General features: G+C 38.0%; 2 protein-coding genes and 1 non-coding gene across 5 annotated transcripts in view; 2 read left to right on the top strand and 1 right to left on the bottom strand.

Moving 5' to 3' along the window:
- Positions 1 to 29,224: 29,224 nt before the first annotated feature.
- On the top strand, positions 29,225 to 29,331 carry LOC117801192. Its single transcript, XR_004623724.1, has one exon. It is a non-coding gene; the product is annotated as a U6 spliceosomal RNA (small nuclear RNA).
- A 50,667-nt stretch (positions 29,332 to 79,998) lies between these two features.
- CTH (cystathionine gamma-lyase) lies at positions 79,999 to 102,144 on the bottom strand. The gene is made up of 12 exons (XM_002929674.4): positions 101,392 to 102,144; positions 98,223 to 98,304; positions 96,558 to 96,653; positions 95,526 to 95,635; positions 93,358 to 93,489; positions 89,621 to 89,678; positions 89,082 to 89,159; positions 87,829 to 87,981; positions 86,380 to 86,501; positions 85,183 to 85,235; positions 81,499 to 81,637; positions 79,999 to 80,794 (listed from the first exon to the last, which is right to left on the bottom strand). The coding sequence occupies exons 1-12, from the start codon at positions 101,557 to 101,559 to the stop codon at positions 80,768 to 80,770; spliced, it is 1,218 nt and encodes a 405-aa protein (XP_002929720.1). The 5' UTR covers positions 101,560 to 102,144; the 3' UTR covers positions 79,999 to 80,767.
- A 40,410-nt stretch (positions 102,145 to 142,554) lies between these two features.
- Positions 142,555 to 144,179, top strand: part of ANKRD13C (ankyrin repeat domain 13C) — an 85,535-nt gene continuing 83,910 nt past the window's right edge. Inside the window, exon 1 of one of the 3 annotated variants that reach the window (XM_011237717.3) lies at positions 142,555 to 143,519. In XM_011237717.3, the coding sequence (XP_011236019.1) occupies positions 143,075 to 143,519 (445 nt within the window). In that variant the 5' untranslated portion in view covers positions 142,555 to 143,074. The remainder of the gene's footprint in view (positions 143,520 to 144,179) is intronic. The other 2 variants (XM_019810375.2, XM_002929673.4) reach the window with 2 other exon arrangements.

Below are 144,179 nucleotides of genomic sequence, written 5' to 3'. Positions count from 1 at the left end.
AGTGACATGTGTTGCTTCCACACTGTAGTGGTGAAAATCCCATGCAGGATTTTCTAGTCCGCTTTCCTCTCCAGTGTAACAAGCCTTCTGTTGAGAAGTTTGAAACAAGTTGTATCACTGAGTTGCCACTTGGAAGACAGTTATCTACCAGATAGCCCAATAGATTTTGTATAAAGGAGACAAAACTCTTTGTTGAGCTGAGATTGGAATTTAGAGGGTGGCTTGCTACCACAGACCAGTTTATCCTGTGCTGACTAATATTCAGAGTCAGGGGATGTTCATTTCCTGGGGTAGCCATAAGCAGGACTTCTCAGAAGGTAATAAGGAATTCATAGGCCTCATCATTTCCAAGTTCTATAAGGGGACCAGATGCATTTTAGGATGTGAGAATAATCACGGCATTGAGACATCAAGAAAATAACTGGATGGGGCGCCTGGGTGGCTTAGTTGGTTTAGCAACTGCCTTAAGCTCAGGTCATGATCCCGGAGTCCCAGGATTGAGCCCCAAGTCCAGCTCCCTGCTCAGTGGGGAGTCTGCTTCTCCCTCTCCTTCTGTTCCTCCCCCCACCACTCATGCTCTCTCTCTGTCAATAAATGAATAAAATCTTAAAAAAAAAAAAAAAGAAATAACTAAATGTAAATGCCTTGATATATGCAGCAAAAGACTGACCCAGGTTATCTCTAAGGCTAAGGTTACCTGAGATTATCAGGAAAAGTCTGAAATTTCACATCCTTTTATAAAAACATTTGCCAAAAAAAAGTATATGCAGACAGCAATCATTTGAAAGGTGACTACTGATAACTCATTTTTTCTTAAATCATTTGTGTAAGGTCAAGAAGTCAGTTCTGCAAGAACAAAGTCTTATATCTATAAATTGGAAATCTCTGTTATTTGTGTAAAAGTAAATTAAGAAGCTAAAAGCTTTGAAATATCGAAAGAATTATGTGTGCCCTTGACACAAAACGTGTGGGCAAAATTCTGGTCTGAGGTTTAAAAAAATTAATATCAGCATGATTCATAAAATAACTTCTCTTAAAACCAGTGAGTCCCCTAGAATTTTGTTTCTAATGAAAAGCCTTAGGGAAATTATTGTGTCTAGCTGCGCTTTAGGGCATCCCAGCTTTCCTTCGCGTGTGTGGCCGGGGAGATACGTTCCTCTTAATGAGATACTGCCTCTAAAGATATTTCTCAGAAGCCTCTTCTGCAGTTTTTTTTTTCTTTTGCAGTTTTAATGTCCATATAGCAATAAGGCTTTTAGCTGCTTCTGACAAATTTACCTATACATTTTTGTCATTTAATAAAAATGTTTCACATACATTTCAAATTGGCCAAAATGCAACTGATTTTTCCAAACTAATAACCACCTAATTTAAACCAATTATTAGAAAGTTAACACAATGACTTGCTCCCTTACCTATTTCAGTTCTTTACTCAAATGTCACCTTTTCACTGAGTCCCTCCCTGTACATACTACCTAAAAATTGAATCCCACTGCCACAAACACACACAATCTCCCTCTCCTACTTGATTTTTCTCCATAGCATTTATCGTGTTTTAATAACATACTGTATATTTTATTTATTTATTGTCTGTGTTAGTCCTACTAGAATGTAAGTTCCCTGAGGGTAGTAATCTGGGTCTGTTCACTATTGTATCTGAAGAATGTCTGGCACATAGTAGGTATTCAATAAATATTTGTTGAATGAATGAATGAATGAACAAATGAATTCTCTTCCAGGAGACCTTTAAACACAGACACGACAAACCACTGTGTAATCTCTGCCTGCTAAATGATACAAGCCCAGAAAATGAGCTGGTAGCCCTCTCAGCACATTCTAGCTCCTCCATAAAACTCTAGCAGGAAGCAGCACAGATACAAGCCAACATAGGCTGATATTATCAGGGAATTACTTCTGTTTTATCTATAAATACATCTTCCTGGAATAAGAAAAGAGAGGTGGCAGGTTAGCCAAAGCCTTGTCCAACACCATGTACTCAACAATAGCAACAAAACATTACCCAGAATTCAAAAAGAGCACAGTGATTCATAAGCTTGTCTCCTATCTCCAAAGAACTATGTCTAACACTTTCCAAATTGTACTTGGTGTAAATTGTTTGGATAACCTAACCACGAGGTTAATATGATAGAACTGCTAATATTATAGCACCCTGGATGAAACAATAAAGAAAACAGTGACGTGATTGTGGTTAAGACTTAAACAACCTGCTTTGCTTTAGCAACCTCTAAAGGCCTATTTTTAAGAAACTTAAAAAACATTTGTAACAAACTGGGCTCTGTGACTTTGTCTGGTCTTACCTATTACCAAAGTTGAATTGTAAGACAGTGAAAATGTCCCATGGTTTGTGTTACTGTTTTAGAGGACTGACAGGACAGAAGTGGTTTAGGCCAAATACATTATTTAGAACTTCAATGGCAAGTGGGAATCGAGTTCAAATGACCAAAGTATAATGCCTAAAACCAAATGCCAAGACTTCAGATTCAGGGTTCAACAAACAAATTTAGAATTTACAAAGCCTATTTACAAACTTTCATTCATTTATTCAATCAAGTACTTATTGAGTGCCTCTTATGTGCTGTGTAGTGCTAGTACAGTCATGAACACTGCGTTCCTGCTCACCTATTTCTTAAAGAATAATTATGTCAGAAAACCCTTAATTATTGGTAAAATTCAAATCAGATATATAAATTCCAGACAATCCAAAAGCATAATCAAAGAAATGGGAAAGGGATTATACAGATTAAGGCAAAATGAGGACCTGCATTCATGTCCCTAAGTCAAATGAAGATGAATCACAGAAAAAAAAATCAAAATAATATCAAGGTGCCTGGGTGGCTCAGTCAGTTGAGCATCCAACTCTTGGTTTCAGCTCAGGTCATGACCTCGAGGTCCTGGGATCAAGCCCTGTGAAGGGCTCCACACTCCGTGGAAAGTCTGCTTGAGGTTTTCTCTCCCCCTCTCTTTGTCCCTCCCTCCTTTCTAAAATAAATAAGGAAATCTTTTAAAAAATCAAATTAATGTCAAAAGTACTTAAGAAGGGCGTGCCTAGCTGGCTCAGTTGGTTAAGCATCTGACTCTTGATCTCAGCTCAGGTCTTGATCTCGGGGTCGTGAGTAGAATAATATGTCTCAACAAGCAAAAAACTTATGGCAATTAGTACTTGTCTCTTTTAACAAGTATAGTATTTAGTATAGTACCTTCCCTTGAGGACCTTTGGCAGTCTGTATCTCAGCCTTTCTTTTTCTTATCGATTCAAAACAAATGCTTTTTCCATACTTGAAAGAAACAAATGAACAAGAGCCATGTCTACCAGTGAAATAATGCAGGGATCGTCAGACTTTTCTCATCCTACAATTCTCTTTTTCTCATCACCACAGGTACCTCCCACCTCGTATTCTACTGGATGGTATAATGGCAAAGAGCTTTGGACCAGGAATCATCACGTCCGGATTTTAGTTCTGGATCTACCATTAATCATCTATGTGAACTTTGTGTGAACTGTGACAAGTTACTTAGCATACATTGATCTCATTTTTCTCATCTGAAAAATTGAATAATATCTGCCCTAACTACTTCACAGGTTGATTATAAAGGACAAATGGCATAATGTATTTGATAATTACCCATTAAACTATTATACTGCAAACATAAGTCCAATACTTATGTTTTCCTTAGAAGTTATATTGACATTCAGCAGTGTAAGCAGGTAGAACATGTGATTAATAAGATATTACTGTATGTAATTAGGATCTCAGTGAGATGTCTTTTTAGATCATTATGGTGGATTCGAACAAAAGGATTTTTTAGTTGACATTCTATCAAGATCTCCAGAAGTTAAAGATTGTTGAGTGTATTATCTATCTAGTTATTTAAAAACGAAAAGCAAACAAACCCTTGTCCCACTTTCCAGTGTTAAATTAATTGAACAAGGAGGCCCTTAACCTGAGATGGGTCTTTTTTTTTTTTTTTTTTTTTTTTTTTTGGACAGATGGTTCTATTGCCTTGGCAGCCCACATGAGCAAACCCAGATCTCAGCCTGTAAATGCCTCAAGGTTAAGAAATCAAATCTTAGGGACAATCCATCACAAATAGCCAATGAGCCTTTCCAAATAAGGCAACCATTTATACTATAACCAACCAAATAATTTCCTCGCTTTCCTTCTCTGTCTTCTCTATAAAAGTCTTACCCCTAGCTCCTGTCAGTGGAGCATTCTTAACCACTTCTAGTTTGGTGTTGCCTGATTCAAGTAGACATCTGTTCAAATAAACTCTTAACATGATTAACATGCCTCAGTTTATCTTTCAATAGCAGTATGCCTTGCATTTTGATACAGAAATTCAGGAGTCGTCCTAGACACCTACCACTTCCTTTGCTAGCCTTCCTCTTATTTTGTCATAAATTGTTCTTGATATAGGTGCCAAATACATTCACTTCTCTTTCTCTCCATGGTCATCATTCAATTCAGGGCAAGATCAAGATATTTATGCATCCCGGAATAGTTAATAATTTGGTGCCACTCAAAAAATATTCTTTAAATATTTGTGAAATATTTGTTCAGAAGAAGGCAAAGTCTTGCAGGGGAAATGGAAGACAACAGCCCTCTTTTTCTTGTGCAATTCATTTCTATCCCTACCCAGAAAAACAAAAGGGCTTGTCCATTTGATATGGGCTACTATCAATTAATACTGGGACATTTTTCTCGTCAGAAGGTGGGTGGAGGTAATTCATATTTATCCCAAGTAGCGAATCAAATCACATGAATACTCTTCCTCAGGGGTGTTTGTTAAACAAAATTTTCTTCATGTTGAAGCATGCACATTCATAATTTAGTACCCTTTAGTGAATGGCACTCTGGGAAACTACTTGGGTGGTATATCCCTTCATCAAAGTCTAACTTTCATCCTAGTGATCCTTAACTCTCAGCTGGACGACTAACTTGTAACTTGTCTTCTTAAGTCAGTTCCTGAGCCCCTCTCCGATTCGGACCCCAATTACAGTATGTGTTTTTTTCCACACTACCGAGCAATTCTCTGACACGAGCTGCAGGTCCTACAATTCAACTCAATTCTGGCACTCTCTACTTGGAGACAGCACCAGATCCCACAGGTTAAGGGCTCAGTCCTACAAGACTGCTCTCCTCACCCACCTCAGATGCCAATTGCAATACCAGGTTATTACCTGTGCTTCTGACCAACTGGCTATAAATGGGAGGTTCCAACAACTCCCACTCTAGGTTTGATTAATTTTCTAGAGTGGCTCACAGAACTCAGAGAAATATTTTACTTACTATATTGCCCCTTATCATGAAAGGATATAACTTAGAAACAACCAGAAGGGCAAGTTATGGGAAAAGGGACACTGAGCTTCCATGATCTTTCTGGGTACGTTTCCTGAACCTCCATCTGTTCACCAACTAGAAGCTCTCTGGCCCCATCCTTTTGTGTTTTTATGGAGGCTTCATTATACAAAGTCACGATTGATCAAATCATTGGTAATTGGCATTTAATTCAACCTCCAACCTCTCTTCCTTCCCCAGGGGTGGGTTGGGAGGGAGAGAGACTGAAAATTTCAACTCTTTAATCACCTAGTAGGTTCTCCTGGCAATAGACCCCATCCTTAGATGGTATACAAAAGTGTCCTTATTAACATAACAAAAGACATTTTTATTGTTCTCTTCACTAGGAAAATTCCAAGGGTTTTAGGAGCTCTGTGCTGGAAATGGGACAGATACCAAATATATATTTCTTATTATAAATCGCAGTATCACACCTTCTAATCCTCTTTTTTACACTGTAGACAGAGTGAGCTATACAAAATGCCTATGCTACTCTCTTACATAAAACATGCTGATGGCTTCCCATTTATCTTAGGATAAAACAGAATGCTAAACAATGTCTACAAGGCCCTCATTTCTACCTTAGCTGCTCTCCAGTTTCATCTGATGCCACTCTTTGAATGCCAGACCCACTTCTTTTAGCTCCATCGGTGTGCCATATTCTTTCCAAACTTGGGACTTCTTTTTTTTTTTTAAAGATTTTATTTATTTATTCGACAGAGAGAGAGACAGCCAGGGAGAGAGGGAACACAAGCAGGGGGAGTGGGAGGGGAAAAGCAGGCTCATAGCGGAGGAGCCTGATGTGGGGCTCGATCCCATAACGCCGGGATCACGCCCTGAGCCGAAGGCAGACGCTTAACCACTGTGCCACCCAGGCGCCCCCAAACTTGGGACTTCTGCACATGCTGCTTCTGTCTGGAATATTCCCTAGGCCCACCCTTACCCCTCCACATGCTTTGCTTATGAACTTTATTCCATGACCTTTCTGCCTAGATGACAGTCCCATAATGTAGTTCTTCACTGTAATGCTTCTTTTCAAAGAACTCATCCAACTGATTACTAAATTGTTAATTCTCTACATATATATTTGATTTCTATTCACTCTTCTGAAATATATGCTCAGAAAGATAAAGGGCAGGCATTATATCTCTTTTATTCATCTTTGTGCCTCAACATGTACTATATCTTGTACAATATGCCATATCCAAGCTCCTGAGACTTGAATATGATTTTTCATGACATCTCTTCTCTCCTCAGGACATCTTTCCCCTACTCTCTATCTCATGCAATTTTTCTACCTGGAATGTTCCTGTATATTCTTCAAGGCAAAACTCAAATATCACCTTGTCATTGTCATAGTTTTACCCTACCACCCACAGGAAGCAATAACAAAGTCTACTTCATTGATCAACAACTTGATACATAGCTTATTAGAATGTGTGACAAATTCTATGGCAGGTATTTCTATGGGCCCTACTTCCCATATAAAACTGTGAAATCCTTAAGCACATAAGTCATCACTGAAGTCATTTATTCTATTCCTCAAATACCTGGCTTTCCTGTTTCTGAGTATTTGGTTAATTTATGCTTCCCATTCCCTCAAAGGCAGCAAGTGACAACTTGCTTCAGGCAATGAAATATAAGTGAAGGTGGTCTCTGTCTGGTGTCATGGGGGTGGGGCCACTGAACACCTTGGTGGCATGACTCCCCCATGGCAGAGCCTGAGGGGTGAGACCCATGCTAGGAAGAAGAAGAAGGAAGAAACAAAACAAGAAAAGAAAAAGAAAAGGTATCCATATCAGCCTAGACCTATCATCTCCCTGAGTTCATTCTCCTGACTAGTTCAAAATTAGACATGTAAGAGTTATCATGTAAAGTTCACTCCTGCGACACACCTGGATGGCTCAGTCGAAGAGCATGTGACTCTTGATCTTAGGTTTGTGAGTTTGAGCCCCACGTTGGGTATGGAGATTACTTAAATAAATAAAACTTTAAAAATTTTAAAGTTCACTCCTACATCGCTTGTAAGATTGCCCTTTGTTACATATTATCTTTTCAAAGATGTTTTCATAGCAGACAGCTGTACAGACAGCGTCTCTCTTCAGAGCAAAGGACAGGTTTGGAAGATAGAGATAGTACCTCTCTCTGAAGCAAAGGACAGGTATACCTACTGCCTTTTATGAAATATTCAGATTCTCAAAGCTAAAGATTCCTCTCCTGTAACGTAAAACATTACATACACAGGTGTCATCTGTCCTTCTTGGCATGGGCTCCAGGAATGGCACAAAAATGTTGATTAATACTCTGGCTGCTGCTATTTCTGGGAGTAATAAATTGACTTTGGTCTCTGACTTGGGAGTCTCATGTCTTCCACAATCATTCAAGAGACTGTCAGGCTACCTTGTTAGTTGTAAGTAGGGTTAAACCTCAGACTCTTCACAATTCTTAAAAATGAGATAGATGTTCAAGAATAAACATTTCCATAAGTACTGCTACTAACACAAGTATGACTATATGTTATATCTTACCTCTATAACCCTGTGATTCTTCCTTATTAAGACAAAGCAAGTATAATGATAGTCTCAGGAAGCATGATGAATCAACAGAAAGGCAGAGACATGGCTTTTGAGTTTCAAAACCCAAAACATTTAATTTTCAAAACCTAAACATTTATTTTTCAAGGGTGTGAGTTTCTGAGGTCCCAAAATCCAAGCTTTTAAAAATATGAAAAGCTGGTGCTAGAGAGGTGGTGGCTTGGGGAGATGAATGAAATTGATAAAGGAAATTAAAAGTACACTTATCTTGATGAGCACTGAGTAATGTATAGAATTGTTAAATCATTGTATTATTGGGGCACCTGGGTAGCTCATTTGGTGAAGCGCCTGCCTTCAGCTCAGGTCATAATCTCAGAGTCCTGGGGTTGAGACCCACATCAGGCCCCTTGCTCAGTGGGGAGCCTGCTTCTCCCTCTCTGTCTCTCTCTCAAATAAATAAATAAAATCTTTAAAAAAAATCATTGTATTACCTACCTTAAACTAATATAACACTGTGTGTTAATTGTATTTCAATAAAAAATGTTAATTAAAAAATCTTTTAATAAACTAAATGTATGCTTTAATGATAAATGAGAAAGAATAAAGAAAAAATTCATACTACGTGAAGACTCCCTTTTTTAAAAAGATTTATTTGCTTATTTATTTAAGGGAGAGCGATGGAGAGAGAGAAAGCTTGAGTGAGAGGGGCATAGGGAGAGGGAGAGAATCTTAAGCAGACTCTGCACTATGCATGGAGCCAGAGGGCAGGGCTCGATCTCATCACCCTGAGATCATGCCCTGAGCTGAAACCAAGAGGCTTAACCAACTGGGCCACCCGGGCAACTTAAGACTCCTTTTAACAGTGGGGCATGTGGGGGAGAAGGAGGAAGAAGAGAAGACAGTGAAAGCAAGGCTATATGCTGTTGGTCCCCTAAGAAAAAGTCCTTAAAGCCTGGGGAGTGGGAAGCAGAGAAACCTGGAATCTGAGAGGATTCACATAAAGCAGAGAAGACTTGACAGCCATGTCCTCTTTCCGGAGCATAGTAGGAGAGAACTAGACAGAACACCTGCGAGATTTGCCTAGTTAGAGACATTCCCCCTTCATCATTGGGGTCCAGGAGCAGAGCTTAAGTTTCTTTTTATACCAAATGGGGCTCAGAGGCTATATGATTCAGACACATGTCTCAATGAACACAGCAGTGACACACATGGACTGATTATTGAAATTGGGAAAAATACTGTACATCTCAGCTAATGTGTGCATAGATGACAATAAGCAAGGATGAGAAAAAAATCCTCTCAGAGCCCCTGTAAGCTGTCTAGAACTTAGATATAATACAGGAAAAATGAGTAAGAGAACGGACACCACTGAAATGATTAAACGAAGATTTAATCTTCACCAGCAGACAGTATGGGGGTTCAAGACAAAAATATAAAATAATGAGGAGGGCTTTTTTATTTCTTCTTGTACATCATGGCCCTAAATCTGCACTTGCTAGGCCTGCATTCCTAAAACAATCAATTTTAAGGTTGCATTTACTGTGATTCATCATTTACAAAAGAGAGAGAGAGAAAGAGAGAAAACCATGTCTTCTTTTATGTTCCTTGCCAGAGTCTCCTGAATTTTTCAGCTCTCATTATTGATGGATTCCCAGAACGGCAGTGAGGTCGAAACCGTGATGCAGTCCACCTGCCATTATTTCTACAGCAAGGGGATTTTTAGGGACTACTTCCAACTAAACAACTGGGAGTCATATAAATAATGGAAACTGTTCCCCACCTTACTCTACCCTCCTATAACTACTTTGCAGACACAGGGAATTGGCAATTTCAACCTGATAAACATTTCCTCTGTACAAGTAGATAAAAGAAATTTTACTTACAAAAGTGTCAATTTCACATGTAAAATTAATACCCGTACCGTATTACTCAGAGCCCAAAGAACTTTAAGGTCCTGTATTTTCTGAATCTCTCTGCATTCTTTCAAAATTGCACCTTAAGGTGTCCACCTTCGTCCCGATATATTTTGAAAACAGAAATGTGAAGTGAGGGGCGCCTGGGTGGCACAGCGGTTAAGCGTTTGCCTTCGACTCAGGGCGTGATCCCGGCGTTATGGGATCGAGCCCCACGTCAGGCTCCTCTGCTGTGAGCCTGCTTCTTCCTCTCCCACTCCCCATGCTTGTGTTCCCTCTCTCGCTGGCTGTCTCTATCTCTGTCAAATAAATAAATAAAATCTTTAAAAAAAAAAATAGCTACTTTCTTAGTGGCCAAAAAGAGTCTTTAAAAAAAAAAAAAAGAAAGAAAGAAATGTGAAGTGAAATTGGACAACTAGATAAATTTGCAGTCTTCTGTAAAGCTTTTTCTTCTAGAAAAAATTAATCAGTTTTTATAAAAATCAGCAGCAATTCCAAAGGTTAAATTATTTGGAGGGGGGTTGTTTGTTTTTTATAGTAAATTTTTATTTAGGTAAACCAAAGGTAAAATAATTTTTAAAGTTTCTACCAAACCAAGACATGCTAAAGAGGTTACATATTTAGCCATGTCCAAAAAGGAACTCAAGCTGACCAAAACAAGAGAGAAAAATTATCTGATTTAAAAGAGAACTTGACATAAAGCAGTTACCAATCCCCAAGTAAAGGTTGTATTTGAGAAACAAAAATAGAGAGAGAATAAAATTTTACTTCCTCAACACACGTCTTCCACAAACCTGCCCTGTATATGAACCTCTTTCCCCAGTGTCTATGGCATTCTTGTATCATATTGATTTTGTAATGGCCTATGATATGTTCTCTACACCTGTTGCCCCCCAACTCTGGCCTTCTTTTCATTTATATATAAATCTTTTAATGATCTCTTGGGCCATAACGCCACCCACACACACACACAATCTCCTATAGCCCTACCTGATGTCTCCCCACTGATAAACTTCAAAAATGTTTATAGCTCTAATTGCCAGACAAGTATGCCTTTTTCATCCTCCAATCTGTCACTTATATCTGACCTACCCAAAGGATCATGATGTTATTTGAGGGTCGGGAGTGTGACTAATATAATTTTCTTATTCCCAAAAGAGCCCAGCCCCTTGTTGGGACTCAATAATTGAAGTAACTCTGAAAATTCTTCCAAAGTTTAATAAAAATTAAATTCCTTGATTCTAGTGACAAGGTATTCAATCTTCAAAAAGAAGAATTTACTAGAAAAATGACCCCAGTTTATATCAATTTGGTATAGTGGCTAACTTGAAGAAGATACCTGTAGATACCAGTTACAACCTTGTGTTTAGGGCTTTTGGACTCTGATTTGCAATGTTTTTCATTATGAGACGTAAAAGAAAACTGAATTTAGCTGTTCTTGAAGTCCCGTATTTCAGAGATTATGTTGCAAATAAAATAGTAAGTTGATGAGTAAAGTGGAAATAAACCAGAAACAGATGGATGATATTTCCCTCAAATCAGACATGACTTTAAAATTTAAGACAAAGGTGATTGGCCAAAAAAAAAAAAAAATCCTGAGTTTAATACCTTCCAGAAACTTGTACAAGATATCTTGATAGTACAAAATCATTTGCCTTCATCCATCCCTGACAAAGTGTACATAAATATAGCCTGCAATATCTTTCTTCTTTATTAGCCTTCAAGATATGTTTCTCCTTGAGTAAATGCACATCCCTCCCTTCTAATCTAATCTTTCCAATTCTTTCCCAATTGTACATTTCTTGTGCTTAGCATCATATCTTGGTAACCAGTTTTACAGAGCAAAGAAATAAAAGTTTTTAAAACGCCAGAGATTTATTTTTCTTGGGGGGAAAAAACCCCAAAAGTCTCACACACACAGAACGATGCATGAAGGTCAAATCAATACACCTAACCTTATTCTGACTTTAGCTTTGGGGTAAAAAGTCTTATTTTTTCTCTAACACTTTTAAAAAATATATAAACTACAAATACAAACAAGTATATTTATGTTCACTGAAAATCAGGTAAATAATTTTTCTCATCTCAGTAAAACACTTCTAGTGCAAACATGTTAATGAAACAAATGATGCTAACCGTATAAAGATGGAGATGATGATGATGATGATATGATGGGACGTTAAAGACCAAGTTTCTTATCTAAGCATCTCTATATACCAGCTGTGTAACCTTAGTCTAGTTACTTAAATTCTGAGTCTCAGTTTCTTTATCTCTGAAATGCTGTTATAAGGATTAAATAAAATAAATGAAGCTCCTTGAAAAGAATCATCTATGAATGTTAGTTTCCTTCAGTATCAGTTAGATTACTTGCAGTCATATGTTACAATTATCATGGTTTGCCCAAGTAGAGGTTTATTTTTATCACCTAAGAGAAGATGGGAGGCACAAAGTCCAGGGCTGGTGCAGTGCTTAAGGAAGCTATCCAAGACCCAGGCTCCTTGCTGATCTCTGGTCTACCCACTTTAGCAAGTGGCTTTATCTTTATAGCCACAAGATTGATGCTTTCCTTCCGGACACTTTTCCCCAAATAACACTTTGGATTCATCTTAGCATAGTATCTTTTTACCTTCAATCTTTACTTTTATTATTTTTTTAGTTTGCTTTTGACCCCTTTCCCTTTTACCTTTCTGTGTCTTAACATTAAAGTGAGTTTCTTATAGACAATATAGGTGGGTCAATTCTTCTGAACACCCAAGATGGATTGCTGGATTATATGGTAATTTTATTTTTAGCTTTTTGAGGAACCACCATACAGTTTTCCATGGTGGCTGCGCCAGTTTTCACTCCTTCCCACACAGTACAAGTGTTCCGATTTCTTCACATCCTTGTTAATACTTATCTTTTCTTTACCATCATAGTCCTTGTAACTGGTGGGAGGAGAAATTTCATTGTGGTTTTGTTTTGCATTTCCCTGATGATTAATGATGTTGAGCACCTGTTCATATACCCAGTGGCCATTTGTATATCATCTTTGGAAAAATGTTTATTCAATCCCTTTGCCCATTTTTAAATCAGGTTATTTGAGGGATTTTTTGTTTTGTTTTTCGCTGTTGAGTTGCAGGAGTTCCTTGTATATACTGGATATTAACCCCTTATCATAAGATATATGATTTGCAAACATTTTCTCCCAATGCATAGGTCTTATTGTCATTTTGTTGAGTGTTTCTTTCTCTGTACAGTATTGTAATTTGATGTATTTCCACTTTATTTTTGTTTTTCTTACTTGTGTTTTTGATGTCAAGCCCAAGAAATCCTTGCCAGACAATGTGAAGAAACTTGTCCCATGTGCGTTCTTCTGAGTGCTTAATAGTTTCTGGTCTTAGTTTAAATCTTTAGTTCATTCTGAGTTGACTTTAGTGTATGATGTAAGGTAAGAATCTAATTTCATTATTTTACATGTGGATCCAATTTTCTTAACACTATTTGTTGAAGATACTATCCTTTTCCCATTGTATATCCTTGACTCCCTTGTCAAAGATTGGTTGACCGTATATACATGGATTTATTACTAGGCTTTCTAAAATTTTCCAGTGGTCTAAACGTCTATATGCCAGTACCATACTGTTTTAGTAACTGTAGCTTGGTAATATATTTTGAAATGAAGAAGGGTGATGCTTCCAGCTTTGATCTTCTTAAGATTGCTTCAGCTCTTTGAGGACATTTGTGATTCCATATGAATTTTAGGATTTCTTTTTCTATTTCTGTTCAAAGTGCCATTGGTATTTTGACAGGGATCACATTGAATCTGTGGATCACTTTGGATATTATGGACATTTCAACAATATTAAGTCTTGCAGTTTGTGAACAAAGCTGCCTTTCCATTTATTTGTGTCTTTAATTTTGCTTAGCAGTGTTTTATAGTTTTCAGTGTACAAGTATTCCACTTCTTTGGTTAAGTTTATTTCTAAGTATTTTGTTTTTTTTGAAGTTATTGTAAAGGATTATTTTCTTAATTTCCTTTTTTGACAGTTTATTGCTGATGTATAGAAATGAAACATTTGTGTGTTGATTCTGTAGCCTACAACTGTAACGACTTTTATTGTGTCTTTAGGGCTTTCTACGTATAAGATCATGTTATCTGTAAATAAAAATTTACTTTTTCTTTTCTGATTTGGATGACTTTTTAAAATCTTTTTCTTGCCTAGTTTCTCTCATTAGGACTTCCAGTACTATATTGAATTGGTGAAAGAGGGCATTCTTGTCTTCTTCCTCATTTTAGAGGAGAAGCTCTCAGTCCTTCACTGCTGAGTATGATGTTAGCTGTGGGCTTTCCACATTTGACTTTTATAATATTGAAATACATTCCTTCTATAACTAGACAGTGGAGAGTTTTTACATGAAAGGGTGTTGAATTTTGTGAAATGATTTTTCTGCATCTATTGAGATGAGCATGAAAGTTTTATCTTTCATTCTGTTAATATGAAATTAATTTATTTTCTTATTTTGAACCATCCATTCATCACAGGGATAAACACCACTTGATCATCGTGTATGATCATTTTAATGTGCTATTGAATTGGGTCTCTAGTGTTTTGTTGAGAATTTTTGCATCTATGTTCATTGGGGATATTGGCCTTGAGTTTTCTTCTCTTGTGGTGTCTTTATCTAGGTTTGGTATTAGGGTAATGCTGGGTTAATGAAATAAGTTTGGAACTATACTTCCTTCTTCAATTTTTTAGAAGAGCTTAAAAGGAATTGGTGTTATTTCTTCAGATGTTTGGTGTAATTTACCTGTCAAGCCACCTGGTCCTGGGGTTTTCTTTTTAGAATGTTTTTGATTACTGATTCAATATTCTTATTTGTTATTAGTCTGCTCAGGTTTTCTATTTCTTCACAACTCAATCTCGATAGGTTGTAACTTTCCGGAAATTTATTCATTTCTTCTAGGTTATCCAATTTGTTGGTATATAATCATGCATAATTGACTCTTAAGATCTTTTCTAAAATCTGTGACTTCAATTGTAATGTCTTCTCTTTTGTTTATGACTTCGAATCTTCTCTCTTTTTTTCTTAATTAGTATAGCTAAGAGTTTGTCAATTTGTTTACCTTTTCCAAAAATCAGCTCTTTAGTTTCATCAATTTTGTTCTAGGTTTCAATTTTCTATTTCATTTATTTCTACTCTAATATTTATTATTTTCTTCCTTCTTGTAACTCTGTGTTTAATTTGTTCTTCTTTTTCTAGTTCCTTGAGGTATAAAGTTATATTGTTATTTGAAATCTTTCTTCTTATTAACATAGGCATTTATCACTATAAATGTCCCTTTTAGTACTGTTTTTGCTACGTTCCAAAGGTTTGGTATGTTGTGTTTTCATTTATCTTGAAGTATTTTGTAATACCTAGTTTCCTTTTTGATTTCTTCTTTGGTCAAATGGATTGTCAAGAGTATGTTGTTTAACTCCCACATAATTGTGAATTTTCCAGTTTTCCTTCTTTATTAATTTCTAGTTTCATTCCATCATAATCAGAAAGGATACTTGGTATTATTTCAATCTTCCTAAATTTGTTTTGTGACCTAACTTGTGATTTATTCTGAAGTATATTCTGTGTGTGCTTGAAAAGAATGTGTATTCTCTTATTGGTTGCAATGTTCTGTAAATGTCTGTTAGGTTCATTTGGACTATAGTGTTGTGAAAGTCTACTGTCCTTTTATTGACTTTCTGTTTTCATGTTCCACCCACAATTGAAAGTGGGATAGCGAAGCCTCCTACTATTACTGAATTGCTATCATTTCTCCCTTCAGATCTGTCAATGTTTGTTTTATGTATTTAGGTGATCTGATGTTGGGTCCATATATGCTTATAATTGTGATATCTTCTTCATGAATTGACCATTTTATCATTATATAATGACTTTCTTGTGACAGTTTTTAACTTAAACACTATTTTGTCTTATGTAAGTATAACCACTCCTGCTTTTTTTTGGTTATCATTTGCATGGCATATCTTTTTCCAACTTTTCACTTTTAGCCTATAGGTGTCCTTAAATCTAAAGTGAGTCTCTTATAGACAGCATATAATTAGAACTTGTTTTTTTAATCCATCAGCCAATCTATGTCCTTTGATTGAGGGGTGTTTGTGCCCCATCCCCATCCCAAATTCATATGTTGAAATCCTAACTTCCAAAGGTGATGGTATTAGTAAGCAGGGCCTTTGGGAAATGATTAGGTCTTGGGGGGGTAGCTCTCATGAATGGGATTAGTGTTCTTACAGAGGAGACCCCCAGAGCTCCCTAACCCTTTCCCCATGTGAGGATACAATGAGAAGTCTGCAACCCAGAAAAGAACCTTCACCCAAACATGCAGGCACCCTGATCCTGGACTTCTAGCCTCCAGAACTGGAAGAAACAAATTTCCATGGTAAGCTACTCAGTCTGTGGTATTTTATTATAGCAGCCCAAAGGGACTAAGACAGCTTCTTTAAGATGATTATTTTGAATTCTTTATCAGGCAATTCATATATCTCCATTTCTTTCCAGTTGGTTACTAGAGATTTATTTTATTCTTTTGGATGGGTCATGTATTCCTCATTCTTTATGCTCCAGTAGCTTTAGGTTGATGTCTGCACATTTGAAGAAACCATCACTTCTATCAGACTTTATGGACTGGCTTTGACTCAGAAAGACCTTCATCAACCTGGCTAGGTTCTGGCCTTTGTACCTAGGTACCCCAGGCATTCAGTCTTTTTTCCTTCTTTTTTCTTTCTTTCTTTCCTTCTTTCTTTCTTTCTTTTTTTCTGTTGCTTTGTTTTTTTGTTTTCTGGAACCCATAATCTCTTGCTCCCTCTGGTGTCTGACTGTGCTGGCTCCTTTGGCATTTACTGTGAACAATAAACAGAAACAGGCCTGCAGGGAGTGCACTAGAACTGGAGATGTTAAAGACATGTTCTACTTCCCTCCCTCTCTGCTGGGGGAAAGGTCTCTGTTCTGAGCCTCTTCCCAATCTTGCAGATCTATATTGGCTTCAGGGAACTTTCTTCCCTTTTTCCTTTGTCCTACCTGTTCAAGGCATCTAGACAATGACAATTCTTTCAGCACTCTGTGAGAAGCAAGACAGAAATCGGCCCTTTGGAGTGCGCAGCAAAAGGGAGGGAGGCCAGGTGCATGCTCCACTCTCCTTCCCCTCCACACACAGCTGTAGAAGTCACAGGCTGAGCTGACTTCTCCTGGCACCGACCTCTACCAGTTTGCAGGGGTTGGGGCTGACACAGATAAAATGAAATTACTCTTCTTACCCATTTCAGTGCAGCTGTTTTCAGTTTTATGTTTGTCTGAGGTGCTGCAACTTCTTAAGTAGATTCTGGACTTCTCATAAAGATAGCTGGGACTGCCTATTCCACCGTCTTTCTGATATCACTCAGAAAACTCAGGGAAAGTTAGTTTCATTTAACCCAACATAGCCAGAATCTTATTTCAACTTATAATCAACATGAAAAAGTATTAATTAGGTATTTTATATTCTTTTTTACATACTAAGTCTTTGGAACCTAATGTATACTTTACGTTTATAACACATCTCAGTGTAGCTAATGACTAGTCACTTTATAAACCGTAAGCTCTGGATCTCCCTATTGATGGCCATCCCCAGATCGTAATTCTTTTCCCAGGGGGCGGTTCTCTTCATCTCTCACTCTCCAGGTCTATAAGTGAGGTAGACCTTATAGAGAATGTCTTTCCTGGAGCTACATGGCTTTCACAGCTCCCTCATATCTTATGTATGTTTGGAGGGTCCACTGACAACTTTAGAGGTTGAGTAATCATAGTCTGTTGCTTGTTAAGTTTGTGTGTCTTTGGCAATAGAAGTCCCTCAAAAAGAAATAAGTATTGTTTCTGTTCAATTCCTTATAAAGCAATCCTATTCAAAGACCTTGTGTAGACAGTTTCTTAGGATGTCTTAGGAGAGACCTGAACTCAGAAGAGAACTGGGGCCTCCATATGATGCTCGCATTGGCTTTGGTGACAGACATAGAAGTGGTTGGCATTTTTATCCTATCAGTCAATATAGATTGCAGGCTGAGATAAAGTGTCTCCCTTATTAAAGATGTACTTCCCGGGGTGACTGGGCAGCTCAGTCAGTTAAGCATCTGGCTCTTGGTTTCAGCTCAGGTCATGATCTCTTGGGTTGTGGGGTCAAGCCCCACGTCAGGCTCCTTGCTCAGTGGGGAATCATGAAAGATTCTCTCCCTCTGCCCCTCCCCCTCAAAATAAATAAATAAATAAATCTTTTTTAAAGAAATAAAATTAAAAAATAAACATGTACTTCCTTCTCCCTTTGCTTGCAGTAAGGTGGCCAGCCATCAGGTTTGCCTAGGACTAAGACGGTTCCTAGGATGTAGAACTTTCTATTTTAAGACTGAAGTAGTCCCAGGCAAACAGGGATGAGTTTGCCACAGTCGTTGGCAGATAAGTCAGATCTAGACTTAGGTTGTCTCCCTCAGGATTTTTTTTCCCCAAAGTTCCATCCCCATTGTATTTTAGGATCTGTTATCTATAGCAGCCTGCTTCCAGGTGTTAGATGTTGTATTAGTTATAAGTTGTATTTGAATGCATACATCAGAAACCAAATTACAGATGCTTAACTAAATAGAAGAATATTTTTCTCAATAACTGGAAGTACGAACCTAGATTGTCCAAGTCTGCCATGGTAACTCCATAAAAGCATAAAGGATTCCAGTTCAAGCTACCTTTTTTCTACTCAACTTGAGCATTTGGTTTTTACCCTTATCATCACAAAAAGTCTGCTCCATCTTCAGGAACTGCGTATGTATCTTAGGCAGGAAAGAGAATGAGATTTAGGGTAAAGTACCAACAAAGAGAGTGTGCCAACTGAGGTTGTACTAATATTAACCAAAAAAAAGGCATTATTAGGAGCCCTAGTCAGTTGATTTCCACATATTTCTCATTGCCTGGATTATATAGCTACTCCAAGCTGCAAAGAAATCTTGAAAATGAGCATTTTTCAGTTTCATTGATGCTTCAAAAGTCTATAGCTTCTGTTAGTAAAGGAGAAGGGACAAAGGGATATTAATTAGGTAACTTATTTATAACTGAATACTATATAATACAGATAAAAGTCATTTTATTAAATTTGAAAGAAAAAATGCATAAAGTTTTTGTAGATAAAGTAATAATGGAAGGGCCTACTTTTACACATAATTCTTTACAAATGAATTTGCTCAGTGATTTGATTAAATTCATGACTTTTATGTTAAAAACTTCAAAGAAATGTGGGTGACCCTAAAGGAATTAGACTGAACCAAAGAGAATTTTGCTAACTCCTGTCCTTGTTTCTTTTTGGTAATTCTTCAACGTCTGAGACTACAAAAGTCAAAATCATAAACTCTGTCACCAGAGTGGTAACACAAATTAGTGAAAAATGTTGGTATAAGACACATATTTTGATTACATGTTAAAAATTGTTTAATATTCTTCACATCTAGAGAAAAATGTGTTTTCTTCCATTTTTCTTGAAGTACATTGACCTTCAGGTCTATTTTTCGTTTTCCCCCTTTTTTTTTTTTAAGATTTTTTATTTATTATTTTTTCGGCAGAGATAGAGACAGCCAGCGAGAGAGGGAACACAAGCAGGGGGAATGGGAGAGGAAGAAGCAGGCTCATAGTGGAGGAGCCTGATGTGGGGCTCGATCCCAGAACTCCGGGATCACGCCCTGAGCCGAAGGCAGACGCTTAACCGCTGTGCCACCCAGGCACCCCTCGTTTTCCACTTTTAAGACACAGTAAAGAGAAATAGTTCTCTACTGTGAGAAAACTAACAGTGCAAACACAATGATAAATGGCAACTGGCATTTGGCCTAGATTTGGAAAGCCAATTGTGAGTGATTGTGTTTGGCAAATAGGAGAGAACCCACCGTATGCAAAGAGCTAACATTTGTTACCATACAGAGGTTCAGATCCAGTATTGCCAGATTATGTTTAGGATCCAGATATTTTATATCAAATTTCCTGAGTCTTAAGTGTTAGTTAAAAAAAAAAAAACATAAAAACAATGTACAGAGTAGATATACCAGTTCTGTAAGTCAGATTTGGATTATGGACCACCAGTTGGATACTTTTGCTCTAGAGAAAACCCCAGAAAATTCCCAAAATGCCATGTATTTGGAAAGCAGTACAAAAGCATTAGATGTTTGGACATGGGGCAGAGAGAAAATAAAACTGGTAGACCAGATTTGGAGGAAAAAAACAGAAATCACACATGATATGTCCTGATGTCATAAAGATGTAATAGACGTTTTAATTAAATTTTTCAAGAACTCTTTGTATACACTTCAGACTGATTTTAATCACTTTTCAAATAATGGTAGTAATCAATGCACTTTGATAAAAACAGGGCCAGCTGAAGTGGTCGACACCAATAAATGCTAATGAGGTTCAATAAATGTTTTGCAGATTAAGTACTAGGTCTTAAATTTTGATCCACAAAAGTCTGCAAAGCTGTATATGAAATGCGAGCAAAAATGTTTGGGAGAAAGAAAAGAGAACTACAAATTGGATAAATAAAAACTTAAACTATAAGTATAGCAGGATGGTAAAAAAAAATAGGCTTTGGAATCAGACAGATATGATTTAAAAGCTAGGACTTGCCCTTCATAGTTCTATGAAATGTAATAAGTTATCTTACTTCTTCAAGTATCAATTTTCTTGTATGACCCAGCAATTGCACTACTAGGTATTTACCCCAAAGATACAACTGTAGTGATCTGAAGGGGCAACTACACCCCAATGTATATAGCAGCAGTGCCCACAATAGCTAAACTATGGAAAGAATCCAGATGTCCATGGACAGATGAATGGATAAAGAAGATGCATATATATATATATATTTCTCAGCTATCAAAAAATGAAATCTTGCCATTTGCAACGACGTGGATGGAACTAGAGTGTATTATGCTAAGTGAAATAAGTCAATCAGAAAGACAATTATCATATGATTTCATTTATATGTGGAATTTAAGAAACAAAACAGAGAAGCATAGGGGAAGGGAGGGAAAATAAAACAAGATGAAACCGGAGAGGGAGACAAACTATAAGAGACTCTCAATCATAGGAAACAAACTGAGGGTTCCTGGAGAGGAGAAGGTGGGGGATGAGGTAACAGGGTGACGGACATTAGGGTGGGCACGTGATGTAATGAGCACTGGGTGTTATATAAGACAGATGAATCATTGAACTCTACCTCTGAAACTAATAATATGCTATATTTAATTAGGTGAATATAAGTTTAAAAAAGTATCAATTTTCTTAAGTACAAAATCTCACTAATGATAGTCCCTAGCTTAAGGGTTGCTGTAATGCTTACATTAATGTTTAGGCAATATATGTAAAGCATTTAGCAAATTACCTAGTGCAGAATGAGAACTGCAATACCTGATATATAGAAAGATTCTCTAAGACTATGGATATCTTTTTTATGTTTATTTTTATATATAATATTCAAGAAAGCTATCACTTGCAAGGAAATTCCACCAGTTTCATCAGTTTGAATTATTTTTCCTTGAAGATTCTAAATATTTTAGCATACTCGTTCTATATGCTTAGTTTAACAGGAGGGTATTGATTTAACATAAGTTTTCCCTGGTTACACCAGCATTTTTTTTTATTTAAGAAGAAAAAACATGCACCCTAAAGAACAGCGTAAGTTTAACTGTGCTTTAACCACAATCTCATTTTTACATGGACTTAACAAACCAAGTGTTCTTTGCTTTCAAGCGAAAGATGAGCCTCTGAATGGCAGCATTTGATAAATGTGGTGTCAAACGCCTAATGAGGCCTAAAATCAATCAGGCATGTTTCTGTCACTGAGTAATGCAGGCAAGACAGAACATGCCTGGGATCACAGGCCTCCTCTTGGGGTTCTTGCGAGTCTAGGGGAAAAGAGTACCATAATAGTCACCACTTTTTGAAATCTCAGAAATTGCCTTTTAGGAGAAGACTCTGTGCCCTCTAAAACCCTTTGCTAAGTTTTTCCCAGGATTGTGGGGGCAGGACTACCTCTGTGTTGTTCACAGTTCTATTCCATCACATATGGAAAGTGCTTGCCAACCTCTTCTGCGAATGAACCAAACTCTAAGCTTTTTATGGTGATACTTCTCCTGACGGATAAGAGAAAAGCTGAAATGTCCAAAATAGCCCTCAAAGTTTGCACCATTAATTTAACAATTGATTAGTCACGTCAGTTTTTTTAATAATATTTTTCATTATATTATGTTAGTCAACATACAGTACATTCCTAGTTTTTGATGTAGATCCATGATTCACTACTCATGTCACTTTTGAGTGAAATAAGCAAAGTGATTTTTATGTTCTTTCTCCTCTCAACAAGCATATATTAGATGCTTAATAAATGCCTACTAAGCTAAGCTAATATTTTCCACTTCCTTTTAAAAATGACTAGCAATGCAAAGTTTATACTAAAGTGTACATAGCTTGTTCTTGAAAATAAAAGGACAGTGTAATGAATTCATGAGATTGGAAATCTATAAAAACCATGAAATCAGAGTTAATTCTAATAAAAGAGGGAGAGTACAAGTGTTGAGTTGAGAAAGAATAAAATATTCTAATTCTAGACTCATACTAATTTCTCCTTAACTACGAGGCATGTCAAAGAGAGAAAATAATGAGCCCATCTGGTTTAAAGTTCAACACGATTGCGTTAGATAACACGACTGCAAAACTCATTTGGTTACCTGTTACAGCATTCAGTGACAACCTAGCTGGAGCCATTTGAACAAGGGAATTAAGGATTCATAGAGGAGAAAATGACAGCAATTCCAGCTACGTAAATGTAAGTAATTCAATAAAATACAATTCCTTCCCCAGAATTTATTAGCATATCAAATAGATGAACTCAGTCTATACACAGACAGTTCCCATTAGAACCCCCGATACTAAAACAGATGGCATCATTCTGGATAATGTAAAAGGCATGGCTCTTTAAAAAGACAGATGTAGCTGCAGAATTTTAAGACACAACTAAAGAAAACCTGAACCCTGAAATTGTAGGAAAAACATTCTTTGCTTTATTAAGTACATTCCACCTGTTCTTGTATGTGTGTCTGAAACGTTCTACATGTGCTTCCACTCAAACTAGGTGGGAATTTGGGTTTTGCCATATATACTTTCTACTCCACTTCTCTGCAAGGAACGTGTAACTATCTTTGCCCTAAATCTGTACGTTTAATTTTGTGGCAAATATTTTGCTTTGAATTTATAGTGGGACAAACATAAATGCCTCAGAAATGTATTTACTTCCTAAACCATGTGAATTTCAAAGGGGAAAATATTTTCTTATTTCTTAGAATGTAAACTAACAATAGAAAGTAAGGAAAGGAAGACATCTGTGTGGTTAAGTAACATGACAACAGAGAACAAATGATGATCTAGAACCTCTTAGCCTAGGCTTTCAGAAGGTCTGACACCTTCTGCTTCTTGCTCTTTGACCCTTAAGCTGGCGTGCAAGAGGGTTAAGTAACTGGAGGAAAAGGCCCTGCAGAGTGGCCCTGAGGCTGAGATGCAATAGGGCAGCAAAAGCCACATGAAGAAGCATCAAGTGCCAGAGACAGGAGGGAAGAAGCTGTCCTCGAGAGTCCAGCCCCCAGCCATTCCAGGCATCCCACAGGGGGCCCCAGACTGGTGGAGCTGAGACAAATCATCTCTTGCCCAAACTCTTGACAGAATTATGAGAAACATTTGAATAGTTGTTATTTTAAGCCACTCTTCCCTCCTCTCTAATTTCTGCATCAAAGTCCCACACTGGTACATATGATCACTGAAGCCAGAGTCACAGGCCTGTGGCGGTAGCAAGGATGTCCACTAATGTGCATCCTGACTCTTCCATTAGAGGGTGGGACATAACAAAGAAATTTCTCCAGTACATGAAAAGATAATGGTCTCCATGAACAAGACAGATGAGCACGGAACATACCTTATTGCCATGATAGGGAAAATGTGAGCAATTAACTATGGACCATGCCGTAAATTTAGATGCAACTTGAGAGCAGGACTTCTTCTGCCAGTTTCACCTAGAAAAGAAACTAGCAAGGGCGCCTGACTCGGTTGGTAGAGCATGCAACTCTTGATCTTGGGGTTGTGATTTCAAGCCCCACATTGGGTGTAGAGATTACTTAAGTAAATAAATAAATCTTTAAAAAAAGTGAGAGAGACAGTCTAGCAAATGCATAGCAGACACTACTTGCTAAATAAATTACAGAATTATGGAATTATACATTTTGCATATCTCTCATTTTGACAAATATTAGTATGTCTTTCTTGTTGACAAGAGAGTTTCCTATATATTTTTTCCCTTTTGATCACTATCACAGGGTGGGGATAGGATAAGTGGTAATGGCTTCTGAGGACTATTGGATGAAATTGTTTAAGTGAAAATGGACATAGAATAATTAATACAACCTAGTCAAGTTATTGAATTTCAAGGACAAAGGAATAATACTTTACTTACCGAAAGGAGAAAACACGTTTGATGGTTAATTTCATGTGTCAATTTAACTAGGCCATGGGGTATCTAGACATTTGGTCAAATCTTTTTTTTTTTAATATCCATCAGTTTACACAGTAACAAGATTTTATTTTTTTTAAGTTTTTTTAAATAAATGTGTATTGCTTGTAATTGCTGACTATTTGGGCAAATGTGCCATCTGTTATATCATCAGTTAAACAAGATATGGGGCTAACATATTTTTCTCTCCACTGGGTTTTAGGTACATAGAAATGGGCTGATAATTTTTGGTACATAACATACTTTTTTTTATAATAATTTTTTATTATATTATGTTAGTCACCATACAGTACATCCCTAGTTTTTGATGTAAAGTTCCATGATTCATTACTTGTGTATAACATCCAGTGCATTTGGTCAAATCTTATTCTGGATTTGTCTGTGATGTTGTTTCTGGTTGAGATTGACATTTGAATCAGTAAACTGAGTAAGCAAAGTGTTCTCTCTAATATGGATGGACTTTATCCAATCATTTGAAGACCTGATGAGAACAAAAAGACAGCATAAGAGGGAACTTCGCCTCCCTAACTGTTGAGCTGGGACAACAACTTCTCCTGCCCTAGGACTAGAACTTAAACCAATTGATTTTTCCTCAGACCTTCAGACTTAGAGTGAAAATTATACCATTGGCTCTTTCAGTTCTCAGACCTCTGGACTCAAACTGGAGCTACACCACCGGCTCTCCTGGGTCTCCAGCTTACCAACTGCAGATTTTGGGACTTCTCATCTTCCATAACCATGTGAGCCAATTCCTTATTTTATATATTTTATATTTTATATCTACACCTATATAAAAATATATACACCTATATGTATCTCTCTGTCTCTCTCTCTCTCTCTCTCTCTCTCTCTCTATATATATACATATATCTCAGGGACACAATATCCACATGCATTTTTTGGACAAAAAATCTATTTGACAGTGAACTCCAACCAGCCAAGAGATGAATCAAAATAAAGATATTCTTAAATAGGGAAGTTGTGGTGAAACAGCTGATAAGCAAGCCTTGCGGTCCCCAAACAGTACTAAGATGTCATAAGCCCAAAAACATGAAAATGACAACTTACCTAGAAAATCAGCCAGAGGGAGGAAGGGCTGAGGGCAAATTGAAAAGTACAAATATTCTCATTTATATATTAGCAAAATAATAGATAACATTTAAAAAATACATCATGGAATAAATGGCTCCAACGGCTTAGGCTTTTTTTAATAACCTATTATTGTTAACCTTAGGAGGATTCTTTACAAAGTAATATATCTTCATGAATAAACATTCACTTAAATTTAGCAATTCCTTCAGGGTCATCCATTTTTCTTCCTTTAAAATTATATGGACTTAAATTTAAAAATTTTAATATAAGGGTGTCTGGCTGGCTCAGTCAGTGGAGCATTCTGCTCTTGATCTCCGAGTCATGAGTTCAAGCCCCACCTAGGGCATAGAGCTTACTCAAAAATAAATAAATAAATAAAAAATTTTTAAAAAATAATAAATAATAAAAAATTTAATGTAAAAGACAGTGGATGTAATCTATTACTTTTTTTCAGAGAGAGAAAGAGGGGGGAGGGGCAGAGAGAGAGAATCTTAAGCAGGTTTCATGTCCAGTGTGGAGCCTGACACAGGGCTTGATCTTACAACCCTGAGATCATGACCTGAGCCAAATCCAAGAGTCCGTTGCTTAACCGACTGAGCCACCCAGGCACTCTGGATGTAAGCTGTTATTAATCAGTTATTTCTCTCTAACTTCTCTATCCATATAGACATAGAAGACATGTTAGAAAACTTTTTTTCTTTCAAAGGGATCCCACCAAAATGTTTTCCACATTGAAAAAGCAACAAACATTCTCAAGCATAAAAGGACCCAGGAAATATAAAAGTCTTGAGACTTTTCAGGTACAAACATTTATGCTTTAATTTATGCCAGTAAATCCAATAAAGAGATGAGTTAAAAGTGTGTATAATTAGAATTATTTTTGTTTTAAATAATGACAGCCAAAACCATCTTCACCCACACAGCTTATTGTCTACATTTATAGGACTTCATTATTCCACTGTCGTCATCAATATAACTTTGCTATTCCAGGAAACTCTTACACAGTAAAATAAAAGTTGCAAATAACTCTTTTGTTCATTCCAAGAATTGCATGAAAGATCCTTAAATTCTTCAATAAAAAAACAGAAATGATAGCTTACATCCCCAAACTCAACCCATCACCTCAAAATCCACCAATTTTTAAATATTAGACAGTAACTCTTACCCAGTTCTATTCAAGCCCCTACATGAAAAGTTCAGGGTTAACCCGGACTTCAAATTACATTATTACTTAGGATCACTTCTCATTGGTGATAATAGAACAGCATAAAAGATCAAATCTGAGAAGGAATTAGTACGATGAAAAGATTAAACGTTTTTGAATCTTGGGGCGCCTGGGTGGCTCAGTCAGTTGAGTATCTGCCTCTTGGTTTCAGCTCAGGTCACGATCTCAGGGTCCTGAGATCAATCCCCATGTTGGGCTCTACATTCAGTGTGGGGTCTGCTTCTCTCCCTCTCTCTGTCCCTCTACTCCTCCGCCCCCGCTCCCCCACTCACACACACATGCTCTTTCTCTTGCTCTTCCTCTCTAAAATAAAAAAATAAATAAAATATTTTTAAAAAGAAGTTTTTGAATTTTATAAGAACTTTTTAAAATCCAAGATAATACATTTATTCCCAGTGTGACCTTAGGCAATTTATTAAACCTTTCTGAGATTCCAGTTATTTGGAAATTGGTGGTTATATTAACTAGGTCACTTACTTATGGGTTCGAAGGTTGACAAACTATGATCTATGGGCCAAATCTGGCTTTACAGTCTGTTCTTGTGCAGCCTGGGAACAAAGAATGTTTTCCACATTTTTAAATAGTTGCATAGAAAAAGGAAGAAGAGGACAGACTGTATGTGGCCCACAAAGCCCCAAATATTTACTATCTGGCCCTTTAGAGAAACAATTTGCTAATCCCTGTGTGATGGTTAAATTTATGTGTCAGCTTGACTGGGCCAAGGATGCCCAGATTAAACCTTATTTGGGGGTGTGTCTGTGAGGGTGATTCTGGATAGGTTAACATTTAAATCAGGGGACTCAGTAAAGTAGATTGCCTTCCCCGATCTGTGTGGGCTTCATCTGATCTATTGACAGCCTTCAAAAAAGAACAAAATAGAATAAAAAAGCAAAGGAAGGAGGCATTTTTTCCTTGTTTCCTGCCTGCCAGTCTTCTGAGCCAAGACATCAATCTTCTTCTGCCCTTGGAATGGAATTTACACCATGGGCTTGCCTGGTTCTCAGGTCTTCAGACTCGGACTAGAATTTTACCACCAGCCCTCCTGGGTCTCCAGCTCTTTGTCAACCTCCATAATCAAGTGAGCTAATTCCTCATAATAAACCTCTTGTATTATCTATACCCTACTGGTTCTGTTTCTGTGAAGAATCTTGACTAATACACCCTAATAATGATGAATGCTAGAGAGTTGATATAGGTAGTTGAGGTAGGATAATGAAGGGACTGAGTCAAAGCAAATTGTTTTTTGTTAACAATTTTATTCATTAGTATAGAGGGAAAAAAGTATTCAATAGGTCAACAATTACCAAGTGCCAGAAGGTGTGCTGATTTTTTCCAGCCACAAAATTTCATCTGGAAAAGAAGCTGCTGGACTCACTAGCAGATTACGTTTACAGTAATCCACTTTCATCCTCCAAGATCTGCCTGTCTTCTGGGGTGCCTGGGTGGCTCAGTCATTAAGCGTCTGCCTTCAGCTCAGTGTGTGATCCTAGGGTTCTGGGATCGAGCCCCGCATCAGGCTCCTCTGCTGGGAGCCTGCTTCTTCCTCTCCCACTGCCCCTGCTTGAGTTTCCTCTCTCATTGGCTGTCTCTCTCTCTCTGTCAAAAACAAAAACAAAAACAAAAAAAAACCTTAAAAAAAAAAAAAAAAAGATCTGCCTGTCTTCTAAACAGACCAAAAGGTGAATTGAATGGAGCTATGGTAGACATCATTCCTGCATCTTCCAAGTCTTTGCGGGCACTACTTTCTGCAATCAAGTAAATGCTGTCATAGAACCCTTTAGTGAATATAAACTCTTCCTGGTTTGCTCGGGACTTTCTTAGTTTGGGCATTCTAGGACTCCCCTCAGCCCTGGACAAACCAAGTGGTTGCTCATTCTAATATAAAGAGTATAATAGAGTGATTTGGTTGCTTCTAAGTGACCCGGAGAGCTAGGGGAAAGAAAATTATAAACTCAGAGTTTGAAGTTAACCACCCCAAGTCTGGGTCAGGACCTGAAACTCTATGACTGACTGCCCTGAAAGGAATCATTCACCTTACATAGGGATTAGACCATGTGTGCACTGATGGCAATTTAAGTAACTATTTTGCCACAGCATGCCGTGAAAAGCAAGTTCTCTTTTTACCAAAGGAAACAGGGTTATTACTGCCTTTAAATCTAATCACATCCAAGAATCAATTCCAGAAAATCCAGAGCCAATTCAGGATACCAATCTTTAAGGTTCTGTTCTTCTGGAACCATGTCCAACATCAACTTCGATAATAGGGTTCAATCAGAGAAAAAGAACTGCCATGAGTGATACAGAAAAAGGAATTTATTAAGAGATTGATTAGGCCTTACAGTACCCTGGGGGTTGTATTTGAAAGCCAAAACCAAAATTTTACTACTTTAAGAGTAAATTCAGTCATTCCAGGTTAAACGCAGCCAATTTAGCATTTGTCGTTTTCTGCTTTTCTCAAAGGAATGGCATGTAAGTTCCCAAAGGAGGGTCATCATAAGAAGCAGGGGTGGGAAGTGCTCTCTTTGGCAGCACATATACTAAAATTGGAACCATACAGAGAAGATTAGCTGGGCTCCTGCGCAAGGATGACATGCAAATCCGTGAAGCGTTCTATAGTTTTGCCCTGTGATGTGCCCTGGGTCTATTTTCCGTTAAAAGAAGCAGCAGCAGCAGAGGTGGGAAGGGGGAGATTGGAGGTAGCCTTGCCTCCCTACATAGCCTGGGCCCTACACTCTGCTGCCATCTAGTGAGATTCCAGTCCCGCTCAATGCTCAGATGTGTCATGCATCCACATTGGCATTTACCGAGGCCGCCAAGTTCCCACCTGGTCTTTGTCTTACAGTCCACACCTCTTTCCTCTGTAGTGTCCCTCATCAAGAATATAAGACTTTCTCGGGTCTACCAAGACTCTCTCTCTTTCTCTCAGCTAACAGCTGTGCTCTCCTTAAGGATATAGGAAAAAATTAGCACACGACATCACCCCAGTTCCACCAGACTTCCATCAAACCCTCTGCCCTTGACACTCTATTTTTGACTCCTGACCTGGTGGCATAGTGTCCCCATAATATTGTGACGTGGCCTTCTTGTGTGGTTCCAGATAAGAAATGAGAGAGAAAACAGATGCTTATACTATGGGGGAGTCCATCCCTTCTCCTTTCCTGAGCACACAAGGCTCCTTCTCAGAGAACTTCACACCCATCCAACTCCATCCTTGACCTCCTCAACTCTTCTCCCTGTTCTAGCCCACAGAAGTCTCATCATTCCTGTGTTGCCTGATTTTATTTTTGTTTGTGCTGGATTTATGTTTAAAATTTTGATAAAATATTCTACATATTCCATACACGTTGAAAACACCGCATTATGTTACAAATGTTTACAATAAGGCAAACTGGAGCATTCTCCATCTGCGTGGTGACAATGTTGACGCTCCGTTAATGCCCTGTCTAAAGACTGTTGTCAGACATGTCAACATCCTACATGTCAGTTGAGAAACAGGTTGTACCAAATCCAGGGCTTTTGTTTTAGTTTTCAAAAATATTTTATTTATTTATTTGATGGAGAGAGGCAGCAAGATTGAGAGCACAAGCCGGGGGAGCTGCAGGCAGAGGGAGAAGGAGAAGCGGGTTTCCCGCAGATCAAGGAGTATGATGCAACTCAGGGCTGGATCCCAGGACCCTGGGATCATGACCTGAGCCAAAGAAAGACGCTTAATTGACTGAGCCACCCGGGCTTTTAAATCCAGGGCTTTTAAAACAAAGTAAAATATTAGAGTTGAGAAATGGAAGTATTACTGATAAAACAAGGACTTAAATTTGTGGCACAAGGGGCGCCTGGGTGGCACAGCGGTTAAGCATCTGCCTTCGGCTCAGGGTGTGATCCCGGCATTATGGGATCGAGCCACATCAGGCTCCTCCGCTATGAGCCTGCTTCTTCCTCTCCCACTCCCCCTGCTTGTGTTCCCTCTCTTGCTGGCTGTCTCTATCTCTGTCGAATAAATAAATAAAATCTTTAAAAAAAAATTTGTGGCACAAAATTAGAAATGTATACTTTCTACTCTGAGCTTTTCAACACTAGTTGAGAAATCAAAAAAACTAGTAAAACCTGTCTTTTTTGGTTGCAGCCCATTTAATTTTTAACTGCAAGATCCAGCCTGTATATTGTGAAAACAATTCTTCTCCTTCAATAATTATTGAGAAGATGCGGATTTTCTACACAGGCCCCTAGCAATGATTAATAGATATCGTTTCCTTTTGGACTAAGTTACCAGACCTTGAGTCACCAACATAGCTCAGAAATCCTGGAGATAAGCAGTAGCCTAAGTGAAAGTACCTACAAACAAGATGTAAGTACATATGAGGATGAACTCTCAAAGTAACGCATAAAAGCCAGTGTGCCCGCTTGCCCCTGCCTGCCCGATTCTCTGAAAAATTAAAAATGTGCAATGTAAAAATGTATGGAAACATGAATTTACTTAACTTGGCTTTTTTGAGATGGTTAGTGTAAATACACATTTCAAGCAGTTTGTTTTTAGTTGCTGGAAGCAAAATGTGTGAAATTTGTCTAAAGAAACAAAGACTAGGGACGCCTGGGTGGCTCAGTTGTTAAGCGTCTGCCTTCAGCTCAGGGCATGATCCCAGCGTTCTGGGATGGAGCCCCGCATAGGGTTCCCTGCTCAGCAGGAAGCCTGCTTCTCCCCCTCCCACTCCCCCTGCTTGTGTTCCCTCTCTCACTGCCTCTCCCTCTGTCAAATAAATAAATAAAATCTTAAAGAAAAAAAAAGGGGAAGAAGAAGAAACGAAGACTAAATTCTCTTGCTGGAGTGTGACAAAAGATTCTAAGAGCCTCTGAAATGCACTACCATATTATCTTCCCTGTGCATCTAGTGACCATTCCAACACTACCGTCTCCCCCACCAGCGCTCCTCCCCGCCAAGCCCAACCTCAATATGGCTTCTATTAGGTCCTCCCTCAGGGCAGGGCCTGGAAAGATCTCCAAGATGCTGGGCACCCATGCTGTAAGAACTTTATTCTTATTTCTGATAACATGTGAGGGACAAACAAAATTTTAGAAGAAAGAAAGAAATTAAAAAGAATTCTTTTCACTCGAAAAGAAGTTATTTGTAAGTACTGTCAATAAGAATTTGCTGCAGCAATGACCAAATCCCCTCTCTACCTAACCTGGTGTCCTGACATATCCATTACATGTTCAAGCCTCACGGCAGAGTTCTGGCTTCTTACTGCCGCGTGCATTCGGTGGGTTGGGTAATTTTTTTCTAGAAATGTATGAAAGATACAAAGATAAAAAATTACAACTGGGGTCAACTTCAGCATTATCCAACTTTTTCCTCCATTCACTTTCTATTGCTTTTCTTCTCCTTTCTCATCTTCCTCAAAATCATCAGCACATCTATGGCTTCTCCAGTAAAGTGATAGTATGTGGAATGATATTTTCCAGAAGTGCCGAAATCCTTATTCCGATGCTGATGTGAATTCTGAACCTTCATCGAGTGGCTCTTTATCTTCAGATGCTATCAGCAGGCTGAAGACATTTTTTTAAAAAATGAATTACTCCAAACTTGTTCAGTAATTGTTCTAACAGTGCCTAGACACCACGTTTCAGTTTTTTCTTGATTGTTTCAGCTGCAGTAAGTTTCTTTTTTTACAATTAGTGTTACATCCATTGCAGTCAACTCTTTCAAGGCCCCCAAAACAAAAATTTCTGCTTTATGTGGGTCTGATTTTATCTCGTAAGGTTTTGTCAGAAGTTTATTGGTAAAGTGGCCATTGGGTTCAACATGGAAATCTAAAACAAAAGATAGAGATCGTCAGGATCTGAGAATTTCATTTTAATATCCTGCAGGTTTGTGCAACTTTGACTCATCGTATTTCTGTACGAATTCACTTACCTATCTAGAGATTGGAGAATATTTCTAGAGCAGGAAAACCAGCACTTGAAAATTCAGTTTGGATCTGGGTTTCCTACTGTTGCTGCCTTTTCTTCTGGTCTGTCTCATTTATTTTTCAGGACTGTTTTAGTCTGTTTGGGTTGCTATAACAAAATACCACAGAATGCATGGATTATATACAACAGACAGTTATTTCTTATAGTTTTGGAAGCTTTGAAGTCCAAGATCGGGGTGCCAACACACTTGGGTTCTGCTCAGAGCCCTCTTCTGGACTGCAGACTGCAGACCGCTCACCGTGTTTTCACATGGTGAATGAGTGAGCTAGCTCTCTGGAGTTTCTCTTCCAAGAGCATTAATCCCATTTGAGGGCTTCCATTATGACCTAATCAAAGGCCCCAGCTCCTAATACCATCAACTTAGGGGTTAAGATTGTAGTGTATAAATGTTGAAAGGACTTAAACACTCAGACCTTAGCGAGGACTCCAACCACTTTATTCTCTGCATCGTCTTCATTGTGCCAGTCTACCTCTGCTTCTGGAAGTTCAACCTCACAGCAGAAAATGTTTTCCCTTGCCAAGGAAAGGTTGGGTTTAATGCTGCATACTTTATTTCCAAGTATAATTACTTCATAGGTATCACTTTCCAAATAAGCACATTTCACCTCAAGGCATTTCAGTGCATTGGGACTTCCTACCATGTAGGTAAAGTTTCAACGTAGCTTGAAGGAATGCAAAAGACTTGCGTCATTCTTGAAAAGATACCAAACTTTGAAGATTCCGCATCACCAGGTACATTAGGTTTCCTTTCTTATGTTGCACTTTTAGCAGCTTCTAAGAAATCTGAAGGATCAACATCTGTTGCCAAGATTCCTGCTTTGAGCCCTCACGACTCCTCTGACTGTGGCTGTGATCACTCTTGGCCCATGGCCCCCAGTAACACTGCTCTCATGCCAAGAAGAGATTTTCAACACCTCCTTGACACATTAATCTGGCTTAGTAGTCTCCCAAATTACATTTTATACCCACGAGAGGTGCTTTTTCTCACTTAAAAGCAATAATAATCATATACATGGGTTCATGTCTAGTGTCCTGTTTTCAGGGGGCAAAGGAATTCTCAAAGGCCCCGTTCTAGGAGCACCTAGGGAAGGATCATAGCATAAAAAGGACTGGTTTGGGTGCAGAGGGGGACATATGTGGCCATGCTTTACAATATCATTCCACCACAGGACCTAGAGTCCAGTGTCCTCTGTCTGTCCACAAGGCAGCGCATATTCTGACGACCCAGGCCAAGAATTCCAGCCTGGTTTCCTGTTAGTCCTAGTCCTTCTCTTGGCACATGTATAAACCTGTACCCCCACGGTACCTCATCTATAGCTCAGCACACTCTACAACCAGGACATATTCTTGCTCTTTTCTTCTCCACTGGAACCTGTCAGAGGAAGGTTGATAAAGTAATACCTCCTCGATCTGATAGCACATATAATAACTACTCGGTTAATATACATGAGTGAAGAAAGCAAATGATGAACATTGCTTATCGCCTACCGGATTTATTTTAATTGTTGGGTACTTACCTTACCTCGTCCCTTGACAAACAGATGTCTGCTCACTTCCACCACCACCCCCAACCCAGGCCCCACTTCCATTATCACCAGTTCACTGTGAGGGCGTTGAGGACAAGAAAAATTAGCTTGTGTTCCCTGAAGCACAGATCACACTGCCTGGAACAAAATTATTATTTTAACTGAATTCACAATATTTTCTCAGGTTGGCTTTTCACCTTGTGTATCACCAAATGGACACCACTTCTATCCTCCAAAAGAGGCTTTAAAATACATTTTACAGTCTTCTCACTTTATCTCATAAGATTTACTGCAAATGGAAGTCACTGTGAGTGATTCAACACTTACCATCAAGCTATTATGAAGATTTCATGCTTTAAAATTGATTCGGGAGTTAAATATTTTTCCATTGCTGCTTGGAGAGGCTCTAGAAATCTTCCTCTTTTCCTTCTCCCTGTAACTTTATTTTATTTTGGTTTCTAAACCTGCTTGCAGGACATTAAAACAAACCACTGAGACAAATCTATGAGGCAGTTTAAATGAATTGGAATTTGTAAGAACTTTCCTTTTTAATCTGGAACCTCTAGGGAGTAATAAAGGCAACATTTTGCTCTTGGAATTAAATTCATTCTGTCTTTTTCTTTAGAAGCAATAGAGATTCCAGTATTAGGGCTCATTATTTCAGCTTCCATAAGAGTTTAAACACATCTGAAAAGGTGACCAGCTTTCTGAGGAAAGAGATATGAGGAACTAGGAAATCCACGACGTAAAGGTGGAATTGAAGATAGAAATCTGTTAGCCAGGTAACACCCTTGTCGGAAAACTACTGGAATTTAGTCAGTGATGAGTTTCAGTGTTAGTTATATTAAAGACGTAATTCTCATGCAAAGGCCAAAAACTATTGTACTTTGTTTTTTGTCATGCCTTCCAATCTTGTCAATTTCCTCACTTGGTATTTAGGTTCATTGTCAAATGATACCGTTGTGGGTAGACTTCCAGAACCTTCCCACCACCAACAGTGGCAATGAAATATCTGACTTAAAAGTAGCCCCCAGACATCAAATAACGTCAATCTCATACTAAAAACTTAAAATTCTTCATATATAACAGCATTTCAATACTCTATGCAGAGAGCTATATCATAAATTTAGAGTACATACTTTTTTCCTGAAGTAAAAAAAAAAAAAAAAGTTAAAAAAGAAGTTGTGAGGAAAAAAATCAACTTTAACTCACCATGTCCTAGAGTTGGGGGATGGATAAAATAGGCGATGTGGATTAAGAAGTGCACTTGGTGTGATGAGCACTGGATGTGGTATGGAAGTCCTGAATCACTATATTTACACCTGAAGCTAATATTACATTGTATGCTAACTACCTGGAATTAAAATAAAAACTTCATAAAATAAGTTTACAAACACTTAAGAAATACTTACCCTACCCTAAAGAAGAAAATTATCACTGTATAATAAAAATTAAGCTTCCTCTTCTTTTACAACGAAGTCACATCTCATAATAGGAATTTGATATTCAAACAATGAGAAAAATCAGATTGTCAAATTTTGTGGAAGAAGTAACAAAACTACTGCTTTGTTTTATTTATCAAAATATTGTATATTAAACCTTACTTGGGAGTTATTTCTCAAGTTAAGCAAACACAAAACTTATAACACAAACACAGAAGAACTTTCAGGAAAGGATTCCAGCAGAAACAGGCAGACATTTGTACTGTTACTTAACTAAGAAGAAAAGGAAGTTGCAAGGTTTTGAGCCAAATGTTTGTGGCACCCAGTGTTTGAAGCTAATGTAAACTATTCCTTCCCTGTCCACCAGAGTTAACCATTTACCTCACTCCCAAACACTCAACTGACTCACAGGAACACAGACATCTCAGCAACATCCTGGGAGATAAAAGGAATGAAAGAAAGCAAATACTAAACTCATATCATTGTTTTCAAAGGAAAAATATTTAAAGAAGCTTCTCCAACTGGTTTTCTGTTGTTTGGTTTGGTCTTTGGGAGTGGAAGATGCAACCTCATCTTTGGGATCTAGTTTTCTTCAAGTGCACAGCAATGTATGTTGTCTTCCAAATTTGCAGAGTCCTGGTGGAAGCATTAAGAATCTTAGGGAATATTAACTGCTCTGTATTCCCTTCGATTTTTGTTATTTCCATTTTGTGTAATCAGAAAAAAATAACTAACTTATGAAATTAGAGATAATCAGTTACAGAAGATCATAAAATTAACTTTCCCTAAAGTGGATCATTAATTTTTATATCAATCACTTAAAAAGTGGTACTGAAATACATCCGGCATTTAGGAGGACTCAGATCAAGCCTGAAGCAACAATTTAGGACCCAAGAGTGCAGAAGAAGTCTGCAAACTCAAAGTGAGTGAACGTAAGCAACCCATGGCACATTTACGCTTCTCTTGAATCTCTGTTTTATTCTAGTCATCTATATTCCCCACGCTTGTCATTAAAGTTCCTGAACATAAGAACCTGAAAGATACAATTGTGTGCTTTTATAAATATTCAATTAATGAGCGTTTCATAATTTTGAAATTTTTGTGACCAAATAAAGACCCTCATCTCACAACAACCGTTTAGTCTACCCTTTTCTTTCTTTAAGAGCACCATGCCAATTTGCTTTAAAAAAAAGAAAAAAGAAACATCACAGAATGAAAACACCAAAGAAGAAATACTTTGGGAGGATGGCATAACAGAATAGAAATTCTTTAAAGAGATAGCCTCAATTTATCATTTTTTTCCTCTTACCCACCAGAAAAGATCTTCAGTCTCCCAAGAATCAGTTTTGTTTATTAAGTAGATAAATAAAAGAATCCACAATTTATAATGTAAGAATGATAATAAATTAGAATGCGATCATGTATATTCCCTGTGGCATTTTTTATCTAGCAGCTGTCTCCTCTGTCTCTGTTAATTCTCAAAAACGAAACTAAATCTAGATAGTCCTCTTATAAATTGTGATATATTTCTGGGAACTTAGGAAAATCTTCAGCTACACTGCAATTGTGTTACACTATATATAGTAAGAAAATTATGTTTTTGTCAACTTCCTGGTAACTGCTGGAATTAAGTCAGGCTTTTATGAAAAATCACCAAAAAACCTTTCTAATTATAGAAATACCATTTGAGTAACTGATCACAAATTCTAATTTGCTCTAGTATTCTATTAATTTTTTTAAATTACTATTATCATGTTATCAGACATCAATAGAAGCATATTGTAGTGCTTAGGACAAAGCAGACATTCAATAAGTGTTTTTTAATAAGCAATGAAAAGGGGGCTCCTGGGTAGTGTAGTCATTGAGCATCCACTCTTGGTTTCGGTTCAGTTCATGACCTCAGGGTCATGGGATCAAGCCCTGTGCCGGGCTCCACGCTTGATGTGCAGTCTACTTAAGACTATCTCTCCCTAGGGCGCCTGGGTGGCTCAGTTGTTAAGCGTCTGCCTTTGGCTCAGGGTGTGATCCTGACATTCTGGGATCGAGCCCCATATCAGGCTCCTCCGATGGGAGCCTGCTTCTTCCTCTCCCACTCTCCCTGCTTGTGTTCCCTCTCTTGCTGGCTGTCTATCTCTCTGTCAAATAAATAAATAAAATCTTAAAAAAAAAAAAAAAGACTATCTCTCCCTCTCTCTCTGACCCTCCCTAGCCACCCCCACCTGCCGCATGCACTCTCTCTCCAAATTAAATAAATAAATCTTTAAAAATAAATAAATGATGAAAAAGATACTCTTAACTTTATTATCTACCTTCATGTCAACCAAAGTTTTGTTTTCCTGTTACTATAATACCTAAATTTAAAACATTCCATCTGGGGTGCCTGGGTGGCACAGCGGTTAAGCGTCTGCCTTCAGCTCAGGGCGTGGTCCCGGCGTTATGGGATTGAGCCCCACGTCAGGCTCTTCTGCTATGAGCCTGCTTCTTCCTCTCCCACTCCCCCTGCTTGTGTTCCCTCTCTCGCTGGCTGTCTCTATTTCTATCGAATAAATAAATAAAATCTTTTAAAAAAAATTTTAAAAAAATGAAACATTCCATCTGATTTGAACCATTAGCCCTGCCTTAAAATAATCTGAATTTTTAAATTTAGCCAGACCCACTACATTCTTAATAGGACATGGACCATGCAGAAAAAACTACAGGGGTATAACAATCAGCCTCCTGCCCATAAAGAGCTTACAAAATAGGAAGGACAAGTTCATTAATAGTTATAACACAAGAGAAAATACAAGGTCGGAAGACAAGGGAGTATACAAGGGTTAACCAGGGAGCTTAGCAAAGGTGTCATGGAAAAGGTTAACATTTGAAATAAATTACAGAAAGAGGTAACAAGTCTTTGGCATATCACATTAGAAAAATAGGATATCCCAAGCAAAGAAAACACAATGTACTTTTTCAGGTCTATTCAAGGAACTATGACTAACCCACTTTTACTGGAACAAATGGTCAATGTAGAAATACAGTGCAAGAGTAGCCAGAAAGTTGATGTTCAGCTTGGGGCTGGGAGTCTATACTTACTGTGGTAGGTAAAGGTTTAAGGTTTGTATCCATCAGGATCTGAAGCAATTGTTTGGAAACAGCTAATCTTTTGGAAAAGATTAACATAAGATTTGTTATCATTTAGGAATGACTTTATGTGCAAGTAGCAGAAATCCCAACCAACAGTTGTCTAAAAAAAGTTGGGGGGAGGGTTACATGCTTGGCCAACAAGACCTCTGGGGATAGGCATTTCAGGACTGACAGCAGCTCAACAATGTAACCAAGAACTAGGTTGTTTCTCTTTCCACTCCACCATCGTTACTCTGTTGGGTTTGTTTTCGTCCTTACCACCTCAGGATATAGACAGATGTCAGCTGTACCTCATGACCTCAGGCCTGTGTTCCAAGCAAACAGAAAGGGGAAAGGCAAAGGGCAAAATGGCCATACCAGTCCACACATGCACCCAAATCTTGCCAGTGATGGCATCTGTAACTGGATTATTTTTATCATTGGTTTGTTGTTTTCATTTTTGTTTTTGCTTAATTTGAAACTTGCCAAAGATTGTGCATTGAATTTTGCCGGAAATACTTTATGAACCTATTTCCATTTTGCACAGAGACTAATTAATCAAGGAAATCATAAATTTCTTCCTAAATCAGTAAGCCTCCATTCCTCTATGATCCTCAGTATTTTGAATTATCTTAAATTTTATTTTTAGCACAGACCACTTACTAGATTCCTTCTTGTGGAAATGAGCTGCAATGAAAACTTACTTTTATGTACCAAACCCCTGGGAGCACAAAAATTATGGGTTGTCTTTGCAATAATGCTGAGTCTCTAAGAACTTTATTTAATGCATTTAGATAAGTTGTGTATTTCCAAGTATCTAATTGCAGCTGTTAAAAATCATTCCCAGCACGATCTTCCCAGAAGGGGAAGATGTGGGAATGAGAAGAGAAAAATCAACCTACAATGAACTTTTCAATACCTACCTCTATTTTCAGATTTTGCTTAAATATTCTGTTCTACCTTAGAATATGTCCATTTTTACCACACAGATGAATGTAATTTTTAAGAATCCAACGATATCATAGAGTATCAAAAAGATTGCTAGATTTTGGAAAGAAGAGAAATGTCTGTGCTTGAGTTAGAAATAAAGCCTCACTGTTCCCTAAACTAAAATGGTTCTTGGATTAACTACATGATATACTGAGGATTTTAATCAGGTTAATTATCTCATAATGCATAGGTTAATCATACTAACATTGGTGGCAGAAAGGTAGTTAAAGTCCAAAAGAAGAAAATGGTATTTAATTTCGAGTGACAGATTTTTCTTCCTTCCTGGTCTTCAGATAGCTCAAGAAAGTCATTTTCCACATGCCATTTCCTAATGAGTCAAGATGCAGCCCTTTAATAACCACTCTGGACTTCCTCTTAGGAATTCCTAGGAGTGGTGGAGAGGACAGGCGTCCGACCAGGCTGCTTTTCAGTCCTTAGCATGCCACTCGGTCATTCCATGTAAATAGAAAGAGGTTGGACACCGGTGTTTTAGGTTCCCTTCATTCTCTTCTCCGCCAGTGGGAGTGTGTCAGATTCATGAAAAAGAGCAATTGCTATGCTAACCAAAGCCTGTTACACTATCGCTCTAATGTTAGTGCTAATCCTAGCTCTCTACTGAGGAGGTCTGTGATCTCTAATAAGTCACTTGACATGTTTGGTTCTCAGCTTCCTCACTGGTAAGATAGGTGGCATTGTGAAGATGAAGAAAGATCATGATTCAACAGTGTCTTGCACGTAATTACCATTTACTATGTTTTAGCTGTAATATCTATTATTTTATATTGTATTGTTAAGATCCTATCCATTTTTTGAGGCTCCTACATTCATGTCCAGCTTTCTCAATGAAACCATCTCCGCTGGAAGGGAGTCTAAACAATCTGCCCTCACTGATTTTTGTAAGACATATTATCTGTCCTATTTGAGAATTTAATTACATCCTGTCTTATAAGTCACTCCCCAGCTTTCCCGTGTTCTCCCAGGAGACCTTGATTCTAAAGGGTCTGATGTCCTAATCCTGACCATAGTGGGAGAAATACACACTGCAGTCCAATAGCCCCTGTATTTTGAAGTAATTCTGTGCCCTATACTTCATGCAAATGGATGAGCTCCGTCCAACTTGCTCGTCCACTAAGCAGATTTTCCTTCCGGCTCAGGTTTCCTTGCATTTAAGCCTGGGTGTCCAGAACCTAGCATCTTTCCCTGAATCCATTCTCGTTCGTTTGCATCTCTCACTATCTCCTGCCAAACATCTCCCCCCAGAGGGATAAGATTATCTGTTCCTGCTTCCTGTTTCCATCTCCCAATCACAGGTGAGGACTATGTTAAAAGTATACTGATCACATAGGATCAGAATATATACACTAGTAATGCCTATTCAAGTTTTCTTTGGTTTTTAAATTGTCTTTGTCAAACCCTCCTTCCTGTGATTTCATCAACATGACCTTGAATGCAGTCTATCTAACTTGCCCACAAACCCACATGAGGCCAGGCCTGCAGCCTGACAGATACTGTGACGGAACAATTGAGATTGTCCAGACCCTGAAGGAGAAGTAACCAAGTTTAGACTTTGTCATAAGGAGAAGCCCCTGAGGGTTTTAAAAAGGGAAGTGACATGATAAAATTTGCCTTTTAGGAAAATCAGCCTGAGTGTAGTGTGAAGACATCTGGATAATATCTTTTTATTATAAACATCAAACCAGTTATGAAAGGAAGGAAAAACCTGAAGGGCCAGATGCCCAAAGAGGCTAAGAGAAAAAGGTCTGATGCTGGAAAGTGGAAATAAGATGAAACCAGAGAGGGAAGCAAACCATAAGAGGCTCTTAATCATAGGAAAAAATGAGGGTTGCTGGAGGGGGTGGGGAGGATGGGGTAACTGGGTGATGGACATTGGGGAGACTATGTGTTGGAATGAGCACCGGGTATTATATAAGACTGATGAATCATTGACCTCTACCTCTGAATAGGTCTCTGAACAATAATACATTGTATGTTAATTAATCAAATTTTTAAAAAAAATATTTTTTAAAAAACTTCCTGATTCGGTTAGTTTAGAATAGAGTCCAAGAAATCACTTTGAGAACCACTGCCTTACAATAGCGTTTCCAAAACCTCAATTATAAAACCACCTACAGTGCTTATTAACAGTAAAGAGTCCTTGTTCCACCTCTGATCACCTCTGAATCAGAGAGTTCAGGGGAGGTGTTCAGGTATCTGGTTTTTTTAAAAGGGCTTCGTGGGATTCTTATAATCAGCCAAGTTTGTACAGTGCTGCCATAATGCATCCCGTGAGGTAGGTTCTATTATTATTCTTACTTTACAAAAGGAAAAGCAGAGGTTTAGCAAGCTTAGTACCAACAAATGGCAAAGCTCTCAACCCTTCTACTAGAGGGTTCATGCTCAAATACGAAAAGTTTCTTGTATGGAAGTACTGTGAGCCCCTTGATAAAAGGGACTTTATCTTATTTATCTCAGGATCTCTAAAACCTGGCAAGGTGCATATAGAATGGCTGGTTAGGACCAAGCCCTGTAAAATAATGCTATGCTTATATAAAATTTAAAACACAGAGCAGCTAACAACAAACAGACAAAAAACCCAGTCAGTTCAAGCCACCTGTGAAACGCAGGGAGGCAGAATCAAGTCATCATTTAAATGAACTGACTAAAAAATTAAATCGAAATTCTCAACTCAGTAACTCTTAGTAAGCAGAGAAAAAATAGATATTGATTTTGATGCCAGAAAATGTCTTTTACTAAGTATTTTATAACTGGCTTGACATTTATAATAAAAAGATATTTCCCCGATGTTAAAAGCCTTAAAAGTGCCTTACAAGTGTTTTACTAGATATTTCAGGATTTTCAGAAAATGAAATATCACTGTTTGCAGCAAAGGCATTACATATACAAACTATCCTGACAATTTTTTCCTCTAAAATGCCCCACAATTAGACTGAATGACTTTTAAAATATATAGTATTTTATATTCTTTGACAGTAAACTTATGTAAATAATAATGGCTAACATTTAATAAGTACTCTATGTCTTTTAACACATTTAGTCCTCATAACAAATATGTAAAGTAAATATTATTACTTTCATCATTTGCACATAAGGAAACTCAGGCGCAGCGAGGTATGAGGCCTCCCTGAGTTGGCTTAGCCAGCAAGTGGTGGAGCCGCCAGTGAAACCAGGCCGTCTGGGGCCCGAGTTCGCAGGCTCAACCATAATGTTGTGCTGTCCCCTATACTTTGAATAAAGAACAGATAACTTCATTTCACTTACTTTCTGAATTTGTATCTCCAGGTGGCATTATTTGCAATAATAGAAGTGTATTATAGATGAAATTGGGACAATAAAGAGGAAATAATAAAGAATGATCTCTCCGGGCGCCTGGGTGGCTCAGTCGGTTAAGCGTCTGCCTTCAGCTCAGGTCATGATCCCAGAGTCCTGGGATCCAGTCCCACATCGGGTTCCCTGCTCAGCGGGAAGCCTGCTTCTCCCTCTCCCTCTGCTGCTCCCCTTGCCTGTGCTCTCTCACTCTCTGTCTCTGTCGAATAAATAAATACAATCTTAAACAAACAAACAAAAAAAGGAATGATCTCTCAACAACAAAAAAAGTTGCTTCATTTGGGCAGTGCCTAGACAAACGAAGAAATAGGCGGTCATCACACTTACAGGGGTTAGAAAACTGGCTGCCAACGATTTTTCAAAGAGCAATTCTGCCAAACCACTTTGAACATTTTCTTAATGCAGTCTTGCTACAATGCTTTCCTAGAGGATCCAGTCAAAGGATCATGCTCCTGGTGGTCTGATGGATGCTGATTTTTGCTGTTCATCCCACATCCACCCTTTGGGGTTACAGGATTGCCGTGTAAGCTGAAATCACTGCCTCTCAGAGTGGCAGTGGAAAATTTGAACGGATTTGAAATCCCCAAACCCACTGTGCTCCTCTTGCCAGTAAAAGCAGACCTCCCTCCCATCTCCCTTCTCCTGCTCGAGGATCCTGAAATGACCTTATTGAGAAAGGATGCCAGTTCTCCTCTATTTCTGACTTTCTCACTGAAGCACACTGACATAGATAAACATTTTAAACATACAGTAAGTTTCATTAGTTTTATAACGCAAAGTACACAATACATTCATAAGTATTTGTTGAGCGGAGAGTTAGACAAAGTCTTAGATAAGCCTGTCTGTTGTATCTATCAAATTCCAGACTCTGGTGAGGCATATTAAAGCAAGAATCTAGTAAGTTCCAATATTTTCTTCCTAAGCTTATTTGCCTAAATCCAATCTGAATAAGGGAAGATAATTACACTAAATTTATAAATGTTGAATCTACTTTCTGAACAAAAGAGCCCTCCACTTTCAATCAATAAAGATAAGAATGAAGCCAGATTTTCCCAATAAAAGAAAAGCTTAAAGTAAAATTTATTAATTCTACCTACAGTGGCTTTTTATTTTCTAAAATATTTTTTATTTTTATCAAAATAATACATGAATATAGTTCAAAAATCAAATGGGACCAAAAGACTCATAAAGAAAAACAATTATTTTCTATGCTAACCCTCCCAACCTATCCATTTCACTTTCTAAGGGAAAACACTTCTTTTTTTTTTTCTTATTTTATTTTAAGTAGGTTCCACATTTATTATGTGGGGCTTGAACTCACAGGCCTGAGATTAAGGGTTGCGTGCTCTACTAACTGAGCCAGCCAGGCACCCCAGGGGAAACACTTCTGAAGTCCTTTCACTATTATTTTGGCAGTTCATGTCAAATTTCAAAATAATATTTTTAGGTTGCTATTTGTTATTTAGCTATTCTAAATCTTATTTATTCACTACTATAGTGTGTGCATATTTAAATCTGTTTTCCTACTCTCTATCTATTCTCCACCTTTCTCCCAACACAATTATATGAAGTTTTGGTTATAATTGCTAAGCTCTGTTTATACTTTTAGGACTTTGTGAAGCCAAGAACTTTACGGTGATTATATTTCCTTTCCTGTAAAATTTCCTGGATTTTCTCAGTGTTTTTCTTTTCTTCATGAAATGTATTTTTTATAATAATCCTTTTTTTTTTTTTAAGTTTCAATAGAGCACATCCTCTGTGAAAACTCTATTTTTCCAGAGACTTTCCTCTTGGAGTCTTCTGTCTTCCTGCTGCAAGACAGGCCATTTCTCAGATTTATTTCATGACTATCATCCTCAGACTGAACTTCTGGATCCCATTCTGTCTCATGTTGGTCTCCTTCTGTATTTTACTGGAGTATATTCTCTATCAAACTCCACTGAGAAATCAAAGTCACTCAGGGAAGATACACATCCACAGCTAAAAATGCACTGAGGTACCCTCCACTTGAATTACAATTTGAGGATAGAACGCTTATTAGAAGTCACTTTTCCTCTGAAATCTGTATCAGTGCTATATTCCTAGCACCTCCCAGGACAATTCCTAGCACATATTTGGCACTCAATAAATATTTATTAAATGTATGAATGAATGAATGTGAAGCTTTTTCAAAACTCTCTTTAATTCTCTTCTGTTTCCTGCCATATTTCTGTATTTTTCTTTCTTTCATTGTTCAAGCTCCTCTCCCAAAAATACAGCGATCATCCTTTGCCTATTCATATTTAAGAAAAAGGCTCTGAAAAATGGATGGAGGCTACTATCCACCTGAGTGGTTCTCCAAATATGGTCCTTAGCTTTACCTGGAAACTTGTGAAAAGGCAAATTCTCTGGCTTAATCCCAGTCTTAGTGAATCAGAAACTCTGAAGTTGGGACCCCCCAAAAATCTGTGTTTTAATAAACCCTCCAAGTGATCCCAACACACACCAAGTTTGAGAACCACACAGGTAGGGCTAAGACTGGCAGCCATTGCTTTTGGGTTACCTGGAGACGAGTGAGCGTTCATGCAGGGAGAGCCCTTCTATAGGACTGCTCACTTCTTCAGGAAAGGAATCTTGGGTCTCTGGCCCGCAGATAAATATCTAACTGCTGGTGTTCTGCTGGATGGTTGAGAGCAGAACACAATGACTCATGCCACTGATGCGATGACAAGATGGACAAAGTGACTCTTGGATCTCTAGAAGTCCTGTAATTTTTGAACAAAGAGCCATCGTTCCAAGTCTCTAAGATACCTGTCTGTTTGGACCACTAATTCAGTTTCCTGCACCTCCTTTCTGAGACAGTATCCTTTCCATAAACTGTAATCCCCTGTGGTAATTGAGTTTGTCTCTGCTCTTGCCACCTGCAAAAAATATGAATAGTATGGTGTAAAATTATAAACACGTCATTATATGTACTATTTGAATTTCTTGCAACGCAAAACGTGCGTTGGGAAACAAAATAATTCCAGCTCTTTTCTTTGTTACAAAGTACATTTCATGTATTTCCACCAAGGACCATTAGGTGGCACTTTCTGCTCTGCTTATAATCATTATTTTTCTTTTCCTTTGGGGCAAACCTTTCATGGAGTTCTTTGGCAGGTCATTAATAAAGATAAGAATGAAGCATTAGGGGCGCCTGGGTGGCCCAGCGGTTAAGCGTCTGCCTTCGGCTCAGGGCGGGATCCCGGCGTTGTGGGATCAAGCCCCATATCAGGCTCCTCTGTTGTGAGCCTGCTTCTTCCTCTCCCACTCCCCCTGCTTGTGTTCCCTCTCTCACTGGCTGTCTCTATCTCTGTCGAATAAATAACTTAAAAAATAAATAAATAAAATCTTAAAAAAAAAATAAAAGGAATGAAGCATTAGTAAAGAGTCAAAGAACGTCTTATAATTGTTGACCGTTCTGTCACAAGTTGTATTTTTACCTTGCACGGTAGGAAATCTGAACACGAAATTCCAAATTCAACAAACTACCACACAACTGCCTTAATCTAAAATGTAAAATGTTAGTAAGCTTATTACTCCAAGGATACTTCCCCCTGTTCATTAGGGTCCAACCAAACGAAGTTCAACAGCAAGACGGCTCCTGCAAATAAATACAAGTTCCCTACACAGGGTGATAATGATGTTCCTTTGGCTTTTGCAGAAATTTTATTCTTACAAGTTTAAATAATGGGCAAATCAGTATTTCATTGATCACTGGAGGATTTTTTTTTCTTATTTGAGAGGAAATCCTAAGATTTTTCTTCAAAATTTTCCTATGTATCTAAATTCTACTCATTTCTTAAGAATCTGCTCACACTAATCACCTCCAACAAATCTTTACCTAAATCTAACTCTATTCTAAGCTGAACTAGGTGTTCTGCATACCCCTCCTCAGTGTTCTGCATACCTCTCACAGGACACTTACCACACAGTCTTAAAATTGTCTTTTAGTGAGTTACACCCCCCTTAAAGAGCAGGGCTATGTCATAATCATTTCTATAGCCTGTTTCGATAGTGAGCATTGCCACAGCGCACAGTGGAGTGTCTAGTTAGATTTGCATTTGAAAAGCAATATAGGTCTTTAATTATTTGCCGAGACTCCCTTAACGATCATTCTTTTTGTTTTTATTGTTGTTGTTATTCTTTTTTTTTCCTTAGAATTCAGCTAACTAATGAAGTTAACTAATGAAGTTAACTAACCAGTTAACTAATGAAGTATATTACAAAGTAATACCAGTTAATAGAGGGTGAGATTGAGAAAGAAAAGAAAAGAAGACTGAACTGGTAGAGATGGCCAGAAACAGACTTGTATCTGCATGAGTGACACGTTAGTTGGTTGTTTCCTGTCCTTTAAAATGTCATAGAGTCTTAGAATATGTGAGTTTCGTCATTTGGAGTTTTTCTGCAAAACCCTCACCTTATGACACTAATGTCTTACTAAATGACAGATATTTTCATAACATGAAGCAGGGCAAAACAATCACATGGTTGCCACAAGTTTTCCAAAAGTTCAGCAGCATTGAAAAGTCAAGCACACAAATTATAGTCACTGGCATACAAATTATCACCCGCTGGCAGCTCCGCGAGGTAAAATAGAAACGTGCTTCCTTTAAACGTCAGTGGGCCATCTATTATTGGATTTGGAGGATTTTAGTTGTTTTTAGGGAAATGTATAGAGACATTCTAAAAAGGGGTAGTAAAATGTGCTTTCAGTAGAAAAGAGGAATTTCACAATGAGTGATTCCTCAACATCTCTGAGGATGAACTGTGAAAAAAACTGATCAGATGACTAAATATTAGAGAAAATATTATTAATGACTCAATCTATGTCTTGGCTGTAAAATGCAGAGCCTGTCTAAAGAGATAATTAAGGAAAACAAGACAGTAACCAGCCTTCTTCCTTGGCCAGAAACATCCCTGCTTTCAGTGTATAAAAATGTGTGAAAGTGACCCAGAAAAGCCCCTCTCGCTTGAATGTAGCCCAGCTCTCTTGCCTCTCGAGCTGGCTTCCAGGCAGCCCAACAGCAAGACTAGACAAGAAGCAGAGTGGAGTGGGGGAGAAGAGGATGAAGAATGTGAGTGGCCAGGACTTTACTTCTGTTTATACAAAACTTCCCTTCAGCAAGTTCTTTTCAACAGTGTGTCTGTATGAACCTGCAAAGAGTAAAACTGTATAAAGTAAACCCCTTATTTGGTTTCAATCATATCTTCACTAAGAGGCTTAACTAGGCAGGTTTAAACCTAATTTCATTTCATTTTGTTGTTTGGAGAGGAAGCAATGGGCTGTGTCATCTCCATTCTGGGATGTATCTTGGTCTCCTGAATGACACGGAAGGCTGTGTCTTTTCGTTCTAAGAGTCAGAAAGCACAGAGGCCGTGGATTCAAGTCCTGGTGCTGACATGACTTTGAGACTTGGGCAAGTCATTCTGTGAGCTGTGGTATCTCCTAAAATAGCAACGATGGGAATGATTACTTCACATGACTGCTGCATGAGTCAGAAAAGGTAATAGTAATGACCACCGAAATTTATAATCTTGGAATAAATTTCTAAAAAGTAATTGTGCATTGAGAGATGGAATTATACACTAGTCTATTGTAGGCAAAAGACTCTTTGACAACAATATTTCTTTTTGGAGAACAGGAAAAAAAAGAGGAAAGATGAGAAAAGCTTAATTGGAGTCAGCCATAAGTCTAGCTAAAGAATCTAAGAAAAGGTAGGCTTGGCTGGCCACAAAAGTCACAAAAAGCCAGTGTTTTGTTGGGGAGCGATCTGCAGATCTGGGTTTTCTCTTCAAAATGTGGGCCAGTTGGTGTGTGTTCCTGAAACCTGGCTTACAAGTTGACTCCAAAAAGCCTTGAGCCTTGCCCTATAGACACATCCACTACTCAGAGTAGAAAAAATTAGTTTACTATTCAGTTTACTTAACTTCTTGCAATGAGCAGAAATGGCCCAGCTATTCCTACTATCACCTGCCAGAAGATTAGATTCAAAGTAGGGCTAAGCACCCTTGGGGCTTGAGCCATTTCTCTCCTCACTATGACCTAATGATACCTCTTCTCCACTGTAAGAAATTGCAATGCTATACAGATGAAATAAATCAATCACTCCCATCAGTTCCAAATGTGCCAGTTTCATACAAGCATCCAAAGAACAATTTTAAAATAACAGTTATCCCTTTGTAGAAGGCTTTCCACAAGTACTATTTTCAATTTACTATTGATAGACTTTAAGGAAATAGAAATGTCACAAGAAACCTCAATCAGCCATGCCTAAGTAAGGAAATCTCCATAAAATCCCTAAACAATGGGATTCAGAGAGCTTCCAGGTTGGTGAACACAGAGAGGTGCTGGGAGAGTGGGATGTCCAGAGAGGGCACCCAAACACCCTCTTCACCTTGCCTTCTGCATCTCTTCTATTTGATTCTTCCTGAGTTGTATCCTTTTATACACTGGTAATAGTAAAGTGCCTTCCTGAGTTCTTTGAGACATTCTAGCAAATTATCAAATCTGAGGAGGAGGTTGCAGAAACCTACAATTTATAGCTAATCATTCAAAAGTGCAGGTGGCCTGGGACTTGTGAATAGCATCTAAATTGGGGGCAATTTTGTGGGACTAAGACCTTAACTCGTGGAATCTGAAACTAATTCCAGGGAGATAATGTCAGAATTGAATTGTTGGGCACCCAGTTGGTGTCCAGAGAGATGGGAAATTGGTTGATGTGAGAAAAAAAAAAAAAACCCACTTATTTGGTGTCAGAAATGCTATGAGTAAGCATAGCTTAAGTATTAAGAAAATTTTGAAGGAAAATAATTTTTTAATACTTTAGCGCTTAAAAGTAGTTAGAAATGAAAATGTATGTTCATATGAAAACCTACACATGAATGTTCATAGCAGCTTTATTTGTAACTGCAGAGTACTAAAGACCCAAATGTTCTTCAATGGGCAAATTGTTGAATGAACTTTAGGACACCCCTACAATGGAGTACTATTTATCAATAAAAAAGAATGAACTATATATAGATACCCATGACAACCTAGAAGGTCCTCAAGAGCATTAGGCTGATTGAAAAAAAAAAGTCAATTTCAAAAAGTTGTATTCTGTATGATTCCATTTCTAATATATTCTCAAAATGTCAAAACTATAGCAATCAATGGAGAACAGATTAACAGTTTCTAAAGGGCAGGGCTCTGGATGGGGGGCAGCAAATACAAAGAAGCAGCATGATGAAATTGTTTTGTGGTGATGGAATAGTTCTATATCTTAACTGTGGTGATGGTTTTGTAAATCTATACATGGGATTAAATTGCACAGAGCTACACACACAAAGGAATGCAGGTTAAACTTAGTGATGGGTAAATAAAGTCTGGTTTATTTAACCAGACTAGTTAGTAGTCTAGTTAATTTTAATAGTCTAGTTAACAGTAATTTTAGTAGTTTAGTTAGCATTTAATAGACTAGTTAACAGTATGTACCAATGTCAATATTGTACTATGGCAGTATAAGAGGAAACCACTGGGGGAAGCAGGAGGAAGGGTACATGTGTGAGACTGTACTACTCTATAACGTTCCATAAGTCTATAATTATTTCAAAATGCAAAGGTAAAAAATAAAAAAAATAGTTAAAATACTATCTATAACAACTGAGATTTAAATTTTTATATTTAGTTTGTTGTTAACATTTGCTTTGAATTTCATTAATTGTTAAGAAAATAAGAATTTTTTCCCCATGTGTTATACAGATGTCATTGTCTTTCCATGCACTATTTCTGATTTCACTTCATTCTGACCTGAAAGTAGGATTCAGCATCTCATTGACCTCCCCATTAAAAAAAAAAAAAAAAGTCCATTTCACAAGGCATTGGTGAACAATACAGACATTATTAAAATTCGCATATAGGAAACATTGCATAATATACAACCTTAAGTTCCTAATTAGAAAATATAGAAGGATCCTGTTCACAATTGCAACAAAACCCATAAAATGAATAGGAAAAATAAAACAAAAAAATGTATAAACCTATACCAAAAAAATTATAAAATCTTCTAAAAGATATAACTGAAAATGTAATAAATTGACAGGAAAATATAAAAGTTCCAGATGGGAGATGATAATGTTACAAAGATGCAATTCTCCCACTATAATCTTCAAAGTCAAAGCAATTAAAATAAAAAAATCACAGGAAGATTTTTAGAAAATTTGATAAGCTTGTTCTTAAGTTGATATGGTAAAGAAAATGCATAATAAAAACAATGGCTAAAATTTCAGATTACTTAATATTTTCCATGCACTGTCATAAATTATCTTATAATCCTCATTGTAACAATATTATCATCATTATAGATGAGGAAATTGAGATTCAAAGAAGCTAAGGGGTGCCTGCGTGACTTAGTCGGGTAGGCGTCTGACTCTTGGTTTTGGCTCAGGTCATGATCTCAGGGTCCTGGGATGGAGTCCCACACTGGGCTCTGTGCTCAGCGGAAAATCTGTCTCCCTTAGCTCCTCCTCCCACTCACATTCTCTCTCTCTCTTTCTCAAATAAATACTTAAAAAATAGTAAAGAAGCTAAATGACTTGTCCAATATCATCAAATGAGCAAGAGGAGAAGCATCGTTACCTCTGATCCCAGCTGATCTGACCCAGAGTCTCTACTTTTAGCTGCTAGATTCTTCTGCCTCTGAAGATATGAGTCAATAAATTCTTCAAAAGAAGAACAAAAATGAGGAAGTTGGTATGGCAATTTAATACTTATAATAATTGGAGAATGTTGTGTACGTACAAAAATAAACAATAGAAAATAAAGCCCAAGAAAGGACCTGTAGACCTATAGATGGAAAACTAGAGTACAATGAAGGTAGCATTCCATATTAGTAGAGAGAAGATGGCCTATTCAGTAAAAGGTGTTAGTATAATTGGAAAATATAAAGTTTCAGAGAAAGTTTGGAAAATCAATGTTTGGTAAAAACTAAAGTATTAACCCTACCTCACGACATACACTAAACACATTAAAGATATAAATGTATTAAAAATAATAAAAACACCTAAAGCCACCTGGTGGCACAGTCGGTTGAGCGACTGACTCTTGGTTTCAGCTCTGGTCACGATTTGGGGGCTGTGGGATGGAGCCCCACACTGGGCTCCATGCTCCCCATGCAGTCTGTTTGGCACTCTCCTGTTCTCCCTCTGCCCCTCCCCACCTTGAGCACATATGCTCACTCTCTCTTAAATAAATTTAAAAATCTTTTAAAAAATTATAAAGATACCTAAATATCTCTAAAGGGTTATTTTTCAAATGTTGGAGTGGAAAGGTCTTACATAAGGCACAATTCCAGAAAACATAAAGAAAAAATAGACCGACTTATCCTAATAAAAATTCAAAACTTGCACGACAGAAGACACCATCAACTAAATTAAAACACAAGTGATGGAGATAAAATATTTGCAAGATGTATAATAAACATCGATTGCCAGATTATGTAAGGCATTTTTATTTATTTATTTATTTTTTAAAGATTTTATTTATTTATTTGACAGAGATAGAGACAGCCAGCAAGAGAGGGAACACAAGCAGGGGGAGTGGGAGAGGAAGAAGCAGGCTCATATCAGAGGAGCCTGATGTGGGGCTCGATCCCATAACACCAGGATCACGCCCTGAGCCGAAGGCAGACGCTTAACCGCTATGCCACCCAGGCGCCCCTGTAAGGCATTTTTAAATATGAAAATCAGACACTCTCATAAAAAAATGTGTATGTATAGATGTATATTGTACCTAGAAAGATAGATAGTAGCTAGATAAAATTTCAAGCAATTTGCACAAAAATGTAATTTTCCATTAAAAATTTTTTAAATGATATTCAATCTCATCAACAGAGAAAAGCAAATCAAAAACAAAAATGAAATATTATTTTTGCCTATGTGAGTGGCAAATTTATTACAGATTGATTATAACAGGTAATGCTTTATGAAATGAGCACTTTTCTTTGGTAGTGAGAAAAGAAAGGAATTTATTTCAATGAGGCCAACACCAGAAAGACAGCAGACTAATATCCCAAAGACTGCCTCCAAAGTGCTGAGAATACTTCTAGGTTTATATAGGAAAAGGTGGGGCAAAGGTTGGTGGGTACATGCAAGTGGGCAGTAAAGGTCAGGCTGGTCACTGTCTTGGGATCAATCACACAGGGTCTTACTAGCATCAGGGCAGTCCCTATTGCTTGAGGGGGTAGTTTTGCTTCCCATAATGGGAGCCTTTGCCCACTGGGTAATTTGCCTGCAGTAAGAGTTAAGCTGGGGCTCCTGTGGGGGAATCCGAAGTGGGCAGTTTAAGTCCAGGAGAACCCCTGAGTCCCTCCACGATTTGGGAGGTGCTTCAGTCTGAACCTCATAAGGAGGAAGCCCTACACCTTGAGGTGCGTTTTTCTCCTTAATAGGAAGGATAGGAGGGGCAGGAGCAGATGGCATGGGAGGCGCTGAGGATGGTGACAGGAGCCAGCTACCAAAAGTGAGCATTCTTAAGCAGTATAATTCCAGAATAAATTGTAGATGTCTTTCAAGAATGTGTATTTTGGAAATATATTTCCAGTTTTTCATGCTTCTATTCTCTGACCAAGCAACCCCACCATTAGAAATGTTACCTAAAAAGAACTACTTTCAGCTACGCCCTAAGATCTGTGCCCAGGTATGTCTGATGCAACATTATGAAGTATGAAAATTTTAGAAACAGATGTTAAATACAAGATATTTACATGAGGTATTTACAAAAGCATCCCTCAGAAGAGTCATTTTTATAACTGACTCCCCCAACACACACACAAATTCTCTCACATTTCTCCGTGCCCTTTCAATCACCTTCTTTTGAACAGGCAAATTGTGTTTAAAGATGTATTAGCCAAAACAAGCTCTAATCAGTTAAAGAGACTGACAGAAAGATAGAAAACTTTAACACAGATGTCGTAATCATTCCAAGTACGGCTCACAATTAGAAGCGTTGGATATGCGATTAGCAAGCCTTTTAAAGAAGACTTAAAAAAAATAATTCACTAAGTCGTGTACAGGAATATGAAAAAAGCAGCTGTCCTGACATTATGCAAACATTATGTGCTTTCAGTTTGGCTTGGTACACAATTTCAAGTAATGGCAGCATAAACAGGTTTAAAAAATAAGTGAAATCTTAGTATAGTAATGAAGATGATATGCTTTAGAAAACTGTCAAATGATTCAAAACATGGTTCAATGACAGATAATGATAACAAGGCTGCATTAGAAGAGTTTGGATTAAATTGTTTCATAATAATATAAGGATGACAAAAACCAGTTACTAAGTTAATATATTATTCTACAAATATGCATCATATAAGATATTTATGGATAACTAAATTAATATTATAAGTAAGCATTTCATCTTTACCCTAAAGGCTTATGTATTCAGTATGACCAAAAGAAATGTACATATTTGGAGGCTCTCATTAAAAGAATGAGAGGAGTTGCTTTATTTGGAAAGTCACCCTACTTTAGGGTAATAATTGCCCATCAAAAAGAGAGTCATTAAATAAACAGTATCCAAACTATTTGTGGAATAAAATCAAAAGTTAGAAAGAATGTTAGACTTACATGATGTGACATGAAAATTTCTCCAAGAGAGTTAAAGATAAAACAATACAGCTGACCCTTGAACAAAGAGGTTTGAACTGCGTAGGTCCACTTACACGCAGATTTTTAAAAAATAAACACAGCATGGGGCACCTGGGTGGCTCAGTCGGTTAAGTGGCTGCCTTCAACCCAGGTCATGATCCCCGGGGAGTCCTGCGATCCAAGGTCCCTGCTCAGCAGGGAGTCTGCTTCTCCCTCTCCCTCTGCCCCTCCCCGCCACTCATGCTCTCTCTCTCTCCCTCTCTCTTCTCTCAAATGAATAAATAAAATCTTAAAAAAAAAAAACTAATAAACACAGCACAGTGTTGTAAATGCAATTTCTCTTCCTTATAATTTTCTTTTTGTTTGTTTTTAAAAAAGATTTATTATTTCTTTGAGAGAGGGGGTGAGTGGGGGGAAGGGCAGAGAAAGAAAAGCTCAAGCTCCCTGCTGAGCACAGAGCCTGGCAATGTGGGGCTTGATCTCATGGCTCATGAGATCATGACCTGCGCCAAAATTATGAGTCGGACCCTTAGCCAACTGAGCCACCCAGGCCCCCCCTTGTAATTTTCTTAATAACATTTTCTCTTAAGCTTTCTTTATTATAAAAATATAGTGTATAATACAAATAACATACAAAATATGTGTTAATCAACTGTTATCAGTAAGTCTTTCAGTTAACAGTAGGTTATTAGTAGTGAAGTTTTTGGAGAGTCAAGGTTGTACTTGGATTTTAGAAACCATGGGGGTCAGTGCATCTAACCCCCATGTTGTTCAAGGGTCAACTGTACTTGTTTTGTATGTTAATTTTTTAAAAATTTATTTGAGAGGGGCAGAGGGAGAGAATCTCAAACTGACTCCCCACTGAGCACAGACCCCCCTGCAGGGCTTGATCTCAAGACGCACTGAGTCATGACCTGACCTGAAACCAAGAGTCTGATGCTTAACTGACTGAGCCATCCCGGTGCCCCTCTTTTGTATGTTAATTTAAAAGGCTCCAGACAGGTACAACAAAACATTGTCAACGGTTACATTTGGAAAAATGAGAGTGGGTGAAGAGTGACATTAGTAGTTTGCTTATATATTTTTTATTCTGTGAATATATTTGTGTGTTGCTTATGTAAATTTTAACAGAAAAAATGAAATTGATATGGATATAATGACATAGAAATACAGCAAAAATAAATTGTTAATTTTTTAATGTGATTGGATAATTTTTATAGAATCATTAGTACATGTATATGCATGTATAGATATATATTCTGTAGGGTTGTGTGTGTGTGTGTGTGTGTGTCCAAACAGATTAGCATGATTACCTCTGAAAAAGGGGGTGGGGTAGTGGGATTGGGAAAATGGAAAGGACAGTCAATATTTCCGTGCTAAAACTGTTTATATATATATATTATATTTATATGTATATAAATATATATGAAAATAATATATAAATACATGTAATATATTTAAATTTAGAAGTATATTAAAATATATTAATATATTAATATTTATTTTATATTTTTAATATAAAATATATTTTATATTTTATATGAATATATTTATGAAACATATTTATATATTGTTATATATTATAATATATCACATAATATAATATATGTTATAAAATATATTTATATATTGTATTTACATTTAATTTATATTACATTTATATATAGTATATATATTTAATATATATACATTATTTGATAATTTTAAAAAGTTTAAGATAACACTTCTTTGCCTATAATTCACAGTCCTCTCCAGTTGGCCTTAAACTACATTTTCAAGCTTTTCTTTCACTTCCAAAACTTGTATAAGTCCTCTCGCTCAGCTCAAAACTGCTATTCACATAAAGTCATATGTAATCACCACAAGCCAAGGCTGCAGGGTACAGTTGTGTAAGATGTGCCCTGCACAAGGGCATCTGGCCAGTGGAATAAGTGGGGACCCACCAAGGGGGTGAGGAGTTCATCCTCACCAACTCTGGCATAGGACTAGCAACCTCTCTGACCTCAGCCAAGAGTGAACTTGCTCTCCTATGAATTCTTCTGACTCAGTCACCATCCTTTATAGAACATTCATTTGTTAACTTCCTTTTCTCCCCTATTATAGAGTGAAAGCTCTTGAGGATGAAAACTGCATTTTACTATCTTTCCAAGTGCCTAGAACACATATAATTTGGCAAGAAATATCTGTTAAACGTAGAATGTATTTGTAAGTGTGACATACACACCAAAGTAGCATGAACCTTTCAGTTATTACATTTTGATTAATATATAAATTTAACTGTCACTACAACTGAGGATCTATATATTATAGCAATATCTTGCTGCCAAACTTTGAGCTAAGCAGGCCATGAAAAATGGGGTAAGGCAATAACCAACTTACAAAGAGCAAAAATCGCATCATTTAACTTCGAGCTGAGACCAAAATACAATTATTTATTAAAACATAAAATAGTTTGCCTCTTGAAAGTATAAGTGAGCCAGATAAGGGAAATAAGCATTCTAGTCAAATAACAATGCAGGATTGAAGAAAATCAAAAAGAAGAATAATAATTTGCATATGAAGGCAAATTAATTCCATAAAGTATGCTACAAATATTGTGGCATTCAAAAATGTTCTGTGGACTAAATAAAGATAGTAAATCCAACTCCCTATGCGGGCTCTGTGAATAGGTTATTCTCCCAGAGCTCTTATGCTATGACTCAGATCAAGAAGTATCATGAAGCAGGAACCGGCTCCAATCTGTGGTCTACATTCAAACCAGGATGTGTTGATTTAGCTCCAAAGATTGGACTTCAGGGAGCTATATAGTCAATAACCTCTGGGGATCATATTTGAGTATCTCAGCCAATTTAATTAATGTCTTTGGGTGCCAGCTTCCTTATACAATGTGTTTGTGCACTAGATAGATCTGTATGCTTGATCTGAACTTTACGGTTCCAGGATTTAGTACCAGGATATCAGGGGATTATATAGTGGATGAAATGAAAATTATTTGGATAGGAGCTAAATCCTTCTGCTACTCCTTAGCCAAAATGCCTATGTTGATTACTTGTTACCTATTGATAAGGATTAGAATCTTACTTGATTGCCAGTGAACTTTATTCCTTATTGGCAAGATTGCCGAGGAAAAGTGCTCAGAATTTCCAGATAATTTTATTTGACCCCCATGGTTTAGGCCCAAGAACGAGCTTGAACCCAGGTGCACAGAGCTAAATACCTGTATCATAAAAGTAGTTCACTGAGAATCAAAGTCCCTGAAGGTGTTTCATATTGATTTCATTAAATTTAAAAGTAAATAAGCATATAAAACAAATAATTTTCTAAGCAGAAATGGCACGTTTCCTGCAGAGGACACAGCTGAGCCCATGGACCCAAACCCCTGACATATGCCAGTCTAATATAAGGGGTGATCAATGGCTTATGGAGTCCTGTCTTACCTATGAGAGAAGTGGGTGAAGTTTCTCTAGATCCTTACCTTGTTTCTACAATTTCTCACATGGCCCACTCTCTCCAAAGATCCTTCTTTTCCTAGATATCTGGATTTTGATGCTTGATATTGCCCAGGACATGGAGTAAATCAATAGAGGAACTAATTCACATTAAGGTATTCGTTACTAAAACATTTTCTGTTCTCCCTCACTCATGCCCCTGATTCCAATTTTAACATTGGTAATACTTCAACCTTTCCCTCGTGCCCATCTTTCCTGGGATATCTGTTTCTGAAGACCGATTCTCGTGATCACTTTACTCTCCAATTCCTGGTATTAGGAGAATCTCAACATCACCTCATGCAATTCTTTCTTCATTTCTACACTTAGTCAAGTGTGGTAGTCAGCCATTTTTCCTTGATTTCTTAAAAGGCGTTTCATATACAGCAGACATTACTGAAGGTTCAGGGGAATGCATAAGGTTTACATCAATGCAACATAAATGACCTAAAATTAAATGTTAGGCTTACCTGTACTTAAAAATAGTTCCTCGGTTTGTTTCTACCAACTTCAATGGCAACTTTCAATATTGCTACTCAATTGGTTTGCCTCCCCACCGCACACACACACACACACACACACCCCGCCCTGCCCATTACTCCTGCTTTGTTGGTATAGGCAAATTCCTCTGTCTTCAAAGTCAACAATGTCATCTCTCTCTGGCCATGCTTCCGTTTTCTGCTGTCACATCACTCTGACCACAGCCTCTTCCTAGCCTAAGGTCCTTACCCTTAATCACAACATCAAAGTCCTTTTGGCCAATTAAGGTAACCTATTCACGAGTTCTGGGCATTAGAACATGGACATCTTTATAGTGTGTGTGGTGCAACCGATGAACATCTTTCAGGTGTGGGGTGTGGTGTGGGGAGTGGCATTATTGTGCTTACCAAACTGCCCATCCATTGAAACCTTGGCATTGTCATATACAGTTAGTGGAACTGACTTAGCAAATTTATTCTGGAGGTAAACTTCAAATATATCAAAATTAAATGTGTACCTTCTCTTTGATTCCATAGAACTTCACATCTATGAAATCAATGCCACAGAAATAGTTACACATTTATTCATTCAACAACTAATTATTGAAAGTATATTACTATCTGGTTTCTAGGAATAAAGAGAAAGCCCTTGATCTCAAGCCACTTGTGGAAGAAGGCAAAGCATAAACAAATACATATCATCCTAAATGGTGGTTGATGCTTTTTCCAGCTGATCAGACCAAAAGCTTTAGAGTCTTTCTTAATTCCTCTCTTTTCCACACAAACCAACACATCTTACTGGTTCTATCTTCAAAATAGGTAAGAATCTGACCACTCTATGTGCACAAATATGCATTTACAAAATGTTTCCCAAAGGAAACCAGGACATTACAACCAGAGGAAAGGTGAGAAGGTAATGGGTAGGGCACAAACAAACAAGCATCTGCCATGATATCTTACATATCTAAATGTGTGTAACACAAAGTCTAGCCAACTAATTAGCAGTTATGACACACTGGCATATCAGGAAATCTTCATAGATATCTATCACATTTTTATTTTGCATAAATATGTTTATACCCTATACAAATTGCTGTGAATAAATGTAGAGTGATAGTGAAGTATTAAGATGGCATCAGAGTAAGATCTCACATTTTTTGGAACATAGGAGAACCTTGTTTTTTAAACATGTAGGCAAATCCAGTCAAGACCATAACCCATATGTGGGCAAACTTTTTCTGTGAAGAGTGAGAAACTAAATATTTGAGCAATAATGTCCTCACTTTGCAAGGACAGGCCACTTGGAATCTGCCACAACTACTCGACTCTGCCATGACAGCATGGAAGTAGTCATAGAGAATACATACTGAGCATGGCTCTGTTCTGATAAAATCCCAAGCATCATATAATTTTATCTACAAAAAGATTAAGATGAATATCTAAAAGATACTCACTTTTAAAAACATAACCATGCTTTCGGTAGTTGATAGGCCAGGGGTTAGATCCTCGCCACAACCAGTTCCGTTCAAACAACGTAGTACTGAAAGACACGAAAGTGCATAGCCCAATAAGCATTAATTAACTGTAATTTAATTACATCAAGTGTGCCCAAAACATTCCTATGTTTAGAAGCGTGCTATGACTACGGTTCAGAACCACCCAGGTCCTCATTTGGCTAGATGTGACTTTCTTCCTGAGCGCGTGCTGCCGTGATTCAGAACAGTAAGTGTCATAAGGGAAGGGCAGGCTCTAATCTGTGGTCTATATTCAAAACAAAAATATCTTGACTCTCTTCAAAAAGGATCCTATTTGAAGCTTAGCAGTCAGGGAACTGCAGGGTATTCTCTTTTAGTAGAAGTGCCAGGTAATTCATACTCCTAGCTGACACTGCCAATGGGTTTGAGAACAGGTGCACTAATCCTTGTGTACTCTTGACCTTCCTTTCCTCGTACATAAATTTTGTCAAGATTAAAGTTTCCACGTCATATCTTTTCCCATCCTGTCCATATATTCTCACCAAATGTGTTTTTTCTTTCTTAAATGACCTAGCAACCCTATCTGAAAAAGAGAGACAGTTCATACCCATAGCTACACAATATTGGACCCAAAATATCTTTTTTATCTTTATTTCTGTTGTGCCTAGCACAAGCGTGGCACATCTGAGGATTTCATTACAGATTTGTTAAATTAATCTAGAGACTGAAGGGCTTTAAGAAACACTAAGGAACTACTGCCGGCAAGGAATTTTTAATCTTAAGACATCAGTGATTTTGCAAAGGGACAGGAGGGGCCTTTTTTTTTTTAAAGATTTTATTTATTTATTTGACAGAGACAGCCAGCGAGAGAGGGAACACAAGCAGGGGGAGTGGGAGAGGAAGAAGCAGGCTCCTAGCGGAGGAGCCCGATGTGGGACTCGATCCCACAGCGCTGGGATCACGCCCTGAGCCAAAGGCAGATGCTTAAGGACTGCGCCACCCAGGCGCCCCCGGAGGGGCCTATTTTTGATTCAGGGCCCAAGCAGAATTTGCCAAAGCAAATTTAAAACATCCATCCATCCACAAGGACAGCATGTGAAACAGAAAACCATAACATCAAGAAGTCATTTTTATATATTAATGCAAATAAAAAAGGCAGCCGGTGGTTTGCCAGACATATTAGAAGAAAGCATATCCTTTTGCAAAAGACTATTAATTAGGGCTTGATCCTTAAAGACTGCACTTTTAGTAAGTGCATAATCAAAGGCTGGCTTCGTAATAAGAGCCCTAAAGGAAGAAAATGACGGATCATATTATGTGGGACAAGACCCATATGGGACATACTCAACAGTACACAGATAGGACCAGAATGGAAACTATTTCTCTGCTATACTAGATAATGGATGTCACTAGATTCTTAGCCAAGGGAATTGAGGATTATTTCTGAAACAACTAAGAATCCTTTAAAGTCTGTTATATGTAAGTACATAAGGGAAACATTTCTTCTTTCAAAGTCTGTTTATTTATCCCTGACAAATCATTTTATTATCTGTATTAAGTCCCCAGTTAGAGATAGCAGAGTAGAGCAAGACTCCTGACCATGGTGCAAGTCTGGAAATAGCCTGCATTAAAGAATTGTAATGAAGCCTATTTCAGTCCTGAAAGGTAAAAGGTAGTATTAATTCAGATTTTTCCAAATAGCATTCTTTGAAAAAATAGACATGGCTGGGGGCGCCTGGGTGGCATAGCGGTTAAGCGTCTGCCTTCGGCTCAGGGCGTGATCCTGGCATTGTGGGATCGAGCCCCACATCAGGCTCCTCTGATATGAGCCTGCTTCTTCCTCTCCCACTCCCCCTGCTTGTGTTCCCTCTCTCGCTGGCTGTCTCTATCTCTGTCGAATAAATAAATAAAATCTTTAAAAAAAAAATAGACAGGGCTGATGCTCCCTGGTTTTGGGGTAAAGGAGGGAGGGTCACGGGATAAGATGGAGTATAAGTTCCTTAGTTCAAAAAATGCTTACTATAAACGTCTCCTGGAAATTGATAAAGTGTGCTAGCTTATTAATGATGGAGAGTTGCTGCAGTAAAGAAACATCTTTAACTTTAATATAGCATTGCTCAAATTTACTTGATCAAGGAACAGCATTTTTTTTTTTCACAGAATAGTCAATAGTTCACAGAAAGATCTACTATTTCACAAGACAAGCTTTGGACGAGTACAATACTTTATGATATTTAGAGATGTGCAGTAAGGTGCCTAGAATATAATCAGGCCCCCATAAACAGGAACTGTTTTCTTCCACCCTGAATTATAAATCTGTTCAAGACAGAGATTGATGGTTTAATAATCAATATTCAGGAACAAGGGTATAATTCACAATATCTGGGATAGAATGACTTCCTGGGGAGTCTATCTTCAAGAGTTTGGTCAGGAAGAAATACTGCTGGGTTGCTTTGTTGGACTAATTGGAAGAGTGGGGAAGAATGTGATGGCTTATAAAAAGGGAACAAGTCATAAGACATCTAATGTGATTTGGGGACCACAACCTCCGTAAAAAGGCTTTAAAGGAGGAATTCTTCAAGCCCCAGATAAGAAAGGTGTGAAGGGGGCGCCTGGGTGGCTCAGTCAGTTAAGTGTCTGTCTTCGGCTCAGGTCATGATTCCAGGGTCCTGGCATCAAGCCCCACATTGGGCTTTTCCTCAGTGGGGAGCCTGCTTCTTCCTCTGCCCCTCTCCCCACTCGTGCTCTCTCTCTCTCTCTCTCTCTCTCTCAAATAAGTAAAAAAAAATCTTAAAAAAAAAGAAAGAAAGAAAGGTGTAAAAGTTAAGAATTATGGGTAGGAGATCACTGGAGAAATTAATTCCACTTTACAATATGTTGACAAACTGACCCTGTGTCGCAATTTGCACCTGCTATCTCAGCATGAAAACTAACAGCATCCACTTTTACTCTCAAAAGTGTTTCAATTTAGATATAAATCATATGAGGACCCCCTATCTATTGAACACCTGCCATGTGCCAGTTGAACTAAGCAGTAATAAAATTTAAAAAATAATAATAAGGCAGGTTGCTTGCATCAAAAAAGTGAACAATTTCATTATAGAGGCAAGAATAGCATGTCCAAAACAAGCTGAAAACATTAACAGGTTTTCAAGTTCAAGGTCAATGTGTAGAACAGCAAATAAATTGCAAAAAGAAAGCGGCAAGGAGAGTAGAATGGTCTCAAGGTGTTGGGGCAGGTAGATGGACAGGCTGGAACCTGGAACCCAAACCTGAATCACTGCGGCCTGAATGAAAAAAGGGTGCGTACAGATCTAACTCACTGACTCCACACCAGTGACCTTCAGGCTGCCTTTCCTGCAGGAAGGGAACTAAGACTCCATTCCGTAGTGGAGAGTCAGTTTTTTTAATAAATTTTTTTATTATGTTATGTTAATCACCAATTACCTTTTGATGTAAGGTTCCATGATTCATTACTTGCATATAACACCCAGTGCACCATGCAATACGTGCCCTCCTTAATACCCATCACCGGCCTATCCCGATCCCCCCCTCAAAGCCTTCAGTTTGTTGGAGAGCCAGTTTTTTAAACCAGTTTCTTCAGATTAGAAGATCTGCTTCTACAGCAAATGCACCCCAAGTAAAAACCAGGACTTTCCTTCATCTCTTTCAGACCACGAATACACCAAATTTGAAATTTTATTTATTTCCCCCAAGAACTTTTTACCTTCCAGCAAAGGGCAGGTTTTTGACGTCGAGGAACCAAACTGGAGGACTGTTTTTGCTTTCAGAACCCTTTCCCTGTCTAGGGGAGCCACTTGTTCTTGGTCTCTTCATTTTTCACTATTTCAGCAGTCCCTTGCTAAGTGTAAGCTCCTAAATTCAATTTGCTCCCCATGGTCTCAGGGGTGGAACTATGGCATTTTTCTAAAAAGTACTAATTCATTCAAACAGGTCTTACTTCTAAGTTGAGCTACAGAAGAACACAGCCATGTGCTATAAAAGCACATTTAACATTCTGTGAAATTTGGTGGCCTAGGAAGAAGACACATGCGGAGCATGGCACAGAACTCCGTAGTTGGTTTTCACAGGGAAAGAAGATGAATAACGAAATGTAATCATCCCCTCTGCGAGCGGCAGACCTAATGAAGAAAAGAGCCCTTTCATGTGGGTGCTTCCTAATGCTTTTCACTGACTTCACACAGCAACTTCAAAGACTTCCTCTGCCAAGAGTAATTCTCCAATTTGAAGAGCAGCACACAGTCTTTTCACAGATCCACAGTCCCCTTCAGACCTCGGGCCATCTGGATGTGGTCACTGGATAGCACTTCATTTCTAGTACCGGAAACAAGATCCTGATTCAGCCATTGAGGGAGGAAGGGGAATATTTTCAGTTAAAGACTTCCTGAAGAGCTATGTCCTTGGTGTTGGCATGCTACTCACAGTGATCTGAGAGCCCAAGTTAGCACAACTTGAAATTAAAAGACAGCCTTGATTCTTGGATCACTAAAATAGAATTCTAGCGTGTGGGGCAATCCTTATATGAGCAAATCAATCCTAATGCTATATAAGACAGAATAAACTAATAAAATGAACAAAATTCTGAGTTGTGCAACCTTAATTTAGGCCCTCAATGGTACTATTGTGTAACAAACCACTTGATTCCTCAAACAGTCAATAACTGGCTGTGAAACAAAATATAATTCACAACATCTTATTCAAAGGCAGTAGACATTTCTTCAACATAGGCTCCCAAATGGTTCTTTTTTTTTTTTTTTTAAAGATTTTATTTATTTATTTGACAGAGACAGAGACAGCCAGCGAGAGAGGGAACACAAGCAGGGGGAGTGGGAGAGGAAGAAGCAGGCTCATAGCAGAGGAGCCTGATGTGGGGCTCCATCCCATAACGCCAGGATCACACCCTGAGCTGAAGGCAGACGCTTAACCGCTGTGCCACCCAGGCGCCCCCCAAATGGTTCTAACATGCAATCTTTTACATAGAGATTTTGATCATTTTAGTACATCACGCTAAAAGATATGAAAAGTGTGTAGAGGCTCTTAACCATTATGAATTGATTTTTCTAGGATTTCATGTTTTATTTTTAATTATCCAATGCACCTTCACATCAATATTCTAGGAACAGTTGCTAAACTCCTACCACCATTTCTTTGAGGTGGAACTGATTGGAAACCAGCAAGAATCAACTATGCACAGAACCTTTCCCCAACAGATTGTTTTAATTAATTCTAATTTTTGATCAAAGTATTACATCTGAAGCATTTTCTCTTCTGGTATTGAAATGCCGTGATGATTAGCCTTGAGAAAAATTTGTCATTATTTCTTGTGCTGGGAATTTAGTGGACTTTTCCAACCTGGAGTCACAGTGTTTCAATTCTGGGAAATTTTCTAGGATAATATCTAATTGAAAATTTCTTCATTTCTGTTTATTCTCTTCTTTTGGGACTTACGTTAGCAGGGTGTTAAACCTTCAGAAATAATGTTATCTTTCTTTTCTTATTTTCTTATCCTTTCCCTCCTATTATCTATCTCTTTGTCTTTTTATTTTTCTAGGGATTCTCTTAACTTTATCTGCTGACTTTTCTTTTGAATCTGTTTTTATTCAGCTATCTTAGTTTTAATTTCTTGGAATTCTTCCATATTCTGATTGTACCTTTTTTATTATATCCTGTTCTTGATTAATGGATGTCATGCTCTTATTACCTCTCTAAGGATAATGACTTTAGTTCCTTTGATGTTTTCTTCTGTCTCTGTGTCATCTCTGCTTCCTCTAATGATTTCCTTTTTTCTGTTGGCTTGTTTTGATGTCTAGTGCTCCTTAACTATGAGGGTCAGCCAACTATGGCCCCGGAGCTAAATGCAGCCCACAGCCTATTTTTGTAAACAACCTGATTTCACTTTCTCTAAAGACTAAATCCCTAGTCTCCTGTGGGATGAAGAGGGTTAGTAACCTAATTAGCCAGTATGGGGGAGAAGACAAGGTCAATCAAACTGCTTCCTTTACAGACTTTTAAATAATCCCTATCTTGGGGCCCCTTTAATACCATTTATGCCTACATTATGAATTACTTGATAGTCCAATTTCTGAGTTTTTCCAGGGTTCTTCAGGGCAAATTAATTTGCTTGTCCAAAGGGAAATTGCTATCCCTTCTAGGGATAAAATATTCACCCAACACACAAGGTCACCTTCTTGGTCTTTGAAGAGCCTGAGGAAATGTCACCTATACAACAAACAGCTGGCTTATGTGCTAAAATTACTATCTTGAGAAACCCAACTCAGGATCAATATATTCTGTGATACAAAGATGTCCTAGAGGCATAGCTGTGTACTGCAGAGAGAACCTCATAAAGATGAGTAGGGGTAAAGAAATAAAAACAGAAACATAACCAGAATGAAACCATCTGGTAGGGATATTGCCAAATACAATCTAGAGTGTAATTGAACATCTGCTTAATGACCTTTGAGAGCTCTAGGGAATGGTTTTTAGCCACTGAACCAAGGATGTCACTAACCACATTTCAAGTAGCCCAGAGTATGTCCAGAAGAATAATTTTCAAGTTTAGCAGAGACCTCTTAAGAGACCTCACACCAAATTAGACTGATATTAGAGAGGCTATAGTAATGGAAATCTTTGAAAATAGATAGAATACCTAATGTAATTTTGAGAAGACTGATTTGCTTTTACAAATCCCATGTTCTACTCTGAAAACTACTCTGAGCTCAGAAATGCTGGCTTCACAGCATGTAAAGCATTTTGCCCTAATTTTAGTTCCAACTAGCCGTGAGACAGAGGAAAGAAAGTGAGAGAAAAGGGAGACAGAATAAAAAAATATAATAAAAATGATTCCCATGAATAAAACAACCACTGACCTCTATTCAAAGACAACCAATTTTTTTGATTTTCTAAGTACAAAATAGAAGAATAAGATGAAGCCCTTGCTCACATGAAGCCTAGTATAAAGACACAAGATGTGTATATCAGAAATATGGGATCACAGAGGAGAGAAATTGTTTCCAGCTAAAAAGACCAGAGATGGCTTTTATGGGGGTATGATTTGAACTGGCTTTTAAAGGACGGATTAGATTTTGAAACAGACTGTAATAAAAATAAGGACCAGAAATTCAGATTCAAAGAAAAGCAATGCTTCTCACAGGTCAAGAGATATTCCAATTTTGAGACACCTGGCTGGCTCAGTCAGTACAGCCTGCGACTCTTGATCTCAGGGTCATGAATTCAAGCCCCTTGTTGAGGGTAGAGTTTACTTAGAGAGAGAGAGAAAGACATTCCAATTTTGAGGCTCTCAGTGTAATAAAAAGTAAAGAAATGAAAAAATATAAGGTTTCCAAATATATATATATATGGAGATATATGGAGATATATGGATATATATATATGGATATATATGGATACATAACTATATATATCTCCATATATAACTATATATCTACATATATGTAACTATATATATATATCCATACATAAAACTATATATATATAGTTATAAAATATAGCATATTTTAAATATTCAGTCTTGTGTATGTGTCTCTGTTTCCTTTTTAGGCAATATTAAAAAGCATAAATTTCGGACTCTTTTTCAATGAAACCCCAAACAAATGGTCTTTCAGTGTCTCTCTATCATTCAGCCCAAACAGACTCTGGGATATAAAAACAAAGGGAGACAAAATTACAAAGCTTGTTCAGGAAGAAATAAATATGATCTTGATGACAGAAATATACAAGACAGGTTAGGTGGGTTTTTCCTTTTTCCTTCTCTATCTTTAAGAAATGCTTAAGGAAGTTCTTTCAGAATAAAGGAGGCACACAAAATGTAATTTTTTTAATGGCTTAAAAGCATTTATCTATGACCTTCATGTATCAGCTGCAGTGATAATTCGCCTTCCTCGTAAACTATCACAGATTTTCTTCCACATTGATTTTGATTCTACAGCAAAAGGAAGTATTATTTAAAGCACAATGTGACTTTGCTTGGAATGGCAGCAGACTTTCATGTCATAAACACCAGACGATCTCTTTACCAAGAGTCAGAAGGAAATTGCGCTCTGAGGGAACGAAGCTCATTTTCAATAACAAAAGCATCCAATAAAAATCATTGTAAATGCCAAAACTCACTAGCTCATAAAGTCACTATTTTATGTTTTGTGAATCCCTTTTGTTTTGCCAACTGTATTTCACACAAAATTCACTCACTCCCCCGGCTTTTTTCCTATGAATATGTTCTTAGGATTAATCATAACATTTTAGATGATGTTGGTGAACAAATCAGAGTGTATCAGACAGAGAAGTTAGCAAATCTATATTTATTTCTCTAGACCTTAGAAGACAATGGGTTGGAAAACTCTAGGCAAGATACTGGAAGTGGGAAAGGGACAGAAGTCACAACAAAAAGGCTTTGAAATATATTGGTTAAAGGTTTTTTAGGATAAAAACTAACAAAAATTGAGAGCTACGAGTTCCACCTGAAAGTAACCAGAGTGTCATTTGAAAGTACAGGTGTCGAAGTTATAGCTTTGTTAGCTTAATTATTTAAGTAATATCTTCTTATGTCAAATGGAGTTGCTATATATTAGCTTATAGAGGATGCATACTTAATGGTCTTTTTTTTACAATACAATTTTTCTCCATTGATGAGTGAACATAGGAAGACTGATACTAGCATCATTTCTGATGATTCCTAATAAAAGTAAGTATCTTTTAATAAACAGAACTTAAATTACATACATGCTATACATTAGTCTCCTTTTGGGAACTTCCGTGTTAAGCCTATCTCTATTAGAAAGAAAGAGTTGTTCACTCTCTTTTGTCAGTATGTCCTAAGAAATCTATCATAGCAGAAGTGGCACCTGATAGGTTACGGAGGAAGATACAGATGGCTCAGAGGATAACTGAGTTGTCGCAATCGACTCCATTCATGATTATGATATATTAATGGCAAAAAGGTCCCCAAATCATTTACCTCCTCCCTGTATCCATATCCCTTGGATTGTGACTCTCGGCTCTTCCCATAATGAGGCAAAGTCTCTCCCCCGTTCCTTGAATCTCTGCTAGCCTTGTGACTTGGTCTGGCTGATAGGATGTGGTGGAAGCAATGCTGTGCCAATTCGAAGCCGTGGTCTCAAGAGGCACTGCACATTTCCACTCGCAATTAGAATCCTGCCGCTGCCATGGTAACAAGCCAGAGCTAGCAGGAGTGCTACGAGACATTTAGGGCAAGTGCAACTACTGCTGGATTGAAAATAAAACAAAAATACCCGCAGGACTGATCAAACTTGGACTTGAGGAAATAAAGGCAAGAATTAAGGTAAAATGAAGAGAATGTAACATTTAAATCTTTTGCAGTTACAAATCATCTTCTCAGATATTTTTATTTTGAGAGAATTTATACAAAGGGGATTACTATTTGCAACAATTGTTTTATGTAAATCAACTTAGTGGACTTTGTGAATATTGTAGTTTTATAGGTTATTTGTTTTCCCCTTATATATATCAAATATTATCTTTTAAAGTCAACTTTTAAAATCATTCTGAGAGAATGATTAAAAGAAGGGAGAAGGGAAAACGAAAAAAAAAAAAAAGAGGTTCCTAAAATAACCTCTCTTGACAAGTGAGGATATGCTTCTCTAGAAACAGATTTATTGACAATATAATCTTGTTGAATTTGTTTGCTACAAACTTCAGTGAAATATATCTCAGCAGTGGGTTGCTCTGTCGGAAGTTAGGTACTTTTGGTTGGGGAGAGCCCTCAACCCCTTGTGAGCCAACTATAGTTTGCTGTTTCTGACACTTAATGAAACTCCAGCACCAGACCAGATGTTCTTGAAGATTTAGCAAAGATTATTGACACATTAAGCCTTTTTGAAAACAAAGAACCAAGAAAACACATTGTCACAATTTCCAGCAACTTTTAAAACATTAACAGTTTGAAAAAGTGAAAAGTGAGAAGAGAGTGGGATTTTGAAGTGTCTTTTGACCACAAAACTATAGTCAAATTTGGTTATAACTGATTTGGGGCATGTGGACACAAGATAAATACTTCTCTCCTATAGATTTTCCCTAAGACAGGGAGAAAAAAAGAAAAATCACCCAACATCACAACAGAAACAGGCTTTGTGGAGATTCGAAATGAGCTCTGATCTTGAATCCACACGGTCACACTTGGCCATGTGACCACTTTCAAGTTCCTTCTCAATACCCTGGAGGTAATAAAAGTGCTCTTTCAATAACAACTTCCTGGCATTTGACAAGTATTCTATCAGCTGTGGTTCAAAATAATGCAGAAAAGTAGGTGTCATTGTCATCCCTGTTTTAGAGATGAGGAAACCAAGAGGAGAATAAGTAATTTGCTGAAAGCCCCAGGAAAGGAAAACCAGGATTCCAATTCAGGCCATATGGCTTCAGAGTCCATACTTGTAGCCCTATTTTGTATTTGAAAAAAAGTATAATGTATCCTAGAGATAGTATGTGATAGTATAATATTGAAGTATACTTCACAGTATTGCAAAATATTGGGTCTTACCAGTTAAAATATAAGTCTTACAAGTTAAAATTGTATTTCATCATAATTACATTAAAACTATGCTTAGCACAATTTCCCCCTTCTCTACTTCTGATAATACTTTTTCCAGCAGACTGGCGAGTAGGGCAGTAGAGGGGCATCCAGATCTGAGAGCCCTAATTTTCCCTCTCCCTATGTACCTCCTTGTTCCATGAATTTAGGAAATATGGCCTCTGGCATCCAAGTGAATGAACCAAGCTTCTTGCTTCAGATTGGTTATCCCTTACCGAAATGGGCATGATACTGCTCCTTCCTATCGCTAGGTTAGATTCAGCTCAATACAGAGGGTAGGTCCTGGTTATTGCAGGTCTGAGGAGCAAGGAGGGATCCTCCAAGAGCTGAGGAAGACCCTCAGACTCAGTGCACCTTGTATATGACCTGGGAGCAGGAAGGAAGCAGTGCGGTAGTTCATCACCCCAACTTTGGTGAGGGATAACCAGTAGAAAACATAATCTCTTTGATTCTGCAACCTGAAGACCAGAAGCCAGACTAGAGAGTACATAAGCAGATTGTAACCCTTTCCAGAACAACCTGAAGATATATCACCTCAGGTTATCCAAGTGAGCTCAATCTAATCATATGAGCTTTTAAAAATTGAAAAGCTTTCCCAACCAGGACAGAGAAATGGAAAAACGAGGAGAGATTCAAAGCAAGAGAGGCATTCAATCCACTGTTGCTGGCTTTGAAGATGGAGGAAGGGAACTGTGAGGAACGTGAAGGCTGGAGCAACCCGCAGATGACAGCCAACAAGAAAATAGGCTCTCAGTCCTACTACTAAAAGATGCTGAACAAGGAAATGAATTCTCCCCTGGAGCCTCCAGAGAGGAACACAGCCTGACTAATAATACCTTGCTTTTAGGGGCACCTGGGTGCCTCAGTCAGTTAAGCATCTGCCTTTGGCTCAGGTCATGATCCCAGGGTCCTGGGATGGAGCCCCGCATCAGGCTCCATGCTTGGCAGGAATTCTGCCTCTGCCTCTGCTTCTCTTCCCGGCTCATGCTCTCTCTCTCATTCTCTCTTTCTCTCTCCAAAAAACCAGAAAACAAAACAAAAAAAACCTTGATTTTAATGCAGTGAGACCTGTGTCAGACATCTAAACTTCCTAACTGTAAGATAACGAATTTGTATTGTTCAATCTGCTAATTTTGTGGTAATTTGTTATGGTAGCAATAGAAAACTAATACAGAAGGGATCTTAGAGATGTTTTAGCTTAGTCCCTAATTTTAACCAGTAAGAAAACTGTGTCCTAGCTATGCTGTAGAATGTTCTTCCAAACCTGTTCATCTGATCAATACCTACTCTGCTTTTCAAGATTCAACTTGGACACCTTTTCTTCCAGATGTTTTCCCTGGCCCTCCAGGACTTGGTTAGGAGTTCCTACTCTATGGTGTCATAGCACTCCATGCATAATTTAGCACAATGTCTACTTCCCAGAATTCCCACTAAATGTTTAAGAACTAGGACTTTGTCTTACTCAACATGGTATCTCCTAAATATAACATATTCCCAGCAGTTATAACTCAAAAACACTGAATGAAAAAAAATGAAAGAATTTATGTCTCCTGCTTACCAATCCCAGACTCTTTCCCCCATGCTTCCAGAGTATTCTACTAAAACTGGCAGAAGTATGGCAAACAAATTTGTAACCCTGAAGTGGCAATATGGCTTTAGAATCATACAAACTAGGTTCACATCCTGGCTCTACCATCTACTAGATGGCCTAGGCACGTTTCTTTAAAGATTAGTTTCCAGGGTGCCTGGGTGGCCCAGTTGTAAGGCGTCTGCCTTCGGCTCAGGGCGTGTTCCCAGAGTTCTGGGATCGAGCCCCACATCGGGCTTCATGCTCTTCTGGGAGCTTGCTTCTTCCTCTCCCACTCCCCCTGCTTGTGTTCCCACTCTCATTGGCTGTCCCTCTCTCTGTCAAATAAATAAAGAAAATCTTTTAAAAAAATAAAAATAAAAATAAAAAAATAAATGAAGGTTAGTTTCCCTTAGTGTTAGTTCCTCATTTATAAAACAAAGGTATTAATAGCATCTGCTCAAATAATTGTATGAGAATTCATTGAAATGATGCTTGTAAAAAGCTTAGCCAAGTACCTGGCATATAGGAAGAGCAAAATAAAAATTGGCTATTATTACTAGGTATCTGTGATGGTTAATTTTATGGGTTAATTTGGCTGGGCCACACTGCCCACATATTTGATCAGACATTATTCTGGATGTTTCTGTCAGGGAATTTTAGAGGAGATTAACATTGAAATTGGTATACTTTGAGTGAAGATTGTTCTCCACAACACAGGTGGGCCTCATACAATCAGCTGAAGGCCTGAACAGAACAAAAGACTGACCTTTTCCAAAAATAAAGAATTCCTTAGCACATGGTCTTCAGACTTAAACAACAACCTTGGCTTTCCTGTGTTTCCAGTCTGGCAATACACACACTCACACACACACATACACACACACACACACACACACACACACACACACACATCTTATTGGTCTGTTTCTTTGGAGAACACTGACTCAAAGAATATCAAACCTGCAAACATGATATTAAATTGTACATGATAATTATGTACAATTATGTACAATTTGTAAACATAAAAATATGAAGATAAGTAAGATTCCCATTATCTATTTTTTTTAAGATTTTTTAAATTTATTTATTCGACAGGGATAGAGACAGCCAGCGAGAGAGGGAGCACAAGCAGGGGGAGTGGGAGAGGAAGAAGCAGGCTCATAGCAGAGGAGCCTGATGTGGGGCTCGATACCACAACGCCGGGATCACGCCCTGAGCCGAAGGCAGACGCTTAACTGCTGTGCCACTCAGGCGCCCCTCCCGTTATCTATTGTACGTAAATGTTTCCTTCGTTTCAATATCAGATGGGACTCCTTCTGTTCAGAGCAGCAGTAACTAGTAAACAAAAGAGAAAGTGGCTTAACCAAAAACAAACAAGCAAACAAAAAACAAAAGGAAAGAAAAAGAAGGGTGAATGGATACCAGGCAGTGAAAAACAAGAGCTGGTCACTCTAACTGCTTAACAAAATCACCCTTATATAATTTTGGTTATTCTGCCTTTTACAAAGGCTATTAGATTTTTAAGAACCAAAACCAGAGGATACCTGGCACTCAATATTTTTTATTTTTTATTTGTTTATTGCTGTAAACTCATCCAACATGGAAAATTTTTAACAGTAAACTTCCTTTCTTGGCTCCTTTAAAACAAGAACAACTTCAAACCTTTCCACCGTGTTACAATGAACATTATGGCTATCTGGTGATGATTAAAGTTATCACCTTGCTTTATATTTTCAAAATACTGTTATCATTTGTATTAGCTACCACATATGGGCCAGCCAGATCTTCTGACATTTCTTTCTGCAATATTCAATTAAAAAAACCCAAACAAACAAACAAAGAATTCCCCCACACCAGTTGGTGGAAGCAGCTTGTGGCTAAGTTAAAATGAAAACCTCTTCCCCTCCTCGCACCAACCAGAATAACCAGTCTGCTGGTTAATAACAACAGTGCTCTAAGTCTGAACTGCAGCAGGAGTTGAACTCACAGTTTTTATTTGCCATGACTCCAATATTCAAAACACTGTCTATATAATTAGAGAAAGAACTTGAAGGCATACACACAGAAATTTTACAGTGGTTACCCCTAAGCCAGAGGCACAGCTAACGATGACTGAACACCTACTGCATGTCCTTTACATTTATTATGGCACTGAATTCTCATAACAACTCCATGAAGCAAACATTGTTATTATCCCCATTTTACCTATAAGGGCAGACACTGATGCTTAGAGCATTTAAATAAGTCACTCAAAACAAGGTCAAGTAGCTGGTAAACACATGTGAGCTGGGTTTGGAACTCAGTCTGATTTCCACTTTTCTATAATGGAAGCTTATTTTTAAGAAACTGCTTTTCTGGAGCACCTGATGTGGCTCAGTTGGTTAAGCATCTGATTCGGCTCAGGTCATGATCTCAGGGTCCTAGGATTGAGCCCCGCATTGGGCTCCCTGCTCAGCAGGGAGTCTGCTTCTCCCTTTCCCTCAGCCCTCCTCCCCGCTTGTGTTCTCTCTCACTCTCGCTCTCTCTCAAATAAATAAAATCTTTAAAATAAATACATACATACATACATACACACATAACTGCTTTTCTGGAATCAGGGAGCTAGAGTTTCCTATCCCCTTGAAGATCCTTCTAGCAGGACAAGATCAAATTGACATAAGACATAAACAGGAGAAAATAAAATTTAATTTTGTACTTAAAGGGTACTTACACAGACATGGAAATTCCAAAAATAGTTTTGCAAAATGCCGTATATATGTCTTCCAAATTAGGGTGAAGGAGTAGGAGTCTGGGACTTTATTTATTTATTTGACAGAGAGAGCAAGCACAAGCTGGGAGAGTGGCTGAGAGAGAGGGAGAAGCCGACTCCCTGCTGAGCAGCGAGCCCAAAATGGGACTTGATCCCAGGACCCTGGGATCATGACCTGAGCCAAAGGCAGATGCTTAACCAACTGAGCCGCCCAGGTGCCCCGAGGATGGGACTTTAAAGGGAAAAAATGCAATTCACAGGAAGATTAAAAAGAGTAAATGTTTGGTACACAAATGTTTGCTGGACCAAAAAAGAAACAATGGGATACAGAGGACTTTGATCAATAGGCCTTGCTAGGTTCCTCCATGTGTGTCACTCCTAGTTCATTGTATTATGTAGTTATCTATGGTGGTAACTCTCTTCCTGGAGCAGGTCCTCCATTTAAATTCTTTTCAGGCACGTAAGGGGGTGGAAGGGTTGGTAAAAAGGTTTCCTGAAGCCGCTGGGTTTTGACTGCTTTTTAACTAAAAAATAATCCTCATGCCAAAGTGGCCCATCTTGAGGCGGCCTGCCCTTGGCCCCTATAGCTGTAACTCCCTAAACTCTATAGAACGAAATAATTTTTCCAAAAAAGAAGAAAATAGTATGGAAGGAATGGAGGAAGGGAAAAAATTCATCATATTCCAATAATCACATTATAGCCACAGTAAGTTTTTTAGACTGGCTTGGAGGTTATCAGATAAACATGGACAAGGCATGACTTAATACTTGCAGTGGATACTCTAGTACCCATTGGATAACCCTTACCCTCAGAGCACGCATCCACCCTTCTCCAAAGAATTGCCCTGTGCTGGCTGGAGCCACTTAATCAGGGAGGTTACCCAAACCCTTTTCCACCACCACCAGCTTCCCTGCCCCTCTCCATCCCCAGTCCATAACTAATGACTGAATAATACAGGACTATAAAAGGTAAGTCCCCTGGTCCCATTTCTGTAGGGCATTTATCTCAGAGACCACTTCTTGAAAAGCCAGCCAAGGCTAGACTTTGCTGGACGCTCTTACTCAAAATAAAATAAGCTGTATGGATAAATACATGTCCATCTTAGAAAGTTGCCACCCTATTCTCTTTGCCCACTAGAACTGAGGGTTTTCCTTATGAGAACTTGATCACAAAACAACAACACTTGCAATTTCAAGAGAGTGGTTTGCTAATCACCTTAAACAATCTCTCTACTGGACTAAAATGACACACTGGAACAATGAAATGAGTTCAGAAAACCAGAGTTGCAGCCCTGGCTCTGCTGTGTAATAAGGATCAGTCACAAAACCACTCAGAATTTTCCTTCCTTTCTCTGTAGAAAATGGACTATACTTGTGTCTTCTAATTTAACAGGTAGATATAACAAGTGAGCTAGTAAATTGAAACAAAAACACACAGAAAAGTCAGGCCTGAACTTTTTTCTAATTGAAGAAATTGAGATATAAAGTATAATGAAAATAGTAATGAAACAAGAAATCTCTAATCCCTAGCACTAGGCCATGTGTGTTTGGTCAGAGGCATTTTACTCAAAAGATTGGGAATGTTTGCAGTTTCTGACAGTTCTCATTAGAATAAGTTTAAATTGATTTTGTGAGCAATAAGTCAACATTGAACCAAATGTGGATATTAAAAAAAAAAAGACACACAGCAATCCTTTCTTCAACTAATCTTTAATTTCTACCCCAAAGCAATCATATTTTTCATTGCACTTATTTTTTTCTAAGTTCGCATTTGTATGATGAAGCAAATGGCATCAGGATTTCTTTTACTGTGGAGATAGAAATTCTTTTTTTTTTCTTACTTATTTATCTTTGGATAATTTCTAAGAGAAGATTCCTTACTTTGAATAGTACTACTTTTGTCACTAGATGACTTTTGGCTTAATCATTTTCTCTTTTTTTTTTTTTTTTTTTTTTTTTTTTTTTGCTATTGGCTTTATGGTTTTCTTATGGAGCATTTGCATTCTCTTTTGTGTTTCTGTAAAACGCATTACAAACTTTCTTTCCTCTGCCCTGAAATTTTCTTTAGGTCCACCTGAGTAATTAGGTGATTGTATTATTTTCACAGAGTATTAGATTTCCATCTTTGTGAAAATAAGTTTGTAGTTCCCAAGTGTTTCTTGGCTTCTCCATGGAATTCAGGCCATTTAAGGCTACTCTGTGGTTAAAAAGGATGTCTTAATTTTTAAAAAATATTCCAGATTTCATTGTTCCTTTCTGTTTACCCCTCACATCTCAGAACTAGTAGGCTTTGGCACAAAATTCCAAAATAATGGACGGCCTTACCAGCCTTACCAATGACAGAATTCACTAAAAACTAACAAAACATACAAGAGAACTGAGTGGAAGAGTAAGAGCCATTTCCTTTATTATGTAATACAAAGCAGCCAGAAGTCGGCTATGAATAAGTTCTAGATACAAATACATGACTAAATTGAGCCACAAGCAAAAGAAATGAGCGTGTTCTACTTTACCATGCCTGTAATGTGTTCTCCTACATGTTATCTAGCTGAATATAATAAACACGATGCTATGTGGCTACTTAAGATTGTACCCAGTGGCTTTGGTGTAAGATACTGATTTCACTCCGAATTTCAACAGTGAATGTGGCAAACATGAGATTAGAATGGAATTTTGAGTAAAATACCCTATAAAGCAATTCAGTGAACATTAGTGTTCTGGAAGCCTGACTTCATTTAACCCGACCAGAACGTGGCTAATTATTTCCCTTCTACAAAGTCAGATGTATTATGAAGACGGCTGGAGGTGGAGGGTGCATTGTTTAAACACTAAATTATTGTCTCAGTGTAAACTATGTTAATGGAGAGAGACATGTTTGCAGATAACCAAAAGTCGTGGATAAACCTCATAAACCCTAATAAACATGACGGTGCCTCAGCAGGCAGTAAGGAACAGTGCCTGAAACATGGCTGTGAGGGTTAATTTTATGTGTCAGCTTGAATAGGCTTCTGGTGCCCAGCTGTTTGATCAAATACCAGCTCAGATGTCACTGGGAAGATAATTTTTAGATGTGATTAGCATTAAATCAGTCGACTTTGAGTAAAGGAGACCAGGCTCCATAATGTGGGTGGCCTTCATCCACTCACTTGAAGGCAAAGCAATTCTGCTTTAAGCCTGTGACACAGAAACCCTGAGATTCCAGCTTGCTGGCCTTCTCTGCAGATTTTGAACTCAAGACAGCAACAACTCTTTTAAGTGAGTCTCCAGCCTGCCCCATATATTTCAGACAGGCCAGCCCCACTGTCACGTTAGCCAATTACTTAAAATTAATCTCTTTCTCTCTTTACACACACACACACACACACACACACACACACACACACACACACACACAGTGTCTCTCTCTCTCTGTTCTGTTCCTCTGGAGAACCCTTACTAATACAAGGGTAGTTACTGCTCACTAGAAGCTCTGACAGACTGAATAGACAAATAGACAGTGGATAGACCATATATAAAAATAGAATTTTGACCTACAATCTGCAGCAACCTCCCCAGAAAACCAAACCCTTTACCTACAAACAACAACCGAGGAAGCCTGCCTGCTTTAAGTCAGGCCTGCAGGAAACCTGATTGCTATCTCTACTGACAATTCAGGAAGCTAAACATTAACTTCTGGAACAATCGGCACCAAAGGGCCAGCACTTGATTAATAACTGACAGCTTCCCTAATTCTTGTCTGTTTTCAACTAAGGACCAACCCTACAAAGCCAAATATGCACCCGTAACCAATTGCAGCAGGTGTCCTACTTCAAATCAAGCTGCCTACAGCTTCCTCACGCCAGCAGCCTCCAATCAGGGCATACCTGAAAACTTCCCTTATTTGTTTATTTATTCAAGATTTCATTCATTTATCTTCGTGAGAGAGAGAGAGAGAGGCGAAGCACAAGCAGAGAGAAGGTGCAGAGGGAGAAGCAGACTCCCCGCTGAGCAAGGAGCCCAATGCGGTACTCAATCCCAGGACCCTGGGATCATGACCCAAGCCCGAGGCAGATGCTTAACTGACTGAGCCACCCACGCACCCCAAACCTTCCCTTTTCTACACTACAAAACTTGACCACTCCTCTGTCGGCCTTAATTTTTCAGTTTTTTTTAAACATTTCTGACAGTGATTTAACGTTATCCATTTAAAGGTCCTCTGACAGTTTTATATACGGAAATTTTAGTTTCTCATCCACATCAACACATATTAAAATTTCTACAATTCTTTATGCTCTGCTTCCCTTTGAGTCTGTCAAAACACAAGATGACAGTAACTGACTGCCTTGTAAGCTTGGAATAAATAGTCCTTGCTTTTTTGATTTGCTTGGTCTTCGTTATTTCCATGGCACTACAGTGTAGCCTCAAAACGCTGCTGCCCAGAGCCAGAATTTCCAGACTCTGTCACGTAACTCAAAATACGAACAACACGTAAAACATAGCCTTATGTATTCGCCTGTCTTGCATCAATCAAGTTCAGTGATATGCCTTTTTAAGGCAAAACAAATGGCAACAGCAAACAAGTGACTAAAAGCCTTTAATATAAAAACAATTTAAAAAACCTATTTGACTTATGACTTATTAACAAACACTTGCTGACTATGTACTTTAAAAGATGCTGGTTTAAGCATTTCTCTCTTTAGGCTCATTAAGTTTACTGTTACAGGTAAAAATATAAAAAGTAGTATGTCACTCTATAAAAGTGGCTTTTTTTTTTTAAGATTTTATTTATTTATTTGACAGAGATAGAGACAGCCAGCGAGAGAGAACACAAGCAGGGGGAGTGGGAGAGGAAGCAGGCTTCCAGCGGAGGAGCCTGATGTGGGGCTCCCGGAACGCGGGGATCACGCCCTGAGCCGAAGGCAGACGCTTAACAACTGCGCCACCCAGGGGCCCCTGTAAAAGTGGCTTTTGACCCCCATGACAGAATCTATAATCTGCAAACACTAAGATTTGGACATGATAGTTATACAGTTGAACTTACAAAAATTACTGCAAGTGGCTGAGACCTCTGAGAGTTGAGGATTAAAAGGGCCCAGGAATACAAGTCAATGCCACATAATATAGGAATATCACAATGGGATACATTTGGTAATTTATTTATTTATTTTTTGAAATAGTAAGTACAACCTTTTATCAGCAGAAGTTCACAGTAGGCTTTTCAAGTATTTGATTTTTGGCTTATGATAATCATGTGTAAACCATTGCTTTGAGTGCTGTTTTCAACAACATGCAAAAATCACACTTGATTTAAGAACATTCATTTAATAATTTAAATTCTTCAGAAAAACATAAAAAAATGAATTATCATTATATTGTAAACATGATCAATATAAATCGTAAGCTATGAAAAAAGGTCACAATCCCAAAAAAGCAGCACAAATCCCACCTCCTTCAGAGGCAAATGTATACTAAAATTAACAAAAAGATATTAACAGAATTGACCTGTCAATTACAATAAGGGAAAGAGGAAACAGTTTTTAATAAGGATGATCCCTGGAGGTTACAACTCTGACAAGTAATAAGGTGCCTTAAAATTTTCACTTGAAAATTCCGCAAAGGCTCATTAATGGTCCATTCAATTACGCAGAGTTGATCTTCTCAGGAAGCAACTTCTACTAGCAGTTCTGGAATGCTAGTTACGACCTGCATTTGGAGGGTGCTGTATCAAAAGTGCACAAGAAAAATATGTTATTAAAACTGCAGGCAAAGACTTCATTTCTTCCAAGGACTCTTTTCTGAATACTACCATTTTTTAAAATCTGCACTTCAGCTGAGTTCCCTGCATATTTATATATCCTGTCTATCATAAGAAGAGAAAAAGAAACCTTCAGAATTCAGGGAGGCCAAACAGTGACCACCGGGGCGCCAGGGTGGATCAGTCGGCTGAGTGTCTAACTTTTGATTTATTTATTTATTTATTTTTTAAAAGACTATTTCTTTTTTTTTTTAGATTTTATTTATTTATTTGACAGAGATAGAGACAGCCAGTCAGAGAGGGAACACAAGCAGGGGGAGTGGGAGAGGAAGAAGCAGGCTCATAGCGGAGGAGCCTGATATGGGGCTCGATCCCATAAAGCCGGGATCACGCCCTGAGCGGAAGGCAGACGCTTAACCGCTGTGCCACCCAGGCGCCCCTGACTTTTGATTTAGGTTCAGGTCATGATCTCAGGGTCATGGGATCAAGCCCCATGTCAGGCTCTGCGGTTGGTAGGGAGTCTGCATGAGATTCTTTCTCTCCATCTGCCTCTGCCCCTTCCCTCCGCACTCTCTCTCTCAAATAAATAAACAAATCTTTAAAAAAAATAAGAGAGCGGCCACCTCCCCAAGATTAAACCCACAAACACACCAAATAATTAAACTTACTGCTGCCTTCAAAGCTTGATCTAGATCTTCGAGTAGGTCTTTTTTATCCTCTAAGCCCACAGAGAGTCGAATCAGTGTGTCACTAATTCCAAGGACAACTCGGTCACTCTCAGGCACTGATGCATGGGTCATGATGGCCCTGAAAGAAAGAATGAGCAAATTTTTGATCAATATATTGTATCTGTCTTATAAGTTGCAATTATCTTCAGTTTTTTTTTTTTTTTTTTAAAGATTTTATTTATTTATTTGACAGAGATAGAAACAGCCAGCGAGAGAGGAAACACAAGCAGGGGGAGTGGGAGAGGAAGAAGCAGGCTCATAGCGGAAGAGCCTGACGTGGGGCTTGATCCCAGAATGCCGGGATCACGCCCTGAGCTGAAGGCAGACGCTTAACCGCTGTGCCACCCAGGCGCCCCTTCAGTTTTTTTTCTATTTTAAATATCAAATTCTTCATATGCCTACAATTTTTCACAGGCAAAAAAATAAGGAACTGTGAAAATGATCTTTTCTAGTCATTATAAGTGAAAACTAAGATCTTTTATCCTTTTTATACCATCAATAAACTCAATCCAAACACTGAAGGTGCCAATCAAGCACTCCCACGCAGGAGGGAAAAAGATAGCCTCCAGCTGTGGATTTTAACATCTGCCTGAATGAAGCCTTGGCCAGAAGTCATATACCCCATGACCACCCAGCTGGACTTAAAAAAAGACTTGTTGGACCAAGAGCCAGCCAGAATTAATTCCCTCCCGATCAATGGCACCTTGTGAGGCAGATCAGGGAAAGACAACCCAGGACCAACACCAGTGGCAACCAGTGAGCATTAGGAATTCCAGCACATAATCCATGAATGGAGGTAGAGGCCTGGAAGGATTTTCAAAACCAGCCAGTAACTCATCATCATCATTAACGTGTATACAGCTAAAGCGCCTACTGTGGGTCAGGTACCATAGTAAGAACTGGGAAACCAAGAAAAACGAGGTATTTTTCTTGACCCTACCTAACAAAGCAGGGGCCAAAGACTGTGACAATTCACAGAACAGAATAGTCTACAGCACATGCCAAACAAGAGCGGACAGCAAGGACTGCCAGAGTTGAGAGGAGGCAGAAAACTCTGTGGGCTGAGGCCGAGGCATCATGGAGGAGGGGCTAGTAGTCTTACTGCGCCCTGCCACCAACACTCATCCTTTCCAGGCACACTACCGAAAATCAATGCCTAAGTTGCTCCGTTCTATCTCACTTCAGATCCAGGGAGAGAAAATCTCAGATGCGGTCAACACAAATGAGTATCTTCTTTTATCACTCTACTGAAGTTGTACATGCAAACGTCCTCCCTAAAATGTTCTGTCTTGGGCGCCTGGGTGGCTGTCAGTTGGGCATCTGTCTTCGGCTCAGGTCATGGTCCCAGAGTCCCAGAATTGAGCCCCAGGTCAGGCTCTCTGCTCAGCAGAGAGGCTGCTTCTCCCTCTCTCTCTGCCCCTCGCCCCGCTCGAGTCTACTTCTCCCTCTGCTCCTTAGCCCACTTGTGCTCTCTCTCAAATAAATTTTAAAAAATCTTTTAAAAAAATTAAATAAATAAAAAATGTTCTCTCTTTTGAGGCTTTTAGTTCCTCAAAAAAGAGTGTACACATAAAAGTAAGAACTTAGGCCTGTGAGACCAATAGACCTCCACATGAATCAGCTCCTTTACACACTGGCTGAGTAGGCTTGTAGAAGTTACCTGTCCTCACAATCAATTTCTTTATCTAAAATCTTAACAATAGCTATCACTTATTATAGGCTTACCATGAGGCAGGGACTCTACTAGGTCATTTGTGTGCATTAATTCATTTTTTTTTAAATGAACAGAAGTTGGATATAACTCCTATCCCAAGAGTTTATCACAGTCATTAACGGAAGGAACACATATAAAGCATTTGCAACCACCTGGAGTGTATCAGACGCCTAATAAAACATAAAAATTCCTAATAATAATTAACATTTATTCGGCCCTTAGTATGAATCAAGGCATCGGCTTAGGGATATTTTTCCCCCATGTTCCCATAACAACCCTAAGAGCTGAGCGCAGGGTTATCCACATATTACAACCGAGGAAACAGACTGAGAGAATGTAAGTCACTTTTCTGAGGTTGCGGAGTTAATGTGCCTTGTCAGGCTGGAAGACTAATCCAGCACACATTGGCTCTGACTCCTCCCTCGTCTATTGCAATGCTGTACCCGTTGCCGCAGTTGGGAGTCACAGAATGAGGGTGACAGAACAGACAAGCCCTGACCTAAATTCACTTGTCCAATAGCAGGCATCAGGGTGATGGCCTTGCTGGCTGGTACATCTGAGGGCCAAGCAACTTTAAACCAAATCCCTGAAGAAATTAGGAGGTGCCAATTTTTAAGAGAGCTTTAAAGAAATACACATTTCATGACTATAAAAAATAACCCAATTTCATATGCTGAGTGTGCCCTCTTGTGCATCCAGACTTACTAGCAGGCATCTTCTTGAAAGACTCACAAAAACCTATTTGTGTTACCTTAATTATTTGAATAATTATTTGGGTATCATACATTTTTTTTAAACTTTATGTGGAATTGCCTGACTCTTCCTTCCAAGAAGCTGCAAGCTACTGTGAGAGGACAGCAAATGTGCCTAAATTCTGGTAATCCCTGACACCGCTCAACATAGTGCTTCCAGAAAGTAGTTATTATGCAAATTAAAACACAGAAACATGCCAGGTGCATTTAGTACTCTTGAAAATTATTAGCTAATGATGTTTATTACCACTGCAATATTTATAAAACATGGATAGAGTACCATCCAATAAAATCAGGATAGCTCTGGAATGCTCGTGGGACAGGTAATCGATAAATGATAATTGTCATTTTAATTATTAATCCCATTTTATGGATGAAAAAACTAAAGCTCAGTGGTGAGTAACTGGTGGAGCAGGTGTCAAATCCAGATCCAGGCTGCTTTTAGCTCCTCTCATTATCTCTATCCAAAGCCTCAGGAGAGAGGTTGCTAACATATTCCTATGTGACATTTGAGTAACCAGCAAAACTTTCTGAATCTTTGTTTCCTTATCTATTAAACAAGCTGTTGGAGCACCTGATCTCTGGCTGCATGTTCTAATATCCTGTGGTGCTTTGATAAAATTAGATGAATTGATTGGATCAGGAATACCAAGTTAGATTTTGGGTTTATCTTGCAGAAAACATGAAGCCACTCAAGGTTTATCCACAGAACAGAAAATAAATGGGATTCGGTGGCACCTAGTAGGGTCCTCTTCTGACCATCAAGGGCATGGCAGTATTTCAACAGAGACACAGTCCCCACTTCCAAGGAGCCTTGAAGTCAGCCCTTCTCATAAATGTCTCTGACCCCCCTTCTAGAGCAGAGTGGGATAGAACAAGCAGCTCTTGGTCAGAGGTCAGAGATCCTAAAATAACAGTCCACGGGAATGGCCTTCAGGCAGAAAGGAAGGAAGCAAAACTGGGAAGGACACACAGAGCTCACTGAGATTTTGTTGGGGTCTCCATTCTACTGGGTTAAGAGTCCATTCTGATTAAATAGCATGATGCTATTCTTGTCAAATGTCTTGAATTACTCCTGATTTTACCATATTCCTTTCCAAACAACTCTTAAAGCTGACATCAAAGTTAAAACACTGAGAAAATCAGAAATATACTCACGGAAGTTCAGCAAGACTTTCGTATCCTCCCAAGCTCTCAGCCAGAGTAAATAACTATGGCAAAGAAAACATTCATTTAGATCTTTCATTAAAGTAAAAATAAAAAAAATACAAAACTAAATGTTTTTAATAAAATGGCCCTGGACACGGGTTAAGAAATGGTGGTTATGAAAGTACAAGTTGGGCAAGAAACCCAGAGAAAAAATGAAAATAAAATCTGTAACACTGATGTCACCAATTAGACATATGATGTGCAAACTTTTAAAACATTACAAGTTGAGGAAGGTCAAGCTCTCATACCTTCCAGATTTGGCCCTCTAAAGTGACAGATAATTCATTAACATGAGTCCTAAAACCTCAGAATTATTACATTTGAGACCTACCTCCGTGGTTACCCTTTAAATAAAAATCTCTACAAGTCTACCAAGTTATACACATTTACTTGTTAAAATAAAACACTTACTAAATTAATACATCCATTTAACTCCCTCCTGGAGTAGGGAAAAAAACCAAACCTGTTTTTGTATTTAGTGTTATAGTGTCATAATTTTACAAGTACTTTAAAATTACTCTCCCAACTGTATTTAATTAAATATACACGATCTTTCTGCTTTTAGTACAACTTTTAGATACCAGTAGAAGATAACTAATCTGGCAGCGGCCTCTGCGTTCGACCTCAGTATTTAACACTCCATCTGCTGCATGAGCTCTGCAAGCCCAGTGTATGGAGTTACAGAAGCCTCTCTCCCAGGGGCCCTGAGAGCCTCCTGCCAGCGTGAGACTCAAACAAAGGCCTCTCTTCCTTCACCGCAGGCAGATGCAGCCTGGGAGGCACAGGGTTTGGAAAGTCATTCCTAGGCTGGATTTCAGAGCAGCCTTTGTGCAGTGCACCAGCCACACATTGCTTTCAAGTTTCACATAGTATTTCATTTGGAAAAGGGGTTCAATTTTCAATAAATCTGAAAACCAGTGCATCAGGACATTCCGTCTGTCTCAAATTGATGGCCCTGTCTGGAACATACTCAGATGTCTGCCACTGCACCAAAGTCATTTTCCAACCTAAAGCATTTCATGATACAGAGGTCTGTGGGTGCAACCTGCAGTTACAAAGACATGAATCTGAGCTGGATGGAAAGGAGAGATCATGAACTGCTGTTAATTTACCTCGACGATTTAAAAACCTCTTTTGAAAGTTTACCTTGAGGTTCTTGAGAAACGTCTGAGCATGCTGAAGAGTGCCTTTAATATAAAAGGTGATCATACCCGGGCAGCCTGTGCACTGACGCTTTGCCAGCTCATGCTGAGGATGAGAGGGCAGCCCTGTGATCATGAGGCATAATAAAAGTCTTATTTTAGAGTCAGACATGTAATTTCAGAACAAAAAAATTCACCGTTTGCCTAAGCAAACTGCAAGTAAGCCTAATAATGATGAGCTTTACGCCATGTCCACATCTGACGATGTGCTCTGGCCTCCGTTTCTGGGTCTCCAGCTTCATTCTGACCTATCTTTTCTATCCTCTCCATGCTCGAGCTACATTGACTGTCCTTACACCAGCAGTACTGCACTTTTTTCATCTCAGGACCTTCGTACAAGCTGTCCCTTTAACCCGGAACATTCTCCCCGCTGACTGCCCCTGCCCTTCTATTAATTATATCATTCTGTAATTTCTTGTTCAATATCTCATATGTAGTTCTGCCTTGGCTTATCTAAGTTCCTTGAGGACAGGAGTCAAGCTCAATTCTCCTGTCCATCCAAGACCACATGGCTAACAACTCAAAGGGTTCAAAGTAACTATTGACTTAAGACCACACCACAATTTAATAGACTGGCAAAATAAATTCAGAGAGTTATATATAAGTCTGCTAACTGCACATGAGTTGGCAGAGGTGAAAAAATCTGAAAAGGAAGTTAAGAGAGCTTCAGGGGAATTTTGATGCGTAAGGAGCAAGTCCCAACCTAAATCAGATAAAAGAGCTAATGCAGAATGGCAGACTGAAAAGACTAAAAGTAAATCAACTGGAAAGTACAATGTTGCAATCTTGGAACAAGTAAACACAAGCCTTCAAGCTAAAGACCGTGGCAGGAACATCCAATGCATTAAATCAATTTCCTAACATCCAAGCAGCCACTAGATGATAGGCAACACAAGGACACAGACCACGTGTATCTTCACCCCCCAGACTCCCCTACAGAGCCTAACATACAGCAGCGTCCAATAATATATGAACAGCGTTAAAATACATGAAAGCAGCTACCTTACCACAGCTGTCATACACAGGATACTTAGGATAACCCATAGAATCCTAGTGTAAACATTTGTGCTTACAAATCATATCAACACTGGGGTACCTGGGTGGCTCAGTCAGTTGAGTGTTGACTCTTGATTTCAGTTCAGATCCTGATCTCAGGATTGAGAGATTGAGCTCTGTGTTGGTTCCATGCCCAGCGGGGAATCTACCTCTTGAGATTCTCTCCCCTTTCCCTTTGCCCCTCCCCCCCACTTGCATACACTCCCTCTCAAATAAGTAAATCTTAAGAAAGAAAGAGAAAGAAAGAAAGAAAGAAAGAAAGAAAGAAAGAAAGAAAGAAAGAAAGAAAAAGAAAGAAAGAAAGAAAGAAGGAAAGAAAGAAATCATATCAACATACCAGGATAAATAACCTTTTCTACCCGAGGATTAGATTCCAGAAACTGAGCAACTGCCATTCCATTTTCGAAATGCTTCTCCATTCGGACCTGTAGAGTCTTCAGACCTCGATTGCAGAGGTAACAGTCAACAGGGGATGGAACTGCTCCAAGAGCTGTAAAATGAACATATGCTGGGTTAATCTGAAAGGCGGGGAGAGACCCAGAAGATTCTCTCACTCTCTTTTTCTTTATAGTGACTCTGAGAAACGAGCTACGAAGGCCAATGTTTGAGTTTTAGGGGGGAAATTAATGTATCAAATCAGAAGCATAAGAATGAAGCCTAAAGTACACTCAAAGAAATGGGCTTTAAAATGAAAGGGGAAATGAAGATCCTATAAACTAAACATGAATAAATATGAACTTTTCAAATATGAACATAAATAGTCCTTTCTATGATTTCCATTCAATGACATACTGCACATCGTTGAATCTTATATTTCTTTGAAAGAGCAGGAAAAAACAACATTCAGCTCCTATTGATCCTGAAAGTTCTACCAACGTTCTATTTAGCTTTTGTCTAAAGCAGCCTAGGAGTTACTATGCCTCCAAGGTATGTACCTCGCCTCAATGTTTTATAAACCAAGCAGTAAGTTTTGGTTTTCCTCCCTGGTGTTTTTGTTGTTGTTGTTTTACTTTAATGCTTATTTCCTTTATTTAATATTTATTTACTTTATTCCTAAATATGTTTGCATCTGTCAAATCAGAACGGTTTAAACTAAACATCTTCAAATAAACCCTTACCCATACTTGAGGTAACTAAACCATCTAAATAGGAAATGGTGTTTAGACATCTGTTGAAAAATATAAGTTTATATATTAAGTGCTATTTAAAGTTAACCACCATTCCAGATATAAAAGATAGAGTATAAGAAAGCCATCATTTCAAATGCTTTATCTAAAGAAAAAAAATCTAGTAAGTCTGAAAACTCAAAATTCACTTGGGCTTTACGTAATTATGGTCAAAATTAACATGGATTTCAAAAATAACAAAACTCATCCCTTGAGTCACGTTGTAAAGCCCTGTTATGCTCTAACTATATTTTTATATCCTAATTTTTCTACTTTCCTTTAAAAGCCAGAATCTTTCTCCTCCATTTCTCATTTCTTCCTAATTAGTAGAATGCTATTACTTCACAACATTTAGTGGAATTAAAATATCAAATGTAGTCCCTGTGAGAGGATAAGGGGAATTCTGGGACTTTTTAATACTTACAATTTTGTAAGAAACGGAGCCTATTATGGAGGCTCTCAGAATTAAGAGACACTAAGCCCATTACGACATCACTGTGGCCTAAAACAAAACAAAAACCTTTAAGTTAAAAACAATGTATGTTTATTCTTCATTCTAAAATTTCTAAAATGTAACTTTCACTTGAAAAAAAACTCTCTGGGAAAAAGCCCTGTAAAATTAGTTTAAATAAACTGTATTCAATTTGATAGTACCAAAAGCTGTACCTATAAAAAATGAAATAAAAATCATATAAAAATTAAATGTTTCTTTTTAAGCTGTCAGTAGAATAAAACTGTAACTTTTTGAAGTAAATTTTACTCCTCTGTTCATAAGTCATGAGCATAGTTTTGTCTGCTATAAATAAATCCCATATTTAACCAAAGCATAAATTTTTTACTTTTTACATGAGTCACAGAGAAAACCTGAATAATAGAAGAAAAAGGATCAAAATATCAAGCACTATGGTATTTTCATCTATCCATGGAAAGGAACACTCAAAGTGTAGACTATGTATGTCTTACCATTCATATATTTTGTTGCTGAATACATACAAATATCAGCTCCCAGAGCCAAAGGCCGCTGAAAGGAAAAAAAGAGTTTCATTTTAGATAGTAAATCACCTGAAAATATGCTTCATTACATGCCTATTTGCTATTGTAAATTTCATTCCTATTCTACCTTTTCAAAAATACATGCATCTTAAAATTTTCCAGGATCTCTGATGGTATCTTTCCCTTCATCTTTCCCACCAACTAAAAATACAAAGCACTCAACCCAGTACTCAATCCAAAACCACAAATCTTCTGGAAATAGCAGGTAAACTCAGGTCAACAGGTCTCCTGAACTTGTTTCTTTACAGCAGTTGCTGGCTGGTCCTAAGCGTATTACTAAATTTTAATATGCAGGGATGCTGGCATTTTATGACTCAGTAAACACATAAATAGACATAAACATTTAGCAATTGTTATGTCAAGTGAGTATATAATATGCTTAGATTTTTGATCATTAAAACCTGATAATGTATGCTGTGATTATTCACTTGATGTGCCATGATCTTGACTCCTAATTACTCTTTTATTTTACTAGTTTTGCCAAGTGTAAAGTCACTTAGAAAGAAATTTCTTTGGATTATTTTCCCTCACTCCATTTTCCTGCAAATCAATCCTTTAGTCTTAAAATGTCTTTGTTTATAGTGAGAATTAAAGTTATAATCAACTTATTCACTAAAAAATATATTATCAATATCTTTCTATTTACATTTTCTTTTTTTTAAAGTAAGCCCTAAGCCCATCACAGGGCTTGAAATCACATCCCTGAGATCAAGAGTCAATGCTCTACTGATAGCCAGCCAGGAGCCTATTTACCTTTTCTTTAAAAGATAGTGCGTGTGTGTGTGTGTGTGTGTGTGTGTGTGTGTGTGTTTTAATCTCACCAGTTGTTTAGTCTTTGGAAGGTGGTAGTGTAAGGGGCTATAGGACTTTTCATTTGGGGTGTTTCAAAAATAGGATGTTTTAAGTCAGGTATTACTCAAAGCACTCTCTACATAGGTGTTTGCACATCTCCAAAGTGATGGAGTCAAACTAGATGATGGTCTCTTCCAATGCTAACATTCTGTAAACTCTGTGGTCAAGAGAAAAGGAAAAATGAAAACAAATAACATTTGTGGATATCATTAAGTGCTGAGAACCATGTTAAATATTTGACATACCCCAGTGAAGTACTATACAAAATATTTTACCTAACTCAATAAAATCAGTACTTTAAGATTCTCATTGTACAGATGAAGAAAAGGGACTAAGAAAAACAAAACGGTGGTGATTGGGTGGCTCAGGCGGTTAAGCATCTGACTCTTGATTTCAGCTCAGGTCTTGATCTCAGGGTGGTGAGATTGAGCCCCATGTCAGGATCTGTACTGGGCATGGAGCCTGCTTAAGATTCTCTCTCACCCTCTCCCTGTGCGCCCCCTCCCCCAGCTTGCCCTCTCTTAAAAAAAAAAAAAGAAAGAAAAGAAAGGAAAAGAAAGAAAAACAAAACAGATCATTCAGATTAAGAAGCTGGTAGAGCTAGCACCCACATCTAGATTATGTAAATCCAGAGGTTCCACTGTCAAACTGTGCAACTTTATGACGGCATGCCCATTTTGCCTTTTGTGACATTTATAGAAGACCGAGAAGACAAAAGGCAGGGAAGAAAGAGAACATATCCAGTTTTCATGAGGATAAAATAATGAGAGGACCTTTTCAGAAGATCTACTGTATGGAACTAAAACATGTAGCCACTTAGGGACAACATGATTCTGATTAACTCAACTGGAATGAATCCAGATTGAAAGGAAGCAAACTGCAGTCCCTGGCATGCAGAAATGTGATGTGGGCTTCAGAAAGGTAGAAAAACTGGACCTATTTTAGCGACAGCAACAGGGGGAATAAAGGGCCAGGCCCGATGAGTAATCTGGGCAGGCCCAGGCTAAAACAATTCATGTCATCTCTTTGGGAATATACAGGACTCACTGTGACTCAGCTACAGCAACCTATGCTATGTCAAGTGGCCTTTCGTGTAAGTGGTAGATGGGATAAGGAGTTGGGATAACAAATCCAAGAGAGAAAATCACCCGGGACAAATAGATGATGCCCGGAGATTTTCACTTGGAAATAGAGTGCTTTACTGCATATAATAAGCAGCCAAAGAGATATCGTGAGCCAAAGGTAGGTGGCCCATGAAGCTGTGTGAATCCAACATAGCCAGGAAATGTGAGGAAAACAAACCTGGTAGTGCCTTCTCAATAAAATGGAAGAAGGTGAAGAGCAGATTTATACAAACTAAGGCAGCAGCCTGTGCCAACTCCAGGGACCCAAAACGAAAGCGGGGGAAATATAAACAACTGAGCTATAAACATATGCCTTAATTTAAGAGTAGCAGAAAATGAGCTGGGTTTTCAGGAATTCTGCAGAATAAAGGCAAAGTAAAGGAAGTGTAATAAGAATGATCATAAGGGGGCGCCTGGCTAGCGCAGTCATTAAGCATCTGCCTTGGGCTCAGGGCGTGATCCCAGTGTTATGGGATCGAGCCCCACATCAGGCTCCTTCACTGGAAGCCTGCTTCTTCCTCTCCCACTCCCCCTGCTTGTGTTCCCTCTCTCGCTGGCTGTCTCTGTCAAATAAATAAATAAAATCTTAAAAAAAAAAAAAAAAAAGAATGATTTTAAGGTACAAGCAGGAAGGAACATCGAGGGGAAGGTAAGTTCCTAACAAGGAAAGGAAACAGATTGGGCTGTTCAGAGGAAAGAGAGAGAGAACATGTTGGGGAAAGGGCAGACAACTAATCAATTATAGAGAGATCCTTAGATGATCTACCAAAAGGAACAAAACAGAAAGAAGCATCTGGGAAAAAAGTAAGAGAAAAAAGAAAAGGAATGGAGGATGAATGGGAGGGTTTGAGGTGGGAAGAGATGTATGTAGAGGGGTAGGTAGGAAGAGACATAGTTTAAAAGGAGCACTGTAAAGGACTTGGTACTTACAGCTACAATGTGAAACAGGGAGTAGAAATTCCTAATACAAACAAGGTAAAGCTACAGAGAGCTGGGCATAGTGCATGGGGCACTGAGGGAAGAGAAACTAGAAAGGAGGAAAGTGGAGAAATAATATGTGTGACATCCACTGAGATGACATGCAGTATAGCTTTCGTTTTCCTTTCATTTGGAAGGTTAGCCAGGTTTAATTAGATAACGTATATATTACATATATTACATAATACATTTAAATACATCTTAAATTATATAGCTTAAGATTTAATTATGTATTTTAATAATTTAATTGTATATTAATAGATTTAAAAATGAACATATACATTAAACAAATAACATATGTTTTTCAGTCACACCATATATATAAAAAAAATAATTGATTTATAACCAGCACATAAACATTAAAGTCCCTACTATTTATTAAGCACTGATAGATAAAATCACATAATAAGGCCAGCTCTTCAGAGAGTTTACACATCCTGAGAGACTTCAAAGCTTTAATTAAGACAACATTTAAAACACACAAAGCCCCATACCGGATATGAACCTAGGGTTGGCTGAAAAGATATTAATTAGCTAACGGTAGAAAAGGTCCAATTTTAATTCTTTGTCTAATCAATAACTCTGATTAGATTCCATGAGTTTGGTAATGATTTTAATGTAAACAAGTCTTTCCTTTCTTAGTTACAGGTATCTGTAGTCTACAATTCATGCCAAAAAAACCCCTTCATTTACCTGGAAATAGGCTGACATAAAAGTGTTATCAACGACCAAAATGATGTCGCCATGTTTATGGACCACATGTGCACAGGCTTCAATGTCAATCATCTTCAGGTTAGGGTTTGTGGGGGTTTCAATCCAAACAAGCTAAAACAATTCAATAGATGACAATAGTTTATAAAAATATACTGCACCAATATGTCTTATATATTGTAACCATCTGGCAGACTATACTGGAAGAATGTGGGTGATAAAGTTGCAAGGGCTGAATCTGAATCCTAGCCCCCATTAATTTCTGAGAGGTCTTAGTTAAGTAACTTACCCTCCATATTCCTCAAATTTTACATCTGTACAATAGGGTTGATAATATTTCATAGCGTTGTTATAAAGATCAAATGAGATAATGTTACATATAAGAAGAAAAGTGCTCAAGTTAATTATTGTAATTCCATTCCATTAAGAAGAGGAAGGATTTCAAAGACATAATTCAGTGTCTAGGAATTTTGTTCTCAAAGGTAAATAATATAGAACATTCAGACCACAGCCTAGAATTTTCATTAAAGAGAACTATTTCTACAATGCCAAACACATGCTAAATATTAACTTAAAAAATGCCAGATGCATTAGAAACTATAAAATAAGTACCCAGAACTAGAAGAGCATGGGTTTTAAAGTGCAGGAGGGAAGTTACACACAATAGAAAACCTGGTCACAGCTCATTTAAGAAAGAGATAGCATCATACCCAAAAGCCTAGCACAATTCAGGCACACAGTAGACGCTTGACAGTGACTGAAAAGACCAAAGAAAAGAACAGAATTCTGTTTGTTAAACAAGATGCCACTGTATTGAATGACATTACCTCAGTTTTCTTTTTAAAAGGGTTAATAATTCTTTATTACTATATAAATGAGCAAGACAACTAGTTTAATAGTCTTCCAACTCTAGAGTCTTACTGTGGAAAGATAAGGTAATTAAAATAAAGCGTATTCTACAAGAAATGAATTATTTTAAAAATCAATAAAAAATTATTTCTGGGTAAGAATCTATTACTTATATTTATAATAAAAATAATTAAAATAAAATAATAAATGCAAAGTTGATTTTAAAGGGACTTAAAAAATCTACTTCATATGATGAGGCAGATACTTCAGGGGGAAAAAATGTACTAATTCAAGTCAGTAAGAGCCACTACATAAAGTTCTGTTGACAAGAATTAACATACTCACAATTCGCTTTCCTCCCTTAGAAAGACTCAGACCAGCTATTTTAATAAGTATCTTTTCTCCTAAGCAAAATAAAAAACAAGTTCCTTTGAAAACAAACCTTAATCACTCAAAGCTCACCCCTGTGTTAATCTTCAAAGTAATTATTTGTGTGAGAAAAGGTTTTCATTTTTTAGCACTCACTGCAACATAATCTTGAGTACAATTCAAACCTTTTAATCATTAGCAAAAAGTTGGAAAGGGCTGACTTATAAAAGACACTGGTCCTTCTTTGACCCATGCAGAATTTAAATGAGGCCCCAAGAAAGAATATCACATATGCCATTCACTCAGGCACAAAACACCTTCCGGTGGCATGCAAGCTTCCCAGGATGGAGGCTAAAGATTGCCCGTGGCCCATTCTCTACTTGTAACTATTATTTTGTTGAAGTACCGCTTAGAATTCTTAAAAGGCCAGTGAACTTAGGGTCTGGGGTCTTGGCAAACTTCCTTCTCTGCAACCCAATCTCTGTAATGACTTCTGTTACCAATACCAGCTTGGTAATGCAGTATAGAATTGTATGCTTTTGCTAACAAATTTTTTAAATTTTTATGTGTTGCATACTGTACTGAGCATTTCATATTCCTTATCTCATCTAATTTACACAACCACCTTTCTATAAAGCAGGTGCAATTATCCCCATCTTGCAGATGAAGAAACTGAGTCTTCAGTTAAATAATTTGCCCATGATAATACACCAACTATGACACAGAATTAGAACTTGGATCTTGCTGGGGAATTCACGTACCTAACCATTACGCAGTAATACTCCAGAGAAGCCAGACCTATCCTAATGTTGATGGTTTCCAATGCCTTCTAGTAAAATTTGTTATTCAAAATTAAATTATGTGCTCTAGTAAATAAAATGATAAAAACAAAACAGCGCACAGAAAACAGACAAAACTGAAAACCGGGTTACCTTGGTTTCTGGTGTAATGGCTGCCTCTAGCAATTTCGTTTTGGAACAATCAACAAAAGAAATCTTTAATCCAAATTCAGTTGCCACCTGCCTGAAGTACCTGTTTGTACCTGAGGCAGAAAAGAATCAGACAAAACGGAAAGGACATTGTACTAAGAAATGTTCATTCCTTATCGGTATAAATACCTTAAAAATATAAGGAAGTATCAATCACCAATAAAAATACAACTAACAGCAATTGTACCTTGGTTAAATCATTTGGCTATCCTGTATAGTAAAGAATATAAGGCTTGGATTTTAAACTAAAGGTTAAAGAGTCAAATCAGGTGTGTTTTATTTGACTCTTTAACCTTTAGTTTAAAATCAGTCTTGCTTAAAGGTAAGGGCAACCTGTCTTCCTTACCTTCCTACTCACCACTTTAAATAATTTGCATTTAAACTGTTTGGAATGGACGCTCTTAAATTTGGACCCATAATGGACTTCAAGGGGTGAGACCCCTTGATCCTAAAATTAAAATAATAAACATTGGGTGCAGTCTTAAGCACACTTTTCCAGTTTTGTGGGGAAAGGGTGCACATTTTCAACAATTTTCCAAAGGTTCCCTAAAACCAAAAGCCTAAGTATGTAGGGGAGATTAAGGGTTGGGTAGAGGCAAGCTCTTTGGGAGTGGCCTGGGTTATAGTTCATCTTCACTGCAGGCAAAAATTTTAAATAACACTAGAACACCCTCTCTCTTTAAATACTATCTTCTCTGGAACAGAATATATCTGAAAGTTGATCAGGTCCAACAACCTCATTCCAGCAGTTTAAATAAAATTATTATTAAACAATCTCTCTTACAAGCAGTTCCAGAGCATAGACCCTAAATGTTTATGCTCTTCCATGTCTGGGCCAAGACAGAGGGGTCTGTCACACCCTTAAAAGATAATAAATGATCAATAATCCTGGTAACATTGGTAATATAATTCAGGACCCACTTTATCATCTTTAAAATGTCAGCTGACACAACATGCATGAGAAAGGTCACCTACCTCCATACACATCATCCATGCAAATAATTTGGTCTCCTGCTTTTAAGAGATGGGTAATAGTCACAGTGGCAGCTAAACCTGAAGCAAAGGCCAAACCTAAAATAAAAGCCAAGTTAGAGTAAGTCAAAAAGTCAAACCTCTGGGTTGAAAAACACCTACAGTATTTCCTTGCATGACTTTATGTTCTTCTGTCTGCTGATAGAAGGACAGCCATCACCACTGAGACACGAGAAGTCCCCTGATGAAAATACAATTGCCAACTCGCCCTTTCTATTTCAAAACTGAGATATCTTTAAGAGAATAAGTAATTCTGCTTTGGTGGTAGCATTTCTCTGAAACACCTCAAAGAAATAATTCTTTACAAAGTTCTGAGATTAAAGGCCAATTGCCAATTAAATTACAGTTTAAAAATGACAAACTCTAAAAAAATTTCAAACCTGAGGAACAGAGCTAAGGTAAGATTCACTCATTAGCTATATGGATATCCAACTGAGCAAATATTCTAACAAAACTCAGAATCAGACCTGAGATGCGCCTGGCAAATTTGAAAATTTTTGTTTTTAAAATTTTTTAAGTGTGGAATCTCCTTTAAACAAATACGATCCTGAAATCTCATATAGAACAAAAATAATGAAAACAATTAAAAAAAGAAAACCACCTGGCATTGCGCACATTAAACACTATAAAAGAAAATATCCTGGCTAAATATTAGTGCATCACCTTAATGATAAAAATCACCTGTGACTGGTAGAAGGGATAATTCAATTAACTTGAAAAATGTAATTCCTATAAAATCTTCTCAGAAAAGTTTAGGTTAAAATTACAGTTCTCTACTCAGAACATATATAGTCCAATTCATACAGAAAGCTAAACTTTAAACCCAGTTAAAAACAGCCATGTTTTCTGGAGCCCACTTGAAAAAAAAATGTCTGCCACAAGACTACTCAGCCTTTACACCCCCTGCAGTAAATAATGTTCCCTCTATAGTACTAAATTACACAAGTTTAGTGTTCAAAAAGAACGCCCCTCAACCAAAACAAAAGACAAAACTCCCCAAACCCCCCAAAACCCACATTAACATTTCTAACCCCAGCACTCTTGCTATGAGAAAACTCATAAGATTCATTTTCTCTTCACTATTCTATCCTCATTCAGTATCATTTATATAAAAAATACAAAAATGATTTAACAGTAATCCACCCCTTCACGAAAAAAGATACAAAGAGTTAATCCTTAATCTCTGAGAGCATATTATCAAGGGCACCAGGTAAACGTTCCCTGGTGTTGTTCTCAAGCATTATCAGGTGAATGTACCAGAGTATCAGAAAGTTTATATTCTCAGAGGTAGTGTTATAAAACTCTGTTAATATTTATCTATTTATACTGACACCTTCAGATGAAGAGTGCATTTACATGAATACTAAATGGCAAATTCAGCCATTTTCCTCTATTCATATTTGTTTTTACCTAATAATTACACATACGCATATTACGCCATCTATGGGACCTTGGACAAAAAAATTCAATGTCCTGGTAAAAATAAAAGTTTTGAACTAGCTAATCCTTATTCCTTTCCAATTCGAAATTCTGTCCCTCTATGACTTTGTCTATACATATAAGAATGGGTTTTAGACTTCACAAACTTTGAAATGGAAAACCGCTTACTGTACTTGGCCCCGTCCAGTGCTGCCACTGCTTTTTCCAAGCAATTCCTGGTGGGGTTTCCAGAACGGCTATATTCAAAACCCTGAAGAAAAGAAGTTAAGAATTTATCCTAGGAGATTGAAGTTTATTTATCAGAGTCCTAACACAGACACCTCCACAACAAGAGGCTCATCCAATGATAATGATCTTCTATTATTTAGTTATGACATGTCTTGCCACTAAATAGGAGTTTAACACGTCTGCCTTTGGCTCAGGTCATGATCCCAGGGTCCCGGGTTCGAGTCCCACATCAAGTCCGCCATCCTGGCATGGCATCATCGAGCTCCCTGCTCAGCGGGGAGTCTGCTGCTCCCTCTCCCTCTGCTCCTGCCCCCCTGCTCGTGCTCTCTCTTTGCATGCACTCTCTCTCCCTCAAATAAATAAATAAAATCTTTAAAATAAACAAATAAATAGGAGCTTAACAATATTGTGGGGGCAATGGTGTGAAAAGGCTCTGAAGTCCACCAAACTGGATTAGAATTCTATAGCTGCCCCTTATGAGCTATAGGCCAAACAGATAAGTTACTTAATGTTTCCTAAAGTCGATCTCAGTACCTATAAAATGGGAGTAAAATACAAAAAACTAATTTGTAAAACTGTTGTGATGATAAAATTACACAATGTATAATAAGTTCTCTACAGGGTGCTTCACACATGCTATCTACTAGAGAAGGGCTGCCATTAGCATTATTATTATGTTAGACTCACCTTTACCCATTAACTTGGGGAATTCAGGAGAAGGGAATCACCAGAGCCTACAGAGTAAACTTACTTCTAACCTGTATTTCATTTCCTAAGAAATAAGTGATACATCCTACAGGAAACTATGAACAGATCCTACAAATGCTCAAAGTTCAGATCTTGGCTCTACAAAAGCAACTCAAAAAATAGACAGTAGTTCTTGGCAAAGTGGCTACACACAATTTTTAAAAATTTGCTCTGTTTACATTTAGCATACTAGGAGTATTCATTCGGTCATTTTATTTAATACTCATGGTCGGCTTTAGGAAAGTGAAGCCAAAGGTTATAGGGAACACCAGAACCAGTATTCAAACCTAGGATATAAACACTGACTGAAAATATTTTCCCCATGCCTCATACAGCACATAATAAACACAACAACCATTTTTTACACATTGTTTCTGATTCGGGAGCTCCTAGTATTAGTAATATATACATATATATATATGTATATAACTAAAATTTATAAATTTTAAGTTTGGTTGTTTGTTTCCTTGTTTTAGACAAACTGAGCAGATATATTTTATACAGTTCAGGGATCTCCTCATCCCTCCCTCACCATCACCTCCTTGATGTGACCTGTACTCCCCAGACAGAAAAAATCTGGATTCATGTGGCTACTGCCACAGAAAGGCACCCGTGTTTCCATAATTATTCACCGCAGAGATTTAACTCTGGGGTGGGGGCGAGGCATATTTTAGTGGCAAATTTCCTACCCTGTCACCCATTCAATGGCTTTCCAAGTGGAATAGGAGAAATAGATGGTTCTCTTCAGCTCCTCAGGTTCTCCCTAGAGCTCTTCACTGAGTTTTTAAAGGTACTAACAGGTGTCTGGTATTTGTAGATTTTACCACCCCTATTGGCTCTCTGAAAATATTTAATTACTAATATCTGGTTAAATGGTTAACTTTTGTACCAAGAGCTAAAACTTGGACAGTCACACGTTCACAAAACCCTACACCAGCAACAGACTACAAGCTTGGAAAACAGGTTGTGTACACGTTTTGATTCCAAAATACAGTAGCTAGAAGCATCCTAAACCAATTGTAGAAATGCCCTTTAAAACTGTACCTTACAAAACAAAGGGCTATGTTTAAAAGAATTTTCCTAGACTTACATAACAACACACTAAAGAGGTCTTTGAAGTATAACCAAAGCTTTGGACCCACAAAGTTTATTAAACTGATTTCCTTAAAAGCTCTGCAACTTTTAAATACTTCAAATTCCCATCAATGTGTTGCCAAAAGGGATTAACAAAGAATGCTCCATCAAAACCTTACAAGTCATTTATCTATAACTCTAGGTCAGTTCCTTTTGTATAAAAAGTGTGTAATATTTGTCCTGCCCTCTGGCCTGCTTGTTGTGAGGATCAAATGGAAAAAGTATAAATGTGAACACTGTGAAATATCAAACTACTGAGCAATTATAATGTAACATAAAGCTTAACATCTATATCAATAATTTATGTGGTAGGTACTGATTAACCCCATTTACTCAGGATTAACCTGAGTCTTGGATAGATTAAGCAACTTGCTCAAGGTCCCCCAGATCAGAGGAGGTGCTGTCGGAATTCAAACCTAGGCCCTCTGACTAGGTTATTTGTGCTCTTAATCACTAAGCCACACTGCTTAAATGATGCAATGGGTTAGATTATTACTAGTATTATTGGAGTATAGCAGAGTGTAGCCAAATGCCTAAGAGAAGGGTTCTAGAGTGGGGTTGGAATCCCAGTGTGCATACACCATTTACTAGCCATGTGGCTCCAGGCTAGTTACTTAATATTCCTAAATTTGTTTGGTTTTTTTTTTCATAAGAAAAATGAGAACCTAGTTCAGACTAGGGTGGTTGTGAGGATTATCCCAGACCATACTTGTAATACATCTGACATACTACGTGTAAGTCTGTATCTAGCCCATCACTAGCTGTATCACTATTAATAACAACAATACAGCCATTGGGCATGATCTTGATTCTAGGTGAGTTATCAGACCCTGGAGAGTTTGGTTGTTGTGGTTGTTGTTGTTGTTTAGTTGACTCCCTACATGTCTTTATAATTTTTTCTGCTGAAGGTAATTCAACAAAGTTATGACCCTCATTTCTGAACCGCAAATTTGCCAACATTACATGAATTTCAGTTCAAATCTATATGGCAAGTTGGACAAACTGTTCCTTCCAGTCCTGCTTATCAAAAGAAATGTGATCACAGGACAGCGAATACAAAGATTTAGTACTAGGAAGATCACGGGTGTAGCAAACCTCCCTTTGGAGTGCCTTCGTGATGTATAAACCATCTTATAAATTTCTCGCACGCCTTTTTATGCATAAGCCATCTCTCTTTACCCGCCCAAACCAGCCCCACCCCCCACCTTTCCAGCCAGCCCCAGCTCACCGAGTGCTGGCCGGGAGCCTCTTGCTTGAACGTGGTGGCCAGTGAGATGGGGGGCACTACAGCGTGGGAGGTCCACTGCTCCGGTTCCTGGCCCACATGGATGGCCTGCGTGGCGAAATGTTGGAAGCGAGGCTGGAAACCATACAGGGAGGCGTCTTTTTCCTGCATGCTGAGCTGCGAAGGAGGGAAAGAGAAAAAGAGCGAGGAAGATAAAACTAGAAAACTAGTGCGACAGGGCCTGAAAGAGACACAAGAATCAAGAGAAAGGGAGCTAAAGACACGCCGGGCTGACGACACCGAGCGGACAAAAGCCGGGATCCGGGATTCAGTGGCTCAGACTTTAGAAGCCGGCTGGTGGTTTGCGTTCACCGCAGGCGGAACGAGCGAGACCCAATGAGCGAAGGCCCCGACGCGACTCCCGTTCCTCATTGGCCGGAAGCGGAGGCGTTGCCTGGAGCGTCGCTGGGACAGCCCTTCCCGGTGCAGAAAGTAGAGTGAAGCGGGAGTCTGTGTGTCCACGTGGTGTTGGTCCCTGCGGGCAAAATTCCTGAGTCCGGGCGGTGGTGGGGGGAGGCTGCCATGCTGGCTCCAGTGAGCCCCTCGGGCGTCTGTGTGACCTCACGCCGGAGGTTTGCGTGATAGGTGGAAAAAGGTGGGCTTGGTGTTGAAACCGAGTAACCTTGTAAACAGGCCACACAAATAGCCTCCTCTTACTGTAGCCAGTGTCCTTGACCCCAACCCTCAGCCCCCTTTGTCCAGAGGGCGGTGCTGACCGACACAAGCAACGAAGCGGAGATTCGTACGAAAACCGTGACGCTACCTGCCAAATATGCGGCTTGGATTCTCGTTAACTGCGGCGGCCTGCCTTTTAAGGTACACTGAACTCTAATGACCCAGTACTTGCGATAATTGAAACCTGAGTGAGGGTCATATTTTTCTTAAGTAATGGTGAAGCAACTGTAGTGAAGATCTCTAATCAGAACTCTGGCAGCTTAAGAGCCATTCAAATTTGAGTTTTTTTCATCATTATCTTCTTTTGAAGTACCCGGAGAAGCTCTCCCTGATAAAAAAGATTGTATGACTTAAGGAAAAAAAACACACAAAAACCAAAACCTTCTTGGAGCCTCAAATCCTTATACAAAATGCCTTCATTGTTGCACAATTGACAGCAACATTTTTGTAGGAAAAGGGAAGCAGTCCGTGTGACGATTTACCACTCACCTGCACCCAGAGCCCTGCCTTCAAGGATCACTAATTCAAAACAAACAACAAAAATCTTGTTCCTAAACAATACAGATTTGACCTACTTACTGTTGTGACTATTTTCTAGGACTAGGGAATTCAGGAATATTTCTGTTCCTGCAAAGTATTAGCTACAGATCCGAAACTATTGAACGAATTAAGAGGAGAATAGGGAATGAACAGTTCTTAAAATTTTAAGGACTGTGGCATTTGATTTTCAGATTAGCTTCAGCGACACCCAGCCATTAAGCACTAGAGAAGTAGTGCCTGAGGGCTCATTAGCTTTTAGAGGCGGAGCAAGATTTGTATGCCTGGGGGAAGAAACGGTTAGACTCTGAAACACTGATAGATATTAATATACGTTTATTTTTTTTCTATTGAAAATATAACATGTCAACTGCAACTCATCTCAAGAGGTATATGTAACTGTACATATGTATGTTTTTATGTGATCTGTTTAGGGACCATGAGGGTCTAAAACAGTACCTCCTAATATTTGTGAGCAAAACCTGAGTTATATAAATATGGATATTTTATTTAGTGTTATTGTAATAGGGATTCTTTAAAAGATAGCACCGATATAAATGCTCTAAATTATACCCTTTTTTACTAATATAATTTGAGGAGACTTTATTAGAGGGTGGCTTAGTATTATGTATTGAGGATTCCTATGACTCAGCAATTTTACTTGTAGGAATTTATCTTTCACATGTATTCCTACATGTGTGCAAAGATGAGACAGGATGTTCTTTTTTGTTGTTGTTTGGTTGGCTTTTTTTTTTTTTTAAGACTTTATTTACTTATCTGATATAGAGAGAGAGTGCACAAGCAGGGCGACCGACCAGCACGCAGGGAAAGGGAGAAGCAGACTCCTTGCTGAGCAGGGAGGCCAATGCTAGGCTCAATCCATCGTGACCTGAGCCAAAGGCAGATGCTTAACCCACTGAGCCACCCGGGTGCTCCCAGAATGTTCTTTCTACCTATTTTTGCCATTTTTAATGTCAAAAGAATGGATAATGGCTTAACTATCCATCCATAGGAGACTGGTTAGTCAGTTAGGGTATAGTTAAGTGGTGGCTACAATATGGCAGAAAAGCAGGAAGACATTGGTATGAGCTGGTATGTCATGATCTGTAATTTTTGAGACAGTAAAGCAAGGTGCAAAGCAAAGTATATGTCAATGCTTCCACTTTTTTCAAGAGTGTACCAAGTTGCATTATTTTTAGACAGGTATATGATTAAATAGGTATAGAAATCATTCAGGTAGTAGAGACCATAGATCTGTAGTAGAAAGGTAACTTTCTTTATATTTATTTGCTTTTGCATTTAAGTTTTATACCATAGGCATATTTTACCTTTTCAACAATAATAATACCAAAAGTCCTAATTTAGAAATTGTAGTTAAGCAAGTTATTTAACAAAAAGCTTAAAAAAAAAAAAGATAGCCACTTTGTAGTAAATGCTATACAGTTTGGGATGTTTGCTAACTTTTCATGCAAATTATCTTGTGACAACAACATAGCATCATTAATACCTACTGAAAAACTATTAATTCCTCTCAAGACTGGGATTCAGCAGGGCATATATTTTAGAGGAAATGAGAGACTTCTCATTTTTACATTTCTTTACTCCTTAATCCTCTTATACAACACAAAGTTCATTATTATTTTCATAATATATACTTTTTAAAACTATGAAAATGTCTGTGTACTTCCTGCGTATGTATGCAAAGACTAAAACTACTCTCATTAAAGGCAGCCTGTGGATAATGATATTGTGACTGCATAGCAAAAACAACACAGTAAGAACTTGGGAGGAATGTCCATATATTATGTTATTATTGCCAGTATTCATATAGGAAATTATTAGATCCATTTTATTTTACCTCAAAGGAAAAAAGGTCTTGCTCTTCCTTAGGCTTTTTGCCAATGAAATTATTAGAAGGGAATTTGGGGCACAGGAAGAAGTCCTAAGGAGCGGTGTATAAGTCCTTAATTTGTGGGTTTGTAGATCACTGCAGTGGGCCAAAGCCCTCCAGACATCACTTATGACACACACTTTCACTTGCCAGTGGAAACGACTTTTAAAAATAACAACAAAAAGAAACAATCTGGTTTTGATATGACATAATTAAAAGTGACATATCTTGAGAATAAAAGTCTTAACACTGTCGATGGAATTACTAAATTTAATATCGAAAGAGACATTAGAGAGCAAGTTTCTAGCACAGTTGCTTTGTTTTAGTGATGAGATGCAGAAAACAGAAGTGACATGCTCATGCTAACATATATAGTAAGTATCTAGTCTGAGAATACAACAGAGTTTCAGGCATTTGGGATGAGGGAAAAAAAACCCAGAAATCATTAGAATGCATTCCACAATGATATAAAAGGAGCCAAATATGACTAGAAAACATAATGAAGTACTGACTCAGGCACTTTTGACTAACAGTAAAGCGGCTGAGTTTTGGAGTCAGAATGCTTGGTTTTGAAACTCAATCCTAGCACCTGCTATCTCTGTGACCTTGAGCAGTCAATTAACTTAACCTCTGTAAGTCTCAGTTTCCTCCTCTGTAAAATGAGAAAAATAGAATAATTGACAGTTCTCAAAAAAATAAGTCTTTAGACGCTCGTGGCAGGCCAGAGATAGGGTATGGGGCAAGTAGACTGAATGAATAGCACTTAGGTCAGGGAAAGCTACTTTTTTTTTTATATGTTTGCTATTTCAGTATCTTTGCAGAGGTATACTGTACTTAGGCCACGTGGTCCAATGGAGAAAGTGGGTGAGGTCTTTTTGCACAGTTCATAAACCACCACAGAGATAAGATATAAGATACAAGATAAGGTGACTTGAACTATCCAGACACGCAGAAGCCTTTTTCAACTGGTAATGCAACAATTGAAAAGCTCTTGACTTTCTTGCTGATGATCTTATATCATAGAGAAAGCATTTTAAAGGAAGTAATTCTCCATGTTTTAGGACTGTCTGACTTACTGCAGAGCAGTTAACTTTCCTAGTGGCCAGTGGCATACCCCCACATATTTCCACCAACCCCAGTTGAGAACCATGGCTAGAGGAACTGAAGGACCATTCTGAATTTAGTCTTTCCAACAAGGAGAATGGATTGGTAATGGAGACATATGGAGAACTTTGGGAGAAAATGACTTATTATCTTGAAGATTGTGGTATGTAGGAAAAGGAAAGACAGATACATAACACATACTAGACCAAACCTCCCCAAACTCTGCCCCAAGGAATATTTATACAAAACAAATGGTTCTGTGGCCAAAAAATGTTTGGAAAACACCACATATTCAGTCATATTTAGATTCCTAATGCCCACTATTAGCATGATAAACGGTCAGAGAAGTCCTACAGTAAGAAACCAAGTATGAAATATTTCAAAAGGGAAAACACTTAATATGTTTTCTTCCTATGGCCCTTTTTCCATTTCTGCTCTAACAGTGTTTTGTTAACAATTTAAAATGAGCTTCTCTGCACAGGTTTAAAATATTTAAGGAAAGGTATAAAATAATAAGAGACGATAGGTCAAGAAGTTAGTAGTGAAATTCCATCTCTTCCACTATTTTTTTTTATGCAAAAGGAATGTCAGATTAAGATTCTCTCTTCTAATCCTTTAAACCAATCACAAATTCCCTTGGATGTCCACAATTGGTCAGTTTCTTTTCTAAAAAGCCACTATAGCTCTTTCAAACCCCAACCCCAGGACTCTCTTCCTTCTTCTCTTCTTGGCAACTTCACAGAAAAATAGATGTGAACTCACTTAATTTTCCCTTCTGCTTCCCAACTTCTATCGCTTTTTTATTGTCTTTTGTCTTATCTGAAAGTCACACTCTTACAATAATAATAGTTATAACAACTACCTTTTGTTGAATGGCTACTTAGTCTAAGGATTCTACAAAATTACAGTTGACCTTCGAAAAATGCAGGGGTTAGGGGGCTGATAGCCCCACACCCCATGCTATTAAAATGTGCTGTCAAAAATCTGCATATAATTTTTGACTTCCCCAACACTGAACTACCAATAACCTACTGTTAACCCAAAGCCTTACTGATAACATAAACAGTTGATGAATACATATTTTGTATAGGTACTATATACTCTATTGCTACAATAAAGTAAGCTAGAGAAGAGAAACTGTTATCAAGAAAATCACAAGGAAGAGAAAAATGTATTTATATTACTGCAGTATACAAAAGCCACATATAAGTAAACTCATGCAGTTCAAACCCATGTCATTCAAAGGTGAACTGTACTTTCTAATGCTTAGAGCAATTCCAGAAGGTAGGGATTACCCTGATTTTATAAGTGTAAACTGAAGTTCAAAGAGTTTACATAACTTGCTCCAATCACAGAGTCAGTGGATGAAGACTCTAAAATTCCAGATCCTACCCTCTACCTTCTTCTACATTTTTATTATATCTTTCTGTCCAACTCCTTTCCCTCAGGATGCAACCATGACCAGGCTCCTCCTGTTTAAAAAATAAATTCCTGAACCCCTTCATTCTTCTCTAGGAGCAACGCTAATTCCCTTAATCTTTTCATAATCAATACATCTTTTAAATATAGCCTTACTTCTTCGTGCCCATTGTAGCCTCCTTGATCAGGTGCTACTACATACTTCAGTCTGTTCCCTCTTCAGCTGACCTTGCACATTATGGGCAGAATCATTTTTCTAAAGTGTAGTTTTGATCATGTCAGCTTTCAAGTCCCTCCTCTCAAGAAAGAACTTTGTACCTAGAGCTTTATATATGTGTGTGGCCAACTACCAATATGAAGCTATATTCATTCTTCATTAATTTATTCATTCAACAAACAGCTCTTCAAGTTACTTATGTGCAATCATAATGCTTTGTCTTGTCTCAAGTCACCTTGTTACCTCAAGTTACCTGTCACCTGGACTATCCATAATGCCTCCATGCTACCAGAAAGAATGTTGAAAATTAAGGTGCAATACTGATCATGGTGTGCCCTGTCTACAAAAATTTTAAATTCCTTCAACTGGCATCCCAAACCCTTGGTTATCTTGCCCATCAAGATATGTCATTCAATGTCATTAAAAAGATATGACTGCTGGTTGATCTGTGATTTGGAGCCCAGCAATTGGAGGTTTCTCATCCCCTGCCCTGTCCTTGGAACGTGGGTTCCACTTGTCTTTCCCACTCCCAGAGGTTGCTCTAAGAATATAGCCTTGAGGTAGTGATGTGGTATTGAGAACACCTACACAGTATATGTGACTAAACCCAGTTAAGGCTTCTATAAACTTTTAAGATTTGGTGGGTGTGTGCAGGGATCTAGTCATCTTGCTGCTGCCCAAGGCAAGCCTCATATGTATGTTCCCTTTGCTTATTAAAACTACTACTACCAACCTATAGCGCTCTGCCTCTTTCTTCTGGTCTCTCCCTGTCCTTTGAGTATAGGGGCCAGTTTCAGATTACACCAGGGAAGCTTCCAAGAAGATTGCAAGCCAACACATCCTTACCCCTCTCCAGCCATACCAACTACATCTAGTTCCGAGTATGCCAATGTCCTTTCATGATTATGGGTCTTTATACATATTGTTATCCTGGGACTTTCTTACCCCTTCCTCACCAGATGAGCTAGTTCATATATATATGAATTTCCTTTTCCTCTTCTGGTAAAATCTATCTGAAGTTACTATCCTGAGTTAATTTCCTTCCCACAGACATGGGTTCCATAACAGTTCTTATTGCTTTTATTTATTTATTATTTTTAAAAGATTTTATTTATTTATTTGACAGAGATAGAGGCAGCCAGCGAGAGAGGGAACACAAGCAGGGGGAGTGGGAGAGGAAGAAGCAGGCTCATAGTGGAGGATCCTGATGTGGGGCTCGATCCCATAATGCCGGGATCACGCCCTGAGCTGAAGGCAGACGCTTAACTGCTGTGCCACCCAGGCGCCCCCTTATTGCTTTTAATTGAAATTGCTTATTTATTTTTTTAAGATTTTATTTATTCATTCATTCATTCATTCATTCATTCATTCATTCATTCGACAGAGAGAGAGAGAGCATAAGTGGGCAGAGCAGCAGGCAGGGGGAGATGGAGTAGCAGGCTCCCTGCTGAGCAGAGAGCCCAATGCACGGCTCAATTCCAGTACCCCGGGATCATGACCTGAGCCAAAGGCAGATGCTTAACCGACTGAGCCACCCAGGTGCCCCGAAATTGCTTGTTTAAATGTCTTTTGCTAAATCATATGTTCCTGGAAGGAAGGCAGCAATATCTTATCTTAGTATCACCAGCACCTAACTCTGTTTCTGGCATACAGAAAATGCTTAATAAATATTTGTTAAATAACTAAATAAATACTAGGCAATCGAGGGAATAGCAACACTCAATCTTTGTCCACAAAAAGTCTACAGAGTAAATAGTGGAAGCACACCAGTATTGCCACACTACTTACCATGTTGTTGAAACTAACTTCTTTACAAAGGAACTTTGTTCCCAAATGAATTATAAACTATCGATTATAAGAAATCTTCAGGTATATCCATAAATCTTTTGTTGTCTGTTGGAATAATTTTTCTGAACTACAAAAAGTCCATAGAAAGAAATGAATATGGATGAGTGAGGCAGGATGGCGGAAGAGTAGGGGACCTCATTTCATCCGGTCCCTCGAATTTAGCTAGGTAACTATCAAATCATTCTGAACACCCATGAATTCAACCTGAGATGTAAGAAAAGAATATCTGAAACTCTAATCGCTAGTAGAAAAGCGATCAATTTCTGTAAGGGAGGAGGTGTGGAGAAGTGAATCTAAGGGGAGCTATCAGAAGATAAACAGCGGGAGGGAGGGAGACTCCATAAGCTGGAAACTGGAAAGTGATATAGCCCCGGAGGATAAAATCAGAACCCTTAGGACTCCTCTCCAGTGAGAGACATCCCTACCTGAAAGGTGTTTACATGGTGAAAAGGGGCAAAATTCTAGGTGGAGCAGTGTGGCATCAGGATCCCCGGAGTCACAGAAATAATGGGGGTGCTTGAACCAGTAGAGTTCCTAAGCACTGGAACAGGGAAACTGGTTACAGTCAGTGATCCTGGGAGGGTGCTCTCAGCTCAGTTTGCATAAACTGCAAGCCACAGCTGGATCAGGTGACCGCTCTCAGTGTGGGGACCATACAAAGGACGGGAACATGGGCCCCTCCGCCTTCCCCTGGGAGGGGCGGAGCGGGTGCATGTACAACCGTGGCAACAGCACTCAGGGTAGGGGCCCTATAAAGAACAGTAACAGGATGACCCAAAATCAAAAAAAATAGATCAACACCCCAACATGTAATAGTGAAGCTTGCAAATTGCAGAAATAAAGAGAAAATCCTGAAATCAGCTTGAGATAAGAGGTTCCTAACCTACAGAGGTAGGAACATTAATTAGTCTTATATCAGACCTATCCACAAAGACCAGACAGGCCATAAAGGGCTACCATGATATATTCAGGGTACTAAATGAGAAAAACATGCATCCAAGAATACTTTATCCAACAAAGCTGTCATTCAGAATGGAAGGACAGATAAAGAGCTTCCAGGACAGACAGAAACTAAAAGAATATGTGACCACCAAGCCAGCCCTGCAAGAAATATTAAGGGGGAATCTTGTAAGCAAAGAGAGAGCCCAAGAATAACATAAACCAGAAAGAAACAGAGACAATCTACAGAAACAGGGACTTTACATGTAATACAATGGCATTTAATTCATATCTTTCAATAGTTACTTTGAATGTAAATGGGCTAAATGCTCCAATAAAGAGGCGCAAGGTATTAGATTGGATAAAAAAGCAAGACCCATCCATATGCTGTCTATAAGGGACTCACTTTAGACCTAAAGACATCTCCAGACTGAAAATGAGGGGGTGGAGAACCATTTATCATGCTAATGGACCTCAAAAGAAAGTTAGGGTAGCAATCCTCATATCAGACAAATTAGATTTTAAAACAAAGCCTGTAGTAAGAGATGAAGAAGGACACTATTTCATACTTAAAGTGTCTACCCAACAAGAAGATCTAACAATTATAAATATTTATGCCCCTAATTTGAGAGCAGCCAATTATATCAACCACTTAATAACTGAATTAAAGAAACACATAGATAATAATACAACAATAGTGGAGGACTTCAATTCCCCACTCACAACAATGGACAGATCATCTAAGCAGAAGTCGACAAGGAAATAAGGGCTTTGAATGAAACATTGGACCAGATGGACTTCACAGATATATACAGAGCATTACATCCCAAAGCAACAGAATACACATTCTTCACAACTGCATATGGAACTTTCTCCAGAACAGATCACATATTGGGTCACGAATCAGGTCTCAACTGATACCAAAAGACTGGGATTATTCCCTGCATATTTTCCGACCACAAGGCTGTGAAACTTGAACTCAATCACAAGAGGAAATTTGGAAGGAACTCAAACACTTGAAGGCTAAAGAGCATCCTACTAAAGAATGAATGAGTTAACCAGGAAATTAAAGAAGAATTTTAAAAAATTCATGGAAACTAATGAAAATGAAAACACGACTGTTCATAACCTTCGTGATACAGCAAAGGCGGTCCTAAGAGGGAAGTACATTGCAATACAAGCCTGTTCCAAAAAATTAGAAAAATCTCAAATACACAAGCTAAACATATCTAAAGGAGCTGGAGAAAGAACAGCAAATAAAGCCTAAACCAAGCAAAAGAAGAGAAGTAAAAGTGATTAGAGCAGAAATCAATGAACTAGGGGTGCCTGGGTGGCACAGCGGTTAAGTGTCTGCCTTCGGCTCAGGGCGTGATCCCGGCATTCTGGGATCGAGCCCCACATCAGGCTCCTCCGCTATGAGCCTGCTTCTTCCTCTCCCACTCCCCTGCTGTGTTCCCTCTCTCGCTGGCTGTCTCTATCTCTGTCAAATAAATAAATAAAAATCTTAAAAAAAAAAAAAAGAAATCAATGAACTAGAAACCAAAAGAACAATAGAACAGATCAACAAAACTAGGAGCTAGTTCTTTGAAGGAATTAATAAGATCAATAAACGCCCAGCCAGACTTATCAAAAGGAAAAGAGAGAGGACCCAAATTAATAAAATCACAAACGAAAGAAGCGAGATCATGATCAACACCCAAGGAAATACAAACAATTTTAAGAACATATTACGAGCAACTATATGCCAACAAATTAATTTGGAAGAAATGGATCCATTCCTACAAACTTATAAACTACCAAAACTGAAACATGAAGAAATAGAAGAAAACTGAACAGACCCATAACCGGCAAGGAAATTGAAGCAGTAATCAAACACCTCCCAAAAAATAGAAGTCCAGGGCTGGATGGCTTCCCAGGGGAATTCTACCAAAGAGTTAAAGAAGAAATAATATCTATTCTACTGAAGCTGTTTCAAAAAATAGAAATGGAAGAAAAACTTCCAAACTCATTCTATGAGGCCAGCATTACCTCGATCCTAAAACCATCAAAGACCCCATCAAGAAGGAGAATTACAGACCAATATCCCAGATGAGCATGGATGCAAAAATTCTTACCAAGACACTAGCCAATAGGATCCAACAGTACATTAAAAGGATTCTTCACCACAACCAAGTGGGATTTATTCCTGGGCTCCAAGGGTGGTTCAACATTCATAAAACAGTCAACATGATACATCACATTAATGAAAGACGGGACAAGAATCATATGATCCTCTCAACTGATGCAGAAAAAGCATTTGACAAATTACAACATCCTTTCTTAATTAAAACACTTCAAAGTGTGTGGGTAGAGGGAACATACCACAATATCATAGAAGCCATCTATGAAAAGCCCACAGTGAATATCATTCTCAATGGGGAAAAACTGAGATCTTTTCCCCTTAGGGGTCAGGAACACGACAGGGTGCCCATTCTCACCACTTTTGTTCAACATTCTACTACAAGTCCTAGCCTCAGCAACCAGACAACAAAAAGAAATAAAAGGCATTCAAATTGGCAAAGAACAAGTCAAACTCTGACAAGTCAAACTCTCACAAACTCCTCACAGATGACATAATACTTTATGTGGAAAACCCAAAAGACTCCATCCCAAAATTGCTAGAACTCATACAGCAATTCAGCAACATGGCAAGATATAAAATCAATGCACAGAAATCAGCTGAATTTCTATACACTAACAATGAGACTGAAGAAAGAGAAATCAAGGAATCGATCCCACTTATAATTGCACCAAAAACCATGATACCCAGGAATAAACCTAACCAAAGGGGTAAAGGATCTGTACTCTAAAAACTACAGAACACTTATGAAAGAAATTGAGGAAGACACAAAGAGATGGAAAAACATTCCAAGTTCATGGATTAGAAGAATAAATATTGTTAAAATGTCTGTGCTATCCAGAGCAATCTACACATTCAATGCAATCCCTATAAACACCATTGACATTTTTCACAGAGCTGGAACAAATAATTAAAATTTGTATCAAACCAGAAAAGACACCGAATAGCCAGAGGAATGTTGAAAAAGAAAGCCAATGCTGGCGGCATCACAATGCCCGACTTCAAGCTATATTACAAAGTTGTGATCTCAAGACAGCACGGTACTGGCACAAAAATAGACACATAGATTGATGCAACAGCATAGAGAACCCAGAAATGGACCCTCAACTCTATGGTCAACTAATCTTTGACAAAGCAGGAAAGAATATCCAATGGAAAAAGAACAATCTCTTCAATAAATGGTGCTGGGAAAATTGGACAGCCACATGCAGAAGAATGAAACTGGACCGTTGTCTTATACCATACACAAAGATAAACTCAAACGAATGAAAGACCTAAATGTGAGACAGGATTACATCAAATTCCTAGAGGAGAACACAGGCAGCAACCTTTTTGACTTTGAACGCAGCAACTTCTTGCTAGACATGTCTCCAAAGGCAAAGGAAACAAAAGCAAAAATGAACTCTTGGGGCTTCATTAAGATAAAAAGCTTCTGCACAGCAAAGGAAACAGTCAACAAAACTAAAAGGCAACCTACGGAATGGGAGAAGATATCTGCAAATGATGTGTCAGATAAAGGACTAGTATCCAAGATCTTTAAAGAACTTATCAAACTCAATGCCCAAGAAATGAAGAACCCAGACAAGAAATAGGCAGAAGACATGAATAGACATTTCTCCAAAGATGACGTACAAATGGCCAACAGACACACGAAAAAATGCTCCACATCACTCAGCATCAGGGAAATACAAATCAAAACTACAATTAGGTACCACCTCACACCAGACAGAATGGCTAAAATTAGCAAGACAGGAAACAACAAATGTTGGGAAGGATGTGGAGAAAGAGGAACCCTCTTTCACTGTTGGTGGGAATCCAAGCTGGTACAGCCACTCTGGAAAACAGTATGAAGATTCCTCAAGAAGTTAAAAATAGAGCTACCCTATGACCCAGCAATTCCACTACTGAGTATTTACCCCAAAGATACAGATGCAATGAAATGAAGGGGCACCTGCACCCCTATGTTCATTGCAGCAATGTCCACAATAGCCAAACTGTAGAAAGAGCTGAGATGTCCTTCAACAGATGACAGATGAATGGATCAAGAAGTGGTATATATAATACAATGGAATATTACTCAGCCATCAGAAATGATGAATACTTACCATTTACATCAACATGGATGGAACTGGAGGGTATTAGGCTAAGTGAAATAAGTCAATCATAGAAAAACAATTATCATATGGTTTCACTCATATGTGGAATATAAGAAACAGGGCAGAGGATCATAAGGGAAGGGAGGGAAAACTGAATGGGAAGTCATCAGAGAGGGAAACAAATCATAAGAGACTCTTAACTATGGGAAATAAACTGAGGGTTACTGAAGGGGAGGTGGGTACGGGGATGGGGTAACTGGGTGATGGGCATTAAGGAGGGCATGGATTGTGATGAGTATTGGGTGTTATATGCAACTGATAAATTATTGAACACTGCATCTGAAACTAATGCTGTATTATATGTTGGCTAATCGAAATTAAATAAATAAATAAATAAAAAGACATAAATGTAAAAATATAGGGATAATTGTTAAGAAGCAAGGGAAAATGGGAGAATAGGAAAAGTAAGCTAGCCAATTAAACTGTTCTTTCTACAGCTTCAGTTCAAGAAAAAGAGGAGAAAGAATACGCATAATATTTGCTGTTACTCTTAAGTCTTCTGTCATCGGATTATCACTCATTAACCAGAAATACTTTGTCTTCTACATGACTGTTTTATCTAATCATTAACAAAACAAATTATTCAACCTTAAAGACCATTGAGTAATTTTATGCAATTACATTGGAGCACTGTTGAGTTCCTCATACAGTAGTTTTTATTATAAATATACCTGAAAGTCATGTTCCCCCTTTATAATTCCATCGTTATTTATTAAAAATTCCTTTAACCTTTGCAGAAAATTTTTTTATGACAAGATAGATCCCCTGAGACATAAGTGAGAGACCCTGAGACCCCTGAGATAATAACCTTAACACAAAGAAAGTCATTTTTAAAAGGCATGCTTATTTTGTGATCACCCAACTGACATTATGCATGATCCTTCCACTTTAACCATGAAAGACACAAGTACTTCCACTGCCTTTCACCACGGTCTTTCCCCTGGATTACTGTCTTGGCCTCCCTTTTCCACGTTACACTCCACACAACACAGCAGCCCGAGTGATTATTTTAACATGTAATTCAAAACATGTCACTCCACCTTTATACTTTTACTCTTAACACTCAGAGTAAAAGCCAAAAGTCCTTAAATTGTCCTTCAAGACCTTAACTTGCTCTCATCTCCTACTCTTCTGCCCTCCATTCACAATGGTCTCCTTGCTGTTCCTGGAACAAGCCAGGTGTGCTCCTGCCTCAGGGCCTTTGCACCATCTGTTTCCTCATTCCCTCTACCAGAAAGACCCTTCCTCCAAATAGTCTATGGATGATTCCTTCACCATCTTCAAGTTTTTGCTCAAATGTCACCTCCTCCTCAATAAGATTGCCCTGACCACACTATTACAAGTCTCATTTTCTCCCCAAACTCTGATCTCCCTTATTTTGCCCTAATTTTAGCATTTGTCATCTTCTAGCAGACTCTATAAATGCCTTATTTATTATGCTTATTAGATATTATCTGTCTTCTCACTAGAATTAAAGTCTTTGGGACAATACTTTTTATCTTGATTATTTACCTGTATTAGCACCTAGGACAGTGTCTGGTAGATAGTAGGTATGCAATAAATATTTATTGAATAAATATAGAAAAACTACTACATTCCAGTTGGACAAAAGGCAGGCTAGTGTTTGCTTGTATATTTATTCAGCCAAATTTATTAAGCACAAGTCATCATTTAGACACTCTAAGTAGAAGATGAAGATGAATAGAACCAGATTTTTTTTCCCTGCAAGTATTTGTATAAATACTAGTGGGAGAGACACATGATTTCATTTTGTTGGGTTAAGTATCATAATAGAGGATACCATAGGAAAACAGAAGTCAGAGTAGCTAATTTTTGGAGGTTCACATAGGATGCAGAGAGATTTTCAGCTCATAATAAATTCACTCATTGTATGGCTGTTTGTGAGGGGTGGTAGGAATCTTGCTCTTAAGGAGGCTGGAGGTATAAAATAGTGGTTGAGTTACTGAGGTCTAGAATTACCATGCTTGGATTAAAATTCTAATTCTACTCCTTGATAGTTCTGTGCAGTTAGGGATATGACTGAATATCTCCAATTATAAAACACAAGCACTCTTATTACCTATCTTGACACAATAGATGCTGTAACAAAGATTCTTACACATCAGTTTAAAATAAAGAACCTGTCACAGCTGTAGATTTCCTTTACCTTAATGCACAAAAGGAAATGGATAAATTCCAAGCTTTCTGTCTAAAAAACCAAGAGGATCAGTGTTTATTCTTTTAGAAATCAGAGATGTTCATCTGAATACTATTACTGGAAACAACCAGTTAACAAGTGAAATAGGCAAGTCAATAAGCAAAGCTCTTAGAGAATAAAGGATACATTTCACATGATAAAGTAATAATCTTTGAAGCTTGGGTATATTATATAACTTATTTTCCTTTTAATATCAAAAGGATATTTTTATTTTTTTATTTATTTCTTTGAGAGAGAGAGAGAGAGAGAGAGTGTGTGTGTGTGTGTGCCTGTGAACAAGGGCAGAGGGGCAGAGGGAGAGGGAGAGAAAGAGAATCTTAAGCAGGCTCCATGCCCAGTGCTGAGCCCCAAGCAGGGCTTGATCTCACGACCCTGAGATCATGACCTGAGCTGAGATGAAGAATTAACTGATTAGCCAACTGAGCCACCCAGGGACCCCTCAAAAGGATATTTTTAAAGTACCAGAAAAGTGAACATGACAGTTTTGAGTATAAATTCACAATTGCATCTTTATATTAGGCAAAGACAGGTATTCTTGAGAATGTTTTCAACTTGCTACCTTACTAGAATAGGCAGCTTAAACTAGCCTCATTGTTCAGAATTCTGTCTACTCTTTGAAGCCTCTGAAAGAACAATTCTCTCTTCTTTATCGCTATAAATTCTTTTCACTTATGGTTGTTCACTGTATGTCTTGCAATTTTAAAGGCCAGTATAGGGATTTTTTTTTTTTTTGCATTGAGCGAAAAGTATTAAAAAAAACTAAGGCCTCTTTAAAATCACAAATGTATGCATTTTTAACAATTAGAATATGTGGCATGTAATACTCTGCTTTTACATCTATTTGTTTTGAATATTAAATGAATTAATACAAGTTTTTAGAACACTAACTGGCATGTAGTAAATGTTCAACAAGTGTTATCTATTATAATCATGCATAATCTGTTACCCAGAAAATGCACTCCAAAAGAGGTAGAAAAATGCTAACAAGCCCATTCGAAGTGCTGTAAAGAAATCTCACGTGTTGATTCACTCTGATTTTTAAAACCAAATCAAAACAAAAATATTTATTGAGGCCCTATGCTTTGTCCTGTGTTTATAAATTATTATTAGTTTCATATTCTATTCCTGATTTCTCCACAGATCCTTAGGGAGATAGCCTAGAAATCTGTGTCAAGATTAAGAATTAACATGCTGGGGCAGCAGTTAAAACAATGACAAAACAAAAGCTACAATAAAAAGTACATGCATGTTTTTTTTAAAATTAGCTTCTCAAAATTAACAACACAAGAAACAACAGGTGTTGGTGAGGATGCAGAGAAAGGGGAACACTGGTGCACTGTTGGTGGAAATGCAAACTTGTGCAGCCACTGTGCAGAACAGTTTGGAGGTCCCTCAAAAAGTTAAAAATAGAACTGCCCTACAATCCAGCAGTTGCACTAGTAGGTATTTACCTAAAGGATACAAAACTACAGATTCAAAGGGGTACATGAACCCCAACGTTTATAGCAGCATTATCAACAATAGCCAAACTATGAAGAGATCCCAAATGTCCACTGACTGATGAATGAGTGAATGAAGATGTGGTGTATATATATAAAATGGAATATTACTGAACCTTCAAAAAATGAAATCTTGCCATTTGCAACAATTATGTGCATTATGCTAAGTGTATTATGCTAAGTGAAATAAGTAAGACAGAGAAAGACAAATACCATATGATCTCACTCATGTGGAATTTAAGAAAGAAACACATGAACATATGGGAAGGGGAAAAAGAAAAAAAGGAGAGAGGGAAACAAGCCATAAGAGATTCTTAACGATAGAGAACAAACTGAAGGTTGATAAAGGGAGGGGGGTGGGTGGATGGGCTAGATGGGTGACGGGTATTAAAGAGGGAACTTGTTATGAGCACTGGGTGTTGTATGTAAGTCATAAGTCACTGAATTCTACTCCAGAAACCAATATTGCCTTGTGTGTTAACTCACTAAAATTTAAATGTAAACACACAAAGACACACACAAAATTAAAAATTAAAAAAATTACCTCTTCAAATGCTTATCTCACCTTCCCCTCTTGCTATGCATCTTTTGCCTTCTCTTTTGAATTTCAGTGAACTTCTGTAAGAAAATTTGACAATAAAATTAAAAGGTATAATCTAATTAAAATATCTGACATCTCAAATTTTTTGATTACTTTTGTTGAGAAGATTTAAAAAATTAAAAGAGTAGGGGCACCTGGCTGGCCCAATCAATAGAGCATGCAACTCTTGATCTTGGGTTTGTGAGTTCAAGCCCCACATTGGTAGAGTTTACTTTAAAATAAAATAAAAGTAAAAAATGAAAAGAATAGGATCCTGGAAATCTGATGCCCCGAATGAAGTTTCTTGACCTCTAATTTTCATCCTTCTTTGCCAAATGGTGACATAAGGCCTATAGGAAGCTAGAAGCAAGACAGGAGTCAACATCAGCCCCCCAGTGGGAGTGCCTGGTCCTCCCAAACTTCCAGTCCTGTGGCTGGGAGAGTATGGGAAGAAAAGGAAACATAGAGGCAGCAATGCCTCACCAGGGACTGGCAGATTACCACCAGTCCATGCAGAGAAAAATAGAATTGCCTTCACCCACCTGCAGTACTGTGTATCTCAGGCTACCATTACAACCAGACTTAAAACTCAAAGCTGATAAAGAAAAATACAATTCATTCCAGGGACCATGCGTGGTATGTCAGGTTCCCCTAGAAACAGTCTCTGCAACTGTAAGATTTGTGTGTAGGGGATTTATTAGGGAGTGTTCTTGGGAAAAACAGTTGTGATGGGTGAAGTAAAGAGAACTAGGCAGAAGGAAAAGATGAATTGCAACGCCGTTGCAACAGAGCCTCCAGCAGTAACTATGGGGCACTCAGCACCTGGAATGGCCTCTCAGCATTGTTCTGCCTTGAGGCAAGGGGGATGGACTTGCCCTCCCATGCACCAGTCACTGGATATGGGCTATCCCCAGGAAGGGGGTACATTGTTGGGTGAGGTGGCTCTCTTCAGCTAAGGACAATTCCTAGAGAGAGACTCAGCAGTGAGTCATCAGTCATCAACATTCAAAGCGGCTGGGAGAATGAGTGTGTCCTATAGGGGATCTGAGTGGCACACTACGCCATCCACCCAAGGCCTGGGAGCTAAAGAGAGTGAGATCGATCTGGTCAAATAGGATAAACATTCAGTGAAAGAGAACTGCTAGAGGAACTAGACATCAGCTTAAGTGATAGAGATATAACCTTAAATGCAAGAGAGGCTAAAATAATTATAAGAGAATAGTAATAGTAGCTATGGCAACAGATTTGACAAGTCAGAAGTGGGTAATATTGTAGCAAAATAAGCATTACCAAAATTGACTTAAGAAGGAGGGAAAATTTGAAGAGACCAAAGAACAGAGATGAGAAAAGTGAGGAAATTTCAACCATTGAAAAGTGATTACATGCAGCTCAGAGAATTTCTTTTTTTTTTTTTTAAAGATTTATTTATCTATTTATTTGACAGGTGGGGGGGCAGAGGGAGAGAGAGAACCTTAAGTAGACTAACCACTGAGAGTGGACGGAGCTGGTGGGCTCAATGAAGGGCTCGATCCCAGGACCCCAAGATCATGACCTGAACCGCAATCAAGAGCTGGGCATTCAACCAAGTGAGCCACCCAAGTGCCCTAACATCTCAGAGAATTTCAATGTTAATGTTCATAGGAAACTCCTGAGGATCTAGTTAGTTTTAAATGTGGTTACTAATAAAGTAGATATAATCTTATGCCTAAGATTATAAATTTCCAACAAGCTTCCTGTGATGCTAATACTGCTGGTTCATAGCCCACACTTTGAGCAGCAAGGATTTAAACTAATGCAGTCATAGCAAACAGTGGAAGTTTCTTTGGTTCATTTTACGATGTTAACATAATTTTAATATGAAAACATGGCAATGATAATATAAAAAGAAGGAAGGAAACAAGGGAGAGAGGGAAAAATAGGGGAAGGCAGGAGAAATAAAGCTACAGAACAATGTTGCTTAATTGAAAATAGGCTCCAGCAACATATCTAAAGAAATGTATGTGACCAAGAGACAAGTGTGGTTTAAGATTAGGAGATCAAGCAACCTAATCCATTAAAACAGCAAATTAGAGGGAGAAAAATTCATATGATTATAACAACATATGATAAAAGTGCATTTGATAAAATATAGTCATTATTTTTAATAAAACCTCTAAGTAAAATTTTAATATAAGGGAACTACTTAAATGTAATAAAAATTATATCCAAAACTATATTCAATTATTATTTTAAATGATTAAACCTTTAAATTGTCTTATTAAAACTTATCTTATTATCCTACATGGTTAAAAGCCTTAAAATCATTTTATTAAAATTTGTTTTGGTAGTTTTCATGAAATCAAGATAAGGAAACAAACAAAAAAAGAGAATTAAATAGCTAACATAAACATCAGAAGAAAAAAGCTGATGGTTTGATAGTATTCCTAAAAACAACTAAGACTAGTTAAAAACAAAAACAATCTTCTGGAATTAATAAGGTAATTTAACGAGATGGCCAAATAGAAGAAAATACACAAAAATCAATACCTTATTACCTGCATAAGTACCTACAGAGGATGTGGAAAAAGATATTCTATTCACAATATGAGCAACAACCATAAAATATAAAATGTGTAGGAGATGTAACAAGAAAAGAACAGGAAGAAAACAAATAAAATTATTGGAAAAAACATGCCACATTCTTCGATGGGGAGGTTTGATAGCATAAACATATTGTCACAAAATTAATATTGTGTTTTAATACAATTCCAATTAAAATCCCAATAGTGGATTGGGGTTGAGGGGTGGTGGCTGAAATACTTTTAGAAGAATGAGAGGGGTGGTGGCTGAAATACTTTTAGAAGAGTGAATTCCTGGGGGCGCCCGGGTGGCTCAGTCGTTAAGCATCTGCCTTCAGCTGAAGGCCTGATCTCGTTACAGGATCGAGCCCCACATCAGGCTCTCCCGCTGGGAGCCTGCGTCTTCCTCTCCTACTCCCCCTGCTTGTGTTTCCTCTCTCTCTGGCTATCTCTCTCTGTCAAATAAATAAATAAATAAAATCTTTAAAAAAAAAAAGAAGAAGAAGAAGAATGAATGAATGCCTAAAAAGAGCCAAGAAAATCATGAAAAAGGGCAATAAGGGAACACTTATTTATTAGATACCAGGACACACCATAAATCTTCCGTAAATGGAACAGAGGGTTAAATTTGACTACTTCTGTGTCTGAAAGGTTTAAAATGATAAGTTCTTTTTTTAAACTTTTTTTTTTTTTTAAAGATTTTATTTATTCATTCGACAGAGATAGAGACAGCCAGTGAGAGAGGGAACACAAGCAGGAGAGTGGGAGAGGAAGAAGCAGGCTCATATCAGAGGAGCCTGATGTGGGGCTCGATCCCGTAACGCCAGGATCACGCCCTGAGCCGAAGGCAGACGCTTAACCGCTGTGCCACCCAGGCGCCCCTAAAATGATAAGTTCTAAACCTATTTATGTAGGACAGCATAAGAGATCATAAAAACAGGTTTTACAACCCATTGTCCATCTGTCTTCTTGTAAGAGGAGGTGAAGAAATTGATCAAGATTCAGGTAGCAAGGATTTCGTTTAACAATTTCCAATGTGTTGTGTATTTATCATCCATCTCCTCCTTAAGGGGAAGAGGAGACAGGTATTTTTTTTCCATCTCCCATACGTGAGTCAAAAAATTGGGATTTCAGAGGACCACTGATTTAACATGGATCTCCTGGAATTTTAAGGTATGCAACGATTACCTCTTAATACCTGAAAAAATGTGAAAGAGAGTAGATGGTTGGTACTGGGCTCGATGGCAGGGCAAAGAAAGAGCAACGGTTGAAGCAAGCTGATATTCTGCAGTAGTTGGGTAAAGATAATTTCTCAGAGCATGATGACCTGGTCCTCACAAAAAGGAGCTGTAATAAGAAATCCACCCAAGAAACCTATCTGGAGGGATGAGAAAGAGTCTATGTGCAGAGTGTACCTCCAGAATCAGCCGGCTAAGAAATTACAAGTGACAGCCAGAGGATTATCTATATCAGGGACCTTTAGTGATGTGTGTGTCAGGGGTGGTCATGAAAGATCCCTGCAAGAGAGTTAGCATTTGGACGACTACCAAGACGGAGTACATTTGACAGCCAAGAGAGAACTAAAGATGGCACCAGTTACGTAAGCCCTTCTATATCCCTGAAGACTTTGATGCTTATGTTCTGCCACCCAAGAGAAATTGGAAGTAGGAAGTGAAAGAGACACAAGTGTAGGACCCAGAGGAATGATGATAAAGACTGACCACGCTTCTCCCTACCTTCTCATTTCCAAGCCTGAGTCAGGCATAGGCTTGGGATAAGCAGGAAGTTTTATATTAGATGAATGGTTGGAGCTTTAATATTTATTACTGTTTGAAAGAAAGTGGCAAAATAATCTGGTCTTATTATATCTGACAGAGACTTCATGGAGGTGGAGCTAAGGGATGGGAAAACCATTTGACAAAACAAAACAGGTTTAAAGGCACAGAAATGAGGGATGCCTGGGTGGCTCAGTTGGGTCAGTGGCTGACTCTTGATTTCAACTTAGGTCATGATCTCAGGGTCATGAGATCAAGCCCTGCATTGGACTCTGCTCCCTTAGCACGGAGTCTGCTTGGAATTCTCTCTCTCCTCTCCCTCTGTCCCTCCCCCTGCTTGTGCTCTCTCTCTCTCTCTCTCCAAAATAAATACATAAAATCTTTAAAAAAATAAAGGTGCAGAGATGAGAATAAAGTTCCTTGCTTTTACTCTATTAATTCTAGTTCATTTAGGTAACTGTTTACTTGATTGTATCAATATGGTATTAGAATAGGAGTAAAAAGAGCAGTGAACAAAAGTGAGAGTACAAAATTAGATCCACGGTAAAATGAAAGATCATTTAGAAAATTTTGCTGGAGTATAATCTAGGAGACCGCAAGGACAGGCTCGGAGTTGGAGAGCTCTCTACCCTTTGCCTTGAAACTCAGAAACAAAAAACATATTTGATTTTAAAGATAAAAGACTTTGGTATGAGAAAAGAAACCCCAATAGGGAAAAAAGGGTTTGGAAATATGCTGACAGAGGCTTAATTATCTGTATGTAACCTACAAAGAAGTCTTACAAATTTATTTATTTTAAAGACAAAAAAAACACCTCTCCCCTCTAAAAAAATTTGGAAAAGGATAAGATAATGAATATATAAGTCACAGAAAAGCAAATTCAAAGGAGGAACAAGTGTATGGAAAGATGTTCAGATTCACTAATGGTCAGGAAATTTGGAGTTGCCGTGACAACAAATATCATTTCATCAAGCTGTCAAAAACTAACAAGAGATAACTGCTGAGGATATTGACTACTTATTTTATTTAGGCACTACTCTATATGATTTGTATGAACTGGCTCATGTAATCCTCAGTACAACCCTGTGATGAAGGTACTAGTATTATCCTTATGAATAAGACAAGCTAGGCACAGAGAATTGAAAGAAATTGACACTGCTTACCCAGGTAGTAAATAGCAGAGCAAAGATTCACACTCCAGCAGATAACTCCAGTATGAACCCTGCTTCCCACTATACTATTCATCTCTCTGAAATGTGGGAAAAGGCACCCCTCATATTACTGATGATATGATGACAGCATTTTTGGAAAACCATCTGACAAAATCCATTAAAAGCAAATGTAAATACATATATGGCCATTGAATCTATAATTCCATACCTGGGAATCTAGTCCATATAAATAAAACAACCAGCATATAAAGATAAATGCCTAAGGATGTTTATGGGGAATGATGAATTAGGAAATGATATACCCAGAGAATGGAATACTATGATCACAGCAAAAAAGAATGAATTAGAGCTTCAACGATTGACTAAAAATTTCTTTAAGGTATTGTTGAATGAGTAAAGCAAGATGAAAATAATTATATATATAATATAATCCCATATTTATAAAATTGACCGACAAAAGCTATATACGTATGTGTGTATATGAAAGAATCATTAGAAGCCTGAAGAAAAGAAAAAAAGAAAGCTGTAAACAGTCATTATAAAATAATGGTTAGGAATTTCAGTTTAGAGTCAAATTTTATAAGCTCAAACTTGAGATGTATTACTAAATTGACTGTTACTTTAGACTAGTTACTTACCCTCTTTGTTCCTTAATTTATTTATCTACAAAATGGAGATGATTCTAGTAAGAACATCATACAGTTGTTAGAATGATTAAGTGAGTTAATATACATACCTGAAAAAATATTTTATAACTGCATTTACATAAAATTATGTCCATATATGTATACATATTTTTAATAGACTTTATTTTTTAGAGCAGTTTTAGGTTTATAGCAAAACTGAGTGGAAGATACAGAGATTTTCATATACCCCCTGCCCTCATTCATGCATAGCCTCACCCATATCAACATCCTTCACCAGTGTTACATTTTTATATTTGATGAATCTGCATTGACACATCATAATCAACCAAAGTTCATAGTTTACGTTAGAGTTCACTCTTGATGTTTTACATACTTTGGGTTTGGACAAATGTATAATGATGTGTATTCATTTTAGTATCATAGAGTAGTTTTATTTCCCTAAAGATTCTCTGTGCTTCACTTATTCATTCGTCCCTCACCCTGGCAACCACTGATCTTTTTTACTGTCTCCATTGCTTTTGCCTTTCTGGAATGTTGTTGGAATCATACAGTATGTAGCCTTTTCCGACTGATTTCTTTCACTTAGTAATATGCATTTTAAGTTTCTACCATGTCTTTTTATGGCTTGATAGCTCATTCTTTTTAGCACTCAATAATACTGCATTGTCTGGATGTATCACAGTTTATCCATTCAACTACTGAAGGACATGATAGGTTGCTTCCAGGTTTTGGCGTTATTAATAAAGCTGCTATAAACATCCGTGTACAGATTTTTATGTGGACATAAGATTACAGCTCTTTTGGATAAATACCAAGGGGAGTGATTGCAGTATTGTATGGTAAGACTATGTTTGTTTTTGTAAGAAATAGCCAAACTGTCTTCCAAAGTAACTGTGCCATTTTACATTCCCACAAGCAATGATTGAAAATTGCTCCAAATTCTCATCAGCCTTTGGTGTTGTCAATGTTCTGGATTTTGGCCATTCTAAAAGGCATATAGTGGTATCTTGTTGTTTTAATTTGCATTTTTCTGGTAACATATGGTGTGCTTATTTTCCATCTGTATACCTCCTTTGGTGAAATGTCTGTTGAGATCTTTGGCCTATTTCTTAGTTATTTGTTTTCTTGTTTTGAGTTTTAAGAGTTCTTTGTATATTTCAGGGGCACCTGGGTGGCTCAGTCAGTTAAGCATCTGCCTTAGGCTCACATCATGATCCCAGGGTCCTGGAATTAGGCCCTGTGTTGGGCTCCCTTCTCAGCGGGGAGTCTGCTTCTCCCTCTCCTTCTGCCCCTCCCCCTGCTCATGCTCTGTCTCTGTCTCTCTCTCTCAAATCAATCAATCAATCAATATCTGGGGGGGAAAAGAGTTCTTTGTATATTTTGGATAACATTCCTTTATCAGATGTGACTTTTGCAAATATTTTCTCAGTCTGTGGCTTGACTTCTCATTGACATTGTCCTTCACAGAATAAAAGTTTTAAATTTCAGTAAAATCCAGCTTATCAATTATTTCTTTCATGGATCATGCCTTTGGTGTAATATTTAAAAGTCACTGACATACTCAAGGCCATATAAATTTTCTCTTATGTAATCTTCTAGGAGCTGTACAGTTTTTGTGTTTTATGTTTAGGTCTATGATTTATTTTGAGTTAGTTTTTGTAAAGGGTGTAAGATCTATATCTCGACTCATTTTTTTTTTTTTTGGTCATGTGGATATCAGATTGCCCCAGTACTGTTTGTTGAAAAGATTGTCTTTGCTCCATTTTATTGTCTTTGCTCTTTTGTCAAAGATCAGTTGCTACATTTATGCGGATCTATTTATGGGCTCTGTATTCTGTTCTACTGATCTATTTGTTTAATTTTTTTTGTCAATACCATACTGTCTTGGTTATTGTAGCATTGTAGTAAGTCTTGGAGTCAGACAGTGTCAGTCCTCCAATTTTGCTCTCCTCCTTTAATAATGTGTTATATGTTCTGGGTCTTTTGCCTCTGTATATAAAATTTAAAATCAATTCATCCATATCCACAAAACAACCTGCTGGAAGTTTAATTGGGATTCTATTAAATCTATAGATCAAGTTGGAAGGAACCTGTATCTTAACAATATTGAGTTTTCCTATCCATTAACATAGAATATCCCTCCATTTATCTCATTCTTCTTTGATCTCTTTCATCAGAGTTTTATAGTTGTCCTTATATAGATCTTGTACATATTTTGTTAAATTATACCTAAGTATTTCATTTTGAGGAATGTTAAAATAAATGATGTTGTGTTTTCAATTTAAAATTCCACCTGTTCATTACTGGTATGTAAGAAAGCAATTAGCTTTTATATGTGTACATACTTTTTAATAATTTGGTGCTTTTTTCAAGGACCATGTCATCCTTAAATCTATTTCTTAAAATTTTCTTTCTCAAATTAAAAAATTAAAGCATATTAAACTTTGAGCTTCATATAAATTCCAAATGTTCATCAATTTCTAGTCTAAAGAAAAAATCACAGTAGAGGTGGACTGCAGTTAGAAGGCAAGTTCATTTAAAATAGTTCAATTAAGGGTGCCTGGATGGTGCAGTTGGTTGGGTGGCTGACTCTTTGTTTCAGCTCAAATGGTGATCTCACAGTCCTGGAATTAAGCCCTGCATTGAGTCAGGCATCAGGCTCAGAGCTCTGCATGGAGTCTGCTTAGGATTTCTCTCCTTCTCCCTCTGCCCCTCCCCACAACAGTCTCTCTCTCTTTCTCTCTCTCTTTAATAACTAAACAAATCTTTAATAAATAAATAAATTAAATAAATAAATTAAATATTTCAATTGTTCATCCTTGCTATCTCTGGCCCATGTACCTCAACGTCAAAAAAGAAGGGGGGGGTGGAATTTGTCTTTCTTGAAACTTACTAGCATGAAAATACAATGGGGAATTTCATATTTTTCAATGGAGAAATAATTTGGCCCATTGCAGAACATATTGTTCTTGCTAAATGAATCAGTAGAGATGAGTAGTTAATTCATTTGAGAAAAGTGTGTGTTATCAACCTAGAAAAGGATGGTGCTGGTGTTCTACTGAAATAGGTCTAGTTTTTAAAAATACTAATAACAATATTAATAATTTTAAAAACCTATTCATTTGAATAGTATTTTCAATTTCCAAAAATATTATTATACACAATACATTATGTAATCCTTACACTTATTTTTGAGGTTGGTATTATCATGATCCCATTATATAGATGAGATAGCTAAGGTTCAGAGCATTAATAAACTTGCTTGAATTTATACAGCCAATATATAAATTGATGTGCCTACCTTCAAGCTTGGGTCTTCTCATTCTAAATTCTAATACTTACTCATACCTGATTACCTATGACCTATAAATATATATACCATATCCTCTTTATCCATTCATTAGTGGATGGACATTTGAGCTGTCTCCATTATTTGGCTACTATAGATAAGGCTGCTATACACCAGATTTATCTATAAAAATTATAGAAAAATTAAAAGGCTAAAGAAGAAAAACATTCTAACCTGATATATAGGTGGAAAGTAGATATTTCCATCTTTTTTCTACCTTAGATGAAGACATCAGAAGAGAATGGGTGGGTGGAAGGAGCAAGAGAGTGGTGGCTTAAACTATGTCTACAAATTATTTTATACTCCTCTCCTCAAGAGTTGAAGCCTAATTCTCATCCCCTTGTGTGTGAGCTAGATTTAATAACTCTCTTCTAATGAATAGAATAATGGTGTATGACTTCAGAAATTAAGTCATAAGAGTATTAAGTCTTCCTACTTGTTCTTCCTCTTGTATCTGTCACTCTGGGAGAAATCAGCTACCACATTATGAGAATACTTTGGAATTCTAGGTAGAAGTCCACATGGTAAGGAACTTAGGGCCACAGCCAATAACTAACACTAATTTGCCAGAATCTTGGAAAGAGATCCTCCAGCCCAGTCAAGCCTTCAGATGATTGCAGCCCCAGCCAACACCTCGACTACTATGACATGAAAGACCCTGACCCAAAATGTCTCAGCCAAAATGCTCCCCAATTCCTGACCCACTTAGTTTAAGCCACTAAGTTCGGGGACAATTTATTATACAGCAATAGATAACTAATACAAGAACTTCAGCAAAAAAAAAAAAAAAAAATAAGTATAAACTAGGATGCCAAAGAATATTTAGAAAATCAGAGGGGCCAGGGTAGGGTCTAGAGGCTTTGTGTTAAGAAACGGATTCCTTAGTGTTTATCTCCTACTTGTTTGTACTAGGAGTTAGTAGGGAATTATACCTGTTGGAAATCACTTGTGAGTCAATTTCATTGGTCACTGGAATAGCTGTTCACCTTATTCCTTTCCAGTTATATGTTGAGTGATTGCCCAGCAGAAGTTGGCCTCTCTCCAGTCTAGAAACGGAACTACAGACCAATACTCCCTTTTTACTTTCTCATTTTCTTCAGCACTTTAGTCAGTAATCAGTGATTGGCATAAGACCTTTGATCTGTTTCCATCTTTATTCAAAACATACTAGAAGTAAAGGGCCACACTTTCAAAAAAGTGGCAGATCCTTGGGCTAAACTGAAGGGATGCTAAGACATTCAGAGGTCCTTTACAGTTATCTAGCCTAATTCATCAGGGCATTGGAATATAAAGAGGAATGATTGCTAATGGGTACAGGGTTTCTTTTTGGGGTAATGAAATATTCTAAAATTGATTTTGGTGATGGTAACACAATTCTGTAAATATACTAAAAAACATTGAGTTGTATACTTCAGATGCATGAATTGTATGATATGTGAATTATATCTCAATAAAGGTGTTATTTTAAAAAGAAGAGTGGGAAAAAAATAAAAAGAAGAGTGGGAAAAAAATAAAAAGAAGGATGGGACAGAGTTAAGAAGATACAACCTTGATTCCAGTGATCAAAACCCAACTCTGACTTTGCAGTGACCTCAGTATTGATCTTCCTTCAGTTATTAGAAGGCACAGTTTTGAAAATATAATCTTAATTACTATAAAATAATGATCCAGCAAAATTTATTTATAGCCTTTAGAAACAAATGCTTAGACATCTGAATCTTTATGCACTGTTTGAGCAAAGAAAGAAATTAACATTCATTCAGTGTCTGCTACTTGTCAGGTACTTTGATATATATTATTCATTTAATTCTTGTGCAATTCTTTAAGATGGGTATTATTATTCCTGCTTTAAAGGTAACAAAGCAAGTGGTAGAATCTAGATTTAAACCTAAGTTGTCCAATTATAGGTTTAGTGTTCCTTCTATACTATCATAAAGGTACCATACAATTTGCTTAGCTGTCATATTTAGGAACCTTAAACAACCTTGTTAATTGTCTTTTTAATGTATATATTATCTCTCCCTTAGTGATTTTAAACATCTTATTGACAGAAACCACTTTTTTGATAGCTCTCATATCACCTTTTATTCCAAACAACTGGTCTGGTGCTGTGAACACATAAATGTTTATGATGATGAAAATGCTAAACATAGGATAATAACAATAATTTTGGGGTAATGATTAATTCGGGATATTTAGGTTGATGCTATAACCTTATGTATCATATATGCCACTGTAACCCTCACAATCTGCAAAATTATGCAATAAAAATAATGACATTGGATAGAGGCAGACCACTCAAAACCTTTGCAATTCTATGGCCAAAAAGCTATCAAGAAAATAATTGGTACTTCAGAAGAAACTTTGTACAGCCTAGTCAGGCAGCTCAATATGTCTAGAGGCTACTTAGGGAATAATAAATATGCCAAAAAGCAATAAAGTAAAAATGTCGGTGTGAAGACCAACGTAAATGAAGAATTGTTTTGAACAAATAAGGTTGCTATTTCTCCAAGATGGAGAAAGACCCCCTAGAGGGGAAACCTTTGAAGTGCATATCAATGGCTTTAAAAAGGACACTTAACCTTAGTTAATCACTAGTATCAGAATTAGGATGGCAGTTTGCTATCCACTGAGTCAAAACAGGAATTTATTCCATAAGGTCTGGTCTTTGTTTACCAGATACTGTCTAAGGTTGCAATAACCTTACCACATTCCTCCTTTCTCCCTGCACTGCCAAACTCCCTTCCTTCAAAAACCTACTGGTTGAGGTCACATGATTTGTCGATGAATTGATTCTCGGTCAGGATATGAAATTTCACTGTATAGCTCAAGGGAACTCATGCCTAATACTTGAATAGTAGGCTGAAGCCCTTTTTAAAAACAAAGTTCCTTGTATCACCTGAATGGAACTTGCACGTACACATCTTTCATGCCGATTTTAATTTTTTGTAAAATGAGTTTTTTTTCCCAGAAATTATAATAATTAACATTTACTGAGTAATTATTATGTTCAAGGCACTCTTCTAAGTGTTTCACATGTATTCACTCTTTAATCCTCATAATAACAATTGAGATGGAAACTATTATTACTCTCATTTTATAGATAAGGAAACTGAGGCACAGAAAGATCAAATAACTTGCCTAAAGTAACGTGAGCTCAAGCAGACTGGCTCAGGGTTCCTATTCATAACCAATAAACCACCTATCTGAGATGATGTCATGTGATATTCCTGGATCTGATCTGATACAAATATTGCTCACTTTGTAAATCATATAAGAATCTTATTTATAATTCCCTGAGTAGGGTCATTTAAAGTATTTTTAAAGTTTTTATTTATCAGAGGATGAGGGATCAACTTTTTAGTTAATTCTTATATTTGGGATAGCTGGTTATTTTATTATTTTGAAACACATTGTTGAATCCTATCTAAAGTGCTTGTTATATATGACCACTGGTGCTAATCAATTGCTGGATGCATCTTCTGCTTGGCTATTCTATATTACCAAAAGGATTGGTTAGCCCATTCAATTTTGGCTCAGTACCTATTTTTTTCTGGAAGCATTTGGCTCAGTTAGAACTCTCTCTGTATATCTTGCTTATACAGATAGAAAAAAAAGTACCTATCTATATTTTACAGACACATACTTCTGGAATTAACAAAATGAACCTCTATATTAATGTCCCTTATTTATAATAAAATCACTAAAACTTGTACATCCATTATAGTCATTTTTTATACTAAAAATACTGTTTTGCACATAGCATATTAACCTTTCTTTTTCAATATCATTACCAAATTCATGGGCTTTTTATACTTACCTTGTTTTAGTTAGCAAAATCATAATAATAAAGATTCTGTGTCTCCCAGTCCCCTTTGCCCATTTTGCTTATACCTTTGACCCATCCCCTCTGACAACTACCAGTTTGTTCTCTGGTATTATGGGTCTGTTTCTGCTTTTTTTGTTCGTTGTTCATTTGTTTTGTTTTTTTAGGTTCCCCATATAAGTGAAATCATATGGTATTTGTCTTTTTCTGTCTAACTTATTACACTTAATACCCTTTAGGCCCTTTCATGTTGTTGCAAATGGCAAGATCTCACTCTTTTTTTTTTTTTTTTGAAGATTTTATTTATTCAACAGAGATAGAGACAGCCAGCGAGAGAGGGAACACAAGCAGGGGGAGTGGGAGAGGAAGAAGCAGGCTCATAGCAGAAGAGCCTGATGAGGGGCTCAATCCCAGAATGCTGGGATCACGCCCTGAGCCGAAGGCAGATGCTTAACCGCTGTGCCACCCAGGCACCCCAAGGTCTCACTCTTTTTTATGGCTGAAAATATCCCTCTGTGTGTATTTCTCTGTGTGTGTGTGTGTGCGTGTGTATGTGTATCACATCTTTATTCACTCATTTGTTGATGGACACAGGTTACTTCTATATCTTAGCTATTATAAATAATACTGCAAGAAATATAGGGGTGCACATATCTTTTTGAATTAATGTTTTTGTTTTCTTTGAATAAACAGTAGTAGAATTATTGGATTGTATGGTATTAATTTTTTAATTTTTTGAAGGATCTCCATCCTATTTTCCACATGGCTGTGCAATTTACATTCCCATAAGTACTACACATGGATTTCTTTTTCTCCACATCCTCACCAAAGCTTGTTATTTCTTGTCTTTTTGATACTAGCCATGCTGATGGGTGTAAGATGGCATCTCATTGTGGCTTTGATTTACATTTTCCTGATGATTAGTAATGTTCAGCATGTTTTCATGTCCCTGTTGGCCATCTGTATGTCTTCTTTAGAAATATGTCTAATTTGGTTCTCTGCCCATTTTTTAATCAGATTTTTTTTCTTTGGTTTTGAGTTGTATAAATTCTTATATATTTTGGACATTAACCTCTTATTATTTACAAATATCTTCTCCCATTCAGTAGGTTGCCTTTCGTTTTGTCAATGGTTTCTTTACTGTACAAAAGTTTTTTATTTTGGCGTAGTCCCTATAGTTTAATTTTGCTTTTGTTTCCCTTGCCTTAGGAGATACGTCCAGAAATATGTTGCTAAGGCCATGTCCAAGAGATTACTCCCTGGGTTTTCTTCTAGGAATTTTATGGTTTGAGGTCTCATGGAATGTTTTAATATATCTAAAGATTTTTTTAAAAGCAACAAGTAGATGTACATGAGATTAGGGGATGGAAGTGCTAGTCATCCAGGAATGCAAAGAAAAATGAGTCATAGAAGCACAGGTTGGCCCTGACCATCAAAGCATGGTGTGCTGGTGAGGAGTGGATTATTACTCCTCCAGTCTTGTGAGTCTCCATCTGCCTCACGGACAGAATTTTGTTCTTGTGGAAGAGTGCACATCAAGCTCTCAAAATGCAATGCCATTAAACATTAGAATCAAATACCTGACTCCTCTTATTCTGATTCCATACTCACCAAGCAGCCTTCTGCTTATTTGGCTTTGTACACAGTTTGCCTACAGGGGGGTGCGCTGATGAGTAATTCTAGTACACTCAATCATTAATTGTAGATTGGAATTCTGATATATTAGTGCTTTATCCTTGGCTATTTCAAGTCCATCCCTGGAAAATGGACTCACTCACAGGGAGCAGACAAAATTAGATTTCTTTACTTGTCACACTGATTACAAGCTCACAGACTATGGTGAATTCATCATCATAAGTGCCACTAAAGAAAGCTCTTGACTGCCAGCCAACATTCTGCAAACAATAGCTTTTTGCATTCCCTGGGCCAAATGCTCTTAACAGTCAAGGAACCATAGTAGGTTTAGATTTTAGCAATAGGGGTCCTCAATAATCATATAATTGCTTGACTTATTTTTCTTATTTTTCTACTCTTGAAGAGTAGAGTCTAGAGGCAGTACATAGGAGAAGTACCTAACCCAGATATAGCCAATACTATTTTAGAAGCTGCAAAGGTAGAATGTGAGGATAAGAGTTCCCTAAGTGCTGAATTAGAAAGTTTGAGAAATGGAAATAAATAAAGAGGGTACAGTTGGAGTAAAGATGGCATCCTTATGATACCATACTTACGATATAGTTTCACATACTGTTTTACCCTGTTCAACATGTTCTAGACTCAACTCTTCACCAGTATCTGTCTTTTCTTCTGTTAATGAAGATGAGGAAATGCTAAGAAGCAAAGACTCTAAGAAGCATCTTAAAATCAGGTAAAGAAGAGACCTTTATTCCAGGTAATGATTTCTAATCTATACACTATGAGGTGGTAAGATTTATGATTTCACCTAGATACTGATTATAAAATAGGGTTCATGTTAAAAGTAAAATTATAAAATACCTCAAGAATGTTAAATAAACCAGCCTATCATTCATTAACTAATCAATTCCTACAGCAAATATTTATTGAGGGTCCATTGGTGCCAGGCACTTGGTGGGGGCTGGAGACTTTATGGTGAATACAACTTAGTCTCTATACTTTTAGACTTTGTGTTCTAATGGGAAATACAGACAAGTAAGTCAGCAATTACACTTGGTGAAAACAAATGTAAGTAGTGGTAAAGGTGCTGAATTCCCTGGCAGCACATAGGAGAAGTACCTAACCCAGATATAGATAAGGTGCCGGTGAAGTCCTGCCAACTAATTTGAGATTTAAGGACAAGAGGGAATAGTATGGACAATCTTTTGAGGAAAATTGTTCAGGACAAACAGACTGTTGTGTACAAACTGAAAGTGACAAGCTAAGAGAGGTAAACAGAACCAATGAACCCATGACGATGTTTATAACCAATGTTTAGTTCTTTGGACTTTATCTAAAGGGCTATTAAATATTTTTAAAATATTTATTATAAGCTTTCAACACACACAAAAAGCATAGTAATATAAAAAAATCTGTATAAACACCACTAAGCTTAAGAAATGGAACATCAACAGCCTTTAAAAAGGGGGGGAATCTAAAAGCAAAAATTAAAATTACATGCTTAACACAAATACAGCTATGATGGAATTTCCATATGGATACTTAACTGAAGACACTTTTTTCCTTCATGTTCCGTAGAAACCACTATCCTGAATTTGGTGTTATTATTCTGATACTTTCGGATTTGTATTTTAACTCCATATGTAACTGTAAATAACACAAACGAGAGGTAAGTTTGCCGTATAAAATACAAGATAACCAGTTAAATTTGAGTTTCAGATAAAAATAAATAATTTTTTAGTATAAGTGTGTTTCAAATAGATATTTGAATAGATATTTGCAATACTTGCAATATTGTCCCATGCAATATTTGGGACATACTTTTATCAAAAATTGTTTATCTGAAATTTGAATTTAACTGGATGTCTTGTAATTTTACTTATAAATCTGGCACTCCAAGGGATGAACGGATGTGGGTTTCTGTGTATGCACGCATGAGTGGGAAATGGGAGCCAGAGACACAACAGTTTGGAAGCAGTTTTAAGTGATAGTGGCCTGAACTCAAGGATGGCCACTGTAAAATCAAGAGAAGTGGTTCAATTTTAAAGCTATGTGAAAGGTAGAAAGGTCAAGATTTAGTAACTGGTTGAATGAGGGGCTGAAGGAGAGGGAGGAATTAAGGGTAATGGAAGCAGTATACAGGTTTGGGCAGTGGAATCACTGATGGAAATAAGGTCTACATTGGACAAGTTGAGTTGGATGTACTCTTGAGGAATATTTAGGTTAATTGATACAGTATGTAGTTGGATGTATTCTAGGCAATAAAACAGAACCAGGAAGCCATGGACACAAATACTGACCCTTATCCATCTATTCCATTTAATCTCTTACATATCTACTTATTTTATCTTAACCTCTTTCACTGAAAAAACCACTCCTATCCCTCTTCTGTCTCTTGTTTCAAGCCTTTGTTGGTGATCTAAAAATAATTTCACTTATAAATGTTGCAATGTATCTTTTCATATTCATCTCATATCGACTTGTTTTCTCATTACGCTCTTGGCATCTTTCCTCTCTCCCCTGCATAAGTCTGTGTGTTTAATCTGTCTCAGAGGAATTCCTTCCTTCCTTCTGGAACTTCCACAGCTATTGGCTCTGGTTTCCTTGGCAACCTCTGCCTCTCTGATTTTTTTCTGATTATTTAAGAGAAATCTGACTAAATCACTAATATTCGCTGATCAGAAAGAGTAGGGAAAAAAAGGAAAGTGCCCAACATTGCCTCAGAGAAAGGAAGTGGGAAGATTTAGAGGAAACAGGAAAATACTGAGACCTAGAGAGATGGATGTAAAATGTGCGAAGAAGGTATTGATCTACATGTTTTGTTATTTTCATTTTCAGTGCACTGTTAGGAATGTTGTTAGGGGACGCTCAAGACGATAACCTCATTAGCCAGGCAGCTGTATCATCCATCCAACCAAAATTCTTCTAGACCTACCTCAACCAATATGGAGTGTAGGAAATCATATTTTAGATTATTGTGAAAATATGAAATACAAGCCTTCAGAGAAGGAGGGGGAAAAAAGATGTAGACCGAACTTCCTTTAATGTTTACATTTAAAATATATTAGTATACAAAGTAAGGAGGATTCAGTAAGATTAGTTAATTACCAATCTTAGTTGTAGGTCTGGTGATGCATTTGTAAAATATAACCAGTGAGATCTTATTATTGTGTACTGGGCATTCTGAATTTCATACTGTGATATGATTGCTTTTATTAAATGAAGACACCATGATGGGGATTAGGTGCTTTGTCTAAAGCTAATACAAATACATACATTTCTGCTAAAATTCAGAAATATTCATTCCGAGAATAAGGCTTAATCCTCTAGTCATCATTGGGTGCCAGTGAATCGACCACTATTTGAAGTCTTAGCCACACCAGGAGGGAAATTAAGAAGGGGTAGTCTGTAGGACCAGAGTATTATCTAGTAAACTAGATAGTTATCTAGTAAACTGGATAGTTGAGTTACAAATTTGAATTGTTGGATTGAATTCTATCTTGGTAACATTTAAATAAAAAGTAAATTTATTGTTTGATATTTGTTGTTGAAGTTATTCACTCATTACCTATTGATATTATTGATAATCACAATGTATTTCATCATATTTAGTCCAAGATACTGTGACAAGAGGCAAGTATTTTTTTTTCCAGGTAAAATCTCACTTTAAGTCTGAGTGTAGTACTTTTGCTGACTGCTTGTCTTTGTCTCCTTAAGATCTTTTCCACCTATTTCCCATTATGAAATAGTTTTTGCAGTTTGGGAGGGTTTATCCCCAACTTGCTGGATTCAGAGATGAGTGCTCATTGGACAAAACTGATCAGAGTAACCACATCCCCAGCAGGGATTTGTTTAGGTAACCCAGGCCTGAGCCAATCAACACTCTCCTGGATACAGGGATTGGATAGGGTCCTTTTAGGAATGTCAGGGGCCAGATGTCTGTGGTTGTGGGCTCTCCCTCCAGACCTGAAGGAGGGAGCACTTGGTCTCTGTTGCTGCAGGCAGGCATCTTGTTCCTTGAGGGAAGCTGGTCTTTGGAGGACACTCCAAACAGGAAGAGGCACGCAGAGAGTCACCTAGAAACTGACATGTAGTTTAGACCAGGCCACTCTTGAAGACGTATCTCTGCCCCTTTCTGTTATGTAAGTCAATAAATCCATTTAATTTAAGCCAGTTTCCATTGAATTTACTGTTATTTGTAAGTGAAAAAACAATCCAAAATGAAATATTTACTCTTGGGTCTCACATAAGAATCCAAGGGAGTAGTAGTCAACTTCGGTGTTGTCAGATTGGGATTACTTATTTATTTAACATCTCATCACTTAATTTACAATTGTCTTGGTACCTTGTAGATACTTTGGGGTTTTATAGTCTAATTGATAGATTAATTCAACAGCTGTTTATTATTACTATTAAACATTCACTATTTAACCATCTGAAAGGCACTGTGCATACAGCAGTGATAAACATAGTTTTAGTACTCAGAGAGATCAGAGGACTGATTGAGGAAGCAGACCAGATGTATCAGAGAGGCATGCAAAAGTTAAAATGGGAAATCAGAAAGAAGGCAAAGGCGGGACTCCTAATTCAGAATGGTGGGGTGTTGGATAGGAAAGAAGGAGAGGGAAGGTGTCATTAAAAACTCCTAAGAAGAAGTTGCATTTAAAAAAAATTTTTTTATTATTGAAATGTAGATGACATGCAATCTTATATTAATTTCAGGTGTACAGCATAGTGATTCAACAGTTCTATACATTACTGAGTGCTCACCCTAAGTGTAGTAACCATTTGTCATACATTATTATAATGTCTTTTTATTATATTCCCATGCTGTACTTTTCATCTCTGTGACTTATTTATTTTATAACTAGAAGTTTGTACTAACTCTTCTTTTTGTGCTATGGACCTCTTTGGCAGTATGACCCATTTTCAGAATGATGTTTTTAAGTGCATAAAATACTTCAGATTGCAAAGGAAATAACTATTAAAATATTTTTAAAATAAAAATTTGATATAGTAACTGTATGTGATTCTTTATTAATTCATTAAAGAATAAGATCCAGTAATGGAAATAATTATTAAAATAAGTTTGAGGTAGTGATGAGTGTAAATGATATTTTGAGATATCTGTAGTAATTGTAATGTGATACAGAAATATCTGTGTTTTCTTGTGATTGCAAAGGCACAAGTACTGCTAATACTTTGGTGGTTTGTGACCTACATTCATAATAGAAAGACATGCTAAATTTATTTAGAGGTTTAGTTTGATGTAATTTCCTGGACCCCTGGATTCTATGCCAAGTTAAAAAAAAAAAAGGGGGAGCACCTGGGTGGCTCAGCCGTTAAGCGTCTGCCTTCTGCTCAGGTCATGTTCCCAGGGTCCTGGGATCAAGCCCCACATTGAGCCCACATCGAGCCCCACATCGGGCTCCCTGCTTGGCAGGAAGCCTCCTTCTCTCTCTCCCACTCCCCTTGCTTGTGTTTCCTCTCTCGCTGTTTCTCTCTGTCAAATAGGTAAACAAAATCTTTAAAAAAAAAAAAAAACTTGTGCTAAGAAGAGAGAGAATCTAAAGTAATTTTTTTTTTAAAGATTTTATTTATTTATTTGACAGAGATAGAGACAGCCAGCGAGAGAGGGAACACAAGCAGGGGGAGTGGGAGAGGAAGAAGCAGGCTCATAGCAGAGGAGCCTGATGTGGGGCTGGATCCCATAACGCCGGGATCACGCCCTGAGCCGAAGGCAGACACTTAACCGCTGTGCCACCCAGGCACCCCTAAACTAATTTTTGACAGGCCGAAGGAGATATCTAGGTGAATGAAATTGAAATGGGTTTGGGACATATGGGACATTGTGTGCACAGGCATGGAAACATGAGAGAGGATGAGGGACTTCAGCAGATTGTTTTGGTTAGAATGAGGAATGAGTTTGGCAACGTGGTAGGAGGCAAAGCTGGAAAGTTTGGCGGAGTCTCCTATCTTTGGAATGTGGGTTGATTATACATTATGGCAATTAAATGTGATCCTGTCTTTACTTGTTTGAAATCCTTTACAAACTCTCCACTGCCTAGCATGTATTGTCCAAATGTCTTACACTTGCTCTTTGTAATCCAGCACCAGCTTTCCTTTCTAGTCTTATTTGCCACCACTTTTCCTGTCACGTGCTATGCTCCAATGATTGTCAAATATAATGCTGCATTTATACATACTATTCTTTTTACCTCTACTCCTCAGCTGGATGATCACTTCCTGTGCCTCAGTTGCCTCATCTGTAAAATGGGGACAGTAAGTACCTGTTAGAGTTTTTGTGAGATTAAATAAAATAGTTACTGAAACTTGCTTGAAGCAATGCCTAATACATCGTAAGTTCTCAGTAAATGATAATTATTATTATTGTAATTATTATTACCTAACTTTTCCCCTGTGCCCAATTAGTCCAATGACCCAAAAGTCATACATTCTTTCAATTCAGACAATTATCTCCTTCAGAAAGACTTCTGATCACCTGATTTTCATTTCTTCCAGAATTAATAATTCCTCTTCTGTATCATGTCAGGATCTCACATAATTTCAATTCTTGTATTTTTCATGATGTATTATAGTCTTATATTTCTATATCATTTTTCACTAATTATACTGTTGAACCCTTAAAAATAAGGGCAGAATATTATTTTTTGATGTCTGCAGTGTTTGACTTTACTAGGGTAACACTTAGGAGGTTTCACATCTATCCACAGGTGGCAGCCACTAATAAGGTACTTTTAAATTCTGGATCCAGTGATAGTATACTTCTCAGATATAATGGTAGAATATTTGGTGTAGGTTTTAATCATAACAGGGTACTGGCCACTCTGTTTATACACATCCTTTATATGTTGCTGTTTTATTCTAAACTGGACCTTAATTTCTCACACTACACATTTCTCCTTGGGGAACTCAGACTTCTATGGTATCAATTACTCCTGAATTTTAACCCGGATCTCTGCCTCCTAGGGTTATTTCAAAATATTCAAAATATATACCATCTAACTACTTCTGGGTGAGCAACAAGAAGCTTCAATTCAATATGCCAAAATTGAACTAATTTTTTTTTACCTCTTACCTCCTCTAGCATCACCATGGCTCTCCTAATTTCTCATCATCTGAATTACTGCATACTTCTTTAAAAATCAATTTTTTCTGATTAATAAAAACAAATACTTTTTCTTTGTAAAAAATATTCAAGCAATGTAAGAAATATGTGATTTAGCAATCTCATCTTCCAAAGATAACCACTGTTGACTCGGTCTGATGTATATATTTTGCCAGACTTTTACATGCATATACTAACACACTAATTTTTTGATTTATGCAGTAGTCTGTCATTTCCTTGTCTCTAGAATAGCCCCTCTGTAATTTATTCTTGATACATACTTTTCTAAAGTACGGGAGAGTGAGTGACTTTTCTAAAAGGCAAATCTTATCATGCTATTCCCCTATTCAACATCCCCAAAAGGCTATCCATTTCTCGTGGGATAAATTCTAACCTTTTAAGAAGACATGAAAATCCTGCATGACCTGGCCCTTTCCTATCTTTCTAGCTCTGGAATCAGGCTGGATTGTGCTACATTCCAGCTTTGAAGAATTGTCCTGGTTTTTCAACTGTCGAGAGAAGATTAAAAATAATATCACATGGGGGCGCCTGGGTGGCACAGCGGTTAAGCGTCTGCCTTCAACTCAGGGCGTGATCCAGCGTTAGGGGATCGAGCCCCACATCAGGCTCCTCTGCTATGAGCCTGCTTCTTCCTCTCCCACTCCCCCTGCTTGTGTTCCCTCTCTTGCTGGCTGTCTCTATCTCTGTCAAATAAATAAATAAAATCTTAAAAAAAAATATCACATGGAGATAACAGCATATAAAGTGCCAAGCATACTGCTTGTCTTAAAGTTAATAAATATTGGCTCTTGTGAAAGAAGAACAAATGTTTTTGTATGTATGTGTTCAGTCTCTCTTGCTTTCTGAGTAGGATTCTTTGAGGTGATTAGGTAATGCTTGAACAGAATTGGAGCAACTCTCACCCTTCACAAAAGCAAAAACAAAAAACAACAATAACAAAAAACCCACAAAAGAAAGAAAGAAAAGAACAGCAGTAATAATTTGATTTGAACAGATTTGAAAGATGGGAAGTGAAAACCTGAGTGGCAGGGAAGGATGAAGAGAGGCCTATTCCTACAAGTTATTTATTTATTTGAGGGGGAATGGAGGTGGCAATGAAGTTTAAGAAAGAAGAGATTTGAGAGAAGCAACTGTCAGTGTAAATGGGACTTTGGAGAGATAAATGGGTGAAGGAAAACCTTTAGGGTATCTAGCTAACTCTCCTCCCTTCTAGTTCCCCACAGCTTTAGTTATTTGGTCCAGACTTCAGGGATGTTAGATTTAGGCTTAGAATTTGACGGTGGGTCGAGTTTGGCCAGGAACTAGCCCAGTGATATCCCAGTTACATAATTATTATTTGCCATCCTTTAGCATCCATTCCCCGGCTTGAAACAACTGCTTGAAATTCATTTATCTAACAAAAATTTGAGTGACCTCCTTTCTCCCCGTTTGCTGAATAGCCTGTTTTCCAAGATCAGCCCCTAAAGACAGTGACTTTTCTGACACCCCCAAACTAAAAATTTCCCTATTTTTTTTGTGCAATGCAGCTCCCCACATTCGTCGCGCAGTGAAATATTGTACCCAATTGTTTGTCTTTCCTCCCCTGCCGAGCTCTTTGGAACCAGGAGTGGCGTTTTATGAATTTTACTAGCTCAGTGTATGGCACAAAGTAGATGCTTAGTAAATGTTTATTGAATGAGTGTCTTGTGCATCATCTCACTGACATCATATCCTGTGTGCAGTGGAGTCAGTTTGCAATACTCTGCAGGAGGCCCAGAGGTCAGAGGGTTTAAGTCATCGTTTATAACGTGCATCGAGTATCTCAGCACAGGTTCAAGGTTTCAGACTGCACAGATGCAGGCAGCTCGGCCACCGCCGGCTGGTCATTAGCCTGGGGCGGAAACACGCTGTCTGGCAGGCGCCGGAGCTGGGTTGCTCTCTGGGAGTGGAAGGTACAAGGGAGGGAGCAGGCAGCTCACTTATCGCGGTGTTTCCTCCCTCCTCCCGAGGGAGCTCTCGCGAGAAAAGTCGGGGTAAGATGGCCGTGCCCTGTTTTTCGGTGTGAGGCTGGCGGCTGCGGCAGCGGGGACAGGGATCCTGGTATCGTGGGCCCCTGAGCTCTAGCTCCCCCCAGCGAGCGCGCGTCCCTTAGTGCCTAGGCGAGAGCCGGCTCTTTTTCCTCCAGGAGATGCGTTTGTCCCGGGCTCGGGGGCGCTCTGAGAGTTCATGCTGCGCTGGAGGCGCCTGGCCACCGCTCTAATCGCCTTGCGCCGCCGCAGCGCCAGCTCCGTCGCTCGCGGTGAGCCTCCCGGATCCCCTCTGCGCCTCTGGCGGCGATGACCGGGGAGAAGATCCGCTCACTGCGGAGGGACCACAAGCCCAGCAAAGAAGAGGGGGACCTGCTGGAGCCCGGGGATGAGGAAGCGGCGGCAACCCTCGGCGGCACCTTTACGGGAGGCAGGATTGGGACGGGCGGCAGCGGCAAGGGCGGCAAAGCGTGTCATAAGATCTTCAGTAACCATCACCACCGGCTGCAGCTGAAGACAGCTCCGGCCTCTTCCAATCCCCCTGGCGTCCCGGCCTTGCCGCTGCACAGTTCCTCCGTGACTACCACCTCCCAGTCCCCAGCTCTTCTAGCGGGCACCAATCCCATTGCTGTCGTCGCAGATGGAGGCAGTTGCCCCGCACACTATCCGGTACACGAGTGCGTCTTCAAGGGGGATGTGAGGAGACTGTCGTCTCTCATCCGCACGCACAATATCGGACAGAAAGATAATCACGGTGAGGAGTGCTCGTCCCTCTCCACCTCTTCTTTCCCGAATCTAGGGTGTGCCTCCCCAGGCCCATGGAATCCTAGGCTTCTCTCCAACAGACCTTTCTTTCCTCTTCTTTGCCCATCATCCGGGCCAAATGCCTGTAAATCATGACCGTTTCAGTAATAGCATGTCAGTGGTCAGGGGATTGGTTCTTGTGGGTGCAAAGGAATGTTTCCTCCTTGCCCACTTCAGAGTTTCCTCTGAGAAGCTATTTTGTTTATCTTTGAGACAGGCCTTCAATATATTGATTTTTGACAGAAATTTTAAAGTGCCTCTTATCCAACCTGGCCTTCTTCCTTTGTTTACGAAACTGTTTCTTTCCTTTCTCTCCCCCTCTCCCATCTTGGGATGTCGAATCTTGAGCATATAAATAGCCCACCGCCCTTCATTACTCAGGTATAGATCCCAACTTGACTGCAACTGGTTGTGATTTCTACCTGCCATCAGGTTGTCGGTTTTTCTCTGCTTTCGAAACTTAGTTTGATACAAAGTGTCTACACTTGGCATTTAAGATGGAATTATAGAATGCTTTGGTTTCTGAAAGCCACACGGTAGAAATTTGTTGGCATTTGGTACCTAGAGCAAGTAAAAAGTGACTTGAGTAGCTAGAATTTTGTTGGAGTAG

Source organism: Ailuropoda melanoleuca, chromosome 2 (assembly GCF_002007445.2).
Source record: "Ailuropoda melanoleuca isolate Jingjing chromosome 2, ASM200744v2, whole genome shotgun sequence".
NCBI lineage: Eukaryota > Metazoa > Chordata > Mammalia > Carnivora > Ursidae > Ailuropoda > Ailuropoda melanoleuca.
The sequence above is the reverse complement of the archived record's forward strand: the minus strand, read 5'-3'. Positions and strand labels throughout refer to the sequence as shown.

Bases quoted from the DNA above. Each gene is read 5' to 3' on its own strand.
- CTH (XM_002929674.4), bottom strand. From the start codon at position 101,559: ATGCAGGAAAAAGACGCCTCCCTGTATGGTTTCCAGCCTCGCTTCCAA. The intron at 89,679-93,357 runs GTAAATGAAGGG...TTTTCCTTTCAG, and splicing joins TTATGTCAGCCTATTTCCAG to CGGCCTTTGGCTCTGGGAGC. The intron at 85,236-86,379 runs GTAAACTTTCAA...TCTTTGCCATAG, and splicing joins CGTTTCTCAAGAACCTCAAG to TTATTTACTCTGGCTGAGAG.